This window comes from Camellia sinensis, chromosome 6 (assembly GCF_055761805.1).
Source record: "Camellia sinensis isolate YWXY chromosome 6, ASM5576180v1, whole genome shotgun sequence".
Taxonomy (NCBI): Eukaryota; Viridiplantae; Streptophyta; class Magnoliopsida; order Ericales; family Theaceae; genus Camellia; species Camellia sinensis.
Window position 1 is genome coordinate 87,215,810 of NC_138966.1, and position 144,179 is coordinate 87,359,988.

The 144,179-nt window shown below is 36.8% G+C and overlaps 1 protein-coding gene and 1 long non-coding RNA gene across 60 annotated transcripts; one reads left to right on the forward strand and one right to left on the reverse strand.

Annotated features, from left to right (window-relative positions):
* The first annotated feature begins 12,455 nt into the window (after positions 1-12,455).
* LOC145792755 (uncharacterized) lies at positions 12,456-108,336 on the forward strand. 48 transcript variants are annotated; one of them, XR_014332563.1, is made up of 9 exons: positions 12,456-12,886; positions 13,364-13,421; positions 39,190-39,279; positions 54,241-54,308; positions 54,397-56,844; positions 58,840-58,971; positions 70,575-70,771; positions 81,804-82,172; positions 108,063-108,336. It is a non-coding gene; the product is annotated as an uncharacterized LOC145792755 (long non-coding RNA). The 48 variants fall into 48 exon arrangements; XR_014332569.1 differs by lacking the exons at positions 39,190-39,279; positions 81,804-82,172; positions 108,063-108,336 and adding an exon at positions 35,689-35,748 and having other exon boundaries at positions 70,575-70,942; XR_014332562.1 differs by lacking the exons at positions 81,804-82,172; positions 108,063-108,336 and having other exon boundaries at positions 70,575-70,942.
* Positions 36,104-116,648, reverse strand: LOC114304089 (MADS-box transcription factor 23). Of its 12 annotated transcripts, none has more exons than XM_082874132.1 (9): positions 116,484-116,648; positions 115,942-116,143; positions 66,819-66,897; positions 54,380-54,441; positions 37,187-37,286; positions 37,063-37,104; positions 36,933-36,974; positions 36,619-36,761; positions 36,104-36,524 (listed from the first exon to the last, which is right to left on the reverse strand). In XM_082874132.1, exons 2-9 carry the CDS (start codon positions 116,121-116,123, stop codon positions 36,509-36,511), a joined length of 666 nt encoding a protein of 221 aa, XP_082730258.1. In that variant the 5' UTR covers positions 116,124-116,143; positions 116,484-116,648; the 3' UTR covers positions 36,104-36,508. The 12 variants fall into 12 exon arrangements, with proteins under 12 accessions (XP_082730258.1, XP_028105065.2, XP_028105064.2 ...); XM_028249264.2 differs by having other exon boundaries at positions 36,104-36,527; XM_028249263.2 differs by having other exon boundaries at positions 36,891-36,974.
* Positions 116,649-144,179: the final 27,531 nt, after the last annotated feature.

A 144,179-nucleotide genomic window follows, 5' to 3' on the forward strand; every position in this document is an offset into this window, starting at 1 on the left:
GGCAGTGGCTGAGGTGAAACGGAGCAAGCCTAGGGCAAATGCATACATGCAATCCTTGCACATCATCGCTTACATCATGATCGTCGTTGTAATTAATTTAATATTGTTTATTGTAATTAGTCTCATTAATTATTAATGTTGTAATTGTTTTTATTGTCCCTTTGTAATCATTGTAGTTAATTAGTTTAAATAGCGAGTTTATTTCTCGTGGTTATCCTTGTTGTAATAGCATAGTTAGCTAGTTAATTAGCCTCGCTTATTCATTTATTCGGTTTGTAATAGTTAGTTTAATTCGGACTTTGGACTTTGATTCGCACCCTTTTGTATGTGGGTAAATGTTATAATAAGTTGTATGTCTTCCAACCCCACGTCTTTCTCCCTTTTACTTACTTGCTTATGATGGTTAGTATAGGGCATCACGTTTCATTAGCATTTTTATGCTTTGCATCCATTGTCTTACATGTATCCATGGCTCGGCTTATCATGCTAACCCGATATCAAATGTTCAAACTTATTACTAAAATACGTGCTCTCTTGCATGTCTTGAATGCAATCATATGCCATGTTCATAGCCGAGCCTATAAAATACATAATGTGTGCGTTGCATTAATCATATTGCATAAAGTTAGGAAAATGCATATTTTTCTAACTCTTTTACCTATTTTGGCTCAGAGTACTAGGTGAGCTTTTATTGCTTTGGCATCTTGCATTGAATGTTTGTGTTGCTATGTCAAAGCATGAATACCATGAGGCTAATTGCTTAAATGATATAATTGTTCGAATGCCTACGGATGAAGGTTAGTTGCTTGAATTGGGATGGCTTGATTAATGTCCATTTTAACCCACTTTTTCATGTGGCAAATTCGCAAAACAATTTCAAACAAAACATGAAATCAAGTGCTTCAATTCTTGCAAACTAGTCTATACCTTGTGTGCACATCACATAGTAAAAATATCTAATAAACCGGAACAAGAGCATATAATGTAAATAAAAATCACATCATGATTAGTAGAGGCAGATCTTTGATCGGACAAATAAGGTGCTCAATTCATGACCTTCCTCTCTCATACCTAAGTTCTCGAGCCGAGACACTTTGGTGATGACGGACTAATAGCCTTTCGCATGAGTCTCAGTTTTTCTAAATTTTTCAAAAATATTTAGGTGGCGACTCTGTAATCTGGTAAAGCAGTCCATTTTTGGCATTTAATTCATAACATTGATTTTCCAAAAAGCATTGCCGGATTTAGACTCTTTCTGTGTTTTCACTATTTCACATTACACTTGTGAAATCAGATAAACTATACGGCTATTCGCCTTCCAAAAGGAGCACGGAAAGACGAGCTACAGTCCCCTTGCACTGTTTGAGACTAAGTCGTGTTAATAATATTAGAAGGGTTGCTAGTATCCTCAGGACGTTGAGTCTTATTCCGTGAAGCCCTTTTCGTTGATTTATGGTACTTGACTTCCCCTTTAAACCAAAATTTTATCCAGCTAGTAATCCTCACCACATTCTTCTTCGACTCATTGGAAAGTCGATGGTAAACAAGGAATAAATAACCAAAACTAATAGAAAGAAAGAAATTCGTGTCCCTCATATTACTGGCCAACTCTTGGGCATTTGGCACCACTTCATCATATATTGCACCCCTAATAGGAAGTCCACTAAGCTGATGCAAATCCCATAGCGAAATAGACATTTCGTCTATGAAAATATGAAGGGTATTAGTGGACGGACACCAAAACTCACAAAAGGCCCGTATAGCACTATGTAGCTAGTCATATAAGAACAATAAGACATAAATTGCATCATAAATACCTGTCTGCTATAGTAGTTGATGATGTTGCCCCAGTACATCCTCCAATCACTCCCAATATTCTTCACAAAAAGAAGGCTCTGCTATGGCCTTGAAAATAGTGCCCCATGCCCCCTTCTAGGTCCGAACAGCATGCCCAAGGATAGAAAATGAGCCAAGATCCACAATTTATTCATGGTTAGATGAGTTTAATAATAAAATCCTAGAGTGTGATAGGCCTTCAACAAATTGACACGAAGTCTCATGAGCCCATTGCGCCAAGTGAAAAGAACCATCAAGCTGCTCGAACTTCAAGCCCCAAGCACCAATGAAAGGAGAAGGAATTGGAAGAGTAGTCCCCTCCTCAATAGCATCACTAGAGTCTTCGAGAATGGTCAATTATCATTTCTTGAAAGTCTTAAAGTACACCATCATTAAGTGACAAAGCCAAACAATTAAAAAAAAAAATGCATGCGTTGTGGAGAGACATATATGATATATGATCATGACATGAGTCAAACTAATCACCTATGGTCGAATAGTTAGTGGTGGAAGTGTCTACTTCACTAGCCTAATATCCAGGCAGTTAGCTTGATTGGTGCATTCCCCTCACATGAATTAAACTAATCACTTGTGGTCAAATGGGTGGTGGTGAAAGTGTATACTTCACTAGCCCAATATCCAGGTGTCCAGCTTGATAAGTGCATCCCCCCACATAAGTCAAACTAATCACCTATGGTCGATTGAGTGGTGGTGGAAGTGTCTACTTCACTAGCCCAATATTCATGTGGCTAGCTCAATAGGCGCATTCTTCCACATGAGTCAAACTAATCACCTGTGGTCTAATAAGTGGTGGTAGAAGTGTCTACTTTATTAGTCCAGTATCCAAGTGGCTAGCTCAATAGGCGCATTTTTCCACATGAGTCAAACTAATTATCTATGGTCGAATGGGTGGTGGTGGAAATGTTTACTTCACTAGCCCAATATCCAAGCGGCTAGCTCGATAGACACATTCCTCCACATGAGTCAAACTAATCACCTATGGTCGAATGAGTGGTGGTGAAAGTGTCTACTTCACTAGTCCAATATCCAAGCGGCTAGCTTGATAGGTGCATTTCTCTACATGAGTGAAACTAATCACCTATAGTCAAATGGGTGGTGATGGAAGTGTCTACTTTGCTAGTCCAATATCCAAGCGGCTAGCTCGATAGACGCATCCCTCTACATAAGTCAAAATAACCAATTATGGTGAAAGGGTAGTGGGATATATTACTCAATTATTCCTACAAAATAATTATTCTTATAGGCAATAATAAAATACAATTTGCAAAGAAGGTTAAAAAAAACAAAAAATAAAAAAACCGATCTAGTATGTGATTGGCTGGAGTTCTAATGCACTGATGCACATAGTTGAACTACACATATATGTAGGCCATCAAGTTATGCATAAGTATGGTGATGCACATGTTTGTGCAAACAAGCAGACAACTAATGAAAAGGTCAAAGATTATTCAAAGCATGTGATACTTATGGTGACATCATATACACCTACCAAACAAAGAAAATGATGGTGCTGTGGAATCATGAGTGTTGTGTACATGAATACCTAATGATTTAAAAAAGGGCAAATTACATATACCCCCCTCGAGGTTTGGCTAAATTACAGATACCCCCCTGAGGTTTGAGAAATTACGAATTCCCCCCTGAATGCTATATTTGCATAAGAAATTAGGGGGTAATTTGTTATGAAATATAAACCTTAGGGGGCAAATTGTTATGAAAATACAAACCTCAGGGGGCGGGATGTAATTTTCAAAACCTCAGGGGGGTATCTGTAATTTAGTTAAACCTCGAGGGAGGTATATGTAATTTGCCCTTTAAAAAAATTCTTACTTTGTCAGTGTGATTGACTCTACAATCTCCTGTTATGCTTGTATGTGATGAGATGTTGAACTTTGATTTTATCAACATGAGTACAATGTCAAACGGCAACATAAAGAATACAATCCCTTATCATCCATATATACAAGTTATGCATATAGGTTGCACAAGACTGAGGCTGCGCAAACCGTAGCATACTTGTTATTATTATTTTCATATGAGGAGAAAAGAGCTGCTCATGCATAGAATAAAAATAATAATAAAAAAAAAAACAAATTATGACCAAATTAAAATCCTCACCTCGTGAATATGACCAATCTACTTCAAACCTCACCTTTGATATTAGCAAGCAAGCATCAAACCAGAGTTTTGAAGTAAGGACAATTTGTAGACACTCAAATTTTTACGTGTCTTGAACGCCGCTTGATTAATCAAGACAAACAAAATTTTCTTGATTGATCAAAATTAAGATGGTCAAAATTTTCTAATAGATGTGGGTCTTACTAAAATTATGGATCTTAATCCATTTTAAATCATAGGTCATACCAAAAAACAAGTGAACCTATTTTGATAATTTGGTCAGCCCAAAAGTGTGGGGCCCACAAAGATATTTTGTCTAAATTTGGTGGAATAGTTCAAATTTGAATTTGAATACAAATCATGTCCATAAAATAAGAAATAAGATGCTATTTTTTTGGAAATTAAAATCAATTTTAGAGTTTCCAAAATTAATTCTTCTTTCCTAAGCCTATAAATAAAGGCTCTCACTATGAGGATGGGGACATTGTTTTTGGCTAATGGTCCTGGAAGCTCTTAAGCAATCTTGAGAATCTATCTTAAAATTCTCTCTAAAGTTCCTTAAACTTAAAAGAGAGGATTATCAAGCACTCCAAACTTGTGCCAATTCTTTTAAGTTACAAATACAAATTTGGTCACTCGTTCGAGATCAAGCCATTCAAGCCCTCAATTAAGCTTCTTTTTTTCAAGTTTCTCCATAGAAGACTTGAGGAAATTCATTAACTTGTCTAGTTCAACAACAAGTTTCTACAGCCGTTGGATTGTAACCCTATTAGTTTTTATTCTGGGCATTGCCGTTTGAAAAAACTCCTTTGTGTTGTAATTTTATTCGCATTTTTATTTCAGTGAGGATATGAGTTGTTAGATGCGAATCCAACCTGAATTGTGCCTTGCAGAGAAGTTTGTGATGTTAATGCTTTCAAGATTGTCACTTCACTGATTATGACGGGGGTCGAGTTGCCCGGTCAGCTCGCGGCCGAAGCAAAATACAAAAATGCATTCAAAGTTGCTTGTCCGCTCAAGCGTCCATTCCCCCGCTCGAGCGGAGAATGCTGAGTTCCAAAAGTTTGGTGAGCCTGCAAAAATACTGTGATCCGTGTTTTCACGCTTGAGCGTCGAAATTCCCGCTCGAGCGTACACCATAGTGTGGAACATTTCATATAGTGTCCCCACTCGAGCGTCAATTCCCACACTCGAGCGGACCTCGCGATTTCAGATTCTATAAATTCGCAAGTTGTTTCAAATCTAGGATTACTTCTCCAGATCTTCTTCTGGGTTCTAGGGTTTATATCTAGGGATATTTTGCTAGTTTTCTTTGATGTTTTATTTGAGTATTCAACTCATGGTTTAAAAAGTATACATCAAAGGATTATTTGTTTGTTCTACACAAAAAAGAGAGTTGTTCTTCGGTGGATTCTGAAGAATTCGAGCCTGAAGCTTTGGTGGATTCCGGAGTGGCTCATTATCAAGACAATTCTGAGGTGAAGACGGGGTTGGAAGAGACACATAGAGGTTGGTTCAATTCGGGCGTGGATTCGCTAGGTAATTGAGAGTATACCTGTGTAATTCCTTTATATCTTCTTAGTGAATTATTTTGTGGCTGTTGCCCGTGATTTTTTTATCACAATTGGAGGTGTCCAGTTGTGGTTTTTCCACGTAAAATCGTTGTGTCGATTTATCTTGATTGCTTGATTGGGATTGTTGTTTACTGCTTAAAATTGATACATAATCACAAATCAACATCTAGGAGATTTCTAGATTTTTCAAACCCATTTCGGAGATCAAATCGGAGGATCTACTCTTTTGTAATAGGGCAACTTATAAAGGATTGTACCCATTTATTATTATCAAATAAAATTAATTATTTTGTGCATTTGTTTCTTAATTGCAGGATACGAAATTTGTGTTTACAAATGGTCTATAATTAATGAAAAGGGCAAATTACATATACCTCCCTTGAGGTTTGGCTAAATTACAGATACCCCCGAGGTTTCAGAAATTACATCCCGCCCCCTAAGGTTTGTATTTTTATAACAATTTGCCCCTTGAGGTTTAAATTTCATAACAAATTACCCCATAATTTGTTATGCAAATATAGCATTCAGGGGGGATTCGTAATTTCTCAAACCTCAGGGGAGTATTTGTAATATAGCCAAACCTCAAGAGGGGTATATGTAATTTTCCCTAATGAAAACTAAAATATGTAAGATGATAAATAAATGAGTAAAAATGAATATTAAGTGTTATTTTTTAAAATTTTAATTTTATCATATTGAAAAAATTAAATGATATATATATATATATATATATATATTATACATATATTCGTCTCCGCTTCATTTCTTTATTGGAGAGGGAAAAATCTGTGCATGGTAAGATGGAGGATGTGGCAGCAGGGTGGACGGAGAAAAATGGTCCTCCCTAGTTGTAGGCTTGTAATATTTGCAATATGATTCTGCTCTCCAAAATTTTTGAATCACTATCTTAAATTTTAGTGCAAATTACAATCACTCCTATGAGATTTGTCTAAAATACTTTATCTCATGTAGTTTTAAAAAATACCATAACCTCTTGTCAGATTTTGTTTTTTGATAAGGTTAATAGAAATGATAAAATGTCCATCTTGCCCTTCATTTTTTTTTAAAGAAAATTAATTAATTGCCATCATCATTTTTACCTACCCAAATTGTTTCCTTGCTCTGCTCTTCTTTCTTCTCTACTACCATCATCACCACATCCAGTCTCTCTCTTTAAGCTCACCCCTCATCTCCTCTACCACCGTCATCACCATGACAGTCCCTTTCTTCACATCTTCCCTCTTAGCACCCAACACTACATCACATTTCACACTTACAGCAACACCCAATCACTACCGACAGGTTTTGGACAATTAAATGCCCCATTCTAAAAACAACCCAAACTAACACGACGTCTCCCCATTGTTAGAATTGATACGCCAAAAAACTCCTCTTCATGACTATCAATCAACCCCAAAACACATCCAAATCAACATAGATGGCAACATTATTACCAACATCGTAATTCCAATTAATGGGTTTTCTTCTATTTTCCTTTTGATTCCTTGCCCCCTCTTTTTCTTGCTGGGCCTAGACCTCCCTTTGTGCTCAAACACCCAACAGCCTTCCTTCCAACCGTCATTATCAACTTGTTACCCCCTTCATCTTACATTTTCCCTCTAGTACCAAGACAACATTTTTGGAGCTTGCATACATCCCCAACCCTAACAAATCTCACTCAATCCCTAATTGACCTTCTTGGCAGTTCTAATCTGCAATCGTTCTAGCAATTCAACAATAAACTTAGGGTTTAAACAAACAAGTTGGACAATCTCTCTCTCAACAATTTGATTTGAAGCAATTTGCATATGAATAGGTGAATCCATCAAGTAATTCAAAGCAGAATAATGAGTTGGATTTCAATTTGATTTGGACCAATTCATATGCGTTGAAGAGGCTTGAGGAGACGGGGAACTTTGACATCAAAGTTGGTGGTGAACTTAACTCAGTGAGCCAGTCAAGCAATAACGTTGTAGAGCCATTTCATTGTTAAGAAGGTAGGGTTTTGGACCAGGAATGAGATTAAGGGTGTGTGTGGTACGGTGCAGTTCAGACGATTTAAAAGTAAAATTATAAATCAAATAATAGATTGACAGATTGGTAAATAACAAAATCATGATTTGGGACATATTGAAGAATATTTTTAACCAATTATCAAGAATTTGTATAATATATAATACTAATTTACATAATGTTTTTCATATATATAACACAAATTAATTTTATATAATATTTTTCATATATATAACTACTAATTTATAACAAATTTTACTCTTAAATCTCTCTCACACTTATTTTTATTTTGATATTTCATTAGAGGTTAAGAAATATATATGTATTAACTATAGAAGAGCAGAGCGGTTTCAAATGTACTAATTTATAACAAATGTACTTTTTAAATAAATCTAATATAATATGTAAGTTTCATATGTATATATTAGTTCATAAAAACATTTTTAAAATTTTAAAATTGTTTTTCTAATTTATATCCACTCAATCTATATAAATTTAAAATATTTCATATTAACTACATTTGTTTTTCATTTCTTCACATTTTGTTTATTGTTTACGTATATATTTTTTGGATCGTCTATATATATCTAAAACATAAAAAATTATTTAGTTGATACGTAAAAAAAAAAAAGATTTTTAAATTCCAAAATCCCTTTTCTTTCCATTACACATGAATTAATCATTTTTTTCTCTCTCTCCTTTCTTTTTCTCAATTATTATTTTTCTCTCTCATACACATCTATTCAACTACCAAAAAAAAAAAAAAAAATTATTCCAAAATCCAAAACTATTTTCAAAATATACAATCAAACAAATTTTCAAAATTTCTAAATTCTCTCCAGAAAATTGTTTTTGAAATAATATCTCAAAACACAAACCAAACAAGGCCAAATTTAAAATTTGTTTGGTTATGAGTTTTGAAAAAAGTTTGAAAATTTATAACTTATTTAGTTTTAATTTTGAAAGAGTTTTTAAATTGTTGAGTTGAATACATGTTTAAAAACCTAAACCAAATAGGTTTTTGGATTTTGGGCTATCAAATTGTGATTGGAAAAGTAAATTAAACAGAGTCTTTATCTTTTTATCTTTTTTGATCATATCACTTCTCTATTTTTCTGCACATCTTTTTAAAAAAAAAATAAAAAAATTCATTTATTTAAATCATGTGAAACAACCCCTAAGTGTCTTAATTTCAAACTTTATTGATAAAAGACAAAATTCAAAATATTTAAAAAATATGACAATAATACCCCAAACTTTTATCTTTTTCTTACATTACCACAACTACCACTAACCATTGTCTACCATCATCGACCATCGCCGGCCACTGTTGATGTAACGCCCCGAAAATATTACAATAAGATCATTCGGCAGCAGATATTACTTACTAACAAATGACAGAATATAGTCTTCTCCTATTCATAAAGTTTCATCTTTTTACAAAAGTGTAACACATGCAGTAATACATTCACAAGTCATAACCCTGAATCTATAGTATGTGTCGTAGCAAAAGATGTAAAATAAGAATTAAACAGATATAGTAATGCCTTATTGGCTATAACTTTCCAAGATGGTGCTTGATTACAACAAAAGTAAGTTTAAATTTAATAAAAATAAAGCCCTAGGCTTGTACAAAATAAATACAACATTAATCCAAAATAAAAACTCTTGTTCCAAATCCTCCAAAGCTATTGCCATGGCAAAGATATATTATCACCACCTGAAAATGATTTTTCACATAGGGTAAGCGAAAGCCCAGTAAAGATACTCTAACACAGTGTATGAATCTTAACAAAGTTATAAGGTGAATGCATATGCAATGTTTGTGTCAAAACATTTTATATCTCTTTCCAAAACCATGCTATGCCAAGTTTATATCATAGTTCATGCAATTAATTCCTTTTTAATAAAAAATAGGGTAGTGGATACGACACTGAGAGTCTCTAGGACGTATCTGCAAATAGGCTACAAACATTACCAATTTGTCATTTTTATCGATATTAACTAGAAGGCTCGACACCTAACCACATAGGTTTCTAGATTTTCACCAAAGACACACATGCCAACATAATACTACAACTACACTTCTATCCCGATTCACCAAGGTATTCACTCAATTTTTCTCAAAACAACAACATTATCAATTTGTTAAATATGCCACAATGCTCAATGTAGACGGGTGAGAAAATAGTTTCAATTCACCTAATTCTCATGTAATTTTTACAACAATCATAACTATCATCCGCCGATAGCCCAAAACAGATATCTCTAAACAAATAATTAAATTTTAACATAGATATACTTTCTAACATTTTCAATTAGGAGTGATAATTCATATCCAACTAAATTCCCATCATCATCATTGTTCAAATTCTATAAAACCAACATCAATTTCATTTCCTCTTTACAAAATCAAATTCTCACCATTTAGGGCAAAAACCCCATTTCTTTAAAACTCAATCTCTATGGACAAAAGCCACCATCAATCACAACCTAACCATTTTTATAAAACCACAATCATATACAAAGAACCCATTTTGAAAACCCCTCTTTTGATTTCAAAACCCAAATCCTAGATTTTATCAAAAAATTCCCAAATCACAATCTTGTTTAGAAAGACAAATAGCTAAGTTAAAAATCATAAAAAGAGTCAAAGTAATCCATACCTCAAAGAAAAGATGGGTAGATCTCAACGAAGCCGAAAACGCAAACTTCTTCAATTAGAACAAAGCCCTCGACGAGCTCTACTATTTTATCAAAGGGACTGGGGTGTAGAAATAGATGGATCAATGTGTATTTGGGCCAAATATTCAAGAACTAAAGAGAGAGAGAGAGAGAGAGAAGATCTGAGATTCAGAGAGAGAGAGGTGAGTGAAAAAGTGATCTAAAAAGTGATATTTACAACCTGATATACGCGCAGACCGCTCGAGTGCATGAATGGTTGCTCGGGCGACTAGACACAACAAGAAAAGACCGTTCGAGTGAACAAGTAATCGCTCGAGTGAAGAATTCCACCTCCCAGTACTTTTCCAAGCCTGTAAAAGTACTGAGAGTTCCAAAAGACCGCTTGGGCTCAAGAAGGATTGCTCAAGCACAAAAAACGCCGTTCGAGCGAAGAATGCGAATGCTATACTCCCAATAGTTTTGTAAACTTGCAAAAGTACTAGAAGTTCTTAAAGTTCGCTTAAGCACAAGAAAGTTCGCTCGAGCGAACTTTCTTGTGTTTAAGCGTACTTTAAAAGAACAAGCGAAAATTTGGGCATAATTTCTTTTGAAAAACAAGCTACCAACCTATTCCAAACACGACAATAATACTCCAATAGCGAAACTCAATGAAGTACAAGATGAATAATGACATGAACAGTGATATAAGATAAGATATCCCGAATCCAAAGCAATAAACGGGTCGGGTCTAAACCGGAATCGTTATGATTGATCACCTTGGTCGGCGATGATTTTTCAGCGACCACTGTTGGTCAGCGAAAATTTTTCGACAAGATTCTCTGGCAACAGTAAAATTTTACTGTTAGACAGTAAAATTTTACTGTTTACTTTAAACATATAAATAATGAATTTTTTCCATTGGCATCACTAACCACTACACTTACTATAATTATTACCATTATTCATATAGATATTAAATGAGAAATTAGTCCAAATATTGAATTAATAACGTTAACAATAAAATTTTACTATTTCGCTATTGAATGTACTAAAATCACATATTCATTTGAGATCTCAAAATCAATATTCAAACTGATAATGACAAAAAAAAAAAGCACTAAAATAAAAATATATACATATATAAAGAGAAAGAGAAAAAGATAGAGAAATATAGAGATAGAGAGCACATATATTGCCTCAGATCTGGTTCAAACCAATATAAAATTTTATCGTCTGAAAAATAGAACATGATGAGGAGATAGAGAAAGATAGGGAGAGAATATAGATCTATGATGATAGGTTTCAGATCTGAGGTCTTGGAAGTTAAGGATGACGATGGTGTTTGTTGACGGTACAGTGGCATCGAATGGCGCTGGTGGTTGAGATGGTTGTGGTCGAAACAATAGTAGTGGTGGCGGTTACGAATGACTTGGTGGTTGAAATAGTGGTGGTGAAGACGGTGAAAGTGATGGAAACGGTGGTGGTGGTGGTGGTGGTAGTGGTGGTGGTGGTGGAAATGGTGGTGGTGGTGGATAGAACTCTTAAAAAGAGAGAGAAAGAAAGAAAGAGCTGAGTGAGATAGAGAGAAAGAGAGATGACAAACTGATGGAGAGAAAGATGAGAAAGATAGAGAAAATGTGTGAAGGGGTAAATTTGTCACACAAAATATAAATCTAATTTTTTTTTCTTCGTTTTACAAGATTTCATCATTTTAAAAGAGTTTATAAGTTCAAAAAAAAAAAAAAATAAAATAAAATAAAATTTGTCATTTAAAAAAAAAAAAACTCTAGAAAAGAGTTATAGCCAAAAATCTCAATGAACTCTAGAAAAGAGTTTATAACCTTAGGTTTCATTTGAAAAGAAGGGTTGAGTTGAGTTGGGCTTTAGGTTATTTTAGTTACAAAAAAAATAAAATAGATTTTTTAGTTCAATAAGACAAAATATCACATTTAATTTATAATCATTACATTCTTTATCTCATAAAAAGTTAAAAAAGTCAAAAATTCTTTTCAAAAAAAGACTTTTTAATTCTAAATTAAAATAGTTAAAAAACTAAAAAGTCAATTTATTTTTCAAACAAAAAATGTTTGAGCTGCTCAAACTTTGTCAATTTGAATCGGGACCCATGAGCCGAGAAGCTGAGGAGCCGAGGCTCAAGTCTTCTATCGCCGACTCAAACACGCGGCTCAGACACGCTTCGGTACCCATTTTTTAACCTAATTAATCTCGTGCTCGGCATGGTGAAACAGCAGCTGTTCCCAAAAAATCACAGATTGTTTCCATGGGTATCTAGAACTCAAATCAATAATAATAAGCTTTTTATTTTCTCATAAAATAATTAAAAAAACTAATCCTATATTGATTACGTGCTAATTTCGTGGGGGCATCGAATCTTTCCTCCCCCACTATATAAAACCCCTGCGACATTCTAGATATTTCGACCTCTTTTTTTAATCTTCTCTCCATCTCTCTCATGAAGCTGTAATTTTCATGTCTCCGTCTGCGAAGCACATCTTCGATTTTCTCTCTCCCCTCTCGCTTTCTCCCATTTTCTCTTCAGATTCTATCTTCTGTTTCATCGCTTCCGTTTTAGATTGCGATTTTTCGTCGATCGCTCGTTCGCTCGCTTGCATTCATGTTTGAGCCTATTTATTGCGCTGGTAAATTGCTCAACTTTGTTCGGTGTTCAATGCTCTTGATTTCGGTATCTGTTAATAACTTCCGTTTGGTTCTCGAGAAAAAAAAATGAGAGAAAGTGAAAGAATTTGTTGACTTCATTTTTTAAAATCATTCTTCGGGTCCAAACAACCGTGCATTTAATGTACAACTGGTTTGTATCGGTACTGCCGCTAACAGCATTATGTTATGGAATGCCTTCCTTTAGGTTGTGAGTTGATTTATTTATTTATTTTAATTTGGATTAAAAAGACTTGTTTGAAATGAAATTTTTAATTTTTTTATTATGATTTGAATGTGATATTTTTTTTTTAAATTATTATAATTCAAAAATGTTATTGATTTTTTTGTTTATTTTATATTTTTGTGACTAAAATAAAAAACAACCCCTCATGCCAAATATAGCCTCAGTTATTACTGTCTATTTTAACATTTTTGTTTTGTTTTTGGAATGCTCGTAGATCAACGGTGGAGGGAAAGTGGATCTTCATCAGATGTGGATGTGCCTTCGGTTCTCAGGTACAAATTAATGAATTTATTTGTATATAGAAGTAGTATTTTATGTGCTATATAGCTTGTCTTTAACTTTATGTTTTTAATTAGTGAACTTTGTACCATGTGATGTACTTTTTAGTGTTTTCGTTGCCGTTTATGATGTGTCTGTTGTTGGAGATGTTATAATCCATGGCTTTTGATGATGAGATATTTTATTACTTAGTTATGTTTTTGTAGCTTTTCTGTCTTGGTGAATTAGCACAGTTGTATTTGTCTGCCATGGTTAATTCATAGTCACTTCTTGGTTAACGCAGTTGTATTTTTTGTTTCCTACTGCAAGTGCTCTTGTAAATATTTCATTTCCACTATGATATGTGAAGTGCAAGAGACACACATATACATATGGACCAACACTAAATGTTGGCCGATATGTATCATGTTTTTAGTCTGTTGATTTGGATTCTTACCAATATACCAGTGTTAATGAAAATCGCCTGTTAACTCATGTACCGCTGTGAACTGAACTATGAATTATGTTCACTACATTTTAGTCAATGGTAAAACTTTGGTCTAATAACCTTGAGGCTATGGGTTCAAGTCTTAGAGACAATCACTTTGTGTATTATGTCAAAGGTTAGGTATGGACTTAATCTTTTTCCTCCTAAACACATATTAATGTGTACTAATTAGGCGTTGTTTTTAGTAGTGTTTGACATGTGTTGCGCATAGATATGCCTCAGAAACGTGGCTAACATGCCACGTGACATTTCATTTTTTAAAATATTTTTTTGGACATGTTGGGGGACACGTCAGTGACAGGTGTGTCTTGTGTTTGGACACGCCACATGACACATTTGGGGTTTTATTATGATTAGAAAGGTGGCTTGGTGGCAAAGTTTTGAAAAACGGTTGCGGTCGCTGTAACGGTGACGGGGTAGCAGTTGCGGAGTGTAAAGGCTGTAGCGTAACAGTTGTGATAAACCAGAATCGTATTTTTTGTTATTTTTCGTACAATTTGAAGAAAACTTACAGATACGCATATATATATATATATATATATATATATATATATATTTTAGAATCACATTTATTAGGGTTTAAAATAAATTTTGATCAATTTTTGTTAATTTTTAAGTATGATCCAACATATTTCATATTTTCAAATCACTATAAAAAGATTTTTTTACGTTTTATTTTAATAGTTAATGATTTTAAGAATAATTAATTTTAAATGTCTACAAATTATTTTTTACCAATACCTGAATTAATTAAATAAAAAATATTCACAATTATTAAATGAAAGGATTATAAAATAAAAATTGTGCCATAAATTTAAAATAAAAATTGTGCCATAAATTTAAAAAAAAATTATAAAGAAAAAAAATTCGTATAAAATTTTTTCTTTGGGTTTGGATCACTTGAGTATTTGTTCTTTCTTTGTAGGCTTTTGTTTTTTTTTTTTTTTTTTTTTTTGATGAAGAAAGAAGCTATTCAGAATATTATAAAAGGGTCTAACAGTGTCTAACAAACTGTTACGTTTGTTATGGTACCGCTATGGCCGTTACGGCATTGCAATGGCCGTTACGTAATACCGAAACGGCTGTTACACACGTGAATTTCCATCACACCGCTATAGTGGGGTAACGACCACAATTGTTACGTAACGACATTACGTAATGGTTGTGGCCGCTTTTTAAAACCTTGTTTGGTGGTCAAAGTGTAGTATTTGAAAACAAGAGGGTAGAATTTGAAAATAAAGAAAGAAAAACTTCACCCTAATATGTTCGATTTTCAATATCTCTATTTATGCCTTAAAATAACATTGAAAATAACGGTTGCCTCTCTCATCTTGCTAGCATTCTTATTATTAGGTTTTGTTTATGTTGGTTATGTGAAATTTTTGGGGTAGACTATTGGTAAATGCTAACACTGTATTGAGGATTTATGTATTTTTGATGAATGATCTATTCATTATTGAACATAAAAAATACTTTTGACATTTGTCATACTATGGGTTGGATGCCTCATAGCTTAGGATTTCAAAACTTTTCTTTTTGATTCATGAAGCCTGTTTAACCTTGTTTTTCTTAAACAAAACATTGAAATGGAGGGTCAGTTGAATTATTCTGCAGTTTCAAACCAATGGTTTGGGTAGGTTGTTGAGTTGATTTCTACACTTATAGACGTCTAACTAATTAAAATCTTCTAGAACCTTAAATACTCTCAAATCATCTTAAACCATAATTACAAAAAACAAAGGTGACACCTAGCTTGTAAAAATCATCACAAGCAAGCTCTAATTAGAGACTGACACTTAAGGCTGACCATTAGTTGGGTCATGCTTACACTACATAGTAAGAACATATGTGCCATCCCAAGCTTGGCCTGACCCAACATCGGCCGTAATTTTTCTATCCCAAGCTCGACTCTAAAAAACTTCTAAATTTCAAGCCATAATTTTTCAATCCCAAGCTTGAATCTAAAAAAATTCTAAATTTCAAGCCCTCACCACCACTTACCCCTTTTGTAGTTTGATGGTTAGATTTTTCTTTTGAAAATGGCAGCATTGAAAGATGCATATCTATATTTCTTGTCTTTATTTTATTTTTTAGTTTATTGTGTAACTAAATAATATAAAATTTAAAATTAAAATTTTATAAATGAGCTAGGCTAGAATTCCTCATCCTTAAAGCCAACCTGGGAAAATGGGTTTAAAATCTCAGCCTATCTCAGCCTTATGGGACAAAATATGTATCCTAAGTCCTGAAAATATCGAGCTAGGTTGGGTAGGTCACGTGATTGATGGTCACCCCAACAATACCACTGTTGGACAAAGAAATTAAAAAAAAAAAAATCTTACCATTGAGCTCCAAATGTAGTTGTTGTCCTTTCACCTTTTCCATTTAAAGAGCTTCTATAACTCTCCTTTAACACTTTCAACATTAAGAGACCTACCAAAATGTGATGAACACTTGAATAAGCATTAAAAAATCCTTCATACTTTACCAAAACTAAACCAAACTAAACCTTATGTCCCTCTCAAGCGGGATTGGCCACACGAATCCCTAATACTTTCAATGCAAATAAAAAGTATTTATTAAAATGTAACTCAACAGGGCTTGAGTGCAAAAGAACAACTTTGTCTGGCTACTGTATGTTGTGGTCCAGGAGAGTGTATTGAAATGTGTTCCACATTGCCTGGAGTTGCCCTATATGTGCTGGTTATAAGGTTTTAGTTTTCCTCTTCTTAATACTTGGGTTTTAATGAGAAGTGTGGGCTAGGCTTTTTAATTTGGTATCAGAGCTTGGTTGGGCCTGTAACTGGTGTGCTGTTTACTGTATGTTGTGGTTCATAAAGGTGTGTTGGAATGTGTCTCACATCGCTTGGAGTTGCCCTATCTGTGTTGGCTATGAGGCTTTAGTTTTCCTTTCCTTAATACGGAGAAGTGTGGGCTGAGCTTTTCAATTTGGTATCAGAACTTGGTTGGGCCTGCGACTAGCCGAACAAATTGAACACCAGTCACAAGCTCAACCAAGTTTTGATACCAAATTGAAAAGCCCAGTCCACACTTCTTAAAATCCAAGTATTAAGGAAAGGGCCGGCATAGATGGGGCAACTCTAGGTGATGTGAGATGCATTCCAATACACACTCCTGGACCACAACATATAGTAGTCGGACAAATGGTACACTAACCAAGCTCTGATACCAAATTTAAAAGACCAATCCACATTTTTCCTTAAAACCCAGGTATTAAGGAGAGGGAAACTAAAGCTTTATAAGCAACACAGATGGAGCAATTCCTGGCGATGTGGGATATATTTTAATAGAGTGCAATGTGGATCAGCTATGAGAGGACCCCTTAGATCAAATGAAATAGCCCCGTTAGAGTAAAGGAAGTGATACACCATGCACATGGTGAAACAGAGTGCAATGTGGATCAGCTACGATACGACCCCTTGGATCAAATGAAATAGCCCCATAGCCCCATTAGAGTAAAGGGAGTAATACGCCCTGCACATGGCGAAATAGAGTGCAATGTGGATTGGCTACGATGGGACCCCTTGGATCAAATGAAATAGCCCCATAGCCCTATTAGAGTAAATGGAGTGATATGCCCTGCACATGGCGAATGAAGAAACACAGCACACTCACCTTTTGCAGACCTCTTTCGTCACCCAACAACTTTCATTCTTGTTGAAGCGTCTTTTGCATTGCCATCAAGCTTCCCCTTTGGAGCGTGACTACCCTGCATTATTGTGGGGTAGGGGAAAGCTAGCAATCTCCACTAGAGTGGGAATAGCAAGAAAAGTCACTTTCAATAGGTTTTCCAACTCATTCATACCGTCGTAACCTTGTTAGCTTGGATTCATTTCCGTCCCAACTCTCTTCCCTTCCCGTATGAGCTATACTCGTTCCATCACTAACTTTAGTACATACTAACAGCTTCTTTGAAGCCGTGTAATGGTATACCTTATAGTACCCTATAACTATTGATATCCCTTGTGTGCTTAACACACAAGCTATACTCGAAAGCGACAGCGGCTCCATACTCCCAATTTACCGGTCATGATAGAAAGGAAATTTTTAACACTTTCTTTTTTGTCTATTCCGGTAGGGAGGAGGTGAGCAGAGCAAAGAGGAAGCGCTTGTGACGGGGGACAGAGTGCCTTCTTTATTTTCAGGTATTGACTCAAGAGCAATTAAAGCATGGGTGGATTCAAGCAAGACTCCCCCATTTGGCTAATGAAGTAGACAAATTTCATTAATTTTGCATATAAAGAAATCATATTTCATAAATTCTGTAGCGTTTGGATTAATGCCACGAATTAAAAAGCCGATTCCACAGAATTTTCATTAGATAGACAAAATTGCCCATGAAACCACACAACCTAGGCTTATATTTTCTCTCCTTTTTGTTCTTCTTTCATTTCCTTTGTTTTACAGAGCAATACGTCCTCCATACCCAAATCATTCTCTATTAGACTCCCTCTATGTATTCTACCTCTAAACTAAACAATAGCCCAGCCTCGTTGTTGACCCGGGGATTCACATCTATGACCCCAAATGCATCCCATAGCTTCAATTTGTTACTCTAGATGTGAATCTTGCACAAGACATCACAAGGGCCCACTTTCCTTGCATTTTCAACTTCATATAAGGCCAATGGTGTTGTCTTTCCTTGATTAGAACCACCCAAACTAAGTCCCCTTTGAAAATGACCTTTCGTTTGTCCATATCAGCCTCAACTTTGTATTTGGCGTTAGAGTTCTCAATTTAGGCCTTCACTTGGGCATGCAATTGTTGCATAAATGCAGCCATCTCTTCCACCTTGATGTTCCCCTTGTTAGTTATAGGCAAAGGAATGAAACCCACCACACTGCAAGGCTTGGAACAATAAACCAATTCAAAAGGAGAAGTATTGATTGTCCTATTGAGAGAGGAATTATAAGCCAATTCAGCCAAAGGAAGCACACCATCCCAACCCTTAGAATGATCTCCTACAAGACATCTCAACAAGTTTCCAAGGCTCCAGTTCATCACATCCCTTTGGTCATCGGTTTGTAGATGGAAACTAGTGCTAAAATGCAAGTCAGTTTCGATCTTTTTCCACAAAGTCCTCCAACAAGTGTCCAAGGAACTTGGCATCCCTATCCAACCCAGTAGAGAGAGGAACTCCATAAACTTGTAGACCACCTTGAAAAGTAGATTAGCCACATTAATAGAGTCCACAATTTTTTGACAAGAAATAAATGTGTTGTTGTGTAGAAACGATCAACCACAATTGTAATAAAAATACTTTTTGCATTGTATAGGTGGTAGCCTCACTTAAAAAATCCATACTAATGCATTGCCAAGGAGCCTTAGGCGCTAGAATAGGCAAAATGTGGTTATTTTGCTTCTTTGACAAATTTGACACCTTTGCACATGTTTGACCACATACTAGCCATTTCTTGACAATCCTACTTTACTTGGAGCATCTCAAGAGTTTCACTCCTATCAAAATTTCCCAAATTATGAAGTTCCACCAATAATTGCTCTTGCAAAGAACACATTGGAATACACAAATTCATTCTCTTAAAAGAAGACTATCCTTTGTGATGTAACTAGGATGGGAAGTTTGATCTCCTCTTTGTAGAGCTTGAAGATTCTTACTTAAGTAAGGATCCTCTGCATGTAAAGAGTTGAAGTGTAATAGATATGAGATTAGGGTTAGATATGGAGAAGAGAACACAGAGAGAATAGCGAATTATATGAATTGGTATTAGGGGTTTGTCAATACCCTAAACCTCAGTTCATATTTATATTAGAATGATAAAGCAACATAGTGAAAATAATACCCTCACTAATAACTTTAAACAAGTATAAGAAAACATCTGTTTTAACACACACCCAAGATGGAGCGTAGAGGTTGAACATGCCTAGCTTGGTAGATAGCCGCTAAAAGGATGGCCGAAGTAAGGGTTTGGTGAGAATATCTCCCAACTGATCTTCAGACCGAACATACAGAGTCATAAGTTGTTTCCATAGTAACAAATCCTGAATAACGTGACAGTCAACCTCAATGTGCTTGGTGTGCTCATAGAAGGCAAGATTGTTCACAATAAAGATAGCTTCTTGATTATCACAACACGTGCATAGGAGAGGGAACATAGATACCAAAATTTTGGAGAAAAGAGCAACACCATAACATTTTAGAAGTGGTGTGGGTCATAGCACGATACTTGACCTTGACACTGGAACCACCCAAACTAAATTCCCTTTGAAAATGACCTTTCGTTTGTCCATATCGGCCTCAACTTTGTATTGGCATTAGAGTTCTCAATTTAGGCCTTCACTTGGGCATGCAATTGTTGCATAATGCACTTGAGTGCCTCACGATCGGTGTTAAGCACAAACTCCTTTTAAGCCAAATAGTAGATCTAATGCTTAATCAATTGCATAATAGCATAGAATTTCAAGTCATATGTAGAATACTTGAGTTTGGCCCATTCAACTTCTCACTAAAGAAGGCAATAGACTTTCCTTTTTGGCTTAGAACTCCACCAATGCCAACACCCGAAGCGTCACAACCAAGCTCAAAGGTTGTTGTCAAATTTCGGTAAAGCCAAAATAGGAGCCTTAGTAAACAACTTCTTTGACAAAGCGAAACTATGGTGGCTTTACTTAGTCCATACAAAAGTCTTTTGCATAAGGCAGCCAGTAAGAAGGGTGACAATGCTATTGAAATTGGGAATAAACTACCTATAGAAAGTATGCAAGCCATGGTAACTCCTCACCTCATGGATGCACCTAATCCTCACGAAAACATAGCCTAAGAAAACAACTTGATCAACGGCAAAGCTACGCTCTTGGTATTGCTGTAGAACTCCTCTTGCCTAAACACAAGCTGGAGATGGACCAAATGATCGTTAAGACAATGGCTATATGTTAAAATGTCATCAAAGTATACCACAACACATATTCCCAAAAGTAGTTGCAACATTTGAATCATCACCTGCACAAAAGTACCAGGAGTATTAGTGAGCTCAAATAATATCGTAAGCCACTCAGATAGGCCATGAGGAGTTTGAGATCCGTTTTCCAGTCGTCACTAGGTTGAATTTGAATTTGATGATAGCCATTTCTATGAAACTTCTTTGCAATTGAACTTGTTACTATATAAAGAGGTGGTATTCTATTGTGTTCATTGTCTCTTCCTTTGAAATAACCTAAATTCTTTGCATTGCACATCTTAAATATTGTTGACCTTGGTGGCCTATAATGGAACTCTGAAGGAAAAGCCATGCATATCGTGTGCTTTTATGGTCACTACTTTTGGGGTGTAACTAGTTATTACATATTGAATCTAGATTGATGTGGGCTAGTGTAGTAAATAGAGATAGGAATCTCCTTAATTTGACTAACCAAATGGCCTTTCATAGAGTCGAGTAGAGAAGAACGATTCATGTAGCCGATCCCATTTGATGGGACTTAAGGCTTGGCTTGGTTTGGTTAAAATTCTTAAATGCATTAGTTACTTGTTAACAATATTTTATTATTTATTACAAAACATACAACTTTTACTTATAAAATATACCACTTATACTATTGAATAGTTTGTAGCACTTGATAGTACACAGAAGTATAACATGATTTGTAACATTTGTATAATTAATTTTTACAAAATATAATACTTTTTAGTAATTAAAACTTCGAAGTAATAGAATGAATACAATTTGTAAAGATTACATTTTGAATAAATAGTTGAATTATTTAGATATATTATATATTTTTTATTTTTTAAACTTACTGATTATCTCGGTACATACTAGTACTACCTGAAAATGGCCAGTTCAGTTAGGCATGTCCAGTGCAGTCCTAAAATTTGGCTGATATGGAGCTCATCCTCTTTGTATTGTTTTCTTCTTAATGGTACGGTATGTGTTGGCTAGTTCGAAATGATGTTCACATCACTAGGAATTACTGTCTCTTTAGGGGTTGGTTCTGTCACTTTAATTAGTTTTGCCTTTCATCTTTTGCTCACTTGGATTGCTGTTGTGCTATGGCGATTGCGTACTTAAATTGGTTAAGGTATCGTCTCTTTACTTCTGCTAGGATGAGTGATGTAAACTTGGACTAAGGCTGTCTACATTTGGAATTGGAGCATGTTTTGGCATGAATTGTTCTAAAAGGTAGAATAAGACTTGTAAGGCTTCTAAATGGAAAAAGGTGTGATTTGGTTTGATTTTCAAAGGGGCAGGTTAAAGGTTTTTCAGTAAAATGGAGTTAGAAGCCTTGGACAACAATGATTTTGTAGATTTTTTTTCAATTAGGTAGGGTAAGTGGTTTGGTAAGATTTAAATTTGATTTTCTTGGGTTTTGTTGATAGTGCTTGTGAAAGCAAAAGAGAAGGAATTCCTCCCTAAGGTAAGGTTGCACAAAGCATAGACGAAAGCACAAAAGTTTCACAAAAAAAAAAAAATTTGAAAACACAACTTCATAAAATAGATATTTATAGGCTGTTGAATTTTCCTAATTTTAGCAGGACTATGACTTCAAGAGTAGGAAACAAAGAAGCCTTGACTAACTAGGATATTTAGATCTAATAATAACCATACTAGTTAAAATAAAAAAAGATCTGATTGTTATAGAATTCATGGTGTTGACAATTCTAGTATGACAAGACTTAGTTTTCATTGTATGTCTTTGGGATGTGATGTGATGAGTTAGTAGACTATAATGAGTGTTTGAGAGTGTTAAGGACTGAAAAATTACACTTAAGGTTGCGTGTATCACTCTGTTGCACTCAAGAATTTCTGCGTTGATGACTCCAATACCAACAACCAAGGGTTGGAGGGGCAAAGAGACACTAGTGCGTGTTTTTATGAAATAACACTCAATCTAAAACATATAATTTGAAGAAATATTGTTTCTAGATTAATCATAGCAACTAAAGATTCCTTGAATAAGGTTTGAAGCTCTCAAGAACACTTCCGGATTATTATGAAGCGTGGGTACTCCAAAAATTATATTGTACAAGGTACTTATTTGGTTCGAATAAGTGTCCTGGTTTGCGTGTACTGGGTACGCGAAATACATATCCGGTACTTTCTTTTAAAAAAATGAATGTTGTGTGGGTAAGACATGGGCACGACTTGGGTACATGACATGGGTATGTATTGAGTACTTTAGTGGGTATTTTGAGACATTACTGTAATTATTATTATTTTTAAAATATAGGAAACTGGAATAAATATATTACAAGAAAAAAATAAAGGGTATTGTCTGCAAATATCACAAATTTGGGAGAACACTAAGGGTTCTGTTTAGTCTTTACATATTAAGCAACTGTATCTCTCTCTTATCGGTTGAGCTTCTGTCTCTCTCTTTTAGTATCTCTCTATGGATTAAACTATAGTTTGTACATTAGTTTAACTATGTTTTGCATCTCATTCCTAATTATTATATCACTACTACAAATTATAAATATCTTTTTTATGAATGTACCACACCCGTACTAATCTCCTATTTTTAAAGTCATCATATCAGCATACCTATTATATAGTCATACTAGCATCTATAACCGTATGTGTTTCATAGATTGAATGCTCTATCTAGTGTACCTTTAACCTTAGAAGAATAAATGCATATACTATATATTGGTTTTTGGAGTTCCAGTTTGGTTAGGAAATGAACTGATGCAAAATCATGCATGCTTCCTTGAGCGGGCTGTAAAATGGGTAGTGAGCAAAGCCTACCGTATCTATGTTGTGGGGTGCCCACTGTCTTTAACTAGGCTACTTCAAGTAGGGAGCATGGTGATAAAGAAAGGTGGCTTGGATTTGACTTGTTCCAAGTCCAAAGTTGCTGTTTGTACTGATATTGTGTGGAGTTCAGCTTTGAGTTGGAAAATGTCGCAACACTATCAAGTTCGCTGGAACCTTGCATAAGCTATAATCACTATTTAGGTTGCATAAGGCATCTTTGTTGTAAAACCTTTTTACCAAGTCTAGGGCACTCAACCATATGATGGAGAGCAATTACTTTCTTAGCTTTGTTCTTCCTATGATGATGCACTTTCACCTTAGGTTAAGGTGTTGTTTTCATCTCATTATTTTGGAGTGTGTTAACCTGCTAAATGATCAAAGTAGTTTGACAACTACACTAGAAAGGTAATTATCCAAGACTGTGTGAGCATAGAATCAATTCTTCCAAGCTAGCATAGTAGTACATGTAGAGAGCCTTGATGTCTTGCTCATTGCTATTGTTAAGGCATTTATCATAATAATGCTTATTTGCATGATAATGTAGGATGGGCAAAAAATTAGAGTTGTTGCTTTTGCTCATTTTGCAAAGCCCTAGAAGTGCATTATTTATATAGAGTATAATGCATTCTATGTTGATTGTGTGGAAAAGACAGTTTTTCTATTTATTTGAGGATTCTTGTCATGATCAAACAATGCCTTCTAGTTATGTGTTAAAACCACTATACTACAAAGAAAAGTATGGATGAATCCAATTCTCTAAAATTTGATTGCAATGCCTATTTAATGAATGTTTTTGGTGATTGCTTTTCATCTTCCTTTTTTGATGATAATGAATGAGAGTGATAAGGAATACATGATTTTCTATTTGTTGCTTGTGACTGTTGGATAGCTTGATATACATTGTCGGACCCATTTCCTAACATCCTATGATTTTGGGATAAGTGGTGATTTAACATGGTATTAGAGCTTAGGTTAAGAGAGGTCTTGGATTCAAGTCTCTCTTTCCTTATTGATTTCTTCTTTGTTTGGTTATTTGCTTCTCCTTTTGTTTGGTTCTCTATTTGTCTTTGCATGTGCAAGATGGATTTGCACATGAGAGGGTGGGTTTTTTTTTTTTTGGGAACTACATGAGAAGAGTGTGTTGGATAGCTTGATATAAATTGTTGGGCCCATTTCCTAACAACTTAAGCTTTTGGTTTTTGGGTTGGGTTAATTGGTGATTTAACAATGACTTTCATGCGTTCTACTTTAGTTTTTTCATTTTAGTTACTTAGAGAAAATATCTCATGCTTAGCAAGCTAACGTAGTGCAAGTTTTAATCATGGCTAGGAAATGATGGCTTTGTTCTCATGACAAGGTTCCTAATGTTGAAGAGCCTATTTCATTTGGTAAAGTATAAAACAGATGGCAAAGAGTATAAGAAAATTATAAATTTACAAAAAATTGTGTGCCTTCACTGCACCTTGATGATGTGAGGCCTATATCTCCTCAGTGCGTTCACTTAGGAGGTCAAGAGAACAATTTCCTTGCACTATGCCTTTATGTTATGGTTATCACCACCTCCATACAGGTTTCAGTATGTTCAGTTTCTCCATAATTGGAGCAATGGTGTGGTCATAGTTGCAATTGTTAGTGGTCTTCTTTTGTTCTATTTCCTTGCTTATTTTGTCTTCAGAATTCATAATTTTTGTGAATACGTCGTAAGCATAGTTGTTAGAATCTTAAGGTTCACGATTCAATTCATACAATTGGATACATATTTTAAGCAAAACAATTTGATTTGTGCAATTGAATTTTAAATTGAGGGAATCTTACGATTCACTATGATTCAAGAGATTTGGTTTTGTTTGCATAGTGTATGAAACAATGTCATTTTCGCAAAAAAAAAAAAAAAAAAAAGAAAAGAAAAGAAAAGAAAAGAAAAGAAATCAACTAATTATATTGATATACATATATAAAATTTAGTTATATTGATATTTATTTCATTTTAAATACTATATGTGTATTTTATATGTATATAATATAAAATTATATATTAAACTAAATTAATTGAATGAATTCCTATTTTAACAAAACAATTCATGATTCAATTCATGATTTGACCACAATGGTTGAAAGTGCTATTATGATAGTTGTTAGAAGAAAAGTTTTGGTTTCCTCTCTTCTCTACGAGGAAGTCAAATGTGTTAAAGAGTTCATGCTTGATAATCTATGATCTCAAGTGCTAATAAAATACCTTTCTACAATCTTTAGCAATTTTTGCTATTATTATTATTATTATTATGATTTATTTTTATTTTTATTTTTGTTTTGTTTTTGTTTTTGTTGGTTTTTTTTTTTTTTTTTTTGGTGAAGGTCAAGTTAAGCTTCTCCATTAGCCTGTCTGAGTTCTTAATAGACATGAAGAGTTAGCCGTTTGCTCACTAAAGGTTGCTTGGGTTGGTACTTGACACCAAGTTGGGCTTTTACCATTGCTCCAAGGATTGCCCATATTGGCCTATTGCAGTGAAAGATTGCATTGCTTTTGGTGGACTGTTGGACATCGACTACTTGGTTATATGATTTAAGGAAGACCATATATAAAGCCCTAATAACCCATCTACTATTGTAACAAGACCAAAGATCTTTACCACAACCTAACTTAGTATATTGTTAAAGGTTCAAGCTACCCTCAGTTATGAAACATAGAAAACCTCAATAAAACTAAATTATCTGCATATCTACAGATGGGAACCACAGAATAAGATTTGACTAAAACTAAAACTTGATGAAGTTCGTTTCTGAGTGTTTGAAGCCTTGAAACTGTACCTTTTCCTTTCCTTTATGTACATTTGAATTATCGATATTTCATATTTCCTCTTTCTTGTCTATCTTAGGCATTGCATTTGCTTAAATTCAACCTTCAGTTTCTCTTTTCCCTAAGAAATATAATAAAGGATTAATAATGACGCCGGGGGGGGGGGGGGGGGGGTTGGGGGGAGGGAGAGGACCATACATTTTTTATTACACAGAGTGAAAGTGACATGAATTAATGACTATTTGGGGATTGCATTACTTATCATTATAAAATATTGAGATATGACCTTCAATCTCTCTCCACTACCTGAATGAGTCTTCTTTAACCTTTCTCGTGTTAATTTCGTCATCAATATTTCATGAATCAATTTCAATTTCTAATCATTTACCCATATGGAACTGTCCATTGTGTCTAGGGTCATGTAAAATGTCTACTTTTTCTTAGTCTGGCATCCACTACTCTTGGAGAATGCTGGTTCTCAAAAGTGTAATGCAATCTGAATAATATGATCCCAAACTCGGTCTCTTTTTGTTTTGCTTTGTTCTAATATACTAAAGTTAATGATCCAGTAAATTTCTCCATATTTTCTCTTTATTCTCCCATTTTCAATTAAATATCTAATTAATAAATTTATTTATCAAAAAATGTAATTAAGAAATTCAAATCTAACTAATGAGAATTTTGTGGCTACAATATGGGGAAGAACCACTGCAAGTCGTGCTCTTACAATATAAGGAGGCTCATAGCACTAATAAAAATCTAAAAACGTAAAGATAAATTTTGAAAAAAAAATCTGTTTAACATAAAATTAATGATCATACAACTAATCATGCATTTGAAATTACCTTGCTACATTCTATTTTCTAACCAAGGAAGTTGAAGAGGCCTGCCTCCAAGACACAACATTCTGGAGTATTTGTTGTACTAAATAGCCATTCCTGTTCCATCCTACCACAGTACTCCACATTCTAGGTCACCAATGCTGTCATCACTCGTCATGGATGCTTGGACTCTACAATTTGTGAAGATAATTCTTTGAGATCCTTCTCATTGAATTTGCATCTTGTGGCAGAGACAAAATGAGTTGGATACACTTCTTGATTGTGATTTCATTCTTTGATCTTGCAAATATTTTACGTATGGCACTTATAATCTAAAGGCCTCATATTGAGTTTATATTTTGTAAGTCTTTTTATTAATTTTCAACTCATGTTACTTGATCAGCATATTATTTTTAGGCAAATTACCAAGAAGTCTTCTTTGAAAAATGTGTATCCTATTTAGTCCTATAGCCTTTTGTTTATACTCAAAAGTGCTATAATATTTTTCTTCTTCTCTGCCTTTCTTCTTCTTTGCCTCTTTTGCTCTTTTTTATTTCTGGTGATCGTCGACGGATAACCACATTTTGCTTTTTCTCTTTCTCTTTATATATAGTCACCAGAAACTGACAACTACCATCGATTGGGGTTCACGGGTGACCACTGACTACCGACTTCTTACTTCACCCTCATCAACGATGAAGAAGATAAGTAGATCTACATAGATCTGATGTAGATCTACATCAGATCCGGCTAGATCTAAATAAAAAATAGTTGCCGAAGTATAATTCTCTCTCTATATCTGCCTCTCTCCTTCGATCTCTTAATTTTTTTACATTTTCTCTGCTATAAACTTCTCTTTTTTTGTTTCAATGGAGAAAATTTTCAAATTCTAAATAAGTTGTTTTCGAGTTTTAGTTACAGACGGTGAAAACTCTAAAATTTTGCAGTTTCAATTTTTTTGGTGTTGGAATGAATCATGGTTTAAAATTGCAAAATTTTGCAGTTTCATAACATTCTTTAGAATTGTAAAATTTTGCAGTTTCATAATATGTTTTTTAGTTTGATTAATAAGGACAAATGCTTAATAGATTTTTGCTTTGAAACTGTAACATATTACAGTTTCAAAGCTTGCTTTTCAATTTGATCAATATTGAAGATTATTTGTTTAAACCCTACAAAAATTGAAAAATAACATATGTTTTTTTCCCATTGTTGCTGTTTTTTGTCGTCATATATATATTTTTCTTTTAGTTTATCAATATTTAGTACATTTTGCTATGTTTTTTGCTGGAAATTGTGTTCATGTATATAATATGATAGTGGTGTTGGTGGTAGATAGTGGCATGTATAGAATATGATAGTGGTGTTGGTGGTAGATAGTGGCATGTATAGAATATGATAGTGGTGTTGGTGGTAGATAGTGGCATGTATATAATATGATAGTGGTAGATAGTGGTAATATATAATATGTAAGTGGTATATAATGGGTTATGATGATGTTTGTAATATCTCCTATATAAGGAGTGTCATTTGGTCTTGTAAGATAAGAAGTTTTGAATATAACAGAAATATATTCCTTCTTCCTCATATTTTTCGGAATTCTTCTTCTTCATATTTTCTAAGTTGGTATCAGAGCAACAAAAAACACAGCAGCCCTAAAACCGTCATAGCCATGTCGGAAGTCACGTCCGAAACCACTTCAACCCCTGCCGCTGCCATTCCGGTGAAAACGTCCAACTCTCACTCTGTCCAAATCACCACCATCCGCCTAAATGGTGATAATTTTCTCCGCTGGTCACAATCTGTCCGGATGTATATCCGTGGGCAAGGAAAGATCGGTTACATCACTGGTGACAAGAAGGCTCCTGCTGTTAATGATCCGCTGTTCGACAGTTGGGACGCTGAAAACTCCATGGTTATGACATGGTTGGTCAATTCCATGGAGGAGGATATAAGCTCTAATTACATGTGCTATACTACTGCACAAGAATTGTGGGATAATGTTAGTCAGATGTATTCTGACCTAGGAAATCAATCTCAAGTTTTCGAATTAACTTTGAAGTTGGGAGAGATTCGTCAAGGAGATGATTCCGTCACCAAATATTTCAATTCGTTGAAAAGGTTGTGGCAGGATCTTGACATCTTCAACACATACGAATGGAAATCGGTTGACGACTGCAACCACCACAAGAAAACTGTGGAAGACAGCCGTATTTACAAGTTTCTTGCCGGCCTCAACATTGAGTTCGATGAAGTGCGAGGAAGAATTATTGGCAGACCTCCTCTCCCATCCATTGGCGAAGTATTTGCCGAAGTCCGAAGGGAAGAGAGCCGAAGGAGCGTCATGCTTAAGAAAAAAGATAATGGTGAATCAATTGAAATTTCTGCTTTAATTAGCGATGCTGCGGCCAACAAGGCTGCAAATTACCAGCGCAGGTTTGATGATAAGCCACGGGTCTGGTGTGATTTTTGCAACAAGCCTCGCCATACACGCGAAACGTGTTGGAAGATCCATGGCAAACCTGTCAACTGGAAAAGCAGCAAACAAGGAGAGAAGAATCGTGGCTTTCCTACCGCTAATGAAGTCGATTCAGGTCCCTTCAACAAAGAGCAGATTGATCAACTCTTAAAGCTGATAAAATCCAACTCCTCAACCGGTACTCCTAGTGTTTTGTTGGCACAAACAGGTAGAAATCCTAAAGCCTTCTCTTGCCTAAACTTCTCTCCGTGGATCATAGATTCCGGTGCCTCCGATCACATGACTAGTTTTTCCCATTTATTTAGTACCTATTTCCCTTGTTCTGGTCATGACAAAATCAGAATAGCCGATGGTAGTTTTTCACCTATTGCAGGAAAAGGATTTATTAAACTAACTGAGAAAATTAATCTCAATGCTGTTCTTCACGTCCCCAACTTAGCCTGTAATCTTTTGTCTGTCAGTAAACTATCTAAGGATTCTAATTGTCGTGTTACATTTTTTGAATCCCATTGTGAATTTCAGGACCAGAACTCGGGGATGATGATTGGGCGTGCTAGGATGCTTGAAGGTCTTTACTACTTTGATGAAGTACCTGTTAGTAATAAAAAAGCTCAGAGCTTTAATAGTACTAGTTCAATCTCTGTTCGAGAAAAAATAATGCTATGGCACTATAGGCTAGGACATCCTAGTTTTCTTTATCTGAAACATTTATTTCCAGAATTATTTAAAGGGATTGATTGTTCTTCTTTTCATTGTGAAAGTTGCATTTTTGCAAAATTTCATCGCTCTACTTATTTGCCAAAACCTTACCAGGCTTCAAAACCTTTTTATTTGATTCATAGTGATGTTTGGGGCCCTTCTAAAATCACTACTCTTTCTGGTAAAAGATGGTTTGTTACATTTATTGATGACCATACCCGCTTATGTTGAATTTATTTGATGAATAAAAAATCTGACGTGAAAAATTTATTCACAAATTTTTACAATATGATTGAAAACCAATTTCAAACCAAAATTGGTATTTTACATTCTGATAATGGAACAGAATATTTCAATGAGCAGTTGGGTGAGTTTTTGGAAAAAAAAAGGGGATTTTTCATCAATCTACATGTCGGGATACCCCTCAACAAAATGGCATTGCAGAACGAAAAAATAAACATCTACTTGAAGTAGCACGTGCTATAATGTTTTACATGCATGTTCCTAAATATTTATGGGGTGAAGCAATTTTAACAGCCTCTTATTTGATAAACAGGATGCCTACAAAGGTGTTAACATACAAAACACCTTTTGATTGTCTCAAAACTTTTTTTCCTGACACGAGGTTGTTTTCTGATTTACCAGCCAAAGTTTTTGGATGTACTGCCTATGTTCATGTTCCCAGTCAATTTCGTTCAAAACTTGACCCCCGTGCTATAAAATGTGTTTTTTTGGGTTATTCCTCAAACAAAAAGGGGTATAAGTGCTTCGATCCTCAAAACAAGAAATTTCATGTGAGTATGGATGTGTCATTTGTGGAAACAAAATCCTATTTCCCCAACATTTCTCTTCAGGGGGAGACAAGTGGAGTAGAAGACCGTTTTTGGGATATTTCTATCCCGCTCCCCAATGTCATTTATCCTACACAAAAACCGCATCTGTCTGATAATGATCACTTAGGAGAACCAAGTTCTATGGTGCCTAGTCAAGAAGATTCTTGTTTAGGGGGAGAAGTACTACAAAATGATCTAAATCCTGAGCTTCAGGTTTATACTAGGAAGCGATTTCATCTGAGGAATAATGACCCGAATGTCCATCCTAATGACCCGAATGTCCACCCGAGTTCTGGCATCGAAATTTTAGGTAATCCTATTCCTTCTATTTCCGACCTTGATGTACCTATAGCAATTAGGAAAGGTGTCCGAAATTGCATTAAACATCCTATTGCAAATTACCTCTCCTATCAAAGACTGTCTAAAAACCATAGAGCTTTCACATCTAGGATTTCACACTTGTTTGTTCCAAGGAATATACAGGAAGCATTGGATGATCCGAATTGGAAATTAGCAGTCATGGAAGAGATGAATGCTTTAAGGAGAAGTGGTACTTGGGAGATAGTTGATCTACCCAAAGACAAGAAAACAGTTGGGTGTAAATGGGTGTTTACGATAAAATGTAACGCAGATGGAAGCGTTGAGAGATACAAGGCGAGACTGGTGGCTAAAGGCTTCATTCAAACTTATGGGATCGACTATCAGGAGACGTTTGCTCCTGCTGCTAAAATAAATTCCATCAGAGTACTGTTATCTCTTGCAGTAAATTCAGATTGGCCTCTACATCAACTTGACATTAAAAATGCATTTCTCAATGGTGATCTTGAAGATGAGGTGTTCATGAGCCTACCGCCGGGATTTGAGCAGAGACTTGGAAGTGACAGAGTATGCAGATTGAACAAGTCATTATACAGACTCAAACAATCACCAAGAGCGTGGTTTGAACGCTTTGGGAAGGCAGTTATCAGTTGTGGCTTCTCGCAGAGTCAAGCAGATCACACAATATTTTATAAACATTCAAAAAACAGTAAAATTGCAATTTTGATTGTTTATGTTGATGACATCATTTTAACTGGTAATGATGAAGCAGAGTTAGCAGCCCTCAAAGAGAAACTTGCAAAAGAATTTCACATTAAGGATCTGGGAGCCCTCAAGTATTTCCTCGGAATGGAATTTGCAAGATCCAAGGAAGGTATATTCGTTAATCAGAGAAAATATGTTCTTGATCTCCTTGGAGAAACAGGTATTCTTGGTTGTAAGATGGCGGAGACTCCGATCGAGCCTAACTTGAAGTTACAAGCTGCTAAGGCTGAAGAAGTCAAAGAGAGAGAACAATATCAGCGACTTGTAGGGAAATTGATTTACTTGTCTCATACGCGGCCTGATATTGCCTTTGCAGTCAGCATGGTAAGTCAGTTCATGCACTCACCAGGGGCAGAGCACTTTGAGGCCGTTTATAAGATCTTAAGATATTTGAAAAGAACTCCAGGGAGAGGCTTACTGTTCAAGAAACATGGACATCTTCAAGTTGAAGTATACACAGATGCAGACTGGGCAGGAAGTGTTACAGACAGGAGATCAACATCCGGATACTGCTCCTTTGTAGGTGGGAACCTAGTTACATGGCGGAGTAAAAAACAGAATGTGGTAGCTAGAAGTAGTGCAGAAGCAGAGTTCAGAGCTGTTGCCCATGGAATCTGTGAAGTAATGTGGATTAAAAGAATTCTTGAAGAATTAAAGCTTTCTCACCCGACACCTATGAAGGTCTATTGTGACAACAAAGCAGCTATATCTATAGCTCATAATCCAGTTCTACATGATCGCACAAAACATATAGAAGTGGATAAACATTTCATCAAGGAGAAAATCAATGCTGGCATAATCTGTATGACCTACCTTCCAACAGGTGAACAATTAGCTGATGTGCTAACGAAGGGACTACACAAGAAGCAATTTGATAAGCTGACTAGCAAGCTGGCTATGGAAGATATCTTCAAACCAGCTTGAGGGGGAGTGCTGGAAATTGTGTTCATGTATATAATATGATAGTGGTGTTGGTGGTAGATAGTGGCATGTATAGAATATGATAGTGGTGTTGGTGGTAGATAGTGACATGTATATAATATGATAGTGGTAGATAGTGGTAATATATAATATGTAAGTGGCATATAATGGGTTATGATGATGTTTGTAATATCTCCTATATAAGGAGTGTCATTTGGTCTTGTAAGATAAGAAGTTTTGAATATAACAGAAATATATTCCTTCTTCTTCATATTTTTCGGAATTCTTCTTCTTCATATTTTCTAAGTTTTTTTCGCTCTAATTTCTCTATTTATTCATTTTTTTTTTCTGGCAATATTATGGATATTCTGGTGAGTCTCCAATGATATTCTTAGCGTCTAGCGAACGTTCTATACATTCCGGTGACTTCCATTGACATTTGTAACACTCCGGTGAACTTCCGGCGATACTTCGACTTTCTGGCGATACTCCGACGACTTCCCGATGATGTTGAACATTTCGGTGAGTCTCCAGTGACCGTCTGACGGAAGTTCGACGGTAATGGGATGTAACAGCGTCTGTAAATTAAAAAAAAAAAAAAGATTTTTTGATAACAATTAAAAATATATAGGACTAATTGGTGCAAGTGTTTTGTTTTGGGATTAGATGAGTTTTGAACTTTGTATATGGGACTTATTGGTAAGTTCCCTATTATTTTTTACACTTACTTTTCTTTAAATCAAGTTTAATCTGTAGTACTGCAACTATGTGGATTTCTCTACAGATTTTATTTGAATTTTCATTTTAAGTTTTAGATGACATCTTAATGTCATGTTTTTCCCTCTGTCAGTGATAGTCTCTTTTTTTGGGGGGATTTTCTCCTTGAATTCCTGTTAAAATTTTCATTGTCATCAGCTTTTGAACTTTCGCCTAATTATAGAATACTTGCATTTGTTTTATATGCTTTATTTTTCTAAACATGCTATTTTCCCCTCTCAAATTGCCCTTTTGTTTTGGTGATTACTTCTGAACTTAGAATTTATTGATTTCAAGCCTATTGCTCTCCTCTGCAAAAAGGTTCTTCCTTAATCACTGTCAGTAAGACATCCATTCCCCTTTCAAATGAGAAGGGAAGTAGGAACTAGACTTTTTGCTTTCTACCTTTTTCCCTTAACGAGGGATGACTTGCTGCTCGACCTTCTCAAAACCTCTCAATCACAACGATACATGTTTTAGACTAATTGCACTTGGCGACCACAATATAAGTCATGAATTTGAAAATGTACTGATATGATGTTGACCATCTGAATTTAAAATTGATGTGTTTACTCAAAAGACATTGATGCTTTGAAGCATCGTGATAAAACATTAGATGGTTCAGAATATGGAATCACCCTTGACTGTTGGCTCACCCTTTAATTTGCAAGCCATGTGGATAAAATGTCAGTGATCATAGAGTTTCTTTGAATATTTCTTTTGATTTTGATTTCTTGCTCTCTGGAATGTTGTAAATTCGCATTTCCTTTCTGAGTAACGTCTGAATCCCATATCTGACTATAAAATGCCATCATGCCTAATGCTAAAAATGATATTTATTTATTCATTTTTTTTGCAAAATTTCTTCCCTACTTTTAATGTTGGTTGATTTCATGTCTAATTCTGGAAAGGTGGATGCTTTGATTACAGTTGTCAATTGTCTCTTGTAATATCTGTGGAGTTGTTACTGTAAGTTTCATAGTGGGACACAACATTATCAGCTTGTAGCTGTTGCTGTGGATTCTCTCAATTAAAGATTTGTTATCTAAAATTCACTAGAAAAACTATCTATCAGCTACTTGTTTTAGAATATGTGTGCGGCAAAGCCAGGGTTGTGTAGGCTTCTTTCCTTTACTTGACCGAAGGAGTTCTTCTGCAGTCATGGGGTTAGGTTTCTTTCTTGTACTTGACTGTAGTCTTCTAGTAATCAAGGGACATTATAGTTTTTTTTTTATTGCAATGGCAATAGGTTTCTGTGGTGTAAGTTTTTCATTCTATCACTCAAGTGCCTTGTTATGCATATTGTACTCGTACAATGCAACATTCATTTTTTTTCCCGATATAGAATATGTTAGAGTTTGAGAAGGTCCAATCTGATTGATCTATGTGGTAGATTGCTGCAAAGCTAGTAGATTTTCTGTTGATTTATTGTTTAAGTCAAACTTCACAACTTCAGTCTTATCATAAGGTACAGCATTGTTAGCTTGCATGTTGAAGTGTGGCTCTGTACATGTGTATAGACTTGTCTGCTTCTCGTGTCTCTCTCCATCTATTATCTATAACTCATATTACAGCTTCCTTCTGTGTATTTGGTTTAGTGAGGTTGTCCAAGATTGCTTATGCATGTGAAGGCCTCTCTTTTTTTTTACACAGAAGATGTAATGAGAAAGTAGAATTGGTTCAAAGAAGATAAAGTCAAAGCAATATAATAAGGTAGACACTATGTGATCCCTTTATACGACCTTATTAGCAGAGTTGAAATCATCTGGAATGCATATTGAGATATCTCTTTTTCTGAATGGAGTAAAAGACCCTTTTGGATGTTCGTTTCTTTTGGCTTAGGTGTTGAACAGATTTAGATTACTTCGTATACTTCTTCACTTATAATATTACTCTTCACTTATAATATTATTATTAATATGGAGCACGCTGTGCTTTTTCTGCTTTTAATGCCATAAAGTCTTTCAAATATTTTGTTTGAAATGCTTCTTTTATAAATTTCACCCTTTTGTTGCTTGCATTTATTCAATTTATTCTAACTTACCTGCATGCTGCGGGTGGCATTATGTTTAACCAAAATAAATAGGTTCATCTTTTTCAGACAATCTTTACCAAGGCAAGTATACAAACTACTTATTGTTAGTTGTCCACCTGAAGTGTAATTATTCACTTATCAAAAGAAGAAGAAGTAATTGAGGATATTCAGATCGCTGAAAGTCACCTGTCATGCGTTGCCTTTTAACAGCATTTTATTCTTTGTTGTCTCAACTTTACATACATAGCTGGTTTCTTTGACTACGTCACACTTTCTAATGCTGATTTCATTGATAATGTTGAATTGAAGTCTTTATGCTGAATGGTCTGTGGTTCATATACCACTTCCCACTAATAGAAGCATTAAACTATGGAACCATGGGGCCTTTGATTGATAAGAAATCAATTACATCCATCCATGGACGATCCATCTTCTTCTCTAATGCAGTTGTAGTCTGCTGCATTCCCAGAAACAAGTTGGGATCAAGATTCTGGCAAAATATTTAGAATTTTTAACTGATATATTGAAGTGTATAAACCGGAAATTACCCTCTTGATGGTGGTTCATAGTTTTGTTGCTGTGGCTGGCAAAGCTGGAGATGGACAGGTGCATGCGAGTCATCTCCAATGCTTAAACTGTTTGAGAGCAGAGCATTTCTATTTGCTCCATTTACATCCCTTGTTCCATAAACCTGGGGGATGCGCAAATGTTTCTACTGAGACAACGAAACAGCTTGCATTTTGATTTAAGTTTGATGATGGAAATGAGGTTATCTATTTCATGGCATATTTGAAGTTGTATTAGTCTTCTATATGAATACCTTCTTATATAATTCCATATTTTCTTCACGAATTAGGTTTACCTTCTTATAGAGTTCCACATTTTCTTGATGAATAAGGTTTCCCTGCAACAAAGGCAATGAAATTTTATTTAGTTGAAGTGAAACTTGAAGAGAAAAGAGGACAATTAGTTGCAAAGTAATCAACATTGACCTTTCGGTTTAGTTCTTGAATTTCATCAACCAAAATTTGGTCCTATAAAATTAACAAGTACGTTAATTCCAACTTTGGGAGTATATAGAAGATCATAGGAATGTAGGGCATGGAAGTTTCAGACCTTCTTCATACGAACACCTTTAAGACTCATTTCCAGTTGGTTCTCCAAATTTTGTAATTCTTTGACATTCAAACCGGAGAGCTCTTCTCCCATCATTTGCCTGCAATGGTCAATTGCATATATAGGATAATTTACCTTGGTGTTTATTTTTATGTCACTAGTTATTTAAATGAGGCAAATCTGTGGGATGCTAAGGGTTATTTCTTCCAACAGTTAATCTTTTGTTAATGTTATTCATTCTTATCTTTGAGGTCTATAAGATATCTGCTTCCACCTTCAGATCAAAGTCTTGTCTGCTTACTGTTAACTTCTACTTTTTAAGGTAAGTTTGACTGCTTCTACTTGGTTAACTTCCCATCTTCTGCCCCTCACATTCAATACTAGTTGATGGTAGGGGAAGTAGTATGTCAAGTGAATTAGAGTAATGACTATTTATTTTTTAATTTTTTTATGCTATAAGCATACTCATATATCAATCTCCTTCACCCCTTTTTGGCTTACATCCTTGGCTTTGCTATATGTAGAGATAAAAAATTAAAAAAAATCTACATGGCTCACTGTAATACATCAATTATTAAAAAATAGCTCTTCATATTTTTTTATTTTATTTTATTTGTGTATGTGAGACTTTATATATTTGTCCATTTAAAAAACAAATTTATCTGATGTGGCTTTGGACATTGCGATAGGAGCACCAAGGGGTAGATGAGGCATCCTTGGAGGCAGCAATAATAACCTTAGAATGATGTGTGAGGATTTCACTTTGTGTTTGGCCTATGGCATGACTTGTTGAAATCACTTCAAGCAGAATTTTAAGACGTTAGAATACTTTGAGAAATCAAATTATTGAAATTGAAATATCGAAAGTAGTTGATATTCAAAGAAATGAAACATTCATGGAGGACGGTTGCCTACCTACTACCTCTCCTAGACTTCAATGTAGGTGAGAGTCTTTTGCATTGGCTGCAACATAATTTTTAGTTTAGTAGTGCCTTGAAATTTCAACCTGGCATTGGCCACAAGATTTTCTACTATGAGCGGTGCCTTAGGATTCTTAGGATTCGGTATTATTTATTTATTTTACTTCTTATGAATGGGTCCAGTCAGTCCTATCTAGTATTTTAATTTTTAATTTTTATTGTTCAGAGTTCCTGTGGCTATGGCTAAGAAGATTAAGAAAATGATTTTTTTATTTTTTTAATTTTTTTTTTTAATTTTTAATAACTAGGCATTTGGGCCAGCTTGCGTGCACCTTAACTAATGCCAGGGCTCTGAAGTTAACGACCAAGCAAATCTCCAATGGCCCCTTGGGGTGACTCGAACTCGAGATAGGACATCGTAACTATTTAGATTAATATCTTTATCAATAATGGGAAAATTATTCAGTATTCTTGGAATATTGCTGTTGTATGTGCACGTTACGTGGTCTCCTGATCAGTGAAGCTGCGAAAAAGGAATGGATGGGGCCAAACTTCACTTCCTCCTCAACCGACCAAGGTAGTTAGTTAAGAATTGATACACCTAATTGGGATATAGTACTAATTAGGAATGAGGTGGTGAGGGGAAAAAAGACCGTTTAATTAATTGCGATATAGTACCTTTGCCTAAGAATAATAGGGGCTTAGTTTGGGTAATATTGTTGAAACAAATATTACATTGGTTGGTAAGTGATTATGGACGTTTCCAGGAGAATGTAATTCTTTATGGCATGTGGTTATCAAAAGCAAACATGGATTACAGTTAATAGGGAATTCCTGTGTGGTTGATAGAGGGGAACTCTTGCTCTCCATGGAAGTCTATTTCCCAGGGTTTATCACATTTTTGTCAGTTTACTCATCTTGTTGTGGGTAATGGGGGTGAACAATGATGTTTGGAGGGGAGCATCTTTGATTTGCTACTTTATTTTCACAATTGTATCAGTCATATCAATCGTATAATGATTCCATTCCTTCCTTTGTTTTCTCCAACTCTAATTAGTTATCCTGGAACTTTCATTTTTTTAGAAATCTGAATGACTGTGAAGCCAGTGGATTTGTTTCATTATCAGCAATCATTGATGGTGTTTCTTTGTCAAGTGCTTCTAAGGACAAAAGGTTAGAGGCACTTCATCTTTTGGAATTCTCTTGCAAATCCTTTTTTGATATGATCATTGATGATTCTAATGTTCCAATTTTTGTCGCTCATAGAGATTATTTGGAAGGCATATGAAAGACAAAACTGTTCTTTACTTCCTCAATGTTGTGTCATATGCTATTGGGCCGAGATAAGCATTGATAATTTTTTTTTTGCATTGCCCTATTGCTGTGCCTGTGAGATTATATTGTGAAATATATTGTGAGTCTTACAAATGAAACTTAGAGTCCTATTAGAAGCATGATTGTATTAGAGTCATGATAGTATTGTATTTGTATTTCCTTTTTGGTTTAGGAGTTGGGGCGACGCTGTTCTCACCGCTGCCCATCTTATTAATCGTCTCCCTACCCAGGTCTTGCAAAAACAAGCTCCTCTTCACGTCCTCCTAGGTTCTCAGTCCTTGTTTTCTATTCCTCCCAAAATTTTAGTTGTGTCTGTTTTGTTCATAATCACTCTCCTTCTCGTGGTAAGTTGGACCCTCGCTCCCTCAAGTGCGTTTTCCTTGGTTACTCTCCTACTCAAAAGGGGTATAAATGTTACCACCCTTCTTCTCGTAAGTGGTTTGTGTCCATAGATGTTACTTTCTTTGAGTCCCAATCCTATTTCTTGTCCTCTCCGGTGTCACCGTCCTTATTTTCGGGGGAGCCTTGGTGTGAAGTGAGTCCTGTGCTTCCTATGGTGGACCTAGTTGTTCTTGCACCACCCTCTTCTACTGTGCTTCCTATGGTGGAACCAGTTGTTCTTGCACCACCCTCTTCTACTGGGACTATAGAACCCAATGTTACCAAGGATAAGGACGGGCATGTTTATGTCCGGGACATAGACAGACAACAAGTTAACTGGATACAAGGGACCACTTCTGCTCCTCCACTGCCATCTCCTGCTTCTGATGAGAGTCTAGGTAACTTTGAATCTCTTGAGTCCATTGATCTTGATGTTCCTATTGCTAAGAGGAAGGGTGTGAGATCTTGTATTCAACATCCTATCTCACATTTTGTGTCCTACTCTCATTTGTCATCCTCATATAGAGCGTTTGTGTCCAAAATTTCCTCTGTTAGCATTCCTAACCATTTTCAGGATGCCCTGCTATCTCTGAGTGGAAACTAGCCATGATTGAGGAAATGAAAGCACTTAGGAAGAATGACACTTGGGAATTGACTGAGTTACCTACGGGCAAACAACCTGTGGGATGTAAATGGGTATATACTGTGAAACACAAAGCAGATGGGTCCATTGAGCGTTACAAGGCAAGACTTGTGGCAAAAGGGTTTACTCAGACATATGGCATTGATTATCAGGAGACCTTCGCACTCGTGGCTAAGATGAATTCAGTCAGAGTACTTCTCTCTCTAGCAGCTAATCTAGATTGGCCGCTTTATCAGTTTGATGTCAAGAATGCCTTTCTCCATGGTGACCTCGAAGAAGAGGTATATATGGACATTCCTCCTGGTTTTGAGGATCATCAGACTGAAGGCAAAGTATGCAAGCTTCAGAAGTCATTATATGGTCTTAAACAGTTTCCAAGGGCTTGGTTTGAGAGACTCACTCAGGTTATGTTTAAATATAACTTCAAATAGAGTCAGGCAGATCACACATTGTTTGTGAAACATTCCTCACGTGATAAGATTACAGCACTTATTGTTTATGTAGATGATATAGTTCTTACGGGCAATGATAGTGGGGAAATACCTCTGTTGAAGAAATATTTAGCTAGTGAGTTTGAAATCAAAGACTTAGGAAGCGTGAAGTATTTTCTGGGAATTGAAGTTGCTCGTTCTAAGGATGTGATATTTATCTCATGGAGAAAATATGTGCTTGACCTGTTGAAGGAAACTGGGATGCTTGGCTGCAAGGCACGTGCCACTCCATTGGAACCCAATTAGAAATTAGGGGATGATGGAGGAGAAGCTGTTGATAGGGGGAGCTATCAACGATTAGTGGGTAAGCTCATTTACATATCTCACTCCCGTCCTGATATTGCTGTTGCTGTCAGTGTGGTTAGTCAGTTTATGCATGCTCCTCATCAGATTCACTTTGAGGCTGTCATGAAAATCTTGAGGTATTTGAAGTCTGCTCCTGGTAAGGGTCTTTATTTTTCAAAGTATGATCATCTTCGTGTGGACGCCTATACAGATGCTGACTGGGCTGGATCAGTAACGGATAGGAGATCGACTTCAGGGTATTGCACTTTTGTTGGAGGCAACCTAGTTACTTGGAGGAGTAAGAAACAGAATGTGGTTGCCAGGTCAAGTGCAGAAGCTGAGTTTAGAGCTATGGCACAAGGTGTGTGTGAACTTTTATGGATCAAGTTATTGTTGAGTGATCTAGGTATTGATCAGACGGACTCCATGCGGTTATACTGTGATAATAAGGCTGCCATCAACATCGCTCACAATCCAGTTCAACATGACAGGACAAAACATGTTGAGATTGATCGCCACTTCATTAAGGAGAAATTCACTAGTGGTACCATTTGTACTCCTTTTGTCCAGTCTGGTGAACAACTTGCTGACATTCTCACCAAGGGGGTTGGGAATAAACCATTTCATGACATATTAGGCAAGCTGGGTATGAGAGATATCTTCGCACCAGCTTGAGGGGGAGTGTTAGCATATTATATTATTATCTGAGCTTTTTTGGTTTGTAATTATTCTATGCCCTCAGGGCTCGACTTGTAATTGTCTCATCTTGTAAACCCTAATCTTCATTTATAAATAGGGGATGATATTCTATCAAACCCTAAGCTGGTTAATCCCTACAAGCTTCACTTCCTGTACAGATACAGCTGCCCAAAATGGTCGCGTTGAGCGTAAACACCGTCATTTCTTTGAGACAGCTAGGTCTTTTCTTATCTCTGCCTTAGTTCTGGCTCCATTTTGGGGGGAGGCAGTTCTTATTGTTGCTTTTCTTCTCAATCGCATGCCTACTCCCATTCTTTCTGGTCGGTCTCCTTATGAGGCTTTGTTCTCCCAACTTCCTAACTACTCCCTCCTTCGTGTGTTTGGGTCTGCCTGTTTTGTCCTTCTTCCCTGCAAAGATAGGACCAAACTTAGTGCCCGGTCTGTCCTCTGTGTCTTTTTAGGTTATAGTCCTACTCAGAAAGGCTATCGGTGTTACGACCCTGTTTCCCGTCGTTTTTGTGTTTCCCGTCATGTTTCTTTTCTCGAACGTCTACCTTACTTTCAGCTTCCTCCTGTCACTGCTCCAGTTTCCAAAGAGGATTTGGTTCACATTGACCCATTCCCTTCTGAGGTACCGTCTGATGAGTACATCTCCACAGTTCCTTATGAGCTTGTTTCATTTTCTCCTCCTACTTCACCTCTGGCTACTTCTCATCCTTCAGTTTGTTCTCCTCCTCCGTTGTTAGTTTATTCTCGTCGCAAGGTTCCTCTCCCACTAGTTGTCTCTACCCCTACTGCTGATCCTCCTGCTGCTGCCGACTCTGATCCTGCTGCACACCGATATCCTACTCGAGCGCGTCATCCTCCAAACAAGTTAGGTTAGTCTAATACATGTTTTTCTGCTTCCTATCGTACTTTTTTGTCTGCTATTCACTCTTTTTCAGAACCTCAGTCTTACAAAGAGGCATGTCAAGACCCTCATTGGGTTCACGCTATGGACGATGAGTTGTCTGCTCTACAGAAAACTAGTACTTGGGAGCTGGTTCCTTTGCCTGCTGGTAAGAACTTGATTGGTTGCAAATGGGTCTACAAAGTCAAGACTCATTCTAATGGGTCTCTTGAGCGCTACAAAGCTCGTCTGGTTGCCAAAGGTTTCTCTCAGGAGTATGGTATTGATTATGAGGAAACATTTGCTCCTGTTGCCAAGATGACTACTGTCCGTACTTTGATCTCTGTCGTTGCTATTCGTTCTTGGCCTCTTTATTAGATGGATGTTAAGAATGCTTTTCTTAATGGCCATCTCACTGAGGAGGTTTACATGCGTCCTCCTCTTGGTCTTCCCCATTCCTCTGGCTAAGTTTGTCGTCTTCGGCGTGCTCTGTATGGCCTGAAGCAGTCTCCTCGTGCTTGGTATGATCGCTTTCAAACTGCTGTTATCGAGCTTGGGTTTCATTGTTCTACTTCCGACTCTGCTTTATTTCTGAGACATACATCGGCTGGTTTTGTTGCTTTCTTACTCTATGTGGATGATATGATCATCATTGGCTTTGACTCTTCTGCTATCTCTGAGGTCAAGCAGCATCTCTTCCGCACCTTCGAAATGAAAGATTTGGGTCCATTACGGTATTTTCTTGGTATTGAGGTTGCTTCTTCTCCAAAGGGTTATTTTCTGTCTCAGGCTAAGTATGCTAATGAAGTCATTCACCGTGCTGGTCTTACTGATACTAAGATTTCTGATACACCTATTGAGCTTAATGTGAAGCTTAATTCTACTGATGGTGTCCCTCTAGATGATCCTACTTTATATCGCGAGCTTGTGGGTTGTTTAGCTTGTTTGATAGTCACTCGCCTTGATCTTGCTTATGTTGTTCATGTGGTTAGTCAGTTCGTTTCTGCTCCTCGCTCTACCCATTGGGCTGCTTTGGTTCGCATTCTTCGCTATCTCAGGGGTACCATATTTCAAGGCTTACTATTGTCCTCTACTTCCTCTTTGGACCTGGTGGCCTATGCTGACTCTGATTGGGCTGGTGATGTTACTGATCGCAAGTCTACGTCTGGTTTCTGTATGTTTCTTGGTGATTCCTTGATCTCTTGAAAAAGTAAGAAACAATCAGTTGTTGCCCGCTCTACTGCCGAAGCTGAGTATTGTGCTATGGCTCATGCCACTGCTGAGATTGTTTGGCTTTGTTGTCTTTTGTCTGATTTGGGTGTTTCTCAGTCTTCTCCGACCTCTCTCTATTGTGACAACTGCAGTGCTGTTCAGATTGTCCACAATATTGTCTTCTATGAGCGGACAAAACACATTGAGATTGACTGTCACTTTGTTCGCCAACATCTGCAGTCTGCCTTTATCTCGCTTCCTTTCATCCCTTCAGCTTTGCAACTTGCGAACTTCTTCACCAAGACTCACACTACTGCTCGGTTTCAGTTTCTTAGCAAACTCTCCGTGTTTTCTGCTAAAACACCTTGAGTTTGAGCGGGGGTGTGAGAATATATTGTGATTCTTACTGTAGAAAATACTGTATTATTGATTGTTATTGATTACAAGATTATTTTATTACAATTCCTATACAATCTATATATAGAAGAAAATGTGGTAGTAGGTGTAGTGGAGGTGATAGTGGGTTAGGTGAAGTGGAGTGTGTGGTGAAGTGGAGGTAGGTGAAGTGGAGTGTGTAGTGGAGTAGGTGAAGGTAAAGATGGGAAATTCTAACAGCCCCCCGCAAACTCAAGGAGGATAGAAACTAACCAACTTGAGTGTGGAGAGAGGAACAAAACAAGAAAATACATAAAAATAAAAAAAGATAGGAGACACTGTATGGTTGTGTCAGACCGTTGGTGAAGACACTGAAAGGTGGTGCCATAACGTGGTAGAGGACACTGGATGTGGTGTCATAACGGTGTAGAGGACACTGTATGGTGGTGTCATAACGGTGTAGAAGACAGTTTATGGGGTCATGTCGGACCGTTGTAGAAGACAGTTTATGGGGTCATGTCGGACCGTTGTAGCAGACACTGTTGTGACAGTTGTTGTGACAGTTTACGGAGTCTTGCTGGACCCTTGTAGAAACTAACCGGAATCAATGTCGGGACAGTTTACAGAGTCTTGTCGGACCCGTGTAGAAACTAACCGGAATCTATGTCGGGACAGGTTACAGAGTCTTGTCGGACCCTTGTAGAAACTAACCGGAATCTATGTCGGGACAGTTTACAGAGTCTTGTCGGACCCATAAAGGAGCTAACCGGAATCAATGTCGGGACAGTTTACAGAGTCTTGTCGGACCCTTTAAAAAATCGCATCCTCAAAAGGTGCGCTCAATTTTTTAAAAAGGCGTGCCATCAAAAGGCGTGCCCAATTTATCAAAAAGTGCGCCGGACATGATGGCGAGGCACGTGAGTGTCTTGGTTGGCGTGCCCGTTTGTCGTTTGGCGTCAAGAGGCGCGCAATGCGCGTGGCTGGCCCTGGCTATTTAAAACAAGGTTGAGGCGAAGGCTGTGCATACTAGTCTGAAACCTCGGAACGCTCGGAGAGCTTGTCTCTGCAAATCTTGAAACACCCGGAAACCAACCCTTCTCTGAAACACTTGGCAACCCAAAAACATGGCCTCGTCTTCCCGTCCAGCTACCCAGAACCTGCTCACGCTCTTTCCAGAACTGAACGAGCCCACAGGAGAAATAACTGGTGCGGTGGCCAGTGAACCGCAACCAAACACCTCTGGTTTTGCTCCATTGAACTTTCCGATGCGGTCGGTGGAGCAAAAAATGGCGGTGCAAACTGATATTGAGGCTAATCAGTATACTCTGAAGTCATGCGTGGAAACCATGACGGCGGTCACAAATTTGTCGAACCGGCTGCAGAGTAGGACAAATGAGGTGCAGCATTTAAATTCCCAGCTGGCTCTGCTCCAACGCATGTATAAGGATGCGCGAGCAGAGATAAGCGTGCTAAGGGCAGAAAACAAGGAGCTGAAGCGGAAGGCCACCGTGATGTTCCGATTTGGAGGTCCGCCGTATGCTGCAGTGGAGGAGCAGGGAGTAGTGATCATGCCCAGTGGAGTGGGAAACACGGAGGCAACACCGGCAAGGGCCGCCCAGGACGGAGGCAAGAAGAAAAGACCGGCGGCAGAGTAGAGAAAAATCCCACTGTGCCGATTTGTGTTGGGTTGGTTTTTTTTTTTTTTGTTTTTTGTTTTGTTTTTTTTTTTTTTTGTGTAAAATGGTGATCGGGGTGAGCCCCGACATGAATAAAAGGAAATGAGTTTGGTGTGCAGTTTGTCTTCTTCTTCTGCCTTTTTTTTTTTTTTTTAATAAAATAAATAAAGAAATAAATAAAATAAAAGAAAAGAAAGAAAGTGGAGCAACGGGTGAGGTGCAATAGGTGATGATAATTGTGTGTGAGTGGAGAATAAAGAAAAGAAAAGAAAGGGGTTGTGCGGCTTTTTTTTTTTTTTTTTTTTTTTTTTTTTTTTTTCTGAAAAAGCATGCTGTGTCCCCCACCATCCAAACACTGAGCTAAACTAATGGTTTTATGAGGCATTAGTTTAATATATAGATATATTAAAATAAAAAAAAAAATGTGGGCAATAACGTGGGTGGTGTGTGGGTGATTATTAGAGAGAGAAGATGGCCCCCCTGTTTGGTTTTTTTTTTTTTTTTTTTTTTTTTTTTTTTTGTACTTTTCTTCTTTATTCTTCCGCAAGAGAGAAAGAGCTGTGGAGAGCAGAGTGAAGAACAGATCTACGAAAACAATGGGGTGGTATGGCCTTCTTGATCTCGCCAACTGTGAATGGAGGTTTCGAGTAAGGAACTCGCCGGATATCCATGGGCAGTGTTATGACATGAAGGAACTTTTCAAAGTAGGAGAAATCAGAAGCCGAGTAACCGACACATCTTCCTCCGCCGATCTCAGTAACATCTTCTCCACTGTCATTGTCCCACATGGGTTTGACAGAGGAAGGATCTGTGACTGCATTTTTTGATGAGAGAGAGAGAGAGCAATTGAAGTCAAACCCATTTTTCCTAGTGCTTCCAGCTATATAAGCACTGCCACTGGTGGTTCCAAATGCTTCCAGAAACGACGGCGTCGGACCACCGGCGAGTCTTCTCTTGCCGGCGGCGGTGGCAAGTCGTTTGGTGAGGGCATTGGGGATGCTCCAGCGAAGGAGAGAAGCGGAGGACGCCGAGTCGGCGGACATTGAACCGGACCGAGTGGACCGAGTTGCTGTGTAGAAAATAAGTCAATCAGAGAGGGACTTTGTAATAGCTAGTGATGGCAGGTATGTGTAGAAAATAAGCGGAATAGGTTGAAGTCCGGCGGGCAGCTAAGGTGAGGTTGTCGCCCGCCGGGGAAGCGAAAATATCAGGTTCTAAACCTGCTCTGATACCATGTAGAAAATACTGTATTATTGATTGTTATTGATTACAAGATTATTTTATTACAATTCCTATACAATCTATATATAGAAGAAAATGTGGTAGTAGGTGTAGTGGAGGTGATAGTGGGTTAGGTGAAGTGGAGTGTGTGGTGAAGTGGAGGTAGGTGAAGTGGAGTGTGTAGTGGAGTAGGTGAAGGTAAAGATGGGAAATTCTAACACTTACAAATGAAACTTAGAGTCCTATTAGAGGCATGATTGTTTAGAGTCATGATAGTATTGTATTGTATTTCCTTTTTGGTTTAGGAGTTAGGGCTATATATATTTTAAGGTCTGATTGTAATTGATACAATTGAATATACAGAAAAGCTTTCAGGAATCTTACAGTGCCATTATGGTGGAGGGTGTTATGGTTAGCAGAGCTCCTTCCAGTGATCACATGCTTTGCATTGAGTTTAGAGGTTTTGGATTGAATGATAAAGAAATGACTCTTTGGAGTTATGCTGTATGTGTGGTTATTTGAGTTGTTTGGTTGGAAAGAAATGCTAGAATTTTGCAAGTAAGTGTGAAGACTTGAGGGGTATTTGAGATAAAATTTGTTATTTGGGATTCTTTTTGCACTTCAGTATCTCATTCTTTAAAGGGGATCCCTTTATTTTTTATTCTAGGAATTAGGGAGTATTGTTAGAATATTTCTTGGTTTCCTTGTTTCCTTATTTAGATTAGATTGTCATTGATTGATTGATTGTGATTCCATAATCAGTCAATCAGTCAATCAATCAATCTATATAAAAGGTGATTCCTTAATCAGTGCCTTAAGGCTTCATTTTGTAACAGTTGATTGATTAATATAAAAGGTGATGATATCATAATCATCACTTAAGCTTTGTATTCTCTTAAATTATATGGTATCAGAGCCAAAACCCTAAACACCGTCACCCACACAATTGCTGCCACCAATCAGCCATCACATATAACCACCCATCCTCTACCACTAGTCTCTGAGTCTCTGTCGGAACCAGCCAAGGTCTCACAGAGCTGTTTCGGCTTTAGCCGAAGGCCCCTCTAGCCTGGTAGACCCTTTTGAGGGCAATCCTAGCCTCTCTTTGTGTATTTCGGCTCCTGTGGATGAGTATTTGAGGGTTGCCCATCTTCTGTTGCCCCAAGTTTCTTTTCCTCTACTTTCTTGTACATAGTTCAACATTTGTTTTGATTGGAGGTTCATTCTCTCGTATTTGATTTATTTTTTGGGTCCACAAATGACCTATTAATCTGATTGTTATGCTCCCATAGTGGTTTGTATGTGATTTTGCTTGTTCCAGCCCATTCCATACCTCCTTCCATCTTGTGATTTGTGCAAGGTTTTTTGGGTTGAGATTGTAGAGTTTTTATGGCTGACCTAGCTAGTGAATCCCCCACTAGTTCTCACCTATTTAAAGGGGAGAGCTCCAGTCCAGTTATGGCTACTACATTTGAGAACCTGAACCCTAGCCTCAAAATCACTATCGCTCTGTTTAATGGTCAGAATTACCTTTCATGGTCTCAGTGGCTGATACATTTTTCTAAAGAGTAGGGGGAAGATGGATAATGGGAGAGTTCAAGTACTAGGTATTATGGATCCTAGTTATGACCAATGGAAGATTACCGATTCTTTAATCATGGGTTGGCTCATTCATTCCATGATCCTTAAGATTGGTGAAGGTTACTTATCCATGGATATTGCCCAGGATATTTGGAAAGCAGTCGTTACAACATATTCTGGAAAATTGAATTTTTCTCAGTCTTTTGAGCTGCGTCAGTCTATTGAGCGCTCAGTGCAAGGGGAGCAGACAGTTCTCTAATATTACACTTTTCTGACTAATGGTTGAAAATGCCTAAATAATCTCCTGGATTACAAGCCTGTCTGTACAGTTGACTCAGTTGGTTACCAGAAGTTTCTTGCACATAAGAGGGTCTTCAAGTTTTTTGAAGGCCTCAATGTGTAATTTGATCTAGTTCGGAGTCGTGTCATTGGCATGGATGTTCTTCCATTGTTTCAAGAGGCCTTTGCATATGTACAGAATGAGGAGAGGAGTTGTTCTGCTATGTTACCACCAGCTACTGAAGACAGTTCAGCATTACTTTCTTCTTCTCCTCGAGATGGGGCTGGTTTGTCACTACCTCTTTCCCATTCTTCAGGGAAGGATACTGTGTTCTGTGATTACTGTCGCAAGTCGCGGCATACTCATGAGTTGTGTTGGAAGTTTTATGGGGCTCTATTAGGGAGTCTGCTGATTGGTCTGGTACTAGAGGCTGTCGATTAGGCCAGTCTAGAGGACGTGGCTCTAATGTACGGGCCCATTAGTCTAGTGTCGTTGACCCCCTTGATTCTACTTCCGTTTTAGTTGGTTTGACTTCTGATAGTTTATCTAGCATGACTTCTCCTGAGCTTGAGGATGTTCTGCGTCATTTGCTGGGCCGTCAGTCTTCTACTGCTCCCAGTGTATCTTCCTTGTCGTTTGCCCGCTTAGGTAACTCAGCCTCTTCTCCTGATGCTTTTCTTTCCCATAAGTCTTTGTCATGGATTATCGATTCTGGTGCCTCAGATCATATGTCTGGGTCTTCTAACCTTTTCTCAGCATATAAGCCCTCTTTAGGTTAAGATAAAGTTAGGATTGCAAATGGTACTGTTTCTTCTATCTATGGGAAAGGTTTAATTCATGTCACCCCTACCTTACCTCTGTCTTCAGTGCTCCACGTTGTTTATTTTTCTGTTAATCTTCTATCCTTGAGTCGTATTACTAAGGATTTAAACTGTAGTGTGACATTTTTTTCTTGATCATTGTCTTTTTTAGGACATCGTCATGAGGAGAACGATTGGCAGTGGTAGTGCAGAAAATGGTCTCTATTTCTTGGATCAGCCGAACAAGCTTGCTCATCATTCCATCCAGTTCCCAACCACCAAGGAGGATTTATAGCTATGGCATCATCGTCTTGGACATCCTTCTTTTCATTTACTTAGGCATTTATTTCCGTCAATTTTTACAAACAGTAATGTGTCTGAGTTTCTTTGTGAGTCTTGTCAACTTGGGAAACAACATCGAGCTTCTTTTGCTCAAAGTCTTAATAAAAGTTTAGCTCTTTTTTCTTTATGGGATCCATCTCGTGTTATGTTTTTAAAAGGCTATAGATGATTTGTTACCTTTATTGATGAATTTTCTCATATTACTTCGGTGTATCTCATGAAAGAAAAAAAGTGAGGATTTCTCTGTGTTTTAAAATTTTCATAAAATGATTTGTACTAAGTTTGGGGCAATTGTCAAAATTTTGCGTTCTGATAATGAGGGTGAATATATCGATTCGAGGTTAGAGAGTTATTTTTCCACTCATGGCATTATACATCAGACATCTTGGACCCAATACCCCTCAACAAAATAGGGTTACAGAACACAAAAAATCGTCATCTTCTTGATATGGCTCGCTGCATGTGTTTTTCTATGAGTGTGCCTCAGTCCTATTGGGGCAAGGCCGTTCTCACCGCAACCTATCTCATTAATTGTCTTGCTACCTAGGTTTTGCAAAAATAAGCTCTACTTCAAGTCCTTCTCGGTTCAGAGTCTTTGTTTCCGTTTCCCCTAAAATATTTGGCTGTGTCTGTTTTGTCTACAATCATTCTCCTACTCATGGTAAGTTGGACCCTCGCTCTCTCAAGTGTGTTTTCTTCGGATACTCGCCTACTCAAAAAGGGTATAAGTGTTGTCACCCTCCTTCTTGTTAGTAGTTTGTGTCCATGAATGTCACCTTCTTTGAGTCCTAGTCCTACTTCTTGTTCTCTCCGGTGTTACAGTCATCCTTTCAGGGGAAGCCTTGGTGTGAAGAGATTCCTATTGTCCCTGTTGCTCCTATGGTGAAACCATTTGTTCCTGCACCACCTATTACTGGGACTATAGAATCCAATGCTACCAAGGATAGGGAAGAGCAAGTTTATGTCAGGGACAAAGACAGACAGAAAGTTATTTGGATACAAAAGATCACTTCTGCTCACCCACTGCTATCTCCTGCTTCTGATAAGAGTTCAGGTAACTTTGTACCTTTTGTTTCTCTGGAGTCTATTGATATTGCTATTCTTGACACTACTGATCTAGATATTCCTATTGCCAAGAGAAAAGGTGTGAGATCGTGTACTCAACATCCTGTTTCAAATTTTGTGTCCGACTTTTATTTGTCTTCCTCTTATAGAGCCTTTGTGTCAAACATTCCTAACCATTTTCAGGATGCTCTGGCTACCTTTGAATGGAAACTTGCCATGATTGAGGAAATGAAAGCACTTCGTAAGAATGACACTTGGGAATTAATTGAGTTACTAAAGGGCAAACGACCGGTGAGATGCAAATGGGTGTATACTGTGAAGCTCAAAGCAAATGGTTCCATTGAGCGTTATAAGGCTCGATTTATGGCAAAAGGCTTCACTCGGACTTACGGAGTAGATTATCAGGAGACTTTTGCACCAGTGGCTAAGATGAATTTAGTTAGAATACTTTTCTCTTTAGCAGCTAATTTAGATTGGCCACTTCATCAGTTTGATATAAAGAATGCTTTCTTACATGGTGAGGTAGAAGAAGAGGTACATATGGACATTCCTCCTTGTTTTGAGGATCTTTGATAGAGAGTAAAGTATACAGGCTTTAGAAGTCGTTTTATGGTATCAAACAGTCTCCAAGGGCTTGGTTTGAAAGATTCACTCAGGCTATACTTAAACATGGTTTCAAATAGTCAGATATATCACACTTTCTTTGTGAGATATTCCTCACGTGGTAAGACTACAACTCTCATTGTTTAGGTGGATGACATAGTGCTTATAGGCGATGATAGTGAGGAAATATCCCTGTTGAAGAAATATTTAGCTAGTGAGTTTGAAATCGAAGACATGGGGAACTTGAAATGTTTTCTGGGAATCAAAGTTGCTTGTTCCAACGATGGGATTTTTTTCTCACAAAGAAAATATGTTCTTAACCTTTTGAAGGAAATAGGGATGCTTGGATGTAAGGCTTATGATACCCCACTGGAATTTAATCAGAAACTTGGTGATGGTGAAGGAGAAGCAGCTGTTGATAGGGGGAGTTATCAGCGACTAGTGGGTAAGCTCATTTACTTATCTTACTCTCGTCCTAATATTGCTATTGTTGTCAGTATGGTTGGTGAGTTTATGCATACTCCTCATCAAATTCACTTAGAGGCTGTTATGAGAATTCTGAGGTACTTAAAATCTTCTTCTGTAAAGGGCCTTTACTTTTCCAAACATGATCACCTCAGAGTGGGAGCCCACACAGATGCTGATTGGGCAGGGTCAATAACTGATAAGAGATCTACATCAGGATATTATTGTACCTTTGTGGGCGGCAATCTTGTTACTTGGAGGAGTAAGAAATAATATTGTTAGATATATATAAATACTCCATACAGTATAATCACAAACACACATTTGAAGTTGCGTTGTGGTATCGAAGTTACAAGTTTTCATGTCTGACATTATACCTATTTGAGGCTACAACACCCAAATCCTTGTTGATAGATAAAAATTCACAAACAAAAATGTGTTGCTGACATAAGCTGCCTAGCTTGAGAAATCCAAATCAAAGTACATTTTTCTCTCAATTCCGAAACAAGAACCCGTAGGAAACAAAAGCTAATAAAAGGGCAAACAAAGTTGAAATCATATTCAATGCATAACCTTCTGCCTAACAGTGAAATAGTTGACAGTCAACTTCAATGCCAGACCAAAATGTAAAAAGCACTAATTTTTTTAATCAACCAAACATGCAAATAAATATGTTGATGGAATGATCATTTCATTTCACTCCATTTTAGTGAACCGAACACCATCGTAAATCCTTAGATTTTTGCGAAAGTATAGAATCCAATGAATTACTGTTCAATTTAAAGGTCAGTTGTTCCCTTCTTACCTACATGTTTTTTTTCCCCCCCATAAATGACTACTGGGGAAGGAAAAAAATATTTTAAGCATTGCACTGTATAAATAGCAACTGAAAAGCCAATCTTTAGAGAAATTAATGAAGTCATTGCATATCAGTTACTACCATGATTGAAAATTCAAATTAACTTGACTTCAATACATGCCAAAAAAAGGAATCGTAGGAAGTTTATCAGTTGAGAGTAAAAAAAGAAGAAAAAAAAATTGCATATCAATATGTCTCTTACTATCATGTTGTGTATTTGATGAACTATGTACAATCTATGTCCCAACAACTTAGAATATCACTTTACAAACTAGTTTTATGTTCTTGAATACATTACAATCTAGGAGGCACAGGTGCAGGTACAAATAAGTTATGGGTGTGTTGATATAGCGAAACCTAAAAAAAGTAGTAGTAAATGATATATAACAATTAAAAAATTAAATATAAAAGCATATAAACTATTTTGGTAATGGTCAAAAAGAACCCCAAGTATTTTTTATAATTGCAAAATTATCCTATATTTTTAAAATTTTAAAAAATAGGCACAAAATAATTGTTATAGTACCCTTATATTTTTAAAAAATGACATTCATGCCTCAACATACTCACAAAGTACTTGAAACGTACCCATCATGCACCCGAGCCGTACCCATGTCGTACACAGTATTTTGCAGAGTTTACTAGGTAAGTACCTAATACTCATAGGACAATATTTTTGGATTACTCATGCTTCATAGATTACAATACATACATATTTTATGTCAAGCTTTAGAAAATTCCAATTCCAATTCACTTCACAATCAAAAGAACTGTGTAATAACCAAAAAATAAGAATCATGTGACTATTTTGCGTATATCATTCTTACATAACAGTACTCCCAAATAGGGAAAATTAAACAATAAACCAATTTATCCTTTACTTATGGCATGAAAAACCATGAAAACTATATAAATTAGGATTTTTGTTTCAGAAAGCCAGTCCCAAGTCCAAATAAAGGAAGGGGGGCATGTGAGCAAACAAAATGAAGCAAATAACAAGGTTTGAATCATTTTTAAATTATGACACTAATGTTTAAAATAATACATAAATGTTGCAAAGAGAGATTTTACCGATGATTCTCTTGCAGGTTCTGCAGTTGTTGCCTTAGCATTGCTGCCTCCCTTTGCCAGAACTATCAAGTACAATAGGATAATTTACTGATATGGTTAGATACTTCTTGTCACCATGACTAAATTGAAACGATGACCTATAAGTTCTCAGTGTTCAGATAAGTGTACACAGCCTTTTCAATTGTCATAAGTAGACTTAATCCTTACCATTGTGAGTTATCAAACCAATATATTAACTTCAAAACTTATGCAATGCTATTCATACTATATTTTGTCGAAACATCATGTGCGTGTGGCTATGTGAGCATGCATGTGCATGGATGTAGAATTGAGGCGTGAGCTTTTATCTGAAATATTAATCATTTAAAATTATGAAATCATTGAGTAATGCTCTGAGATAATTATGATGATAGTTGTTTGACTGTTATATTATTATTATTTGCTTAATGATTGAGTATTGTATTTGAAATTTTCTTATAAGCAGCTATGGGAGCTGCATTTGCTAACCTATACGAGGTAGTAGGTAGTTGAGGAAAGCTGCTTATATGAGGTTAAGACTAGCAGCATTAGATTCAATACATAATTTTGATGTTCATTATTAAAAAAAAAAAAAAAAAAAAAAGAGATATAATAAGTAGTTATGATGGTTTAATTCAATAAGATAAAAGAAAACCACTGATCTTTATTGGAATCCTTCATACTGGAGTGAAGTCTTTGAAGAGGTTGTAGTAGTTATAATCTCCAGGACAAACAACTATCAATGAGATTGATTATTTGAAATTTTCTTGTTGAAGGCTCCTACGATGGGTGATTTTCCCACTAAGGAACAATGATTCTGGGCTTACTACTTAGGAGTTGAAGTACTGCTGTTTTGTTGTAATATAATTTTGTCTTCCAGTAACAGAATCTCAGATTACCTCAAGTTAACCAGTTAGGAGCTCTTAAGGATTCCAAAGTTCATTGTGTGAAGAATTGTTAATTATGTCAAACATGAGGCTCTTTGATTGGCATAATACCATCAGGGCTAGCCTTTAGATGATTTTACTTGTATTTTAGGTTTAAAAAGCCTGTTTGTCTTAATGTGAAAATTGGGAACTTCATGACTTGATTGTTGGTAGATTGGGGAATTGGGCATTGGATTCTAGGGCTTCCAATCGAATCTAGGTTTTTTTGAATCTAATATTATTTTATTTGTTTTTTTGGTTTCTGATTTTAATGTTCACTAAAGTGGCTGTTAATAGAGTTTGCTAATTTTTACATGCAAATAACCTAAGAACTGTTGCATCGATGCTTGGATGTTGTTGTGATGAGCAAGTGTTTTTAGTCTAGTGAACTATTGATCAATTATAAAACTTTTTATTTATTTATTTTTTCTCATATACAAGGCAACAAGTAGACTCAAGCCCTTGACATCAAGGATTTTTTTTGGCTTGACATCATGGTTCACCTAACCACACGATTAGTGGTAATAATAAGACATTTTTAAATGAGCGACCATAACATTTGACATCCTAGGAGCAACCACGAATGCATGATTGTATGGAATTTGTATTATAGAAAACCTTCGTTTTGCAACTTCAACATCTTATATCCCTTCACTTTGAAGCCTTGTTACAGCACCATGATCATCCTCCAGTACATAATCTAGGGCATGTTTGTGGAAATTAGAATTTCCTTTTTAGGAGCAACCACGAATGCATGATTGTATGGAATTTGTATTATAGAAAACCTTCTTTTTGCAACTTCAACATCTTATATCCCTTCACTTTGAAGCCTTATTACATCACCATGATCATCCTTCAGTACATAATCTAGGGCATTTTTGTGGAAATAAGAATTTCCTTTGGATTATATAGTCGGTCTTCCTTTACTCTTTCCTTTGCTAATTTATAATGGTAATAACCATGGATTTAAAAGTCGACTGGCTTGTACCGTGTTGGTTGGTTTGAATTGGATTGGGCCCAGTTGGTTCGGATACACCCCGGTTTACTAATTAGAACAAAAATCGCATTTGAACCGGCTGGTTCACGATACTTATTGGACTAAACCAGTTATTTTACTGGTTTTACATAGTATCAGACTAGTTTGACATATGTAGGTCATGTAGGTCGGTTGTTGTTGTATACAACAGAGCCATTGCTGTGCTCGATTCTATGATTTCCTAGCAACTTCTTGTTTTGAAATCTTGCATTTTTTGCGCAATTTCATCTATTCTCTCTATGTTTTGACTCAAATTGCATCCTCTTTAGATAATTCTACAGCAGGTTTGCTTGGTTTTCTTCATTTAAATCATGTTCGTATGAAGGGTTACTCAATGGATTGAGTCCCATTGGAGCACTGGAGCTTCATTATTGAAGGTAAAAAGATTGAGCAGTGGAACTTAATTGTCAGAGATGGCTGATCGGATTCCAGAATCCAGAGGAGTTGCAGACAAGAGTAAAAACAAATGAAGAAGAAAAACTCAGGTTGTGTTTGGTTACATTTTCAAATCAATTTTTGATATGAAAAATCCAAAAAACTTGTTTGGTTTACAATTTTTGAAAATTTGTTTTCAAAATTGTTCTCTCTCTCATCTCCCCTTCTCTCAAATCATACACATCAATCAATCAGTTTTTCGCTCTCCTCTCTTCTTCTCTCACATTCTACACATCAATCAATTAAATTTTCTCTCACACCCATCTATTCAACTAAAAAAAAAAGAAAAGAAATTATCCTAAAATTATTTTCAAAATATACAACCAAACAAGTTTTAAAATTGTGCAAACTCTTTTCAAAAAACTATCTTCCAAAATTGATTCTCAAAATTAAACCAAACGGAGTCTTAGTGTTTTGGCATTGGAACCAAAAGAAAAAAAGAGTAATGTTGTGTTTGGTTGAGGCATTTGGGGAGGGATTTGGAAAGAGAAAGGGAAAAAGTATGTGAAACTACGTGAAATGTAGGTATATTTTATTCACATTTCACCTAACTTTTCCCTTTCTCTTTCCAAATTCCTCCTTAAATCCCTCAACCAAACACAGCGTAAAGGTTATTATATATTGCAACCCTTCTACGAGTCAATGAGTCAACAAAAACATATGGGATGTTTTCAAAATATGAGATGTTGCCATTTGTTCAGTTGGCCAATTTTTATAATTCATTTATGCAAATGGAGTGTGATGTTATGGCAACATATTCATTCACTAAGTTTTAATTTTATTTTTGTTTGCATCTATTATTTATTTAAATTTTACTTAGTAAATTTATATAATTTTCTAATTTTATTAGTGTTAATAACTTAATTTTGTTATTAATTAATAATTGGGATTGCATTATAATCTTATAGTGGCAAATAATTAAATTAGAATTTTATTGGGTGGGAGTTTTGAGTTGAAATTGTTATTATTTATGAAAAAAATGTATTTTTTTGTTAATTTTTGAAAATTAGAATTGTTATTGCAGATAATTAAAAATTGATTCATTAGGTGCATTTCGTAACGCTGATAGTTTTTTGGTTTTTGTTATAGAAAACATTAAACATGTTTATGTTCAGTTTTGGTTAAAATAAAAACAAAAATATATGTTTGGTACGCACATGTATTTTAAAAACTTGTTTCGAAAACAAGTGAGAGGAGTGGTCTAACATGAGATCGTGGTCGATGGTCAGAGATGTCGGCTACATGTGGTTGTTGGCTGTTGGAGGTGGTTTCTGACAAGTGTTGGCTACCAGTCATGGGAGGTGGTGGTCAACGGTAATTGTTGACAGTTGGAGATGGTGGCCAAAGGAGGTCGGCAGCCGAAAGTGGTGGCTGACGGTACTTGCTGCCAGTAAGAGGTGGTTTGTGACAATCGAAGGTGGTTGTTAGAGGAGGTTATTGGCAATGGTAGCCAAAGGGGGTGGGAGAAAATGAAAGGAACGCAAAACTTGTTTTTTTTTTTTTTTTTTTTTAAACAAGTGAAACCAACTTTTTCATTACAAAAAAATTTGGAAATGTTTACAAATTTTTGGAAATGAAACAGACATCAAATGAGTTTTTGATTATAATTTTCAAAATTTTTATAAATATAAATAGGTTACTGTAAACATATACATTACCAAACATGCCCTTAGCATTGTAAGTTATTTCATACTTGCAATGAGTTAAAAAGTTTCTACATATCAAAATATTGATAAAATGTAACAAATGGAACTTAAGAGAGTCCAAAAATGTATATTGTTGGAGTTTTTTTAGGGGTTGCCAATGATTTAAAAAAAATTCACGATAAGTATCACTTGATTATCCTAATACCGATACACTGCAACCAATACTGTAGCAACCCAAGCAGTAGAAGAGAAAAAATACATACACAAAATTAAAACCCAGAAAAACCCAAAATACTCACATGGGTGTAAGCCCCACACTGGTGTGGTTTTCTTGTCTGACCCTTATCAATGTGCATATGCTAGTTATTTTTCTATGGTTTAATTTTGTGTTCCTAGAAGTGCTCATAGAAACAATAGCTGCCAACTTCGTGACGGACCTGGATGAAGTAGCAAGATCAAGCATGATATATGATGCAACTTTTGACCTGGAACTATCATCAGTTTGCAAGGCAACACTAAATATAACAGCAGGTAGGAGTAATATTGCTCACTCATCTTGGTAAGGAACATTGCAGGATTCATAATTATTAAGCCATAGTACATTCACAATGTTTAGAATGTTTAGAACTTGAAGATTAGGTGCTTAAAATTCTGAAATGAATCCACTACAGTTGATGATTTTGATGGTGAAGATGCTATGTTACTGAGAAATATTTATCAACTAAAAGTGAAACAGGAGAAAGTTGGAGTTTAGTACGAATAGTGATCATTGGAACAATTTAAAGTGGTTGAAGTATTTTAAATTCTCTGTTAAAATGGAAATCATGAGCATGAGGTCAATTGTACAATGATTGGTGTGTGTGTGTTGGTGGGTCAATTGTTAGATGACAAACTTGACAAGATTTGTGGGTGATGTTCATCTCAGCTTTGGAACCTCCAATTCTAGGAGATTAAAATTTTATTTTTCAATCTTTTTACTGACCTATTTTTCCATTATTTCAAAGAGTTCTTCCCCTTCTGGATTCTGCAGCTTGAAATAGATTTAATTAGTTAGTTTGAATAATTCCTTCATCATCATTGATGACATTATTACCCACACTGTCAAACCCCTTGCTGCAGCCCTCTGTGGAAGCCTTCCTTGACCTCCTTTTCTGTTGGAAACCCTCAGTTAAACCTCTCAACATCAAAGCCACACTCGAACTTTCCCTTTGTCGCATATTGAAGCCTCTACCCAACTTGACATCAAAATCTCTAAAATTTTTGGCATTTTCTACCTCTTGGCATGACATGATCCAATAAAGAAAGGCTAAGCTTCATCAAACTAACTCATACATGTGACCAAGCTTAGTTTTTCTGGTCAAGAATCAAGATGACTTGGCTTGTTTAGAGTTTTAAATCTCTAAACTTTTTGGCATTTTCTACCTCTTAGCATGACATGACCCAATAAAGAAAGGCTAAGCTTCATCAAACTAACGCATACATGTGATCTAGCTTAGTTTTTCTGGTCAAGAATCAAGATGACTTGGCTTGTTTAGAGTTTTAAATTGTTTAGAGTTTTAAATTGTTATTTTTGAAAGCAATTCGTATTTTACAACTCCTGTTCTAGATTTTCAATCTGGAAATTGCAAAACCAAGGTTAACACTCAAACATTACAAATAAAATAACCACAAGTACAACAACTGTGTTGCTGATATAATATCATTCAAGTTCAGGATGTTTTAAAAGTAGGTCACAATAAATATCATAGACCTCAAAACTTATTAGATTCCTGAATACAATATGTTTAAGCCCCAGCCAGAAATCTTGTAAATTTGTATCTGCTTGGTCTCCAATCATGGTAAAAGCAGCATAAGCAAAGGCTTCGATTTCATGTCAAATATACTAGATAAAGATGTTCATCGTTGTTGTTTTGAAAGTAAATATATGTATATTTTGGGAGATTGATGCGGATGTGGCCCATAGGATTATGGCGGGATGGTGTAAGTGGAGAAGTGTGTCTGGGGTACTGTGCGATAAACGAATATCCACTAGACTTATAGAACGGCTATTAGACCAGCGATGTTGTATGGGACGGAGTGTTGGACAACCAAGAAACAAAATGTAGATAAGATGAGTGTGATTGAGATGGGGATGCTTAGATGGATGTGTGGCAAGACTAGACAAAACAGAATTAGGAATGAGTGTTTTCGGGGAATGGGTAGGAGTAGCACCGATAGAAGTTGAATTGAGAGAGAATCAATTGAGATGGTTTGGTCATATTCAACGGAGACTAACAGAGGCAGTAGTGAAGAGATGCGATACTGTAACGGTAGATGGAAGTATTAGGGGACGGAGAAGAAGAATTTATGTAACCAACCTCATTTGATGGGACTTAAGGTTTGGTTTGGTTATACTAACCATTATATCTATTGCACCTTATAGGCTTATAGGTTAGTCAAATATGGTATTTGAACCAACTGATGGAAATTGTGTACCTTTTATAAATTCTAATGTAAGCATGGGATGTATTGAAGCTTGGGTAACCAGCTTAGGGTATGATGAGATATCACCCCTTATTTATAAATGAAGATTTAGGGTTTACAAAGAAGACAATTACAAGATGATCCCTGAGTGCGTAAAAAATGATTACAAATCTTAGAGACTTTCGGCTAATATAATATGCTCAGTGCCTTTCGGTGATTATAATATGTCAACACTCCCCCTCAAGCTGGTGCGAAGATATCTTTCATGCCCAGCTTGCCTAATATGTCATGAAACGGTTTATTCCCAATTCCCTTGGTGAGAATGTCAGCAAGTTGTTCACCAGACTGAACAAAAGGAGTACAAATGGTACCACTAGTGAGTTTCTCCTTAATGAAGTGGCGATCAATCTCAACATGTTTTGTCCTGTCATGTTGAACGGGATTGTGAGCAATGTTGATGGCGGCCTTATTATCACAGTATAACCGCATGGAGTCCGTCTGAGCAATACCTAGATCACTCAACAATAATTTGATCCATAAAAGTTCACACACACCTTGTGCCATAGCTCTAAACTCAGCTTCTGCACTTGACCTGGCAACCACATTCTGTTTCTTACTCCTCCAAGTAACTAGGTTGCCGCCGACAAATGTGCAATACCCTGAAGTTGATCTCCTATCAGTTACTGACCCAGCCCAGTCAGCATCTGTATAGGCTTCTACACGAAGATGATCATACTTTGAAAAAAACAGACCCTTACCAGGGGCAGACTTCAAATACCTCAAGATTCTCATGACAGCCTCAAAGTGTATCTGATGAGGAGCATGCATAAACTGACTAACTACACTGACAGCAACAGCAATATCAGGACGGGAGTGAGATAGGTAAATGAGCTTACCAACTAAACGTTGATAGCTCCCCCTATCCACAACTTCTCCTCCTTCATCATCCCCCAATTTCTGATTGGGTTCCAGTGGGGTGGCACATGCCTTGCAGCCAAGCATCCCAGTTTCCTTCAACAGGTCAAGCACATATTTTCTCTGTGAGATAAATATCCCATCCTTAGAGCGAGCAACTTCAATTCCCAAAAAATACTTCAAGCTTCCCAAGTCTTTGATTTCAAACTCTTTGGCTAAATATTTCTTCAACAGAGGTATTTCCCCACTATCATTGCCTGTAAGAACTATGTCATCTACATAAACAATAAGTGCTGTAGTCTTACCGCATGAGGAATGTTTCACAAATAATGTGTGATCTGCCTGACTTTGTTTGAAGCCATATTTAAACATAGCCTGAGTGAATCTCTCAAACCAAGCCCTTGGAGACTGTTTGAGACCATATAGTGACTTCCGAAGTTTGCATACTTTCCCTTCTGTTTGATGATTCTCAAAACCCGGAGGAATGTCCATATATACTTCTTCTTCGAGGTCACCATGGAGAAAAGCATTCTTGACATCAAACTGATAAAGCGGCCAATCTAGATTAGCTGCTAGAGAAAGAAGTACTCTGACTGAATTCATTTTAGCCACGGGTGCGAAGGTCTCCTGATAATCAATGCCATATGTCTGAGTGAACCCTTTTGCCACAAGTCTTGCCTTGTAACGCTCAATAGACCCATCTGCTTTGTGTTTCACAGTATATACCCATTTACAGCCCACAGGTCGTTTGCCTGTAGGTAACTCAGTCAATTCCCAGGTGCCATTCTTCCTAAGTGCTTTCATTTCCTCAATCATGGCTAGTTTCCACTCAGAGATAGCAAGAGCATCCTGAAAATGGTTAGGAATGCTAACAGAGGAAATATTGGACACAAATGCTCTATATGAGGATGACAAATGAGAGTATGATACAAACTGTGAGATAGGATGTTGAGTACAAGATCTCACACCCTTTCTTTTGGCAATAGGAACATCAAGATCAATGGACTCACGAGATTCAAAATTACCTAGACTCTCATCAGAAGCAGGAGATGGCAGTGGAGTAGCAGAAACGGTCCCGTGTATCCAGTTAACTTGTTTTCTGTCGATGTCCCGGATATAAACATGTCCATCCTTATTCTTGGTGACAGTGGGTTCTATAGTTCCAGTAGAAGAGGGTGGTGCAAGAACAACTGGTTCTATCATAGGAGGCACAGGACTCACTTCTACCATAGGAGGCTCAGGACTCACTTCTACCATAGGCGGCACAGGACTCACTTCTACCATAGGCGGCACAGGACTCACTTCATACCAAGGCTCCCCCGGAAGGGAGGACGGGGACACCGGAGAGGACAAGAAATAGGACTGGGACTCAAAGAAAGTGACATCCATGGACACAAACCACTTACGAGAAGAAGGGTGGTAACATTTATACCCCTTTTGAGTAGGAGAATAACCAAGGAAAACACACTTGAGGGAGCGAGGGTCCAACTTACCACGAGACGGAGAGTGATTATGGACAAAACAGACACAACCAAATATTTTGGGAGGAATAGAAAACAAGGACTGAGAACCGAGGAGGACGTGAAGCGGAGCCTGTTTGTCCAAAACCTGGGTAGGGAGACGATTAATAAGATAGGCAGCGGTGAGAACGGCGTCGCCCCAATAGGGTCGAGGCACGTTCATAAAAAAACACATGCACCGAGCCATGTCAAGAAGATGCCGATTCTTACGTTCGGCCACCCCATTTTGTTGAGGGGTATTGGTACAAGAAGTCTGATGGATAATGCCATGAGTAGAGAAATATTGTCCTAACCCAGAATCTATGTATTCCCCGCCATTATCAGAACGAAATATTTTGATAGTGGCCCCAAACTGAGTACAAATCATCTTATGAAAAGTGCGAAACACAGAGAAAACTTCACTCTTATCTTTCATGAGATACACCCAAGTAGCACGAGAAAAATCATCAATAAATGTAACAAACCAGCGATGACCTTTCACAGACAGAACACGAGAGGGACCCCAAACATCAGAGTGTATTAATGAAAAAGGAACTAAGCTTTTATTCAAACTGGGAGCAAAAGAAGCTCTATGTTGTTTTCCAAGTTGACAAGACTCACAAAGAAAGTCAGATACATGATGATTTGCGAAACTAGAAGGAAATAAATGCTTAAGTAAATGAAAGGAGGGATGCCCAAGACGCCGATGCCACAGCCAGACATCAGCGGGTGTAGGAGAAGACGGGGTGGAAGAATAAGCAAGTTTGTCCGGTTGATCTAGGAAGTAGAGACCATTTTCTGCACTACCACTGCCAATCGTCCTCCCCGTGACAAGGTCCTGAAAAAGACAATGATCAGGAAAAAAAACGTCACACAACAATTCAAATCCTGGGTAAGACGACTTAAGGATAACAGATTAACAGAAAATTTGGGAACATGGAGAACAGAAGATAGATGCATGGTAGGAGTGACTTGGACTAAACCTTTTCCAGAAATAGAAGAAACAGTTCCATCGGCAATCCTAACTTTGTCCTGACCTGAAGAAGGCTTATAGGCAGAGAAAAGATCAGAGGAGCCAGACATATGATCTGAGGCACCAGAATCAATAATCCAAGGCAAAGATGTATGACACAGGAAAGCACAAGGAGAAGGTACTAAGTTACCTGAGCGGGTAAAGGACGAGGAAGCGGGACTGAGAGTAGTAGAAGATCTGCGGTCCAACAATTGGCGCAAAGCATCCTCCAGCTCAGTATCAGAAGAGTGGGTAGCAGAAGTGGAATTAGAATCAAGGGTATCAACGGCACTAGACTGATGAGCCCGGGAATAGGAACCACGTCCGCGAGAGTGGCCTGACCGACCGCCTCGAGAACCCGACCGATCACTTCGACCCCCAGATGGAGTCCCATGAAGCTTCCAACATGTCTCACGAGTATGCCGCGGCTTTTTGCAATAATCACAGAATACAGACTCCTTAGCAGTAGACGGAGGAGGCAGGCTGAGGCTATCTCGAGGAGTGGACAGTAATGCGGAACGGTCAGTAGAGACAGGGGACATCATAGCAGACCGACGACTCTCCTCATTTTGGACATAGGCAAATGCCTCTTGCAGTGAAGGAAGAGTGTCCATACTCAGAACTCGACCCCTAACTGGATCATACTCCATATTTAGGCCAGCCAAAAATTTAAAGACCCGTTCCCGTGCGATGAACTTCTTGTACCCGATAGAATCAGTAGGGCAAACGGGCTTATAGTCTTCCAGATGGTCAAGGCGTTTCCAGCCGTTGGTGAGGAAAGTGAAGTACTGAAGAACAGTCTGCTCCCCCTGAAGTGTGCTCTCAATAGAGCGACGCAACTCAAATGCCTGTGAAAAATTTCCTTTGTGGGAATAGGTAACAGCCACAGCCTCCCAAATGTCCTGGGCAGTCTCCATAGACAAGTAGCCCTCACCAAGTTCTGGAACCATCGAATGGATAAGCCAACTCATAATCAAAGAGTTGTTAATCTCCCATTGGTCATAACCTGAGTCAGTGGTACTAGGTGCCTGTATCCTGCCATCAACATACCCCATCTTCCCTCTGCTCTTTAAAAACAAAGTCAAACTTTGAGACCATGCTAGGTAGTTTTGACCATTAAATAGAGAGGTGGTGATTTTCAGACTAGGGTTGGGGTTCTCAGTCATGGTAGTAGGTAGAATGAGACTCTCACTTTTCGGTGTTTGAGATGAAGGGGACACACTAGTGGAATCTGTCATGGATACAATACTTGGTTTGAGATCAGAGGACGACGAGGACGAGGGCTGAGACGAGCGACAAACTGCGGGAGAAGCTCGACGAGCGACGAACTGCGATGAAGATCGACGAACTGCGATTGATGAAGACGAGCGACGAACTGCGGGAGAAGATCGACGGGCTGAGACGAAGACGAAGCAGATGATGATGAGGGCTGAAGAAGCGGAATGATGATGATGGCAGAGACGAAGAAGAAGCGGAATGATGATGATGGCAGAAGATCGATTCAGCAGATGATCCAACTAGGTATGCGTTGAACCCTAGCCCTGGAGGTGATGCTCTGATACCATGAAGCTTGGGTAACCAGCTTAGGGTATGATGAGATATCACCCCTTATTTATAAATGAAGATTTAGGGTTTACAAAGAAGACAATTACAAGATGATCCCTGAGTGCGTAAAAAATGATTACAAATCTTAGAGACTTTCGGCTAATATAATATGCTCAGTGCCTTTCGGTGATTATAATATGTCAACATGTATGACATCTATCTTCTAATTAGTGCATTATTGAATTATTTTCTAGAGTTTAATGTACTTTCAAGAATTAATATTTATAAACAATCACTATATCATTTTTTATAAACAAATTGAAAAATAAATTTGTGTTCTTAGAAAAGAAAGAGAAAAAAACATTTAGTCATTTCTACTTAATATTACCTATGGACTATGTTTTACGGACTCTTCAAAATAAATCAAATATCTGTATCATACACCCGACACTCAGAAAAGGGTATGAGATATGTATCGGATACTTTTCAACGGACACTTCTTTTATAATTGTATAGAACATTATTATTGTATGTACATATTGTTGCATAATTGCTAGAAATGCCTTTTTGACACTGTAAGTTACATATAGCACTATTTTATCTCACATACTTGATTAAAAATATAAAAATATGATATTTGTTTGCTGAGTTCGCATATCCTTAAATTTATGGTTTGATGAGTCTGACCTCTAGATGCATACCCGCACCCGACTCTATGTAACATAGCCGATGGAATGGTCAAATTCATCATTGACACAAAAATGAATGATTTTGTGCCCAAAATTTTGTGGATACCCTTCTATGCTGACAATTATCTTATATGGACTAGAAACTTGTGGGTTGTACTCAAGGTAAATGCAATGAAATGAAAAACAATTTTCAAGTGTTCTCTATGATCATGAAGGTAAATTGCAGAAGATGGAGAGCTGTTTTCTAAAGATTACCTTGACCTCGGAACATGGGTTTGCCAATTGGTTGTGTTCCACTTTTGATTTGTTGTACCGCTCAATTATTGTCTTCATGCTGGTAAAAGTAGCATTAAATTGTGTCAGATGTGTTATGTAGCATGTAAACATTTAGTTTTCAAGATTTATTACATATTGTCATGCATTTGTTGCAAGAACATATTATGGTAAAAAATAGACATTTTGAAGTAGCTACATAATTTTGTAATAGTTACTGATATTTCTAGGTTTACATTATGCTGCACTTGCTTATGAGAACCAATGTTTTAACATTGTTTCAAGTTGCAACTACCCAACTTTGTCCGACAGGGAAACTGAGAGTGCAAATGAACATGTATCTCAAGGATACATGTTTTCTTCTCCTCTCATTCTTTTTTCTTCCTCTTAGACACTTGTGAAGTTATGAGAAATTAACTAGTCCAATGACTGGAAATCAAATATGATACTAATGAGAGAAATTTATAATGTGAAAGCTGTGGGGCCATTCTTGGTGCAATGGTAAAACGTCGTACTGTCAATCACAAGAAGCAAGTTTGAGTCTGACAGGATCAACTTTCTGCAAAAGTGTTAAATCTAGCCAATTTATCCATTCAAACACCCCATTTTGCTAGACTAGCATGGAGTAATGGAAATATATGAGCTGCACTTGTTGAAGAGTAACATATGTTGTTACATTCTTTCTTATGTTCCCCTTAGCACATAATTATTAACTTCTTTGTGTCACTTGTAGTAGGGACCATTTCTTAAGACAGTCAAATCTTAGTAGTACCTACTTAACAGAATTATTGGAAGTTGAATTGATTTTCACAATGATTCATTGTTGCTTTGCACATTGAACAAATTTTAGTAGGCTCTGCTATATCGAAGACGGTTCATCATCTGTTACAATTCTTCTAAAAACAATTGGCTATATTTTGCAATTCTAGCTAATTTTATAATAACTTAATCCCTTAAAGGTATTTCTTTGTAAGCCACATGGTCATTGGGTCATTACTATTTTTTTTATTTATAAATTTAATAAAAAATCAATATCAAGATCTACATGATTTTACATATGCAATATGGCGGTAAAAAGATGTGGATCATTATGTCTTTTTGCCTATATCAATCAGGTTAGTGCAAGGAAAATGTGTGTACACAGGTCCTTGATTTAGGAGTAAAGAAGGAAGCCACGTGGTCATGATTTTCCTTTCCTTAAAACTGGTTTCCTTGCCGATTGAGAGTACTTAAATTAAACTGCCCTATAAAGGGTTAGATGTTAGAGCTAAGTGCATCTAATAGCCCTACGGAGAATAAATGGAAGGCATGTCTTTGAACAAATAAGGTAAGGAAAGTCAAGACTACCTTTCATAAAGAAGAGGAGCTGTCCTGTGTCTGGATAACTTACTGGTGAGAAACGTCTTAGGACAAAGAATGCTATTACAATTAAGTCGTAAAATGCTTGGGGTTGGTAAATTTCGTATTGATGGACGAAGAATGTTTCCCTAGTGAGTATTGAGTACTAAAGAATACTAGTTCCTTTTTACGTGAAACAAAGAACATAAATATATATTACTGTATTGATTAGGGACTAAGGAGAGATTGCAGTTGGTGATCCTTTGTAGGACGACCTGGAAATGTTCAAGAGAAAAAACACTGGCAAGTGTTGGGAAGTTAAATTATTAAAGCCATTTCCATGCTAAGATGCCTATGACAAGTATGAGATGCACAAAGAACTTGCACCATATTTTGATTATAGACTGCCATAAGCATGTGTGATGGAGGTAGTGAATGAGATTTGCTTAGGACTATATTTTGAGTATATGGGGCTTAGTTTAATGAATTTTATTAGACTTTTGGATAGTTGAATTGTCTAAAAGGATTTCCATGCCTCTGTCCTTGGAAGATTCTGTGTTTTTTCTTCATCCAATAATGCTTTGGTAACCAAACTTGGGTACTGAATTTTGTATATCATCTGATGTGTCACCAACGTGTTGGTATGGGCTCCACTGTTCATATCTTATACACGTATTTGTGACACATCATATGCATCCAACAGTTGGTGTACAAATTTGGTCACTATAGCACTACTGCTTTTCACATTCTTTCATTACTCCTCTCTGTACTTCCCATTCTCTGCTTCTTCTCTGTCTCCATTTCTACTTTTTCTTCCTTAATACTTCTTTACTTCAATGTGTGCATCAAGTTTGGTACAGATACCAATGCCACTCTGAAAATTAAGAACAAATTTCACTCCTTTGATCCTGATTTGTTTTAAGGGGTATCACTGCCTTTGCTCTCTGGAGTAGAATTCTCCTCAGCTAGGGAGAATTGATGGAGATCCTAATGGTGGCAACAAACAAGAGTTTTGAGTTATTTAGGAGTTTAAATTTGTTTAGGACTTTAATCTGAGTATATTTATTTATTTTTATTTTTAGCGTATATATAGGGCTTAGGTTAACGAATTTTATTAGATTTTTGGATAATTGAATTGATTAAGCATCTTCATACCTCTCTCTACTCGGCAGATTCTCTGTTTTTTCTTTCTTTTCTTACTCTCTCCCTCCTTATCCCAACAGGTTCCACATCGATATGTAGTGCTTGAAATGATGATCTCATGAGGTAGTTGTTATAAACAAAAATGGGGAGAAATAAATTCTAATATAAGTATTTGAAAATTACTGGGTGGGATACTGACTGTTGAATTTCTGGTTAAAATTGGTTTAAACCAAGATTGGACCTTGAACTCCTCTTTCATGTTTATTGTGGATAAAATAACCCTATGCTAAATTAGGTTTTGTTTCAATGTTATAGGTACTTTGGGAATAATAGATTACAAATTCAGAAAAGAATGTCGACAGGAATAAGGGGAAGAATTTCTGGAAGCTGATACCAAAAATCTCTGAAAATTCTAGGAATAATCTCAAAGAAGTCTTGTGAAGTATCCAGGAAAATGGTTGGATTCTAAATATTGTGGGGCTGAAATGTTCCCATATTTTTTTTTCAGTTTTCAATGCCAATATTCTCAGTTGGTCAGGTGTTTGAACTAGATGTACCATAGGTGGGTTAGTAAGGGTAAAGATCTGTGGCCTGTGAAGGAGATAATTCAAAGTAGAAGAAACCTTCATCATGCTCATGTGGCTATGTAAATCTATTTTTAACCGTTCTTTTTGTACCTTGTAAAACCAATGAAGTAGCACCTTCCATTGTGTTTGCCTATATGTTGAGAAAGCTATAAGTCCTGAGAAAGGGATGACTTGGTAAAGAGTGGTAGCCTGGAAAGAAGATACTTTGAAATATCACTCTTCATGATGTAGCCCTGTTTGGTGCAGCTTATGGAGCTGCTTATATTCTTTTATTATTATTAGTTTGGGAATCTGTATCAGATTGTTCGATACATCTTATGCTTACAAATTAAGAGGCAAAAAATAGTTTAAATAAGCTGAAAAACTGATTATTGAGAAGGAGAGGGAGAGATGTTTTTAGCTTATACTTTCTGATTATCAGCTTTCAGCTTGTAATCAATATAGTTTGTTGTCTACATATCCATTTTTTGTAACCCCCCCCCCCCCCCCCCCACCCACCCACCCACCCACCCACCCACCCAACAAAAAAAAAAAGAAAAAAATTAAAATACAGTTTATTGTCTTTTTGGACTCTTACTCGTAATAGTTGAATTGAACCATAAATCTTTGGTGTTATATTTATCTTACTTTCTGATGCAACTTTGAAGCATATAATGTATTCTACCAACAGGTATGTGATATTCACTGCATTCTAATTATGTGGTCATAAGTTGCTCGGTGATTTTCCCAAGCTCTTCTTCCGGCATCTTTCCTCATGTTCGATCATATCGTAAGTCTAGTGATGAGGTCTTCAAGGCATAAAATGGAATCTATCAACAGATACAGGGGCTTTCTGCAACCTAAATATTGGTGATATGAAGTTGCAAGGTACTGCCTGCAAGGTTTGACCTATATAATTTATGTTTTCTCACTTGTCTCCTTTGGTAATGAAGTAATATTTTATTTTGATGATTGGAGCGAATTGGGAGTATTGAAAAATGCAGTGTTCACACTTAAAAGGTGTAGAAAACTAATGGAATGGCTTAAACATTAACAAAACCTATTAAATGTTTAATTAGGATTTATTCTTGATGGTTCCCAAGTGATGGTACAATTAAAAGTTGGTCTTCCTCATCACTTACTACATGTTCCTTCTAATAGATTCATCCATTTATGGTTTTAACATTAACAAAACCTATTAAATGTTTAATTAGGATTTATTCTTGATGGTTCCAAAGTGATGGTACAATTGAAAGTTGGTCTTCCTCATCACTTACTGGATGTTCCTTCTAATAGATTCATCCATTTAAGGTCTGTCTTAGTCGCTCTCATGTGCTGATTGGATTTTGCCTAGTGATCATTTCCTGTTCACCCTACTTGCACTTTCAAAATGGACCCAATCTTTCTCAAAATTGTCCGAGCCTATCTCTCCCAAGTCACTTTTTATTGCAGTGTTGTGCAGATCTGAGAAAGTAAGACTTAAAATTTGTAGTTTGCCTGTTTACTCACCTTTAGGCACTTAGGGGGCGTTTGTTTCATGGGATTGAGGCATGGGATCTCTATGTCCAACAGATTCATCAGTCCTTCATTTGGTTAGAAAATAGGTCGGATTAATAATCAAATAAACATCATTTCTAGCCAAATAGTTCAAGGACTAATAATCCTAGGACTAACAGTTAGTGTCATCTTTATAGAAAATTAAATTTCAGTTTGTAACATACAACTTGGATGAAATTGCAGTTAAACTTGTGATACATTTTTTATTTTATTTTATAAATTTTAAATTTGAATCTTCTATTTACATCTAAGATCAGTAAGGTATCTGTGCCTCTCTGAATCCAAAATAAAAAATGTTTTGGAAGCATAATTTTTATTGCATAAGAAGTTATGCATGTCTAAAACATAATGTAGTTATCTCTGTGGATAAGCCTTGTTAAATGATCAAATATTTCAGTTTTACATCCCTCGTGTAGAAAAAGATCGTAAGTTTTGGCTTATACTTAACATGTGTATTAGAAGACACTTGGATGGGACTGAGAACGTATTGTGATGAAGTAACTTGTCTAGAAAGAGACTGATGATATGCTTTACAAATAAAATAATATTTGCAGATGACAAATCAAAATATTAATGGAATTCAGCTCATGCACAATACTATGGTACTGCATACAGTCATCACATATACATACATATAAAATGCATTCACATTCATACATCCTCCGATCCATTATATTGATCCCTCTAAAACAACTAATACTGAACTAAAATAATAGGCACTAATGGTAAAATAAGATGTTGTGTAATACAATTCTAGGATTATCAGTACTGTCATCCCTATAAATGTGACTGTATATCAACATCCATACATCCTCAGACCGATTATACTGATCCCAAGTAAAAGATCATGCTTCAAAAACTAGTCTGTGGAATTGTACACATAAAACTTCGTAGTTAGGTTCTTAGAAGTTTTATGGACTTTTACACAAAGCATCATAATTGGGTTATTAGAAGTCGTGTAATTGCTTGACTAGAATGGGTAATATTAACATTTTTTCCCAAAATACTAAATAGAGGGATACGAAACACCAAATACTGCTTATTGATTGTGATTTCAATTGTGAGAGAGTGCATGCTTTTCATTAAATTTTCTTTAAATACTTGGGATTTAGGATACATATTGGCTAAGATCTGAATCACAATTTTAATGACAGAAATCTATAGCTGTCCAATTACTTGAGTTATCTTTCAATTACAATTTGTTGGAATGCATCTAGACTTGAGGGCAGGCACTTACTGTAAATTTTGCCAAAGGTTAGGTCTGCACCTTGTCTACCCTTCCCAAACCCTCATCTAATGGGGACTAAACTGGTTGTACATCTAGACATTTATGTCAAAATGTCTTTCAATGTAAAGCCACGCATAAGATTATCAGGAAATGGCCATAACACATAAGGAGCGTAATTAGTTTTTCAAAATAAAAGGATACTCGGGCATTGTAATGGAACTCAGCCTCATCTTGTTTAGGAACTAAAAAAAACGACTCTAAGATGATAATCACCTTATTACATTATAACAATTCTACTACGTAGTACTTCTGTCCAACCACACTTAAAAGTTTGTGGCGTACCACATTGCTCTTACCATTTTGCATATGGAATCAATCAACATTCTTGGTATCATTCATTCACAAAACTCCTGATGTGCATTACTTTAATAATATTTACATACATGTTTAGTTTTAATTGACACATTTATAGGCATGATTGCCTATCTCTATTTTGAATAGGGTTGTGAAAGTAAAGGTGGAAAATGTTTTTCAAACGAAATGAGACATACCAATCTTAACACCATTAGCGCCATTGTCATTATTACTACCACCACCACCTTACCAACACCACCACTACCATCGCTGCCACCATCACTTCACCATAACCACTGCCACCATCACCATTGACACCACCAACCTTACCACAATCACTGCCTCCGTTACCCTACCATCATCATCAAAACAAACAGTGACACATTGTCTAAATAGCTTTTTTAATGGTAGGGTATGAGTTGAAGATAGTGTATATAATCAATGGTCACTAGACCTATCAATAGTTGCACAATCATTCCCTTGTGGCTGTAAGACGTAATGATCATGCAGCAAATGGCTTTCGTGTCAACCCCGCCCCCCCCCCCCCCCCTTTTTTTTTTTTGCAAAGAGACTAAAGTTTGTGTTGCAGTGCTAGGAGGCTTGTTAAAATGATATGAGATTTTTGGGCATTTTATTGCAGAATATGTTTTAAAATATACTATAAACTCAATCGACTTATATTTATCAGAGCAAAATGTTGTGTAAAGTTGAATGCTACATTACAATGTAAAACATGGTGGGAACCACCTCTAAAATATACACAAGCCACCTCTTGAATCGCTTGTATGATGTCATAGAGACCTGTCCTTTCATTAGCCACCATGAGACCGTTCGATTGAAGTCCATGTTTCAACATTCCTTTTCTCTATTACTTGTGGATGAGCACATTATGGCTATTTTGGTATATATGAGATGTGATATGCATGTTTTGATGCTATTGTTATTTGATTACTGGTTTCATGGGAGAAGCATTGTGACCACAATTTGAGATATGCTTTTGTTACCAAACTAGGACTCTTTGCAAAATATAGTGGTTCTGAGACAATATGGGGTTTTGTGATACTTGTTACTTATGGATAGATGTTTCTTTTATATTCATAGAATAAATAAATAGGGCTGCTATTAGCACCTATCTTTATTCATTGGACCCTCCCAATTCTTTGACTTCCATCCTAAACCCTAAATTTTAATAATATTTCTTTTAACATCCTACTTAATACCAAATTTACTCCTATTCATAATATCATCACCCAAGTTATACACACCCACCTCATTTGCATACCCTCTCCATCAATGACGAACGAAGATCCCTCTCCTCCAACAAACTAAAGAATAACGAACCCTCTTTCTCTTTGATTTATTCGAAACCCTAAGCTCATTAATAGTGAAAACACTATTGCATCTCATCTGAAACTGAACAACGGTGAACGACGGTTCTTCAATTTTATATCATTGCATTTTTTTTCAAACTCGTATGAAACTGAGAAGCAGAGTTGTCAGAAATCTATCCTCCAACATATTAGGGAAAGAACCCTCAATTGAATGACAACTAGGGAAAAAAACCCTACAAATGGAAACCGTTCAGAATACCAGTGTTGAACAAAACATTACTATTCGGATCCCACTTTTAGAACTAAATGTTTTTGTTCAATATAGTGTTATCGAACAAAATCTTAATAGTTAGCAAACAAATACCGAACAACCTCAAACAACAAAACTACAATCGAAAATGACGAAGAATCATTAATTCAAGGATCAAGAAAATAAATAAACTTACCAAAGCAATGTCAATCTCATTTGAGTTGTCATCATTCTCCAATGTTGGACTTATCTAAATTGTTGATTTCTTATATCAACGAATGGTGAAATCAACGATTGGTGACAATGATTTGAACCAACGTCTTTAGCCCACAGTAATAATGATTTGGAATGTCTCAGAATCACTAAAAAAATGATTTCAATTATATCACACATGGTCCTAGTTACTTTTGGGGATGAGGTAGAAAAGAAAATATGCTACAATCAGAATATCGATTTAATGACTTCGAAAGAATTGAATAAGGAGTTTTATGAGTTGAAATTTTCATTTACAATTCTACATTGTTGCAATAAGGGTGCTCTCTCTCTCTCTCTCTCTCTCTCTCTCTCTCGCACGCGCGCGTGCGGGGACACACATCCATTCTTTCAAATGGATCAAGTTTATCCTTGTGTCATTACTTCACATTTTAGTCTTATTTGTAACTTGTGATGACATCAACCCAAAAAAAAACGAATAATAATAATCAAATCAAATAAATTCCCTTTGTATGTCTTTCAAATGGATCAAGTTTATCCTTATGTCGTAGAAGACAATCGCTTGATTTGTCCCAAATCCCCTTTGTATGTGTTTTTTCTTAACACAAAATCCTTTGTGTGGGTGTCTTTTGCCCTAATCCCATGAAGAAGTTATGGAAGATGATGATGATGATGATATTGAACTCTTCGGTACCATTTGGGTTAGTAACTATAGTTCATAAAATCCTTGTTAAGACAAACTTGCCATGTATTAGAGGTTTTATATACAATTTGAAATCTTTATATGACACTTTTCAAATAATCATCACAGTTTGCAGCACCCTCACACAATCCAGAGCATACATAGGCCCATTGTTTGTCATATTGATCCTAACTCGAGTAGTTATCAAGTCAAACAAGCTTAGGTATATGGTTTAAATCCAGCTTTGTACTTTGTTAGCCCCTTGCATGTTTTATATGGTTTGTGAGTGTTTGAATAGATATATATATATATATATATATTTTTTTTTTGGGGGGGGGGAATCTCATTAGCCCTATTTAAGGGAAACATCGACTTTTTTTTTTTTTGGAAAAAAATGTACATTAATTAAATAAAAGAAACAAAGTCTAGAGAGGGCTAAGCCCTCTCATACATAGTTCTAACCATGTCGGCCATAAGAAGAGGCCTGAGTGATTCTGGGGGTTCATCAAACACTATCAGCTCAATTGCTTGTTTTGCACCTAGGTGGTCAAGTGCATCAGTGCATTTGTTCGTTGGACGGAGAGTGTGTGTGACAGAGCATTCTGTGCGCTGGAGCAAAAGCTTGGTGTTCTCCACTAACACTCTATATGGGCAATTTTGCAGTTGGTCTTCTTGGGTTGAAGTCTGTATCTCCTTAAAAATTGTGAATTTTTGACAATGGTGAAAGTCCCATTATGCTTGTGGAACTAGGATATCACAAAATAATCTAATGTTTTCATCACCATTGGATGTGCTTTCTTGTTTGGAGCCTATTGATGTGGTTTTAATCATGGATAATATGATTCTGATTCTGATTTTGATTTTGATTGGAAACTACTACGTGCTCTAAAAATATGAAGCCGAGTGCTATGGAAGTTCGGCTGAGTCTAGGTGGCAATGATATGGAATTGGAATTAGAGGATGTCCTAATGATTGATATGTAAAGTTAGAGGTGCTCACTGGGCCTATACTGGTGGAGAATTCTCATGATTAATAAGTCTCAAACAATAACGACGATCTAGTAGCTCTCAACTAGCGTAAGGAGCTCCATCATCCTTTCTTAGACATTAATGATTTCTATTATGTGAACCGAGTATAAAATTGCACATTCGGCAAAAAAAGAACCTCCAAGCCCATTACAAATGGGCCCAAGTCCAACCATGCTCATTGCTAACTAGGCCCACTGGATTACATAGGATTGGTGCCGAGTAAATCCTTACGCCGACTAGGTGACACGCCGAGCACTTAATCAGACAATCAAACATTCATGCTGAGAAATAGATGCAATTCGGCAGGCGATAAGGTGGGCTTAATCCATCCCTTTCCAGAGTTGTAATGAGAACATAGGCCTTGACATTATGATGATTGTGAAGGAAAGATCAAGCTACATAGGAATTATTTGCACTAAACCTCTATATAAAGAAGGTAAATGGAAGAAGAAAGGTATGCACACCAAACTGCTTTATTCTCTCAATATCTAACCTATCTTCTCTCATCTAAAATCTGCCTTAATCGTTGGAGTGCTAATTCTGGCACCCCCGACTGAAGTGTTTCTTTGTTTCAGGCACTAAAGCGAGGATTCAGTTAAGGACTGTTTGGATAAAGGAATATTATAAAATCACCCCTCACAATTGGCGCCGTCTGTGGGAACTCCCTTCTAAGAAAGCCAGTCAGCTAGGGGGCTTATGTGGGTGCATTCTACATCGCTCTGTGAGAGTACCACATTTCGCCTTATAAGTTGACTAATTCCTTCTAACTGGCAAAAGGCCTTTTCTTAAGGGAAGAACAAAGCTATGAGGGTACGCCCAAAGCGGACAATACTATACTGGTAGGGGGTTGGCTCCATCTGTGAAGAGAGGGTTGAATCTGTAAAGGAAGGCTTACCTTTGACAAATTAAGATGATCACATTCATAATTTAGTGTTGCAACTATCTATTGATAGGAAACTAATACAAGAGTAGGCCTGGCCTCAAAGGTGCTCCAAGAAGAGTTCAAACCTCAAAGAACCTATAAATTGCATGAAATAGGTTATTATGAGACAATTTCTTCTCAATAAATGTAATATTCTTGGAGCTCAAGCCACCAACAAAAAATTTCACTTATTTAATTGGCTTAGTCTGTCAACTATTGAAGTTCAAAAGAAGGAAACTTATTCAGAAACCATGAATATTGATCCACTAGAAACTTAAATGAATACAAGCCCGACAAATACTTGTGATGTTAGCATTTTCCTTATCCCGACTAAAACAACACATGATCCATTGCCTCGGCCTAATTGTGTGATACCTTTTTGGTTCTCTCATGCTTGGTTTGCTAATAGGTGCACGGGAGTTTTGTGGTCCTCAATGTGATTTTGGCGTCCTTTGAGGGGCTTAGGCAGCTTTTCAAAGATGTCAATGTCAACCATACATCCATTTTGTGCCCCAATTTTTTTCTTAGAAATAATTTGACAACCTAAAATCCTCATTAGAGTATGTGCATTTGTAAGATGTTCTCATTCTAGCTATCACTTTATAAGGCCGTTGAGTTTTTACAGTTTTCACCTCGTGGACATTCATAATAGAGAATTTGACACAACTAATTGGATGAAGTGTTGACATTGACATAGCTTGAAATATTACAAGATTTTAATTGTCAAAATTAGAAAAGAAGTGTTATTTCACTTAATCAAATTATATATTAGTTCATGACGGTATATGTGATTTTGGTATTTATATTGATGTATATTTGGATATTGTCTGTAACTTTCAAGTAAATTTCTCTAAAATATGACTCATTTCTCAGTTTGACCCCCCTAAAGAAAGGATTTTTCCACATTGGTCCCTAAACTATCTATCATTTCCCACTTTAATCCAATTCTGAACGATCGTCATAGGAGAAACCTAACCGACAAAAATTTCAACCTAGATCCAAAGGCAATTGGAAATATGAAAAAAAAAAGAAGTTGTTAACACTAACAAATATATATATATATATATATATGTAGCCATCTATCGTCCAATAATATCATGCCACGTTACCTAAAATGTAGCCTACAACACCTTAAAATGTACCCTACAACCCTAACTTTTCTCTCATTTTTCCGTCTCTTCCTTTCTTCACTCTACCATAGATCTCCACACCACTCACGACCAAACCTCTACCATCTCATCAAGGTCAAGTCTTTTCCGTCTTTCCTCTGCTCCATCTCACCATAAATACCATAGTGAAAATTAGACTAAAGGAACCTAACACTGTGGCTCCACATCACTACCACCACAACTCCACCCTACTAACATCACCATAGACAACATCAATGTCACCCAATTGTTTTCTACAACCCACCACCTCCAAGATCTACAAACCTTAGATCAAACTTACTAGGTTGTCTTTTCCCTCTTCAAGCCTAGATTTATCTTCATCTTTGTTAAGATTGCTCTCTATCATCCAATCATCATCGTCATCTCTTTATGATAAGAGGAGGGGTTAGGGGATAAGGGGAGGTAGAGGTAGCGGTAGAGGTCAGGAATGGATTTAGTGGCACAATAAAAAATGAAGGAAAATGTGGGAGAAGTAATGGGGTTGAAGATAAGATTTTAGTGGTGGTGTTAGGGGTAGAGTGAGAGGTTGGCGGTCGCAGATGGTGGAATTAGAAAGGAGTGAGGGAGGGAAAAAAATATGAGAAACAATGATGCTAGAGAGAGAGAGAGAGAGAGAGAGAGAGAGAGAGAGAGTACACTAAAAGAGAGATTAGGATGGTGTTCGTTGGGTTTGGGCCAGGTCAGGCTAGATTTGGGTTTTAGTTTAGGGCCAAAACTTATCTTTTGCAATAACAAAACTGCCCTTCATTGTTATTGTCGTTGGTAATTTGATCAAAGTGCAAAACTTAAGATAATTCAAGTACTAAAGTGAGCATTTTTTCTTTATGAACCAAAGTGAGAACTGACTCATAGTTTAATGGTGAAAGTGTAATTTACTCTTTTCTTTTTCTTTTTTGGTGGTGGAGAGAATTTTATTTTAGTTTTTTATGTATTCAAACTTGTTTGTAACACCAAAAGCTATTTTTGAATTCCATATGAATTGACATAACTAATTCCCTTGTGTTCATCTTTCTCTATCCCATTAAATTTGATTGGTTCATCGAATCACTTTTGCTAACATGAACAATCTCATAAACCAATAAGATGTAATGGAACATGGAAGGTAGCACACAAAGTCGGTGATCTTGATTCATTTGTTTATTTATATCTCATAAACCAACTTTACATTTCTAATTTTTTTAAGGATATTTAATAAAGCAAATTTTATTAAAAGTGGCTGCATCCTGCAGAGTTAAAATTTTAAGATTGCTAAATCCATTATCATTATACAGTAGATTTTAACTTGTTATTCCCTTGGACAAATTTTCTTAGAATGTAGATAGAAGAGGAACTTCTAGAAGTGTACAACAAAGAAAGATGAATAAACCAATATTACACTTTTCATTCACAAAATATCAAATTTCTCGTAAGAATTGTATATTTTATATATATATATATATATATATATATATATATTTATTTAATTTGATTCGTACAAAATTGAAATGATTTGAGAATCATCAACAGCCCAATGATCTCTTCTTGAACATGAGAAGGATATGGTGTTTCCTTGGGTTGACTTTTCTTTTTCAAATGCTTCCTTTGGTAAATGACAGAATAAGCTCATTTCTGTGTCACAGTATCAACATCAAGAAGTGTAACCCACCCAAAAAAAGAAACTACAAGAAAAGGAAATCACACACAATAGCCTATTCATGTCTACTATGAGACAATTTCTACTTACCACAGTATACATATTCTCACTTTACACAATTTTTGTTTTGTCATTCATCTATGAATAATTAATTTTATTCTATATATATTGAGTAAGGAAAGGGCTTCCATGACAATGAGGTCATTCTTGCATGGGCTTGGGATTGCCTCAAGAGAGGAATTCATGTGCTAGGCTTGCAGGCGGGGCTTAAAAGCTCCTTTATCAAACCTTCCCCTTTCTCTAAGAATAAGGTAAGGAATAGCTCAGTGTCAGTCTTCATTCCTTTGGGAGTTGTATGTTTAAAACTTCCTTCAGTTCTCTAAGGCCAGTGAGAGCTGTCTGAAATAGGTTTTTTTTCCTGTAAGAAGTTGTCCTTTAAGGCCTCTCTTAAGCCTTAATATACAAATAGACAAATTTATATAAATTGAGAAAAATTATGTATGCATGAAGCTCTCCAATAATTGTACCAAGGTAGTCTTGGATGACTCATTAACACAACATTTAAAGTGAATTTGTGTGAAGCTCCCTACCTATTTTACCAAGGAAGTCTTGGATGACTAATTGACACTACATTTATGCTTTGAGTGTTGCTAAATGCCCCTACTTTCTTACTTTAGATCTCCCATTTCTTTGGCCCTCCACCTTCCAAAAGTGCTCTCCACTTATATTTCTTTGCACCCCACCATATTCCCAACTTTATCCCTTTTCTTTGCACTCTCATCCCTTCCACTACTTCCTTTGGCAACCTTCCTTTGCCACTATTTTCTTGCTTCGGCCACTCCCTTTTCCATCTTAGCCACTACTTACCACCACCTTTGTTCGTGTCGCCACCAACCCCAACCTAGACACTGCAAGTGCCAGCTACCCCACCAATTGTCTCAGTTCTTCGCCACTAGCGCCCCACCTCTCAAAACCTTAACTTTGACTAAACCCCAATTTCTTCTTTCTCTTCTCTCTATCTCTATTGATCTCTTTCTTATCTCTCCCTCTCTTTGTTCGGCTATGTAGAGCTGATCTTTTTAAATATGTTCGGTTGTGGAACTGAACATATGCTCTTTGTTCGGCTTTGATCAACCATGTTCAAAAATCCCCTTTGTTTGGCTACATAATATTGTTTACCAACCTTTTGTTCGGATTGGTTATTTGAACGGTGATGAGAGTAACTGTAAAGGCAAGCAAGTGGTTGGGTTGCTTGCTAAAGTGTGAGAACGGTCATGTGGAGTAAGTGTAATGAGGATGGAGATCATGATGGTCGGGGTCACAAAGGTAGGCATCGTGAATGTAAGAAGTAGCTAGGTTGGCGAAAACCATCGTCGGTGGGGGGGGGGAGTTGTAGTGAGGAGGGGGTCACTAGAAAGGGAAGGGGTGTTGTTGTAGAGAGAGGGATTTATAAAATATTTTCAGCGGCTAAAAATATTTTAGTCGCCAATAACTATATATATATATTCTTCTTTACCCATTTTTTGCCCTAAATTGAATTTGTTTCCCTGAAGGAGCTCTCTCTTCCCCATCTGTTGGTCATCGATCTCAATCTTGCAAGCCGCTCTGTATGTCCTTACCACCAGCGGTCTTTGCCGGCATATCTGACTGTAAGCCTTGTGGTGGTGAAGCCAGAGAGGAACTCATCGGTAGTAGCTGGGCTAGGGCTCTACACCGATGAAGATGCTACCGGTTTGACTAATTTGATGGTGGGTCCACCATCGTTCTATGGGGACAAGCCGAAAGAGGTGGCCTGGACAGAAACAATGATGGTTTGAGAGAGGTGGACTTGGAAGTTGCCATGGCCCAAAAAGTAAGAACAGAGGGAGGAGAGAAAGAAACATCTAGACCACCGAACAACGACCAGACCATTTTCATCACAGGTAATAAGAGTTCTATTTCTTTCTTTATTTTCTGAAATAGTTTCTATGCGTGAAGTGGTTTTGAAATGATTTGATTTCGGTTCTAAAATGTTTTGATTTTTGTAACATCTGTTCTTTGATTGAAATATGGTACAGTCCAACCCACTGGGCCCTCCACGTATCTCGTTTCGATGATTTATTCATTTTTTAGGTTCTTATGTCTAGATCATTCGTATAAAATATCAAATTGATGCAATCACTGTAACCACATAATTTTATCATATTTATTTTCAAAACAATGAACAACAAATATAAATTTAGAAATAAACTGTCCATTTTTATGAATACTAAAATAATAAAATCATATGGATATAATTATTGGATCAATCTGAGTTTTTATATAAATAATTTAAATAGGGACCTAAACTACAAAAAAGAAAGGATTGTCGTAGCGAGATATGTGGAAAGCCTAATGGCCTGGCCTGGACTGTCTAGTCCACATTAGTGGATTGGAGAGTAGTCATTCTCATTACATTTAATGTAGTTTGAATTAATCACATTGTAAGTAATGATATATGGAAAATGCTAGAGGTCCTAAATTTTTTACCAAACAAATGACCAAATGTCTCACATGGGTCATTTGTTTGGTAGAAAATTTAGTGTCCCTAACATTACCCATGATATATTTGCTATAAAAAAATAATAATTATTGTTACAATAAATACAAGTGGTTGGCAAATCTCGTGTTTAATGAATTATCAGAAATTAAGATATTTATTTACTAACTTCTTCTTATAAAGTAGATAATTGTTCTAGGGGCAATGGTTAGCGTTTATCATAGAACGGTCAAATAACATTTTTTGAAAGCTAGTTACTTATCACTCTCAAATCAATATTTGAAACTCATATGATCACCAATGTTTGTTGATTTCTAGAATAACATACTCACTTTTTTGGTCATTTGAGTTTCAAATTACAAGGGAAGACACAAATCTGTGTAATTTACCCATAGTAATATGGTTTCCTATAATTTATAAGCATGCATGTTATCCTCAGTACAACACATAAGAGTTTTAAAAAATAAATTTTTATTCTTTTTTTTTTAATCTCTAAAAATATAAATTTTGTTACAAAAAATATTTAGGAACTAATTTTAATTATCGTGAGAACAGTTGTTAAAAAGTTGTCTCGAAAAGTGAAAAAAAAGAGCTTTTAGGGATAAAATTTTGAAAATATCACTAATAAATATACTTTTAGTGACAATATAATTAGATCCCAAAAATGTTTATTTTTCGAGACAACTTTTGGTCTCAAAACATTAGTAATTCATCACTAAATGTTCAATTTTGTCACTAAAAATAACATAAAAACACTTTTGACAGCAAAAATATTGTGACTTCAAAAAATAATTTTATCTCTAAAATCTTAATTTTTTGTAGTGTCTTGAAAATAGCTTCAACAAATCCGCTAACAATAGGATTATAAATAGTTACTCAAGTTAATTTTGAATTTACTTTATTTATTTTTGTGATTATAGTTGAATTTGAAAACTTAGTAAATTTTATACATGTGTACATATTTAATTTACTTATCTTCCAATTTGATTTCAAACAGATTTCAATCGAGCCAAGCTTTAATAACTTAATGTTTTATTATGTTCTACATGTATATAAGCTTATCAAGTCTAGTTTAGAAAATTAAAATTTAAGTTTATTTTGTTTGCATACCAAGTTTTTGACAAGTTGAATATGAGTCAAACTTAAATAATTTGATTCATTTTGCCTCCTTAATTATCACTAATGTTATTAAAAATGAGATAAGTGAAATCGTTCAAAGAGGCTCATAGCTCAAATCATAGAATTTTTAGTCAAATTATCAATAATAATAATAATAATAATAAAATTATTGAATCAAGATCGTAATGCGATTTTAAATAATTTTATAACTAGGTTTATAGCTAGGAAATTCTGAATTTAAATCTTAGTAACTTTTTAGCTTTTTACGAAAAAATGTGCTGAAAAGTGGAGAGAATGATGTAACAACTTATAATGACTTTTTGACTTTTTGGCTAAAACATGTAATTACCAAACAAGGTTGTTGGCTTTTTTAGCTTTCGAAAATTAAAAATGTAATTTGAGTGTGTCAGTAAGGATCAATAAGTCCTTACAGAAATAATAAATGCCAACCAATTAATCAGACAATTGTTTTGAAATTCTCTTAGTCTCAATGAAAATAACTTTTATTGGTGGCTTGTTTTAGGAGAAAATTTAGAAAAACTAATCACAATAGTAAAAGGAGGGAGAAAACAATTTCAGAAAATAGATTTCATTAAGTAAACATGTGTTTACAATTGTACCTTCGCACTTCCACAGCTTCAAATGGGATTATAGCAATGAACATACTAACTTAGAACTATTCCTAAGAAACTAAAATGCAGTGCGAGAAAGTAAATGGCTGAAAGGTAAAAACTCTGGAAAAAATGTAATGTAAAATAGATTGGTTTCTGGATCTAGTTTTGGGTTTTTCACTATCACCTTTCTCATTTATTTATATGCTCTGGTGACAATCATCGAATTGGCTGATAATTGTCGAAGTGGTTGATAATTGATGTAGTAACCTCCACGAAACATCAAACATGGCTCCAAGCAGTTTGCCTTCACTAAGTCACCTTCTTGTAGTCGGGCTTCCCTCTTGAATTTGAATTTAAACCTCCAAGAACTGTTTAGCCACGTCATCTTGCTCCTTTCAATTGTTCTAGTACTTCGCAGATCCATTGCCATTGATATAATTTGCCACATGTCCTCTGATGATTGGAGACCTTCACTAATTCCTCAAATTACCCCTGATGGACCATATGTTAGGCTATGATTGGCTGATACAAAATATATGTCCAACATTACCCCCCGCACTAATATAACCAAGACTTGGTGATATTAGTGGATCAATGCACTATGCTTTCCTTGTGGCATACTGCCTATGTTCTGGGACGTATATGGTAATTAATTGCTCTGGAAGTATAACCATCTCCAAACGTTTAAAACATTGAACTTCCCCCTACGCTTGAACCTCACTTACACTAGCTGTGCAAACGAAAAGATTGATACATCATCATTGGCTAATCAACCCTTCTCCTTCATTGATCAAGCATATGAAGAGGCTCTGGACAATAATGGCCGCCCTTGAAAGAATTCACATGCATTTATTAGCCATACTTACCCTCCTCCGTTTATACAAGTCATGGAGGCTTTTGCAGAGTACACACCTTTAGAACAAAAACTTGCTCATATGGATCTTGAAAGCTCTTTATCCGCTCCAAAGGTCTCTACTTGGGATGAGACTATCTCGTCCTCTGTAAAAGCTACTGGTTGGGATACCTAGCCAAAACCATCCGCTACTAATTAAAGAGCCTTTTGAGTTGGTTTTTTTGAGTCGGCTGATTGTGCCGTCGCAAAAGTTAGTCTTTTTGTGACGGCATGGAGTTAGTTAAGCAAACACCAAACTTTAGTGTCAGCACCGTTGGCCGACACAAAAGTTAATATTTTATAGCATTACTTGAGTCGGTTGGATCTACCTAAATAAAAGATAGACCTTTTGAGTCGGCAAACCCGTCCTGACGCAAAAAACTAGATCTTTTTGTGTCGACAACTGATGCCGTGGCAACAAAATTATTTTTATACTCAAGATATATATATTTACTTGATTATATTTAATAAATGTATTTATTTGTACATAGACTTTTATATTAATATTGAGTGTATATACTATAAATAATATATATCTCATTTAGAATCAGAAAGAGGTATTGTGGTACAGTTGGCTAAATGTGGTACATTGGGTTCAAGTTACCTGGATGAAGTGGGTTCAAATCTTGGGAGCCTCAATGAGGAAATCATGGGTTAGATTTTTTTAAAACATTAACCACTTTTTTGGGTCGACAACTTACCGTCTCAAAAATTGAAACTTTTTGTGTTGGCAACTTGCCGACTCAAAACCTTTTACGAACCGACCATTTTTGTCCCTCGAGTTGCCGTCGCAAAAACTTTTTCCATCGGCAAATATGCTATTTGCGATGGCATGTTGCCAACTCAAAAACCCTCTTTTTTAGTAGTGATCCTAACCTTAGACAAGTGAGTGAATTTACCATAGATTTGTTGAATTCGATGACCCTACTTTGGTTCTTCCTTCTTTTCACAACTCAATGGTATGTCCTTACGTACCATTTGATCGCCTTTGCTGCCTAGAAGGCTACTTACTTTTAGCATGGTATACCGCATCAAAAATAGTGCGGAAGACTCCCAATCTAATCGAAGCTCTAGGACTGAGTCCTTCACATTTGGCCAAGAAGGCAAAACTCTACTCTTCTAATTGGCTAGAGTGTGTGAATGAGCCCCAATTTTCATTTTCTTTTGGAATGGACCCAGCTGCACCTCTCTTTCCTCATAATCCTAACTGGATTGAGGAATTAAAACTCACCCTCTTTAAAGACCGACAATTTGCCCTATACCAAGCCCCAGCTCCACCCACTGCCTACTAGTAGTATAAAGCCCAGACTTTGCTTGTTGCCTTCTCCCACTTGACCTTTGAAGTGCTTCGAGATGACATTTCTTACAAGAACCTTCTCTAGGCTTGTGATCCTTAATCTAGTAGCTTAGGCAAAACTCCACATCTTCTTGGACTAACTTCCTTTCCCGCTCAACTGGCATAAAAATGCCCTGGCCACCAGTGAATCATTGGAAGAGATCTCTGCCACACGTATTCAAACCCACCAAGTAGAGAATCTCCTTGAAGACTACGAAGAGTTCAAGAACAATGACTCAGCATATGGAGAAGATACTGACATGGATAGGATGGATGAAGTGGAGAAGGCACTAAAGTAGACATAGTTTGAGAGGAAGGCCCAACAACTTTTTCATCAAGTGAGAGCACATCAGCTGAAACGATCCTAATTAGATAGGATTGAAGAAAGGTTGGAGAGAGAACATACATTCATTGAATTTTGCTGGAATAAGTTCCGTGACCTTGTAACCTTTTCCATTCCTTTTATGAAATTGAGAATGTACTCAAGTAGGTCCTCCAATGTAACTATTTATTTACTTAATAAAATATTTGTTTCTTGCTTCCAATTACATGATTTGTATTTGTTAATATGTATGTCTTTGATCTCAAACTCATAACATACTAGCAAATACTGGCTTTGAAGCAACCCATTTATTTCGAAGCCAAGTCAAGCATTTCAAAGCATACCTTCTTTCCTCTATAGGTAGTAGAATGCCACTTCGAAGGCAATTTATTTGGTAGAAAGTCCAAAAAATGTATTATCAAGACCTTTGAAATGTTAAATGGGTCCTAACTCCATATAGATCAAATAAAACCCAAATAGTTTGGAACTACTTGACCCGTTAGGCTAAATGGGCAACTTAGACAAGAAGGTATAAAGCCTTAATTTCTGCGCTCTTACTTATTCACTTGTCCATTTCTAACTCTTACTTCCACTCTTACTCACCCATGTTCTTACTTTAGTTCTTGTTCATCCCTACCCTTGCTTTTACTTTTTCAATCCCTTATTTAACTCTCATCAATGGCTACTTCTTCCTCTGCAAACCTACCAGTCGTCGAATGTCTTCGTTCCTCAGTGGCTTTGAAGAGATGTATAGATGAGGGTTGTAGTGCAATTGATGGAAGGTATTTCGTCCCCCACAACAGTGCGAATGGGGAGTATGTTCTTGGCTTTATTGTCATTGAGTCTTCTGTTGCATTTCCTCCCTTGTACCAACACTTGGAGGATCACTACCTCCTTTATGAGGGGAAGTTCAATTAAGGAGGTTAGAGGACCTCTTGACCTCGTCGCTGTTGGTCCACATTAAAGATAAAATTGGAGGAATGGTATGATAGGGTTATTGAAGCCAGGAGGCAAGACCTAAAGGACCTCTAAATTCTTGATGCCCTTCGAATTTTTAGGTTCATAATTCTTGAAGACCCCTTCCTTATCCTAACTGCTCTTTGTTTTTGGAACTCTGCTTTTAACTTTTTTCAATTTCGGTGTAGTATGATGGCCCCCACCGTTCTTGATATGTGCCATCTTCTAGGGCTCTCACCTATTAGTGACCCTTTTGGTCCTAATTACCTAGACCTTACCATTTTTTTCTCTGTTCCTACTTCGAATCCTTCTTATAGTGAGTTTATAGAAGCTGAGAACAATAAGGAAGGTCCTGTGATAGATCGAGAATTCTTTTATACTATTCTTTATTGGCTTTGCAAGTTTCTTTTTTGTACCTCTTCCGAAAAAATAATGCCTGAATTTATCTCTCTTGCTAAGGCTCCGGCTTTGAAGAAGAGGATAGCCTTGGCCCCTTATGTTTTAGGTCATGTATATAGGGTTTGCTCCTAATTTTATGAAAGGCCTCTAGAACCCAATCAAGGAGGCCCTATTTGGGTTCTCCAACAACGGATTTTTGCTTACTTTACTGATTTCCATTTTTGCTACTTGAAATTCTTGGTGCAAGGGCCCACCACTTATGAAGAGAAGTATGCCAGAGTTTCCTTAAACCCTTCCAGTTTTGCCTAATACTTTTCTTATTTCCATAGCCTCCCAACCTCCATTTGTCCTTCCTTCTTCTGCCCTTTCAATATCCATATGGGGCTAGCAAGGCTAAGGGCCTTCTTGGCTGACACCACATGCTCTAGACCTAATCATAAAGAGATGTGGGTGTCAATTTTAGTTCCAAGGGAGCTTTTCATTGGTATCCTAAACCCTAAGGCCTACAAATGCATTGTTGAGGCTTACTGCCCTGCCCAATTTGCAAGGCAATTTGGGCTTACTCAGGGGATCTCAGTCCCTCTCTGTAGCCTCTCAAACTCTGGCTGTGACACCAGAAACTTGAAGGTTTCAAGGTTCAGGCTAGATGAAGCAACAATCAAGGTTTAAAAGGATTTGAGTTTGTGTCTTTCATTGGTCATAGTGGGGTCATGAAAATGTTTCAAGATTGGTGGTCAGCCAACATGGAGGTGTGTCTTGCCACTCCCACCTTGGACTTATTGAAAGAGTCGGATGTGCCAACCCAAGGTGGGAAAGCCAAAACCATATAGGCTGGCATCACCATTGCTTCTACTCCTGCTGTTTCAAGCCCTGCACTCAGAATCACTAGGGTTGCCACCAAGAAAGGTACATGCTCTGCCTATTCTTTTACCTTCATTCCCTTTCCTTTATATCTTTATCACTCTCAACATTTCTTTTTATTGTCACAGGGGCTTTGCAAGAGGTCTTACTTTAGCGAGCACAAGCCCTGGTCACATTGAAGGGTAAATAGTAGGAGTTGAAGAAGAGAAAGGCCCAAATAAAACTTGAGCCACTGGAAGAGGCCCCTGGGGTCTCCTTATATGAAGAAGAGGAATAAGAGAAAGAAGAGTCTCCTTTGAACATGAGGAAAAGGCCAGCCTCTCCCACTGCCAAACTTATCATGGACTTTGCTCACGAAGCAGTTACCCAAGCAGTGGAGAAGAAACAGGCCAAGGAGGTCCTTGTATTCCAAAGGTCAGAGAAGAAGAGGCAACAAAAAGTATTAAAGGAGGAGGTTGCTACTGCTGAGGCAACACAAAAGAAGGCTGCAAGAAGAAGTCAAGTTAAAAAACAACATGCTCTTCGCAACTCTCCAGTTACCACTACTACAACTGTTGATAACTTTTTTTACTCCTTAATGATGTTTCCCATTATATCTCTCACATCAGTATTGCCTTTATTCTTCTTTCTTTTGAAATGCAGAAGCAACTAGCCTACCTCTTATATCTTTAATGCCAACTTCTTCCTTTCTGGGGCCGGGGGGGGGGGGGAGGGGGGGAATTGAGAAGCCTTACCTGGACTCCACAAGATTAAAGGCTGCAAAAGGAAGAGGAAAAGAAGATACCAGTTCTCCAATTAGTGTAAGGCCTTTATAAACAACATTTTCAATCCCTATCTCTACACTCCTTGCATCCACCTCTTCAATTCCTGCGAGGCCTGATATGCCAATCATTCTCTCATCCTCATCTCCTATCCATGGCACTGCTGAGCTTCTTAATTCCCCTGGTGACAATTGCCTCACCTCTACGTGCCTCAATATCTCCCAAAGTCCTGATAGCCCCCTTGCTTTCTGAGAGTACTCTAGTTTCCACCTCTGCTTTGGTGGCAGTTGGTACTTCTAGGGGTGGCACTGGTAGTACACCAATGCTTCCTTTATTACCCAACTCCAGTCCCTCTTTCGTCGACTTACTGTTGGCTAGGACTATGGATACTGCTGAGACATTGTAGACACCCCATTTTTGACCGCTCTCAAGACTTGAGCGCCTCAGGTTGAACACTCGATGATGAAATATTACTGCGTTGTGCAAATGTTTGATTTCTTCAGTGAGGAGCCTCGATTTTGAGTTTTAAAGCCTAAACACCTTACACCCCCTTTGAGCCAAAACCTAATTTTTCCAAACCTAACCACCCAGAGGCCTACTGGCCATCAGGTGGCCGGTAGGTCAAAAAATTGTGGCCGGCTGTCCCTTACCTGGCTGACCGGTCAGGTTTCCTGACAGAGCAGATATTTGTTGCTAGCTATCCCCCCATGTGCATGCCTTGCTCCAGCTGTCTCTATATATCTATTTCCGACTGGAGAAGTTGTTTTTTTATAAATACAAGCCCACCCCTCTTGATTTTAGGTTAGAAAATTTTGTTAAGACTTCAAAACTTACGAAGAACTTTCTTTCTTTATCTTGCAATATACATACACTCTCTATACACTTCCTAAACCAAAAATTTGAGTCTCTTTGCTGAGGTTCTTGAGCTAAAATTTTAGCTCTTGAGGATGATCACTTGTTGGTTTGTGAATCAAAGAGTAACTCTTCTTCAAGAGGTATAATTTTGGCCATCCTTACACTACTTCTTCCTTCTCTTTTCTTATTGTTTTGATACTGTTTTTGGACTATTTTTATGGGCTGAAACTTGTGACTTAAAGCTACCAAAGGTGGAGGGGTTAACCACCATTCTTTGAACCTCATTCCATAAGCTTTTGTCCTTATGTTTCTCACTTCTTTCTCACCTTTTAACCATTATTTTTTAGAGTTTTAAGGGGCTAAAATATGTGGTTTTGAGGTCCAAAAAGTGGAGGGGTTAGCCACCTCTCCTTAAGCTTGCTTACTAGCTTCAATTCTCTCCCATTTTGTTTACTTTTTCTTGGGTTTTTCAAAGTATTTCTAGCACTGTTTTGCTATTTTTAGGATTGTTTTAATGTGTTTATTTCATTTATGCTTTGCATAGTATGCTTGTAGTGTTGTAGTCCTTATAGGTTTGGTGGTTTAGACTTTAGACACCAATCTATTTGAGTTAATAGCTTTTATTTTCATAGCTTTCATACATTTTCTCACACTCGTACTAATAGTTTCTGCGACCTCCCTCATTTCTTGGTTTTCTTTTTTTTATTTGTAAGAGTTGTTTTAAACAATAGTTGTTCAAGCATGCGAAAGAGACCTTCCATGCTTAATGGTTTATTTTCTTCGGAGGTTCATTACCAATGCATTACATCTCTCTCATGTCAAAACCAATTTCTTGTTTAACACTTCTCTTCATTAGTGGACATAACTCTCATTTTTTGGACCAAAATGATTAAAGAATGGAAAGGTAATTAAAAAGGGTTAATAAAATTGGACTAAAATGGCAACAAGAGTAATAAAATTGGTTTGGGTTCAATTGGACGTTAATTGAACATATTGAGCCTTGAATCATTACATACTCCAAGTGATGTTAATGGTTTAAGGAGCAATGTCCACCCCTTTCCTTGAGGTGACTCCATGATAGGAAAGAGGTGTTGTTGGTCTTTCATTTCATGTCATTAAGACTTTGTCCCATCGATTTATAGATCATCATGCAACAAGTTTGCGTTAGTGGATGGTTTGCGAATCGAGTCTACCCCTTCCTTGATCTATTTCATTATATGGAGAGGCAGAGAGGACAAACATTACCTGGAAACACTTTCTTTGTGCTTTATTTCCTTTCTATTGCAACAAGGCAGACCCCCAAAATAATGGCCAGCCAGCCACCTATCCATCCAACTGACCACTTTCCAAGGCCGGCTAGCCACTTTATTTTATGTAGACAATACCTTTTTCATGGAAGAACAGAGCAGAGGCTGGGGTGAAAACGAGTTATTTTTCTGATTGCAAAACAAAACAGTTTTGGCACCGAAACAGAAGAGTTTTCAGGTGGAAATTCATGTTCATGCATAAGCGATTCTTTATTACCCGTGGTTCGGCAAATTAATGTTAATGGTAGTATGTTGTACCACTTGTAATAGTTAGTTAATTAATTAATTAATTAGCTTTGAATTTGTAATAGCTAGTTGCTTAGTTAATTAAATTCCGTGTTGTAATTAATTAATTAGATTCATTTAATCTGTAATAATTATTTAGTGGAGCTAATTTATTTGGTGTTGTAATGGTTAGTTTAATTAGGAGATTTATTCGGACCCTCTTGCATGAGGGAAAAATTGTAATATTGTGTATGTCTTCCAATCCCCATTTCTTTCTCCCTTTTATTTACTTGCTTATAATGGTAGCATCATATTTTGATTTCATGTCGTTGCCATGACTTTTATCCATTTTTGCATGTATAAGGGTTTTGCTCATCATGCTAATCAATGTCAAAATTAAATTCTTTAATCGAATATGTGTTTTGTTGCATGCCTTGAATTGACTCACATGCTATGCTAGTAATCAAGCTTGTTGTTGCATATCGTATGCGTTGCATTAGTCATATTGCATTGTTGAGGAGCATGCATTTCTTCTAATTATTTTATCTTCTTTGGCTAGACTCGGAGTACTAGGTAAGCATTTTGTGCTTTAGCATATTGCATGCTTGCGATTGTTGCTATATCATGCATAATACCATGAGGCTAAGTACTTAGGTGATATATATATTTGAATGTCGGTGGATGAAGGCTTTTCCACTTAAAGTTGGGATGATTTGGTTAATGTACATGTGAGTTCACTTTTTCAAATGGCACATATTCAAACACTTTTCGAAACAAATATGAAATCAAAGCATTCTAACTTTTGTGAATTAGTCTATACTTGCGTGCATCACCTAGTAAGTTAGCATTAATAATTGGACTAAGAACATATAATGTAAATAAAAGTCACATCATGATTAGTAGAGGCCGATCTTTGATTGGGTGAGTGGAGTGCTCAATTCACGATCTTTCCCTCTCCTACCTAAGTTCCCGAGCCAAGACACGTTGGTGATGACGGACAAGTGTCCTTTGGCATGAGTCACGAGTTTCTTAAATTTCTTAAAAATATTTGGGTGGCGACTCTGAAATCTGGCAATGTAATTCATTTTTGGCATCTTTGATTCAAAATCAATTTTCTAAAGTGATTTGCCAAACTTTGACTCTTTTATGTTTATCTGTTTCACGTTGTACTTGTGAAACCAAATTCAGAATCACGGGAGTTTGAACTGTAGGGCTATCGTATCCAAGGAGACTAAACCCCTCCGAGGAGCACGAAAAGCAAGCTACAGACATCTTCCTCCCATTCTCTTGCTCCAATTCTTCCAGCATTTCCTACCACAAGTGGTCCTTTTGCAATACTCTTTTCAGAAGAGGAGATGGATATTTTCGAAGCCTAGTTGGCGAGCTTATTTGATACATCTACACCAGCTCTTCCAACCGGCAGTGATACTAAGCCACTAGACTTGGCTAACTCTTTACTGGAGATAATTAAAAGCTCTGCTACTACTGAGTCTATCTCCCTTCCTCATGTAGATTTGGGCACTTGCTTAGAGTTGATGATGACCTTCTCGAGGATTCCATTCAAGGCTTTAAAGAAACCAACTATCAAGGATGGATTCTTTAAGTGTTGCCAACTCTTCAAACAATCTAATATTGCCTTTAAAGGCCATTTAACCCAGGCAGCAGCAACCATTGACTTTTATGTCAATATCTGCCAAATGGCTAAGACTGTAGAGAAGGAGTTTTTAAAGGACAAGGAGTTTGTTTCCCACATTTATTTTGAAGTTTCAGTGCTAAAGGAGCAACACTCCTCTACCTCACAACTTTAAGCTCAACTCTTACATAGGAAGGCAGAATTGGAGAAGGAGCTAGTAATAGTTAATCTAGCTTTAGAGCAGAATGCAAAGAGGATGCATACTTCACACCAGGGTATATCAAGCCGCAAGAAGGAGATGAATACTGCCATACAACTGTTCACAACACTTCAAAATAGAGAGCTTATTGTAAGGGAATAGTTGAAACATTGTAATAAACTTTGGGCCAATTTGTGGCACAATGTACTTAAATTTTTATGAAATGAAATATTATTATTTTACACAAGTGTTTTTTTATCTTTACTTAATGTTTCTATATAGTATCTCAAACTCCATGTACCTCCCATATAGTTGGGTAATAAGGTTTCAAATACTTGTTATTAATTTTCTTGGGATGCACATATCCATTTAAAATTTTCAAATGATAGGCTCCTCTAGGCAAGACTGTATGGATTTGGTATAGTCCCTCCCAATTAGGTAATCATTTGCCAAACTTGTGGCTCTTGATTCCTATTGGAAGTAGGGCTACAAACGAGCTAAGCCGAGTCGAACTTTTGAATGTTCAAGTTCATTTATTAAGAATTAGTCGAGCTTGGCTCGTCAAATATTTGTTGAACTTGAGCGAGCTTGATTACATAAACGAGCCGAGTTCGAGTTAGAGCTCGAGCTCGAGCTTGAAAAAAAAACTAAATTAATTTACTTATTAAGATAAAAAAAAATACAAAAAAAATATAATAATACTCATATTAATAATAAATTTCATCAATCAAATATGTAAATTTACACAAACAAAATATAAATAAAAAATAAAATAGATTATTGAAAATTTATTTAATAAATTATTAAAAATAAATATTAATTTATTTATTTTTATGTTCACTAGCCTTATCGAGCCGAGCATAGGGTTATTCAAGCTCAGCTTGATTAATAAACTAGCCTAAAAATTGAGCTCGAGCTCATTCATTTAGTAAATGAGTCGAGCTCAAACGAGCTTTAAATGATCTGAGCTCAAGTTGTTCATGAACAGCTCGGTTCTTTTGCAGGCCTAATTCGAAGTATTGTTTTCCAAACCAAGTCTCCCTTATCAAAGCTGATGTGTTGAACCCTTTTATTATGACTTTTGGTTGCCTTTTTCTTTTGTAAAAGGATATTATTTAATGTCAAAACTTTGGCTTCATTCACACCTTCTAACTCTAGATGCATGCTTTGATGATATTGATCAGTATTTAGCTGGTCTTGGCATTTCACCCTCAAGGACTTAATATTGATCTCCATAGGAAGCACTGCATCATGCCCATATACTAAGGCATAGGGAGTAAGTCATGTACTTGACCTTTGGGAGGTTCTATAAGCCCATAAAACATCTAATAACAAGTTGTGCCAATTCCTAGGATTGTCTTTCACAACTTTTTGTATACATTTTTTCAAATATTTGTTAGATGCCTCTGCCTAACCATTTAAGGAGTGGAATTGGCAAGGCTAATTCCATATTTTGCTGCGAGAGCATTTACTAGCTTTCCATAAAACACAGTCTCATGGTCCACAATTATGGTCTGTGAAATACCAAATCTATAGATTAACTCCTTGATGAAGTCAATCACCTTTGCTTGATCCACAATCTTATAAGGCTTAGCTTCAACCCACTTAGTAAAGTAGTCTGTGGCTGCTAAAATAAAACAATGTTGCTTTGAAGAAGGTGGGTAAATTTTTCCTATCATGTCTATTGCCCACCCTCTAAATGGCCAAGGCTTTACTACTGCATGTAAATTAGCTATTGGAACATGCCTTAACATGCCATGCCTCTGACATGCTTAACAACTCTTTGCATACTCTATGCAATTCTTAAGGATGGTTGGTCAATAACAAGAATGCCTTCGAAGCAACTATCTCATCTAAACACCAGACTGATAATCACCACAAATACCTTCGTGTACTTTAACCATGGCAGTCAATGTCTCTTTTGGTCCTAGGTATTGCAACATAAGACCATATGCTTCTCTTTTGTAAAGAGCATTCCCATATACTATGAATTGCATTGGCTGTAGTTTCAGTTTTCTACTGGCCTTTGAAGAAGGGTTAGTTAAATACTTAATGATTGGATGTCTCCAATTTTGTTCTTCCAAGTCATTTTGATTAGCTTCTACCAATATATCTTTTCCTGCTAAAGATGGTATTAGCTTCTGATATGTTGCTTGACTCATATCTATTTGAGTATTATCCCTTCTTTCGAAATTCGAAACCTTCTGAGCCACATCATCGGCCTTGCTCATGAATCTTGGGATGTAAGTTACATTTGCCACTTGGAATTGGGAGAGCAAATGTATAATAACAACATAGTATGGTAATAGACTTACAATTTGACATTTAAAGACTCATTTTACTTGATTAATTATCAATTGAGAATCTCCAAATATGTCAACTACATGAGCCTGTAACCGGTAAGTATTTCAAGTCTCATAACCAAAGCTTCGTACTTAGCTTGATTATTGGAACAAGTGGTTTTATCAATTCTGAAACCATGCCTAGTTTCTGCCCCTTGTGGTGATTTGATTACAATACCAATCCCAACTAGACCATTAACTTTTGACCCATTGAACCACATCTGCTTTGGTTCTAAATTAGCTGTTCAAAATCCGTTATTTCTTGACTTTCTGTTTAACATGGATGATCAGCTAAGAAGTCGGCCAACACTTGACCTTTTACTGCCTTTTGTGAGACATATTCTAAGTGGAATCCTAACAAAGCTAAAATCCAATTGCCAATTCTTCATTTTAATATAGGTCTAGAAAACGTATATTTAACCAAATCTGTTGTTGCAATTACCAAGACAACAATAGGCAAAAGATAATATCTTAATTTTATTGCTGCAAAGTACAGGGCTAAACACAGCTTTTCTATAACAGAGTATTTACATTCACAAGAGTTTAAAAACTTATTGAGATAATAGACTGCTTACTCCTCGTATTCTTCATTGTTTTGAGCCAAGAAAACTCCCAATGATTCGTCAGTTGCAGCAAGGTATAACTTCAAGGGTTTGTCATTCTTTAGTGGCATCAGTACTGGAGGTTTGGCCAAATAGGCTTTTATTCTTTCGAAAACAACTTGATGCTCTGCTGTCCATGTGAACTCTTCTTCATCTTTTAACTTTAACAAAGAAGAAAAAAGTTTAGTTTTCCCAACAGTATTAGAAGTAAACCTTTGAAGAAATTAATTTGGCTAAGAAATTTTTGCAATTCTTTCTTACTTGCTAGAGGCTTAACCTCAATGATGGCTTTGGGTTTGTTCTGATCAATCTGTATTCCCTTCTTATGTACCACATACTCCAAGAGGTTTCCAGCTGATACACCAAAAGCACACTTGAGTGCATTGAGCTTTATCTTGAATTTCCTCATCCTTTCGAAGGCTGCTGTCAGATGGACTAAATACTCTTCAATGGACTGAGATTTTACAACCACATCATCAATATAACATTCCAAATATCCTCCAATCAGATCATGGAAGATAATGTTCATTGCCCTTTGATATGTTGCTCCATTAGTCTTCAGTCCGAATGGCATCTTAACATGTTTGAAGGTTCCAATATTTCCAAGACACCTGAAAGCTATCTTGTGGATATCCTCCTCAACTATGCATGTCTTATTATAGCCAGAATGTCCATCCATCATGGACAAAACTTTATGTCCCGCAGAACTATCCACCAACAAATCAATTATTGGCATAGGGTACTCATCCTTTGGGGTTGCCAAATTTAGATTTTGAAAGTCAATGAATGCCCTTAGTTTGTCATTCTTCTTGATCACTGGCACAATATAAGATAGCCACTCAACATATATGGCTGTTCTAATAAAACTTGCTTTAAGGAGCCTAGCAATCTCCTCCTTTACCTTCTGAATCACTTCAGGATTCATTAGCCTAGGTCTTTGCTTATATGGCTTCAAGTTTGGCTTGACTGGAAGTCTATGCTCCACCAACGACCTATCCAATCTAGGTAGATCATTGCATGACCAAGCAAAATAGTCGTTATACTATTTTAGGATAGTCAGTAACTAGTCCTTAGCAATGGGGTCCAATCAAGCATTGATGTAGGTAGATTGTTGTGTTGAAGCTTCTCCTAGATTAACTTCTTCCAAGGGATATTGCATTTGAGTACTTATTGATGCTTCCCCTTCAGCTTTATCTAGCTTTGAAACAATCTTCTCCTCTTGATTTACCACAACCCATCCTGGTTCAATATCTTTATTTTCCTCTTCATAGACAAAGTCTGTCCATAAAGCTTCTTTTTCTTGGATTTCCTAGACTTTGGTCTCAATGTCTAATGCATAATACTTATCCAAAGCCAATGACCTAGCTTCTTCTTGCTCATGCCTGAAACCAAGCATCATGGCTTTCCTTTCTTCTTTCTAGACTATTGTATCAATGTCTAATGTGAAGAACTTGACTAAAGACAATGGTTTAGCTTCTTGATCCTCCTGGCTACAACCAGGCATTATTGGTGTCCTTGATGATATACTCATCATCAGCACTTTCTTGAACTAAGTGTTTCAGGGGTGCCACTTCCTCATCAGTTGTTGCTTCGACTATTACATCAGGTTTTCTCAGCACATTAAGTGGAACCACCCCCTAAGTACACAGCTTTGCTTCTGCGAAATCTGCACACGTAACGAGGGTTATGGGTCTGCATTTATCTCTTCTGTCTCTTCATTACTTAGGGTTATCATCACCTTCTGATGCAAAGAGAAAGGCACACATTTGTTAATGTGGATCTAATCTCTACCAAGTAAGGCATTGTAATTGGCATTGCTGACTATTACAAAGAAGGCAGTCACGCAATCTCCTGTCCCCACACTCAGGTTAATGGGCTATATGCCTTGAGCCATCTGTTTATCCCTAGCAAAACAAGCAATGGTTGTGCTGGTTGGGATTAGCTTGGGTTCCTCTTACCCAACTTCCTCAAGGATGCTTGAGGAAACAAATTCACTGCTGCTCTATTATCTACCAGCACCCTGTTCATTTCTATCCCATCGAAATACACCTTGATATACAAAGGCTTAACATGATGAGTCATAGATACTGTGGGATATTCGAAGGGACATGATAGGGTAACAACACTTACCTCTTCATTTTCTTTGTAACTCTTCATGGGTTTGGCCACTTCAGACTTATCCCAGATCATGCTAATCTAAGAGTCTTCACTAAAATTTTCTATAGGATCATTTTCTTGACCCTCCTGATTCCTTTCTACAGCTTTAAACTCCTGTGGCAGCACATAGACCATGTTGACTGGCATTGGAGGAAATGAGTCAAACTGTACCACAGGTTGCATTTGTTCTCTTTCTATGTTGGTTTACATCGATGTTTGAAATGCATATTCCATGCTGCATTCTAGAACCTTTAAGTTAGCAGACTCCTTTGTAGTAATCTGTTATTGGTCTGCCATGAACACAGGACTCCGTTTGCTCAGCCATGAAAGCTTTGAACATCTCCTCCTTATCCAATATCCTCTCTTGGCCAGGTTTAGTTTTTTCATCTATCTCGCTTTCATCATTGCTTTCTAATAAGGCCTTTTCGAGGCCTGCCAGACTTACTTTTTCTTTGGCTTTTAGTTCAACATGAACCTCAGCTAATCTTTCTCTGCTGGTTTGACTTTTGTTGACCTTAGGATTAGGCTTCGAACTTTTCCCTTCTCCTAATTGACTTCCTGGTTGCACTAAAGAGGTGTCCTCACCAGCTTCCTTTAGATCCTTCTGATATCGAGTGAACCTCTATTAGATCTTTCAGCTTTAGGATCTAGAAATCACAAGAACAATATCTAGTTCTTTTGTCTTTGGATTTTTTAGCAGGACCCAGTTGTTTGGAGCCACCAATGGAGGCTTGACCATTCTGTCCCTGCTTGCAAAGGCACTCCCCTGGATTGGTATCATTTTAGGTTTGCTTTGCATGACAAACCAGTCTGGTACTCCTGGTACCCATGAACCCATCATTCTAGTAGTTGTGCCTGTTGTTCTCACATTTGAAGGCCAATCATTGGCCGCAGGTTCCTATCTTGAGCTCAAGTCAGGATTACTCACAGGCTTATTAATCAGTTTGTAATAATTTGGTGGTCTTGTCTCATACAAGGGCCTCTTGCCCCTTGCATATGATTGGCTTCTAACTTCTGATATTGCAGCCAAAGATGTCTGCTACCTAAGACCCTTCGGATAGACTTTCTTGTAGGTATTGGCTGCCCTACACTCTTTCTGCATATCTTCATAGTACTGCATCCCATCAACTGGAATCCCTTTCAGCCACTTATAACTTAGCCTGTACCTTGGACACATTCGCTGCATAACTGTTGCTTCGAGTGAATCATCATCCAAGGTATTGATTTTTTCACTGAAGCCATCTTCCTGGCCTACGAAGCTCTTCCCACTCGCTGGTGACTTCTGAGTAGTCTTCCTAAAGGCTGCTTGGCTGGCAACATGCATCTGCACATTGACTTCATCTAGCTCCTTCAAGGAAAGGCTCTTTTTCACAGTTTGGGCAACGAAATTTGGCACACCAACATTGGCTGATGCTTCACTGATCTCAAGAAATAGATCTGTGTCAATCCACATTGATTTTTCTGCTTTGGCTGGAAACTTCAGCCTTCTTTTTTGAATATACTCTTGAATCTTGTCTTGAAAAATAATTCAGTTTTTAGTTAAATGAGACCAAGAGTTATGTCATTTACAGTACATTTTTCATTTCATTTCTTCTAAAGTTGGGATTTTAACTCCCTTAGGCAATTTTAGAAACTGTTTTGCTAGCAAATAATCGAATATTTCATATGCTTTTGATACATCAAAAGAATATTTCCAGTGAAGGTCTTTCCTTTTAAATTACCGATCAATGGTTGTATCCTTTTGAATTAATGCTTCGCAAGTCATAGGCTCCTTTCCTATGATCTCCGATGCATAATTTCAAAATTAGGGTCCTGTAGTAGGTCTTATAAGATGCATTATCACGATCTTGTTCTTCTTCAATGAGAGTCTCATATCTAGTAACTTTATAAGTTAGTTCTACTAGGTTTTGAAACTCTATAGAATCAAACTTCTTTTGAAGCCTAAACTCTAGCCCATTTTGGGTTAACCTCACAAATTCAGGTTCAGATAATATGACCTTACATTTGTTTCGTGCTCTCTTGAATCTGACAATGAATTGAGCAGCCTTTTCATCAGGCCTTTGGCTCAACCTTACCAAGTCTCCCATAGATACTTCGGGCTCTATTTGGAAAAATTGGGCATGAAAAATCTCTTCCATTTGTTGTCAAGTCTTAATAAAAGCAGGTTTAGGGTTTGTATACCACACAAAGGCTACCACAATCAAGGAGTTTGGAAAGAGTCTCAACTTAATGTAGTCATTGTTAGTAAATTCACCACATTGCCCTGTAAATCTTGCAATATGCTTAACAGTTGATTGGTTCCCATTCCCGTAAAAGAGGGTAAAGTCTAGTATCTTATATCCTATTGGGTATTCATGTAGTGTATCCACCCATTCTAGGTAAGGCTTTCTGTAAATAGGGGTTTGGACCCCTCAAGCCACAGGTCCATAAATTTCTCTAACAATGTTAGCAATTTGGTCACTAGGTACAATATTTTTGCACTGGATGGGCCACTACTGGAGGGGCAAAAATAGGGTTTGAAGGAACCCCTTGTGCTTGAAGCTCTCTTGGTCTATGTAAAGGCACATTTGGGACTGGTTGCCCCTAGGGAATGGGTTTTCCTTGTTGTGTTGGTTGATTTTGAGGGTATGGTTGACCCCTTGGGGGAGGCATTTGTCCCACAAAAGGTGTTGCGAAGGAAACCACAGGAGGAGAAACATGTGTTGTTTCTCTTCCAACTGCAGGAATTCTTTCTAACCTCCCGGGTGTAAGTTCAAACATAGGATTAGTGAATACTTGAGTGCCAGACATGGGTTCGAACATAGGATTTGAAAACACTCGAATGCCATTTTCTTGTATTAACCTTGGTCTACCAATGTGTATGGTTTCGCTGGTAGGTAAAGGTATGCTCCGACTCATTAGTGGTCTAGAAAGAGCTTCGTACCATGATTGAGGTACATGTGATGGTCTCATGATTTTGATTATTAGCTTGACCACTAATTTGCCCATTATTTTCTCCATTACTTTGCATAGGCTGTTTATTTCGAGCCAATCTTTGCTGAAGTAATTTTATGTTTTCTTCAGCCTGTCTAATGACAAGTGGTTGATAGGTGTTCATTGGATCCAAAAAAGATGTTGTCAATCTTTCCATTGTACGCATTAATTGTTGTCTCGTATCATCATCCAATCCTCCCCATAGATTCGTTGGTTAGGTAGATGGAACAATTGAAGGTCTAATTTCTTGGCACTGTCTAACATTTTGGACTTGTGTTGCATGTCCTGAAGTGCTGGTCTCTTCGACCAATTATGTAGAACCACTTGAAGCAAGCACATCCATGTGATGTGACTCAACATTATCCTCTGTGTTATTTAATTCTAGATCTCCTTCTACACCTTCTTCCAAACGTTCATTTTCTCCTTATCGCCTACGTCTAGCCATTATAACGATGTCCCATTAGACGTGCCAAAAAATATATGTTAGCTTTTTTGGCTTTCGAAGGTTAAAAATGTAATTTGAGCATGCCAACAAGGATCAATAAGTCCTTACAGAAATAATAAATGCCAACCAATTAATCAGACAATTGTTTCGAAGTTCTCTTAGCTTCATTGAAAAGGACTTTTACTGGTGGTTTGTTTTAAGAGAAAATTTAGAAGAACTAATCACAATAGTAAAAGAATGAGGGAGAAAACAATATCAGAAAATAGATTTCAGTAAGCAAACAAGTGTTTACAATTGTACCTTCGCACTTCCACAGCTTCGAAGGAGATTACAACAATGAACAGACTAACTTAGAACTATTCCTAAGAAACTGAAATGCAATGTGAGAAAGTAAAGGACTAGAAGGTAAAGAAACTATAAAGTAAAGGACTAGAAAAAGTGTACAGTAAAATAGATTGGTTTCTAGATCTGGTTCTGGGTCTTTCACTATTAGCTTTCTCTTCTATTTATATGTTCTGGCGACAACCGTCGAAGTGGCTGATAATTGATGTAGTAACCTCCACGAACATCAAACATGCCTCCGAGCAGTTTGCGTCCACCAAGTCACCTTGCAGTTGAGTTTCCCTCCTGAATTTGAATTCAAACCTCCAAGAACTGTTTAACCATGTCACCTTGCTCCTTTTAATTGTTTCAGTATTTCGCAAATCCATTGCCATTGATATAATTTGCTACATGTCCTCTGATGATTGGAGACCTTCACTAATTCCTCAAATTACCTATGACGGACCACGTATCAGGTTGTGATTGGTTGATACAAAATATATGGCCAACAGAGGCCAATCCAAATTGTTACTAAACTAAGGGTTGTGGAATCATGAAATCCTAATATCCAAATTAGAATTTTGATGACCATGACCATCACACAATAATTTCTCTCAAGTAACGCATGTATTAGATGAGATAGGTAGTGTTTGAAAACTAATTTAGCACCTAAAATTGAATATATTAAGTAAGAATTAATTAAGTTTATTTGATAATCATAATTCGTATCACTTAAAAATTTAAATAGCAATGTAAGTGGAAAAAAAATAAGGGGAATTTACTGATAAGTCCTATACACAAAGTTCAAAATCCATCTAGTCCCAAAACAAAACACTTGCACTAATTAGTCTTATATATTTTTAATTGTTACTAAGAAATCCTATTTATAATTGTTTTTTAAAAACACTGCTACATCCCACTACCGTCGGACTTCCATCAAATATCATATCAGAGACTCGTCAGAATGTTCAATATCATCGGGAAGTCGTCAGAATATCACTGAAAATTCATCAGAGTATCGCCGGAATGTTCTGAACGTCACCGGAAGTCATCAGAATGTCTAGAATGTTCACCGGACGTCAAGAATATCGCCGGAGATTCACCAGAATGTCTAGAATATTACTAGAAAAGAAGAAGAAAAATAAAAATAAAAAAAAAGAAACAAGAAGAATAAACTAAGAAATCAAAGTGAAAAAACATAGCAAAATATTGATAAACTCAAAAAAAAAAAAAATCTAAGAACAACAAACAGTAACAATGAAGAAAAAAAAAAACACATATGCTATTTTCAATTTTTGTAGGGTTTAAGCAAATAATTTTCAATATTGATCAAACTAAAAAGCAAGTTTTGAAACTGTAAAATGTTACAGTTTCAAAGTATGATTCTATTAAGTATTTATCCTTATTAATCAAACTGAAAAACATGTTATGAAACTGCAAACTTTTAAAGTTCTAAAGAAAGTTATGAAACTACAAAATTTTACAATTCTAAAAAATGATTCATTTCAGTGCCGAAAAAAAAAATTAAAACTGTAAAATTTTATAGTTTTCACCTTTTGTAATTAAAACTCGAAAATAACTTATTCAAAATTTAAAAATTTTCTCCATTATAACAGGAAAATAGAAGTGCGTAGTACAGAAAAAAAAATTAAAACTGAGACATTGAAGGAAAGAAACAAATATAGAGAGATGCTTATACTCCGACAACTAGTTTTTGGTTTCAATTTAGCTGAATCTAATGTAGATGTAGATCTGAGTAGATCTACATCAGATTTGATTAGATCTACTCATCTTCTTCATTGGAAACTCATTTATTTCGTCGTCGGTGAGCACGAAGCAAGGAGTTGTTTCTCGGTGGTTGTCCGTGAACCACAACTAATGGTGGTCTTCGGTAACTGTAGACTATAAAGAGAAAGAAATGAAGGAAGGCATGGTCGTGGTCGTGGTCGTGGTCGTGGTCGTGGTCGTCGCCACCAATATCAGAGAAAAAGAGAGAAAGAGAAGAAGGTGTAAGGAAAAGAGGAGAAGATAAATGGGTATAGAACTTTTGAGTATATCTAAAAGGTTTTGGGATTAAATAGAATATACATTTTTCAAAAAGGACTTATGGGTAGTTTGCCCAAAAAAAAAAAAAAAAGCTAAGAATTTTTTAATTAACAAGATTCTTAATTTTGACTAAATTATAATTGTGTATGTATAAGCATAACATGCATTGTCATGACTTCACCATCGCTGCCATCTTTTCCATTACTATACTACTAGCTCCAACTCACCACCATCATCACATCACCACCATGATTATTGGTGTCACTGTTGTTGCCACTCTACCACCATAGTCATCACCATCATCACGTTGCCACCTTAGCTATTGTTATTGTCACCACCACTATCACTGTCATTTCACTGCCATCACGATGGTCCTCGTTGCAACTCCACCACCTCCCCACCACTACCATAATCCTCTACCTCCATCTCCACCACTACGATTGTTACAATAGCCGCCACCATTACTAGCACCACAATTATATGACCATAACCATCTATCTATCTCCACTATACCACCCCTCCACCATCACTACAATTACTATCACTCCACATCTACTATCATCATCATTGGCACCATAGCAACCCACACTGCCACCACTACATCCACCATTACAAAATAAAATTTGAAAGAAAAATTTTAAAAATAGTAAATTTCAAATTTTATTTTATATTTTTTGTACAATCAAACGTTTACCATCTCACCAAAATCTATAAGTAGTGGTGAAGGCACAACTTTATTTACTTAAAGGGTACAACACCAAACACCACAAATTAATTGTGACTCGGTCTCAACCTAGACCTCTCCCATGGCAGAATGCTGGCCCAGACTCAGGCCAACCATACCTCCCATCATCTATTCGCAAGTAGCATGTCATTCAAGGGAATCAAACTTGAGACCTCACTTTGATACCAATTGTAGGATCAAACGCTTACCATTTCACTAAAACCCAAATGTAGTGGTGAAGGCGCAACTTTATTTCCTTAAAAGGTACAATGTCAAGTGCCACGAGTTGACTATGACTAGACCTCAATCTGAACCTCTGCCATGACAAGATGCTACCCCAAAACCAGGCCAACACTTATCAAATAAAAAATTTTAGTTGTGTGTAATGATTTATTAATTTATTGTGTATAAGTACTTAAAATATATAATTTCATTCAGTGTGCAATGTATACCACATGCAACCTTACTTAAGTTTCCATGAATTTATATAAGTGATCTCATAAAAATACGTAAGTTGAATACAAATTCGCTTAAGTTCACTTTCATAAATAAACTTACGCGAATTTGTATTCAACTTATACAATTTTATAAGATCACTTATATAAATTCGTAAAAACTTATATACTTTTGTCATATGATTATATATGGTGTACACTGCATACCAAAAAATATAAATTCTTGTTGGTAAGAGTCAATTTATTCTTGTTCTATTATATTATATTTATTCTTGTTCTATTATATTATATCTATTCTTGTTCAAGTGTGTGGGTGTTCTATTTGTTGCTAGGATGGAAAAGGGAGTAACGACTGATTGCCTTCCATCCATTGCTTGTGTATAGTAAGAGAATCGCCAATTTCTTTAAGGTGATACAGAAAGCAACCTATTTGAATATAATTAATTGTAACTAATTCTTTTGATAAGGAAATTGAGTGAAACCAATGGGGTTTGAACCTTAGGATATAGTACATGATATTTGAAGGGTTTTAGAATTTTTCGAATAGTGCAGTGCGGGTTTTTAATTCAAAGCTAGCAAATAAATTAAGGAAACTTGTTTAAAATTCTATTTTATCTCAAACCAACATTTAATTAAGCTTTGACTGGAACCTATGTCTTGGTTAATTTTGGACCTTGAAGAACATGAATTTAAGTATTATTTAAGAGTAACGGTGAGTTGGGTTGATCCGTATTAATGTGCTTTAGATTAGGGTTACTTAATTTATTATTCCTTTTAGTTTTTTTTGAGTTAGTAGTGACGTGTAGCTTTTATACTTAGTTCAGGGCACTAGTTGGACTTTTGATATTCTATTCGAGGATTATATTGTGCCACTATCAGGTGAGTAGATGCATGCTATATATTTTTTATAAATATTCCCTTATTCTGAACTGTTCAAAAATTTAATTGTTTCTTCCCCAAAACTAAATTATTTTGATATAATTATTATAGTATTCGAACTAAGTTATTTCTGAAATATATGTAAACTTAGCATACAATAAACTATTTGTTATGGTCTCATATTTGTGATAATGAATTACTATGTTTTACGAAACTGAGTTATATTGATTATTGGGACCATATATATAAGTTTAAGGAATTTATTCCACTGTGTGTCGTGACTCTGGCCACTAGGGAACAGATCTAGGTTGGGCTGTAATGATTTTAGTGCTCAACGATGGGAACAAATCTGGACTAGGCTAGGTAACCTTCAATCAGATTGTCTTAGAGAAAAGGTTCGAGTTGCCATCCCAAAGATGACTCTTAGTTAGATATTAGATCCAACAAGCTTATTGCCTTCAATTAGATTGTCTTAGAGAAAAGGTGCGAGTTGCCACCCCAAAGGTGATTCTTAGTTAGATATTAGATCCAACGAGCTTATTGCCTTGAAAACTTTGTGGCATATTACTTGTTATTCTTAGTACCCAGATTATAGTGATGATTATGTTGTTATCTGATTTAAGTAAAGAATGTCATTTGTTATGTTCTTGAGAGACATGAATATTTTTAGCCATTAAACTGTGGAATCTCGTTTTTGAGTCAAATTGTCTTTATCAAAACTGTATGTCAATCTAATTTCTGTTACAAATATATATATATATATATATATATATATTATTTTGGAACGGAACACTATTTTTAGAACTGTATTTACTATCTATACTTCTACTCACTGGACTATCAACTAACTTAGTTATTTAACAATTTCAGGTGAGAGAATGACTTAGAATGGACTCATGGTGCAGTGGAGACTCTGTTACATGGACCACTGGATATTAATGTTATTTATTTGTTTTTAGCTAGTTATGTCAATTTGTGCATATATCTTGGTGGAAACTCGTTTAGAATTATTTTGTCATGTAGGATGTTTCTATCCCATTTGGTATATATTTTCTAAGTTGGTTATGGCTGGTTTTGCCATTTATACTTATGACAAGTCACTGGATTGAGTTTTGGTTTATTTATTACTGGGCTATTATTACAATTATTTTATGTGATTATGGATTTGTGTTTAGGCTTACGTGTGCCTTAGGTTAAGGCCTTGTGAGCCACAACCGGTCATGCCGGAGTTTAAGGTGTGATGGTGAAAATTTCTTAGTTTATACCATAACTTTCTGTTTTTAACCCTAAGCTAATAAACTGATGCCCTCCATTGCCAAAATGTTCATTTTTTTAAGTATAAATATTTAATATTTGATCAATCTTAATAGTTTGAATAAAATAATTTTATTCAAATATAAATAGTTGAATATTTTATAAATATTTAATTCTGGTTGTCTGAATATGTGACGAACGAATAAGCCATCTTCTGTACAAATGCGATAAAACAAAAAAGTAAATTGATTTTTTCATTGTTGTATTGTTTCAAATTAACAATCTGAACGTCATTCATGTTGTACAAATTTTCAAAACTAATTGATTTCAATATTCTTAAAATCATAAATCTTGAAAGGCAATAATGTTTTCAATTTAAAAAATAATGGTGAAGATTATAATGGCAAAGATGATGAGTGTAGTATGTTAGATTATAATGGTGAAGATAAACAATGTTGGATGAGTGTTGGAAGAGAGATTTATTCTAAAAGATATACTGTATAGGTGATGATGTGTAAAGAGAAATTTATGTTTTCATATGTGAATCATTTGAATGAGTACATACACCTATATCATCTTTAATAATCATTTATTTAAAGATATTATTACCATATAAATTTAGTAATTAAATAATGTATACTAAAAAGAAATTTATAGTGTATAAATAGAATCTCTCATCTCTTTTTAATCTTCTCTAAAATGACTAAAGCAAGCTCATCTATTTTTAATGTCAACTTTAGTGTTAACCTATTATTATATCATTTATATGATTCAACCGCAATGAGTTGGTTTACGAGCCCAACACTCCACTTCCTACTCATCTTTAACGACACATTGGTCTTGCACGTGGATGTACAGGATTAGGTTATGGAATACCTAAAAAATTATAGCATGTAAGCAGGGAAAAAATGTGAACTATATCTAACTTTATTACACATTTTTGAAATATATATTGTATATTTTTGTGATAAGTGTTTCGTGTGTTTTTAATAGAATTATGATAATTTATAATTTAGAAATAAAATTATATATTTTTGTAATAAAATTACATATTTTGTGGTTCAAATTTTTTGATAAAAAAATGTATAATATTATCACAATAACTTCATTTTTTAACTACAAATGATCGTAACTCTATCAAAAGATCATTATATAACATTTATCATAAAAATATACAATTTATATCACAAAAATATATAATAAATTACATATTTACATATATGGATACGAAAATTATCAAATTATTTCACTTACAAGATTGACACTACAACCAAGGTTTAAACTAGAAATAAAATATTATGTGGGTTTAACAAACTTCTATAAGTGGAGAGATTCGTTTCCAAATCTTCAGATTCTTCTCATTTTAAATGAATAAATGGACTTAATTAACAATACTGCCTTGATCAGCTTGTTGTTCTAATGGGGTACACATTCTATCATCATCATTTTTTATTTCCATTTTTAAAGATAATTGCAGTTCTAAATATGGATAGGGTCCTCGGTTCATACTATTTTGGGTGGATAAAAGCTATCAACTTGGGGAAAAAGAGGTAACCAAATACATTAGTAGATATATACGTGTGGCTGCTTGGTTGGTTGGTTGTGGTGTTTCTGTGAGTCCTGATTGGGCATTCACTTAGGTGGTGGTTTTGTTTTGCTTTGTTGGTTGGTTTCTAATCAATATCTCGTTTGGTGTTGTCATATATTGGGTATATTTTTTGGTACCAACTTAATTAAAATCGGTTAGTTCCACTATAATGACATATTCATTTGTCTTTGCTGTATTGATATAATACTCTGTATGTTATTTGATATATTCATTAATAAGAATTTCTTTTTTATTTTTTTAACAAAAAAAAAGTGTAGTTTATATTTTAGTTTTAGTAAAATGAATCAAATTGCTAAATTTTGATTCTATTCAACTCGTTAAAAAATTATTTAAAATTAATGTAAATACATTAAATTTAAATGCATTTTTAAATTCGTTAAATATTTTAAGTTAAATTTGAATAACATATTATTTAGGTCGATAAGGTGTGTATTATAAAAAACTAAGTTGTTTGTACTTTTGTTATCTGTATGATTGAAACTTGTTTGAAATGAGCAATCTCAAGGGTTGGCTTAGCGGGCACAACTTAGAGCTTGGAAGTATACTCAGGTTTAATATTCACTAAAGCTTCTTGGGGCCAGTTCATATAAGACTTTGCTTGACTATAAAATCATCCTAATAATTAGATCAAAAGTAGGTTCGAAGAAGCAACCTACCTTCCTCCCAGCCCTCAACAAGGAATGAAACATTGAGGAATTTTAAGGGAATAAAAATTTGATTTCAGGTTCTTACAATTCTATTATTATTTTTTTTGATCGGCAAAGAAAACTTTATTGATGAGGCACGTACATAGTACAATGGAAAACATCAATAAAGAGGAGTTAGGAGCTAAACCGAGCTCAAACCTCCTAGTTGGTGAGAAACAAACAAAAAGAGAGAAAAAGAAAACAAAAAACAGCAGCAAAGAACAAGCAAAGAAATACATAACAGAACCAAAAATAGCATACAAAACACTGCAATGCACTGCACAAGACTTCAACAGAAGCAGATCAAACACCCAGAAACAAAACCAGGGCAGTTATGAACAGCAAACAGAAGAGGCAGACTTCAACAGAGGCAGAGCAGATTACAGGGCAGATTACAACAGAACAAACAGACTTCAACCCAGATAGCTGCATAGCAGTTTCTAACAGATAGCTAAAGACTTCCAAAAAAAAAAAAAACACTAAGCTCCACCCTTGATTTGTCTCCAGTTGAAGACAAGATCATCAACTGTGTGTTGGAAATGGTGGAAAAATTCTGGGTAAAAACCAGAATTTTTTCTCAAGTTTGGTCTATTTTTTAGGTGGGCCCCGAGCATCGATTTACTCGAGTCAAAGTGGTAACGCGTTCTATGTCGCGTTGTGATTCACGTGGTATATTTGGTTGCTCAAAATCATTACCGAATGAATGGGAAATTGAAGCCAAAGTGTGCTCCATGGAAATGGAGTTATGGTGGAAATTCCTTAAAGTTGTAAATTGGCTTGTCCCACATTGATTTGGTGGGAAGTTTTGAAAGGGTTTATAAGGCTTAGGGTGAGATACTTGGGGTGTGCCCCAAGGGGTACCCAAGTGTTTTAGAGGGAGAGGTTATGGGCAAAATGGGCTAGATCCATTGGACCCAAAAATCACCACACACGCGCCGCCGTCCGGTCGGGCTTCTAATCTTTTTGGGCCAAAAACATTTAAATTTAATTTTATTTTTTATTAAAATAAAATCCAGAATTCAAATTAAACTGGTTTGGATTTATTGTTCATCCAAACAGGGCCCTTCTCATTTTCAAACAGAATTAAACTGTTTTGGATTTATTGCTCATCCAAACAGAGCCCTTCCCGTTTTCAAACAGAATTAAACTGTTTTGGATTTATTGCTCATCCAAACAGAGCCCTTCCCGTTTCTATCTGTTTGAATAAACAAATTCAAATCTGTTTAAATTTGAATCTAACAGGTTTCATACCTGTTCAATTCAAAACCAAAAGCCACCTTTACATCTATAAATAGACTAGCCTCCCATTTGGATTTTACTGAAATTTTTCGTACTCCATCCTCTGCAAATTATATTCTTCATCTTGCTGCATTTTATTTCCGAAAGAAAGAGTGTAAACACTTAGTGTGTTCGTAAGGCAAACAATTTGTAGTGCTGCTATTGTTTGTGGTAAGATCATTTCATCCTAGGAGATAGACGTCCAAATTCTGAAAGCACCGTGGAGAGGACGAATCTGTCTTAAGGACACAGTGTTAAACACTGGACTTGATCAGAAAAGTTATTCAAATAAATTAACCAAGTAAGTTGTTTAATTTTATTCTGTTTTTTTATTTGTTTATTTAATCAGATTTTATTTTTGTTTTTGTAACAAAATAAAATCTGTGGTTTTATTTATTTATTTTTATTTCGAGTTTGATTTTTGTAATCAAACAAATTCTCTCATTTTCTCTATTTCTTTTATTCTTGTTGTTGTTTTGTACACAACAAAATTTAATCTTTTTAAATATAGTGAAGATTGTCCAACACTGTGTAGGGGAAATCCTTAATGGAAGCTTTGAGCCAAACTGCAGATCTGAACTTGATGAGTTCTAGAAGACCAGAAGAGATGGGTTGTGCATTAGAAAACGCACATTCATTTTTAAGTTTCCAAAATAGACCAAAGGACAATTAAGAGGATTACTCTCCAAATTAATCTGTCAAACTTATGAAATTTTCCACTCATCCACCAAGAAAGCAGACCATCAACTGATTTAGGAATACACCAATATAATCCCCATTCCTCAATAATTGCAGACCAGATTGACCAAGAAAAGGGGCAATGCAGCAGGGCATGAGAAGAAGACTCCAACTCAGAGCTGCAAAAGTGACAAGGGGGTGAAGCATTGCTGTCTAGGATACCAATCTTGAGCAAAAAATCTGAACATTTGATCTTATTTTTCCCGGCCAGCCAAAAAAAGAAAAAGAAACTCTAGGGGGCAATAAAGAGTTCCAAACACATTTGCATACCTTAAGCTGAGGGCCAAGAAGAGATGAATTGTGAGAATAGAGGGTAGAAACAGAAAACCCAGACACAGAATCAGGGTTTCAATTCTATCATTTGAAACTTATTGGAAAGAAAAAGTGATTTCTGATCTATGAAGCACACGTACTTCAAATAGAGTGACGTATCCGTATCAGATACCGATACTCCTTTGATACTTGTGGATACGTATCGAATACTTATTAAAAGTATCGGATACTTCTTAATTATTTTTTCATTAATTTTGGAGTATCGGATGCTTAATTTTGGAGTATTAGATATTTCAAGTCATGTTTACTTGTTTTAAGAAATTAGAATTGTAACATTTCTAGCATAGTAATATAATATAATATAATTGAAAGTATAAATATAAGAATATTTTTCTAATACTTTGTTAAGTTTTTTGATAAGAAGAACATACTGAGTTAAATAATAGAATTTATCAAATTGATGTATCCTAATTATTTCATGCATGTCCCCTATTACTACATAGAAAGTAAGAATTAACAAGAGAATATAACAATGGTAAATTAAATATTAATGAATAAACAAGCAAGTAAACTTAAATACAATATTTTTCACTAGTGTCAAAGGAAAAAGCATAGGGACAAGTTGTGAATTGTTCTATTATTGTAATATAAATATATTAAACTTGATATTGAAATGAAATATTTACAAGACTTATTAAAAATTTAAAAAATAAACAAGCTACTAACTTAAATTAATACAAAATTCTTAAATATTAGTATTTTGCATTATAAAATTACATTGTGATTTCTCAACGTTCTTTAGCTCATGTATAACTCACTATTAATAATTTTAAAAAATATATTTTTCACAAACGTATTCTAGCCGTATCGGTATCCTACTTTTTAAAATTTTGTCGTATCGCTGTATCCGTATCGTGTCTTATCCGTATCTCGTATCCGTATGTATGCTTTCTAGTTTCTGATTATATATTCAAACTAGAATTACTTTTACAAACTAAGCAGGAATCTAATTCCACAATCTCCATAGTAATCTTACATTCTTGAAGCAATGTCAACCATTTAAAGGTATAAGTGCTAGTGTTATTGTTGCTCTTCTTCAGCGTCCAAACCGTACATTACTTATATTGTACAAGAATTCTCATTAGCAAACACAAGTTCAATAAAAGCACAGAGAAACCATGAAAAGAGGTGATATGACAGTATGGCTACGCCAAAGCTAATTTACTCTAGGTAGTTGGCCTTGGGATATGGCTATGATAAATAAGTTGAGCTGAAAATAAAAAATAAATTGTCTCCAACCCATCTACATTTAAGAGTACATCCATTTGTTAAGCCGATTAACTGAATTTGAACAAAGCAATGGTTTTAAATAACCCTATAGGAATACTGGTATTGGTGATACGATGATATCGGACAGTGTTAGTTGATATATCAGGGAATGATAGTATCGGATACGATACGTGATGGCCATTTTTAAAACGTTGAGCTGGATAAAATATCTTACAATACTGCAGCATTATGCAGAAAGTTTCCCAGCTCCCACAGATGAGACTATGCATTCTCTCGTTTAAGGAGAAGGATTGATGTTCTCTAAAATAAATACCAATAGAGGCTGTGATCTTGGACCAAAACATTTAGTCCAGTGTCAATATCCTAATTGGTCACATCGATGGTTTTAAATAGCATTATCTAAAGAAATATTAGTATTGGTTGTGGCGTAAAAGTATTGAGCATATCAAACGATACATATCGAAAATCAGATGAGATCACGGCTGTAAATTTTTAAAAATCATTAGCCATAAAAAAAAAAAACCTTTATAGTGGTTAAACAGACTATATTTGAATCGTGAATCAACTATGAATGGATACATATTGGGAACCGAGCAATACATATTTTCATTGTAATCAATATACCTGAACGTATATCGAAAGGACAAAATCTTGACACATATTGCTCGAATATATGTGCAAAGTGTAGTGAGTTTTGTAACCAATGCTAGCTATCCAAATAAGAGTGATCTAGTAATCAAATGTTTGACAAGTTTGGGTTTGGACTATTTTTTTGACTAAAATTCACAAAAAGATAAAATAGGTTGAAATACTTAATAAGACAAAATGTCATATCAAATTCATAATCATTTCATTTTTTCTCTTACAAATATCACATCTAACTACAAAAAAATCTAACTATCTTCCAAACACAAAATTTTAACTTACTAAAATAATCAAAAACTAAAATAGCTTAATAAAATGGTAACTTCCCAAACATCCACGTAGTCTTTAGAGCCCTAGCATTTAAGTTTAATCCATCATAGCATATGTTCACCTTCACAATGTGTTTTTGTATGGACAGTAAAATCGTAACATCGCTGCACTATGTCAGTCGTGCCATTCTCCAAGACACCAAGCCTAATTACAGCCATTATGGCCACTAATTCTCAATTTTCAAAACTAACAGCTAAAATCAAAATACCTTAACCACGCCCCTAATTTAGCTAATTCACCTATGAGCAATCAAAATAGTGCCATAATCCATATGGTTTACTTATCAATATCATAAGCAATATTACAAAATAATGCAATAACATTCACGAAAAACGAGCAATTTGGTTCATAAGATAAGAAAATGTACCCTTCAGTTTCTTCAATTCTATGAATTTAAACTTCTCTAATCCACATTAAAACAATTAAGCATATACAAATCATTGATATTTAAAAAATAAAAATGCCAAGCAATATAGACTTTAGCGCTAAATTGAATCAGCAATTCAACAAACTGATCTTAATCAACATGTAAAAACGCATTGACAACGAATCATAGAGCTTCGAATATGCAAATTAACATTCAATAGAGCAAAAAAAAAAAAAAAAGAAGCATAGAAGGAGAGAGAGAGAGAGCGAGAGAGAGGACCTGGAGCTGGAGAAATCGTAGAGCTTGCCGGTGCTGGAGAACACCATAACTCCTACCTCCGCGTCGCACAGGATCGCCAGCTCCTTCGCCTTCTTCAGCAATCCGTTCCTCCTCTTGGAAAACGTCACTTGCCTGCTCGTAGAATTGTCGATCCTCCTTATGACGATCTTCCCCCTCCCCATCCTTTCTTCGATTTCTACACCTTTTTTTATCGGCAAAAAAAGAAAATTTTATTAACTCGAAAAACAACTTACACCGATTTCTACACTTATAATAAATATTTATAGAGAGTAGAGAGAGAAACGAGAGAAAATACCATAACATCAAGTACGGATGAGGAGAAACCGAAAATTGTAGTGAGAAAAGTGAAGAAAATCAAGTGCGGATGAGGAAATATTGGACTAGAAGCAAGAATCATAGTCCGAGAAAGTGAAGGAAAGTGAAAGAAAATAAAGGAAAATGCGATTGTGTTTGTTTGTGTTTGTGAGAGAGAAAGAGAAAGTGAGAGAGAATCGAAGTAAAAATTTAGAGAGAAAACTTACTAAGTTTGGTGATGGAGACAAAAGGGGAGGCTAGAAATCGCCGTTTCGGTCAGTTTGTGAATTAAACATCAACAAGAGCTACATCAACAAGAGCTATATAAGGAAAGTGTGTTCGTATATATAGAAAGATGAGAAAGAAAACCACCTGTATTCAAGGAAGTCCATAATACTGCTAGTGGTTTTTGTAATTTTGTACTGTGAAAGGGCACGTGGACCAATGGGGTAATTTTCTTTTGATAGTGCCGTCCACCGTATGGATCATCGACGCGTGGGACCTGGACATTGGAGTCATGGAATTTCCCCTTTTGGGGAATTTCGTTTTTTCTTTAAAATTAAATTAAATATCTTATTTACCATGGAGTTACAATTTTGCCCTTTTGTTTATGAAATGCCAGATGCATTTCCTAGACTATGTGGTGTTTTGAGAAGAGAGTTAAAATTTAATTTTTTGATTTTTTTTTTATAAAAAAAAACGTATAAAAAATGTGAGAGATGATGTGATCCAAAATAGGTTAAAAGTTAAAAAATGACTTTTAACACACTTTCCAAAAAATGTCTGTGACCGATTTGGAGACAAATATGTTTTTTAGGTAATAAAAATAGATGTGCAAGCAGGTTACTCCACACATCTATTCGGGAGTATTGTTTTCTAATATTCATAAGCATCTGCTAAAATTAACATCGCACATAAGCTATGTTGGGACCAAAGTTAAGGTTCCAGCGTACTTTAGATATTAAGAAATAGGTGTAACCCCAATAATCTACTATGGGGGAGACTTGAACCTATTGAGCGATGTGGACAACCTCCTTACCACTGAACCAACAGATCATTGCTATTTGGTGACAGTAATATATCATGATGTTTAGTGTAGTTTATTTGAGTGATTTATAGCTTATTTTATTTTGAATATTTGTGTCATTGTTTGGTATAATTTATATTTATAGTTTATTAAGTAAAATTAATTTTAAAAAATTGAAAAAAAATTTGATCATTTAAAAGCTGGGAAAAATGTGTTTTGATTTATACTTTTTTTATTATCAACCTTTTAACTTACAATAAATTGCACCAAATAGGCTCTTAGTATTTATCTTTTAAGTTAGTTTATTGACTTAAACGAAGACTACAAATAGATTGTTGCCTCACTAAGTTTGCTTGTTTAGCATAATACAAATAGATTGTTGCTTGAATAAGTTTGCTTGTTTAGCATACTAGTATTAGTATTTAATAGGAAATGAGTTATGTTGTAAAATAGAGACAAGTTTTTTCTTTCTTCTCTATTTTTCCAATGATGAATGAAATGTTACAAAAATTAAATATTTCACAAAATTGTAAGATCAAAACATATGGTAAATAATTAAAATTACAATTGCAATGAACACAATGTTCTTAACTAGCCCTTGCAACTTCGATTGCACCATCAAAATTATTTGACGTATATGTTAGGGAAAATTACACCGTTGGTCTCCATACTTTGGTCTTTATGTCATTTTGATTTTTATAATTTCAATTGGTTTGATTTTTACGTATACTTTAGCCATTGCATCATTTTTATCTCTATAATTTTAATTAGTTGGATTTTGACCCTGAATTTTTTTATTTTGTCTCAAATTAGTTCAATTGATTCTAATTGTTAGCATTTTTTTTTATGACAAATGCACACATGAGTGGCATATGTCATGCTTGTAGTCCTTATACTTTGTCTCTTATAAACTTGATCAATTCAGTGACTTAATTTCAACCAATTCAATGAATATTTCTCTTTAGAAACCCTAACAACATTATTAATTGGAACAAATTGACACTTTAATGGTCAAAATTTGTTCCAATAAATAAATAAATAAATGGTTAAAATTAAATCAATTGAAACTATAGAGACTAAGGGATTACAAGTGTAATTTGTCGTATCTGCCATTTCCCATTTGCAATATTACCTTCAAAACAAAAATTCAAAAATAAATAAATAAATAAATAAATAAATAAATCTCTCTCTCTCTCTCTCTCTCTCTCTCTCTACATATTAGTATAGATAGCACAATTAACTAAAAGTCTTCTTAGGTATAGATGAAGGAAGGGTTTCACTTTCATGGTAGTTCTAGAAATGTTCAAAATTTTTGAAAAAAAAAAAACTTTAATAAAAATAGAAAAATTCTACTTTACACACCTCCTTCCACATGTACCCCTAAGCTATGTCATTTTCTTCTTCAGTTACGATCAATTTTCTTCTTTAATTATGACCTTATTTTAATTATGACTCATGAGATCTTTGATTATGTCTCATACGTTGTTTGATTAGGATTTTTTTATTTATTTTTAGTTATGACTCAAAAAGTATGAAATTATGTTATTTTCATTTTTAGTTATAAGGTGTATACGGTATACACTCTTATAGTATTTCCCTAAAAATATATGAAAGTTGTTCTTGCTAGAAATAAGAATTGCATAAGAACATTGTGTTTGCTAGAGAAAATAAAATGAATAATTATTTTGGAAGTTTTTGAAGAAAAAATAAGGTTCTCTCCCTTGTCTTTGTTTCCCAATTAATAAAAGATTTTCGTGATTCTTTTACCCCTTCATTTGTTATTTTTTTTTGATCGGTGAAAAAACCTTTATTGATGAATACTAAAACATTACAGCAGAAAAAGAAACAGATGGGTGCAAAAGTATCATAGTGATTAAGGCCGAAATGTACATCATTGAGGCTGTTAATTAGAATCTCTTAATTTCACTTGTTGGTCAAACTGTATATTTTATGTGTGTTGAGTGTCAATCACATGGTTGGAGCATAAAATGAGCAAAAAGACAGAATTTGGGCAGAGTTGACTTTTCCGCACGTGCGTTGACTTTTTTCGCACGTGCGTTGACTTTTTCGCACGTGCGTTGACTTTTTCTAGGAAAGTCAAACTGACGTTTTAAACCTGTTTGGACGAGATTGGAAGTATAAAAAGGCAAGTAAAAGGCTAGATTCGGAAGTTGTTTTGACCTAAAGAGAGAGGCTAGGGTTTGGAAAGGACGAGAAACAAAAGCTCCAAGATGTCTCCTATGGTGGTTCCTTCTCCTTCTACCTCCTTCCACTCCTCCATGAGTGGCTAGTCTTCTTTTCTAGGGTTTTGATAAAACCCTAGCCATGTAATTATGTAGTTTTCTTTTTGATTTTTAATTATGTAAAGGTTTGAACATTTGTTTGGTGATTTAGAAGTTTGTTTTATATAATTTTCATTATTCTTTCGAATATTTGACTTTCTGTGATTGTTAAATGTTATCCATACAATTGGTTTCTTTTCCTTCACATTCAAGGTATGGGACGAACTATACTACGAGGAACGAGTCGTATCACTACCTTAGTTTAGAGTGAACAGTTCGTATTACTTGAGATGGTTCGTGCTCGTACATTGAATGTGATGATCTTCTTGTTAAATGCTTTAAGCTTGTAGTTGCGAAACATTAATCCGTTCAAACCATAGCATAATTGATTTCAATTGGAAACCCTAATTATGTGGTTAGTGGTGAATTCTCTACCCTAGGATTTTTCCCCAATTCAGTAAACCCAATTTAATTTATTATTGATAATTTAATTCCTTAGTTTAATTTACTCATTATTAAATTAGGTTATAAACAACCAATCTTTTTATCAAAACTAATTTACGAATTTGACAATTAAATTAGTTTAATTTCACAATAGTCCCTGTGGATCGATACCTGGACTTGCCATTATTCTGATAGAATTTGGTATAATTTAGTATTTAATTTTGGTGTGTTCAACGACCCATCAAATTTTGGCGCCGTTGCCGGGGACTTCTGGCGAAATTAGTTAATTTAAAGTTACATTCTTATTTTAATTTTTAGTTTAGGATTTTATGCTTTTGGTGTTGCTAAGTGTGCAGAGCGTTTGAAATTGGAGCTATCACTGAAGTGCAAGCGGAGCGCAGCCGAGCTTCAAAAATAAAAAAAAAATCGCAGCGCTAAAGTGAGTAAACAGAAGCAAACACTCACAAGCAAAGCACCAAAGTGCTAAAACGGAAGTCAAAGCTCAAACAGAGGTTGGAGACAACGTCTACACGTCAAGCATCCGCAAGACGAGTAAAGCGTTTTCGTTTAACCGTTGTGAGTATTTCTTCCTTTGGTATTTTGCTTTCATACTTAGTGCACAGAGTCGGAACTTGTTGTGTGTGTTTGGGTAGTGTATGCATGGGCGTCGTTCTTGTCGCCCTAAATTGTGGAGTTTGGACCTTGAACTAGAAAGGACCCTTAGGAGACTTAGGACCTCTGCCCGTATTCCTAGGCTTGAATATTTATACGTTGAGCCATTAGAGATGGCAGATCCTAATGTCTCGAATGTGCCCAACCGGACACTTAAGGATTATTTTACACCCACTGCATATACATCACCATAATGCATCCAATTACCCAATACCACTGCTGCTCATTATGAGATTAAGTCCAGCACTAAACAAATACTCCCATCATTCCATGGACTAACTCATGATGACCCTTATAAGCATTTGAATGAATTTCTGGAAATTTGCTCGACAGTGAGGGTCCAGAATTTCACAAATGAGGCCTTAATGTTGCGATTGTTTCCATTCTTGTTAAAGGATAAAGCCAAACATTGGCTAAATTCTTTACCTGCTAATTCAATCACAACTTGGAACCAATTACAGCAACGGTTCTTGGAGAAGTACTTTCCCATAGGTAAAACCAGCCAACTTAGGCGAGCCATCACAAACTTTGCTCAAATGTATGGCGAGCAATTCCATGAGACGTGGGAAAGACTTAGAGACATTCTCCAACAGTGTCCTCACCACCAAGTGCCTAATTGGCAACTTGTTCAAACATTTTATTATGGCTTAACTGAGCCGCACCGCCAAATGGTGGATTCGTCCTGTGGTGGGACATTTTTGTCTTAAAATGATGCCAAGGCATGGCAATTGTTTGAGAACCTAAGTGATAATTCCTTTCACCATGCATCCGCAGCCCGGCAAGTCATGCAACCCGTAGTTGGAGCCCCGAAAAGAGGGGGCATTTATGAGGTCGGGCAAAACCTAAAGTTAGCCCAACAAGTAGAGGCACTATCCCGCAAGATAGACCATTTATTAGCTACGGGACATGCCCCTACCCAGCAAGATCAGCCTCAATTCCGTGAGGCATGTGTTATATGTGCGAGCCCTGCTCATGACTTGAGTGAGTGCCCTTCGGCATCACAATTTCCGGAGTTAGTCCAAGAGCATGTGAATGTGGCTCAAGGATTCTCCAACCCGGGTAATGACCCATACTCTAACACATATAATCCGGGATGGAGAAATCACCCTAACCTCTTATGGAGACCCCCTTCACAAGGCACTTATTATAATCCTCCACCACCAAGGCAGAATTTCAATAATTTTGCCAACTAATCATCCTACCAACCACCGCAACCTTATCGACCCCCACAACTGTACCGGCAACCACAACCCCCGCCTGTTCCTCAAGGCAACTCTGTCTTTGAGACTTAGGTGTTGGAAGTTCTCTCAGAACTTAAGGGATTAGCACCAATAGTTCACTCCCACACTCACTCTATTGCCAAGATAGAGACCCAATTGGGTCAAATAGCTAACTACATGAATCAGAGAGAGGAAGGAAAATTACCATGTCAAACTGTGGCCAACCCTAAGGGACAATACGGGGCAGAGAGTTCGGGTGGGAATGGTAAGCAACATGAGCAAGTGCAGGCGGTGGTTGCTTTGAGAAGTGGTAGGGAGTTAAAGCCTCAGTCGGTTGGGCCAGATGCAACTAGAGTTAAGAAGGGTGACATTGGGGGTACACCTAATGAGAACAAGGGTGAGGGGGAAACACTTAAGAGGGATGACTTAGTCCCTAGCACTTCATTTGAGCCCAAGGCACCATATGTGCCTAAGGCACCTTTTCCCCAGTGCCTTGATACACTGTCCCCTTTTAATAAGAAGGCGACATCTATGGAGGCAATGATGGAGGTCTTTAAATAGGTAAAAATTAACCTCCCCCTGTTGGAGGCGATTAAGCAAGTACCATCATATGCCAAATTTCTAAAGGACCTTTGTACGCAAAAGCGTAAATCTAGGACACATGTGTCACAAAAGGTCCTACTCACGGAGCAAGTAAGCTCCATCTTGTTGAATGACACACCTCCTAAGCTTAAGGACCCAGGTGCCCCAACCATTGCATACATTATAGGGGACCACTTCATTGATAGGGCCTTATTGGATTTAGGGGCTAGTGTTAATTTGTTGTCGTACTCTGTGTACGAGGAATTTGGGCTTAGCGAGTTGAAGCCCACTACTGTTACTCTTCAGTTGGCTGACCAGTCCCTCAAAGTGTCACGAGGCATGATTGAGGATGTGCTAGTTAAGGTTGATAGGTTCTACTTCCCTGTTGACTTTTTGGTTTTAGATATGGAATCGGTAACCAGTTCTAAGAAACAAATCCCGGTGATCTTAGGTCGACCTTTGTTGGCTACGGCCAATGCATGCATAAATTGTCGGACCGGGGTTATGGAAGTTTCATTTGGCAACATGCAAGTGAAACTTAATGTTTTCCAAGCATCCCAACAACCTCATGAGAGAGAGGAGTACTTATTAGTGGATGTTGTGGATGAGATTGTAGAGGAGGCTTTGCTCTCCATTCTTGTAGAGGACCCTTTAGAGGCTTGTCTAGGTCATTTTGGGTTTAAAAATTTTGATATTGATGGGTCAGTTAAGGAGGTTTTGAAATTGTTGGATCCAGGTATCATATACCCCATCTCAGATAGCAAGTGGGTGAGTCCCACACAAGTGGTGCCCAAGAAATCGGGCATCACTGTTGTTGAGAATGAGGGAGGTGAGTTAGTCCCCACACGAACCACTACTGGGTGGCGAGGCTGCATTGATTATAGGAAACTAAATTCCTCGACTAGGAAGGATCATTTTCCTTTACCTAGGGGTTTGATGGACCCATTTTATTATGATTGATAGATTGATTCCTTATTCTCTTTTCTTTCCCTTCTATGTTATTTTGTTTTTCTTTGTTCTCGTCATGCTTTATTTGCATCTAGGAGACTTTAAATCCTCTAAAGGTGTAATTCCTTTGGTGTTAGCCGTGCCCAAACGGCATCTGACGGTCTGGTATAGCCACCTAACCGTGTTTGTAGTGAGTTCCTAGGAGACCAACTGAGACGGTGGAAACTAGAGTTCGAATGGCAAAGCCTAGAACACAAAGGTTTGGGATTTCCAGGACTAGAGTCTGGTTTAAATATCCAAGGGTGTGGAGATTGCTTCAAAACTACCTCGGCTTGAACTCTGTATGGCAGCCCCATAGGTTGAGGTAGCTTTATGTGCCTCGATTCTGGATACCGAATCAACCTAGTCTGTCACCCTGTTGGAGAATAGGGAAAGTTACAAACACAGTTAGGGAGAAAAGTAGTACCCGTGATTTTCGCGTGAAGATTATACCTTTAGTGGGCATTCCGTTATGTTCTTATGTGCTATATTTCTTTCGGATGTCAATTGAAGTTAGAAATGGTTAAGTATATTTGGGTTGTACTAGCCCGAAGGCTATAAACTACGCTGGGTTTTATTACCTGGGGGATTCTGAAGTGGCAACTTTATGCCATAACTCTGGTGCCTTTTGTTAGGTGCTGAGAGTTAATTAAAAAAAAAAAACATGCTTTCATACTTATTTTCTGTGTTTTTAAAAAAAAAATAATTAAAAAAAAAACTTTGTTGTTATACATGTTCAATTGTAAACCAATACAAATTCTTAAAAAAAAAAAAAAAAAAAGAGAAAATTCCGCATGTGCGGCACTGTGCGCACATGGGGCAAACAAAAATCTCACAAAACAAGTTTGCCCCCTGCTTTAAAAGCAGGTGCGGGCTGGGCAACTTTGACCAAGCCGCATGTGCGGCTTGGGCCCCGCACGTGCGGGACGACGTTTGCCCAAAAAAAAAAAAAAAAAAAAAGTCAGCGAGGAGATGAAATCGCTGCACGTGCGGCCTGGGCCCCGCACGTGCGGGAAGTTTGGCAATTTGAAGGAGCTGCACTCTGCTTTAAAAGCAGGTACGGGGCAAGTGCGGGAATTTAAAATTTTATTTTATTTATTTTTTTTATTTCAAAAAAAAAGAAAAAAAGAAAAACGAAAAAAATTGCAGATTTTGTTTTCCTTTTATTTTTATTATTATTATTATTTTTATTTTTATATACTAATTTAAAAATAATAATAATAATAATAATAATAATAATAATAATAATAATAATAATAATAATAATAATAATAATAAATATTAAAAAAAAAAAAACCAGTGTGAAGTGTATATGTGTTACTCTCTGCCTACCTTGATGTTCACCTACAATTCTGGTAATTTTCTCTCATTTCTCTTTACTTTTCCATTGAGGACAATGTCATATTCAAGTTGGGGGATGAGGGTTATATTTTATTTTGTGCATTCCTATTTGGCTCATAATTCATGCTTATACATGTTTCACTTGATTGCATTACTTCACCTGATGTGACTTTTTGCTAGTAGGGTGATAATATTTGCATATGTTATTTGGAGATCATAGTAGACTTGTATGAAAAGGGTTTATTGGATAGATACTTGCATGTGATGTTTGCACGAGGAGAGTTGTCTGTGTTTGTGATTTTAGTACACTTGTCATGAGTATGTCTTAATTCACATGAACACACTATCATAGCGGTGATCTTTTTATTATAATCTCTAGTGTACATCATTGATAATAGCTATAGTTGCAGAAAAGAATAAATCAGGAGCCAAGATTCTTAAAAAAAAAAAAAAAAAAAACACACTTGACTGGTTTGGGTTCGTAGCCTTTTTAACTCGAGTTATTAAGCCCGTAGGGGTGTCTTTACACCTAATGCCCTAAAACCGTCTGGTTTGGGAGTCATTGGCCCAAAACTTGCTACATGGGTTAATTAGAAAGCTTAAGGGACTTGGACATTGCACAGTTAAGGAAAAATAAGAAGAATAACTAGTTTGGATTCGTAGCCTTTTCAACTCGAGTTATTAAGCCTGTAGGGGTGTCTCTACACCTAATGCCCTAAAACCGTCTAGTTTGGGAGTCATTGGCCCAAAACTTGCTACATGGGTTGATTAGAAAGCTTAATGGATCAGGACATTGCATAGTCAAAACAAAAAAAAAAAAAACCTTTGAGAATCTTGGCTTCAACAGGTTAGTTTTTCTATATATGTTGGGTGTTATTATGAGTTACACTGGGCTATTATAGTGGACAGTTAACTAATATGGAGATTGCACTTTACACCGAGGTTATTCATGACTTGTCTACTAGCATGCACAGGTACAGAGAACTTTACTTTTGTATTAACTGAATTGTGGTTTTGACTCAATAGGTTCCTTTATGCTTGTCCACTGTGCCTTTAATAACTCATGATGTCGCAATATCACACTGTAGTGGCACATAAGTTGATTGTTAGGTGGAGTAGTATGGTCATTTGTTATTGAAGTATATATGAATATGTTAATGTTTGTGGGTATCATTTCTGGAAACCCTCACGAGACTTTACTCGTCCACCTGGGGTAACCTTGTGGTTTAAAGGCTTGTTGTATATGCTAAATGCAACCGTTTTCCCACGAAAGAGGAAATATATAGATTTTGTTTAATTTTATTTTATTTTACTTGCTTGAGGACTAGCAAGTGGTAAGTTGGGGGATGTGATTAAGGCCGAAATGTACATCATTGAGGTCGTTAATTAGAATCTCTTAATTTCACTTGTTGGTCAAACTGTATATTTTATGTGTGTTGAGTGTCAATCAGGTTGTACATCGTTGGAGCATAAAATGAGCAAAAAGACAGAATTTGGGCAGAGTTGACTTTTCCGCACGTGCGTTGACTTTTTCCGCACGTGTGTTGACTTTCCCGCACGTACGTTGACTTTCCCGCACGTGCATTGACTTTTTCTGGGAAAGTCAAACCAACGTTTTAAACTTGTTTGGACGAGATTGGAAGTATAAAAAGGCAAGTAAAAGGCTGGATTAGGGTTCGAAAGTTGTTTTGACCTAAAGGGAGAGGCTAGGGTTTGGAAAGGAAGAGAAACAAAAGCTCTAAGATGTCTCCCATGGTGGTTCCTTCTCCTTCTACCTCCTTCTACTCCTCTATGAGTGGCTAGTCTTCTTTTCTAGGGTTTTGATGAAACCCTAGCCATGTAATTATATAGTTTTTTTTTTTTTTTTTTTTAATTATGTAAAGATTTGAACATTTGTATAGTGATTTAGAAGTTTGTTTTATATAATTTTCATTATTCTTTCGAATATTTGACTTTCTGTGATTGTTAAATGTTATCCATACAATTGTTTTCTTTCCCTTCACATTCAAGGTATGGGACGAACTATACTACGAGGAACGAGTCGTATCACTACCTTAGTTTAGAGTGAACGGTTCGTATTACTTGAGATGGTTCGTGCTCGTATATTGAATGTGGTGATCTTCTTGTTAAATGCTTTGAGCTTGTAGTTGCGAAGCATTAATCCATTCAAACCATAGCATAATTGATTTCAATTGGAAACCCTAATTATGTGGTTAGTGGTGAATTCTCTACCCTAGGATTTTTTCCCAATTCAGTAAACCTAATTTCATTTATTATTGATAATTTAATTCTTTAGTTTAATTTACTCGTTATTAAATTAGGTTATAAACAACCAATCTTTTTATCAAAATTAATTTAGGAATTTGACAATTAAATTAGTTTAATTTCACAATAGTCCCTGTGGATCGATACCTGGACTTGCTATTATTCTGATAGAATTTGGTATAGTTTAGTATTTAATTTTGGTGTGTTCAACGACCTATCACATAGCGAACATACCAATCCCAACTAAATTGGCACCAATATGACCGCCCAATTCCTTGCAAGCACACCATCACAGTTGGTGAGCAACCAACCAGAAGAAAAACAAACAAAAAGCAATTGACAACACAAAAACCAGCACAACAAAAGGTCATCAACAGCTAACATTCATCAAAAGCACACCTCCACTACTTGAGCATCACCTGCTGGAGAACTCTGTGGCATAAAACCAGTTCAGTAGTAGTACATAATTGTGCAGCCAAAAACAGCCAATATACCAGTAACTACCCCATTACCCTAAGTATTAGAAAACCAGCACTCCATTCACCAACTCAATCAACTTCCAACATTAGACCAGCTAATAAAGCAAAACCAAAATTGTAGCTACTACAGAGAGCAACCATTAGCAACCAACTTCCACCATAATCATCAAGAGTTATCTAAGTTTCATAAACCCCACTCCTTGAGCCCAAGCTTCCCACAAATACTATAGCAGCCAGAAGCAAACCACTGCAGCATCTCAAACCAAGACATCTCCACTTCTTCACCCATACAACAAACCAACGTAAAAAGCAGCTCCAAATCATTGAGGGTCCAACAACAGCAACTCCAATCAAGTAAACATTTTGTTTTGCATTTTTTGTGTCGGCACAGTACTAATAAAGCATTTAGACCATAATTCTACAACCTGAAAACTTCTACCACCTTCAGCCAGCCAGCATCAGTGAAGCTGATAACAGAATCAGCAGAGCAAAACCAAAACAGATCAGCAAGATCAAAGTAGAGCATATCAACATTCAGCATTCGGCTCCAATCAAAACCAGAAGCAGATAACATATCAGATCAGAGCATATCAGCATTCAGAGCAAACGTAATAGAGCTACCATCTCAACATAACAGAGTTACCATCGCAGCCACCATATCAAACCGAACAAAATGGACCAACATAACAGACCACTACCTAAGTAGACCAAAATGAACAAAACAAACCAAAATGGACAGTCATAGAACAGAATAGACCAAAAATAGACTAACACAGAGCACACCATCATAACCAACACAGCAACCACCATGCTTAATCCACCCTCGGCCATCTACCCAGCTTCCAGTGAACACTACTCCCATATGAAGAATTCAGCTAATTAAACAAACTAATATATGCATAGCTCAGCTCCCATTCCTAATGCAATGTTAAACCTGCTGCAAATTAAATACTATATCAGTAACAGAGAACTCTAAATTAGCTGGAGATGATTTGGCCCACAAAGCTATTCTTGCTTTGATAACCTCACATAGTTCCTCAAAGTTTGGCTGAGAACCATTAAAAACACAATCATTTCTATGTTTCCATGTGGACCACAAGACAGCCAAAGGCACAACCTTCCACAACAACTTCTCAATCTTTTTCATTCTGCAAAATGACCACCATTGTAACAGTCCTTCCACTGTGTTTGGCATAGCCCATTGAAAACCCCACCATTTTAGAATATGAGACCACAGCAGTCAGACAAATGGACAAAAGAGCAATATATGATTGACAGATTCCATCTAATTTTGATAGAAGACACAACTCACAGTGGTAGATGCATCTAAACTCCTAATTCTCTGTAGGAAACTAGAGGTTTTCACCTTGCCTTACCAAGCCAACCACCCAAAAAAATTGACTTTAGGTGGAGCATAGTTATTCCAAACTACCACTGCCATTTTCCTAACAGGGCCTAAGAAGAATTCATATCTTTTATACACTGATGCAACCGAAAACAACCTAGATGGATCAGCTTTTCACTTCCAAACATCGGGTTTGGTGGCTCTCATAGCTGGAGCATTCATAAGGGAGAAATAAAGCCTACTAACCTCCTCCTCTTCCCAGGCCAACAGGGGTCTCCTGAATTCTAGATTCCAGACCTGAATCTCTCATCTCCTGTTATAAAAATCAGACACTACTCCTACTTTATCAATGGACAGAGAAAAATTCTGGGAAATTCCTCCTTGAGACACAACTCCCCAGCCCTTTTATCCAGCCAAAAATGGGCTCTCCTACCATTCCCTAACTCAATTACAGAGTTTGTAATGTACAGATTGTGTAACACAGGCGAAGCTAGAATTGCAGTAATGATATCGGACCAAATTTTTGATCCTCTGCTGTTTCCTTCCAGACATGGTAGCCATCTTCCACCCCCCATATTATACTTAGAGCATATAACATCCTTCCATAGAGTATGATGCTCTGCCCCAAACCTCCACCACCACCATTTCATCAGTAAACACTTATTCATAACTGTGGTTCTTTTGATCCCCAAACCTTCCAAATGCTTACTCTTGGTAATGATATCTCATCGCACCATGTGAACTTTTCTTCTAAGGTCAGATCCCCCTCAAAGAAAGTTTGCTTGAATCTTGTCAATTGGTTTTGCCACCCCCACTGGTATTTTGAACAATGACAGGTAATAAATAGGCAAGTTGCTCATAACAGACTTAATTAGAGTTTGCCTCCCAGCAAACGAAAGCAGCATTCTCTTCCATGTGGATAACTTCTGTTTAAACTTGTCCAAGACTGGCTTCCAAGTACTTGACCTACCAGGATTAGCTCCTAGAGGTAGACCTAGATACTTAAAAGGTAACCTCTGATGGGCACAATTTAGTCTAGAGGCAAAACTTTGCAGCATTACTTCATCCACTCTAATACCAGCAATCACACTCTCATGATAATTTATTTTCAGCCCCAAGAGGATTTCAAAACACCTAAGAATTTGTTTGATGGTCACCACTTCCACCCACTCAACTTCACAAAACAGTATTATATCATCTGCAAATTGCAGATGCATTATTATGACCCCACTGTTCCCAATGACAACCCCTTTGATCAAGCCCATTTCCTTGGCCCTGTCAAACAAGATATTGAAGAGAAAAAGGGACAGTGGGTCACCTTGCCGTAGACCTCTCTCTGGGCAAAACTCGTCACTAGGAGAACCATTCACTAAAACTGACACTTTTGTGGAGGTTACATAGCTTTTCATCCATCTCACCCATCTATCCCCAAATCCAAAATTAGATAACATATCGAATAAGAATTTTTAATTGACTGAATCATATGCCTTCTCAAAATCTAATTTCAATACCAAACCTTCTTTGATTTTCTCCACCCATCAACTATCTCGTTTGCAATGAAAATCCCATCTAGGATATTTTTTCCCCCAAGAAATATGGATTTTGTCTCACTAATAATCCTTGGCATCACTTGTTTCATCCTATTTGCTAAGACTTTAGCCAGAATTTTGTATAAGGAACCAATGAGGCTTATAGGCCTATAATCCCTCAAGCTTGATAGGCTATCTATTTTTGGGATTAGGGCCATAAAAGAGCTATTTAAACCACTAACCAATGAGGCATTTTGATGGAACTCTCTTAAGAATTGCATTACCTCAGGTTTGACAATTCTCCAGCATTTCTTAAAAAATGCCAAATTAAACCCATTAGGCCTAGGTGCTTTATTGTCATCACTGCTCTTGATAACATTTCTAACTTCATCCTCTGTAAAATCTGCTTCCAACAGATCTACTGCTTGATGACCTCCAATATTTTTGAACTGCCCAAACAGTTTAGGCCTAGTCGCCCAAGATTTAGAAAACTGATTCATGAAATGTGACTTCACCTCATGCTTGACCTCTAAAGGTTTTTCCACCATTGAGCCATTCACCATAGCTGAACACAAGGAATTCATGCTATTTCTCTTAGACGCCATATTGTGAAAGTACCTCGTATTTCTATCTCCTTTTGAGGGTCAATTAATTCTAGATTTTCGGAGCCAAGTCCATTCCAACATTTTGTTTAACCTCCAAATGTTATTCATTACTTCCTTTCTTCTAGCTTGTTCAACCCCCCGAAGTGACCTTTCTTCAGCAATTAGCTCTATGGCATGGGCTTCCTCTTTAGCAGTCTTAAGCTTAGACTCAAGCTTCCCAAACTCTTCAATGTTCCATAACTTTAATTTGTGTTCCAAGGCTTTGAACTTCATAAGACATCTGTAGCTAGCCCAACCTTCCACCTAGAAATCTAACCAAAATTTCTCTACTAAATCTACAAATTTAGGATGAAGAACCCAAGCATTTAGAAATCGAAAAGGTCTAGGGCCCCAATCTCTTTCATCCTCCATCAGAATTATAGGACAATGGTCAGAAATCAATCTAGGAAGTGTCCATAACTTGAGGTTGAAATTTTGAATCCACTCATAATTGAGTAAAAATCTGTTTATTATTGTAACAACCCTCGTACTGTTTACTGATTTATGACCGATTGATTACCGTTAATCACCGATTACTGTTAAACGAAGCTGATAATGACTGATAACTAACTGATAATCGAACTGAATGAAATACTGAACCGACTGACTGAAGTTGAAACTGAATTGACTGAGTATATGTTAGTTAATTGCATTCTATCTGTTTGATTGTCTGATTATCTGTTCATGTTTATATGTTTAAACTGCTATTTGAAGGCCTTATCGGCGGCCGAACTAGAAACCGATTGATGTTACGTGACCCTCATATTTAATGTGATTTTATGGTATAAGTATCTGAAAATTGATTAGGTATGATTAAATTAGATTAAAATAAGCCAATTGAAGAGTTGGACTTAATTACCGTTTTGCCATTGAGTGGGCCACTATCTCACACACATACTTGAGCCAAGAACAACATTTCCTCAGCCATTTTCCTTCTCATTGCCGACCAAGAGGGAAGAGAGGAGAGAGAGTGAGAGGAATTGAATTCTACCTTGGGTTTTGCTTGGAGAATTGAAGGAATTGAAGTATAGATTGCATATTTGAGCTCCTAGTCTTCTAATTCAAGCTCTAGGTAAGGATCTTATCTTCTTATTGATGCTATTGAACTAGTTCTTGCATGGTTCATGCTTCATTGTAGAACTAAGTCATGATTTGGGTCATTAATGGTGAATTGAAGCTCATTTCTTGCATGCATGGTTGAATTAATGAGTTTTGAGTTGAATTCATGGTAAATGGTTACATGCATGTCCATGTTGTAAGAGTAGACCATGTTTTCATCTTGTTTTGAAAAGAATGAGCTCATTTGAACAAGCTTTGAAGCTTTGATTTGGTTTAAATCCTTGCATGTTTGCATGTTCTTCATATTCTTGAAAATGGGTTTGAATATGGTTCTAATTGACTCACCTTTGGGGCTTGAATTCATAAATTGAGCTTTGAAACTTGTTATACATTGAATTTAATGATGTTTTCCAGAATTTGGGCCCAAGAGGTCGAGTTTGGAGTGGTTGAATGCTTGGTTTGAGCTTGGGAGGCAAATCTGGAAATTCCAGATTTGGCTTCCTCGCTCGAGCGAAGGATTCCCCGCTCGAGCGAGCACCTTTGTCCAGGGCTCCGCTCGAGCGACCATCGAGCGACCATCGCGCGTAAAATTTCAGCATCCAGTACTTTTACTGTTTTGCAGACCGCTCGAGCGAAGGATTCCTCGCTCGAGCGAAGCCTTTGATTTTGGACTTACGCTCGAGCGTAGAAAGTCTCGCTCGAGCGAGGCTCCTATTTTCAGCAAACTTTGCGAAATGTTTTCTAAGTGTATTTTTGCATCCTCATCCCATCCTAGGCATTCTTAGGCCTAGTTTAAGGCACCTTGATGAGGATATCATTGTAGAACACACCAAGGCAAATTAGGGATTAAGTTATGAGATTTCCCAACTGTGTAGCTTAGTGTGTTCAACCTGTGAACTGTGTAGGGTTGGCAACTGGGGAGACACGCTCTAGCATACTGTAGCCCAGAACTCTGTGAGTAACAATTGTGTAAAGATATGTTCAACTGATTATCTTCTGAATACTGAACTGAACTGTTTACTGAACTGGTATTATTTACTGAATGAATGTATGTCCTTTATTTCTGAACTGTACTGTGGCATCCTTAGTATCTACGGTTTACTGTTACTGTTACTGTCACAGAGATCTCTGTCGGTTTCCTTGTGGAACCACTACTGTTTACTGACTGATGGCCATCATTACTGTTCGGTCTTTTAAGACCTACTGTTACTGTTATGCTAATGGATGTACCACATATGACTGTTTACTGTACTGAGCAACTGAATTACTGATTGAAATGAACTGTTTTCATTACTGTAAGGACATTCATTCTAAACCCCTTTACGCTTTATGTTATTAACTGGGCTTTAGCTCACTGCTCATATATATATGTAGGTGTACAGGCACCAGAACGGAGCTAGGAGCGTCAGGGTTACTCCAGTTTTGTCAAGCCAGCCTTTGTGCCTCACTGCGAGGTTCCGAGCCTACTGTTAAGGCTTAGGGGTGTTTTAGAATTTCCCCCTTTTTGTACTGTTTCACTGTTTTGTATAGACTGACTGTTTACTGTACTGTTATACAGGGATTAGGTCCCTGTACTGTGTGACTGTTAATTTTGTATACTATGTTGTACAGACGGAATGTTTTCTGTACTGTTATGTGGGGTTGAGTCCCTAGTTAAGTGGATGTGAATATTGTGTATACTGTTCTGTACTGTTTTTGTATAATGTATGAAAAGCCTTTTTGCATACAGACTGTCACAGCTCAATGGACACTATTTATTTACTGTATTGGCTTCCGCCAGGCCCTGTACTCTGTTTCACTGTATTACTGTTCAGCAGGCCTTCGGTAATCTCGGATTACTGGCCGGTTACGGTGCTAAACCCATAGGGCCGGGTTTGGGTCGTGACAGAGTGGTATCAGAGCGATACTTACCACGAGTTATACCGCACACACGTGTCCAAATGAGCTATAGGGGGTCCTAGAAAAAGTAATTAGGACATCTCATGAACTTGAAAAGTGTGTGGCTATGTTATGACTGAATATCTGTTAATGTGTTAAACTATGAAACAAATGATCGCTTATGTTTAAAACTGTTATAACTGCTTATAGTGAAATGGACAATGCAAATGAACCTGAGTCCTCATCTACTGAGGCAAGAATGGAAAGAATGGAAAGAATGATAGAACTGATAACTGCTAGACTGGAACAACAACAGAACCAACAGCCCCCTCCTCCTCCTCCTCCTCCGGTACAGCCGGAACCTAATGCGAATGCGGATGATGGGGATATTATTGCTCTCACCCATAAATTCAGTAAGATGAAACCGCCATCCTTCCAGGGAGGCCTTGAACCGTTAAAAGCTGAAGCGTGGGTGCTTGAGACAGAGAAATTATTTGAAGTGTTTCCGTGCTCTGAAGCGAATAAAGTACTGTTAGCTACCTTCACCTTACAAGAAGAAGCTAGAAGGTGGTGGATGTTAATCCGTGAAACAAACACTGTTATGACTTGGGCTCAGTTCAAGGAGTCCTTCTTTGAAAAGTACTTCCCTCAGTGTGTCAGGGATAGAAAAGTGACTGAATTTGAACAGCTGAAGCAGGGCACAATGTCCGTTGCAGAATATGAAACCAAATTTACTAAACTTGCCCGTTATGCACCGCACATGGTGGATACTGAATATAAGAAGGCCAGAAAATTTGAAGGTGGCCTTAATGTGGCAATACTTGACCGGATAAATGTTTTGAAATTACCAACTTTTGTGGGTGTTCTCGACCGGGCATTGATGGCCGAGTCGAACATTGCAGCAGTGAAACAATCTGAAACACCAACAACTGAATGGCATGGAAAAAGGCAGAGTTTCAAATTTAAGAAAGGCAAGCACAACCCAGCCAACAAGAAACAGAATACGGGGTTGACAACTAGCCCCAGCCAAGGGAGTGGTTTCATACCACCCTGTTCTGAATGTGGCAAGAAGCACAAAGGGGTTTGCTACAGAATATCTGGAGCCTGTTACAGGTGTGGCAAGGTGGGCCACATGGTTAAAGACTGCCCCTCTGCTCCACAAGCCAGTGGTAAAGCTGCACCAAGCGCAGCAGTATCAAATGCTCCACCAAAGCCTAACCCTAAAGCTACCGGGAAAGAGCCTATGAGGCAAGGCCGAGTGTTCGCACTAGTACCGGGAGATGTGCAGAATACCGAGACCGTTGTGTCAGGTATTCTCTCTATCTGTACTCAAAATGCATATGTACTGATTGATTCGGGGTCTACGCATTCTTATGTATCATATGCTTTTTCACGGAAATTGGATAGACCCTTAGAACCCATGAACTATCTGCTAGCCGTATCATCACCCGTAGGGGGATCCATGACATGTGCTTATATGTACCCCGCATGTGAAATTATTGTTGGGGATATGCATCTGTTTATTGATTTACTGCCATTGAACATTGATCATTTTGACGTAATATTGGGGATGGATTGGTTACAAAAATATCATGCCACTATTGACTGTGTGACCAAGCAAGTTGTTTTCCGTCCACCTGGTTTGCCTGAATTTGTGTTTAATGGGAGTGGAGTAGTACCTCCTCCGTATTTGATTTCGTCAGTGAAAGCTGTTAAATTAATTAGAAAGGGGTGTAAAGGATATCTGTGTTCTGTACTGACTGTGTCTACTGATGATAGTGTTAAAACTGATGTGAATTGTATTCCTATAGTCAGGGAATTTCCAGATGTTTTTCCAGATAATCTTCCAGGAGATTTGACTGATAGGGAGATTGAATTTACCGTTGATGTGATTCCCGGAACACAACCAGTTTCTAAAGCTCCTTACAGAATGGCTCCAACTGAACTGAAGGAACTGAAAGTGCAATTGCAAGAACTGTTAGATAAAAAGTTCATCAGACCTAGCACTTCGCCATGGGGTGCTCCTGTTTTGTTTGTCAAGAAGAAAGATGGCTCACTGAGACTGTGCATTGACTACCGTGAACTGAATAAGGTAACTGTAAAGAACAAATACCCTTTGCCACGCATTGATGATTTATTTGATCAGTTACAGGGTGCACAAGTGTTTTCTAAGATTGATCTCAGATCGGGGTATCATCAACTGAAGGTTAAACCGGAAGACATTGATAAAACTGCTTTTAGAACAAGGTATGGACATTATGAATTTCTAGTTATGCCTTTTGGAGTCACGAACGCACCAGCTGCTTTTATGGACCTCATGAACAGAGTTTTTAAACCGTACCTTGATGACTTTATTGTTGTATTTATCGATGACATATTGATTTACTCCAAAAGTATAGAACAGCATGAACATCATCTGAGACTTGCCCTACAAACCTTAAGGGAACAGAAACTGTATGCTAAACTGTCTAAATGTGAATTTTGGCTTGACCATGTTATGTTTTTGGGGCATGTTGTTAGCAAAGATGGAATTTCTGTTGATCCGCAGAAAATTGAAGCTGTGGTGAACTGGCCTAGACCAACAAATGTGACTGAAGTCCGAAGCTTTTTGGGATTGACTGGATATTACAGAAGATTTGTCAAAGATTTCTCCAAAATTGACCTACCATTGACTCAGTTAACTCAAAAGGGGACATCATTTGACTGGACCGACCAAAGAGAATCTGCTTTCCAGGAGTTGAAAACTCGACTTGTGACTGCACCAGTTTTGACTTTACCCTCAGGTACGGATGGTTATACTGTATTTAGTGATGCTTCTCATAAGGGTTTGGGATGTGTTTTAATGCAGAATGGGAAGGTTATAGCTTATGCTTCCCGACAACTGAGACCACATGAAAAGAATTACCCGACCCATGATCTGGAACTTGCTGCAGTAGTATTTGCACTGAAAATTTGGCGTCACTACCTGTACGGGGTAACATGTGAAGTATATACCGACCACAAGAGCTTGAAGTATTTCTTCACACAGAAAGAACTGAATATGAGACAGCGGAGATGGCTAGAACTGATAAAGGATTACGACCTACAGATCTTGTACCACCCAGGAAAAGCCAATACCGTTGCCGATGCATTGAGCCGGAAATCGATTGGAAACTTAGCATGTTTGCTTACAGGACAGAAAGAGTTGCTTTGTGACCTTGAAAAATCTGAAATTGAAATTGTTTTACGGGAACAAGGTGGAACCTTAGCTGCTATTTCTGCTCAACCGGCACTGATTGAGGAAATTAAAGAGAAACAGCAACTGGACGATTTCTTGAAGAAGATCATCGAGGAAAGAGAATCTAAACCGAGACCGGGATTCAAATTTGAGAATAATGTACTGAAATTTCAAGAAAGACTGTGTGTACCGAATGATACTGAACTGAAAAGAAGAGTTCTGCAAGAAGGCCACAATTCGAAATTGTCTATCCATCCGGGGAATACGAAAATGTACCAAGATCTGAAACAGAATTTCTGGTGGCCGGGAATGAAGAAAGAAATTGCTGATTTTGTATCCAAATGTCTTCATTGCCAACAGGTCAAAGCTGAACATCAACGACCTGTCGGATTACTGCAACCCTTACCCATACCGGAATGGAAATGGGAGCACATCACGATGGATTTTATCGTTGGGTTACCTCGCTCCAGAGAAGGTATGGATTCAATTTGGGTTATTGTTGATAGACTAACCAAATCTGCTCACTTCTTACCTGTCAAGACGATTTATAATGCGGACAAATTGGCTGTTATCTATATTGATGAAATCGTTAGACTGCATGGAGTGCCTGTGTCTATTGTTTCTGACAGGGATTCGAAGTTTACATCGAGGTTTTGGCAAAGCCTACAGACTGCATTGGGTACTGAATTGAGGCTGAGTAGTGCCTATCATCCTCAGACAGATGGCCAATCTGAAAGGACCATCCAAACTCTGGAGGATCTACTGAGAATGTGTGTCCTTGATTTTCAGGGAGACTGGGAAAGCCATTTGCCCTTAGCTGAATTCGCCTACAACAACAGTTACCATTCGAGTATTGGTATGGCGCCTTTTGAGGCATTGTATGGCAGAAAATGTAGATCTCCAATTTGCTGGGCAGAAGTTGGAGATGGGCCTTTGCTTGGGCCCGAGATTGTATATGAAACAACTGAAAAAGTGAAACTGATACAGCAAAGATTGAAAACTGCACAGAGTAGACAGAAAAGTTATGCAGATGTCAGAAGACGGGACAGAGAGTATGAAGTGGGTGATCACGTTTTTGTGAAAGTGACACCAATGAAAGGCCAGACTCGTTTTGGAGTCAAAGGCAAGTTAGCACCGAGATACGTCGGACCTTATGAGATTATTGAGAAAATTAATCCGGTGGCGTATCAAGTTGCACTCCCTCCTGAAATGGAACACATGCATAACGTCTTCCACATTTCTATGTTGAGAGACTACCTTCGGGATCCCTTCCATGTAATAGAGCCTACCCACGTAGTGTTGAGTGATGACTACACTTACGAGGAACGGCCTATACAGATTGTAAACCGACGGATCAAGAAACTGAGGAACAAAGAGATCCCGTTAGTGAAAGTTGACTGGCAGAACCATGGTGGCGTGTATGCCACTTGGGAAAGGGAAGATGACATGGCTAAACGATATCCTGAACTGTTTCCACTGAATCCTGTTTTCTTCCAGAATTAAGGTAACTCGAGTTTAGAGGACTAAACTCTTTATAAGGAGGGGAGACTGTAACAACCCTCGTACTGTTTACTGATTTATGACCGATTGATTACCGTTAATCACCGATTACTGTTAAACGAAGCTGATAATGACTGATAACTAACTGATAATCGAACTGAATGAAATACTGAACCGACTGACTGAAGTTGAAACTGAATTGACTGAGTATATGTTAGTTAATTGCATTCTATCTGTTTGATTGTCTGATTATCTGTTCATGTTTATATGTTTAAACTGCTATTTGAAGGCCTTATCGGCGGCCGAACTAGAAACCGATTGATGTTACGTGACCCTCATATTTAATGTGATTTTATGGTATAAGTATCTGAAAATTGATTAGGTATGATTAAATTAGATTAAAATAAGCCAATTGAAGAGTTGGACTTAATTACCGTTTTGCCATTGAGTGGGCCACTATCTCACACACATACTTGAGCCAAGAACAACATTTCCTCAGCCATTTTCCTTCTCATTGCCGACCAAGAGGGAAGAGAGGAGAGAGAGTGAGAGGAATTGAATTCTACCTTGGGTTTTGCTTGGAGAATTGAAGGAATTGAAGTATAGATTGCATATTTGAGCTCCTAGTCTTCTAATTCAAGCTCTAGGTAAGGATCTTATCTTCTTATTGATGCTATTGAACTAGTTCTTGCATGGTTCATGCTTCATTGTAGAACTAAGTCATGATTTGGGTCATTAATGGTGAATTGAAGCTCATTTCTTGCATGCATGGTTGAATTAATGAGTTTTGAGTTGAATTCATGGTAAATGGTTACATGCATGTCCATGTTGTAAGAGTAGACCATGTTTTCATCTTGTTTTGAAAAGAATGAGCTCATTTGAACAAGCTTTGAAGCTTTGATTTGGTTTAAATCCTTGCATGTTTGCATGTTCTTCATATTCTTGAAAATGGGTTTGAATATGGTTCTAATTGACTCACCTTTGGGGCTTGAATTCATAAATTGAGCTTTGAAACTTGTTATACATTGAATTTAATGATGTTTTCCAGAATTTGGGCCCAAGAGGTCGAGTTTGGAGTGGTTGAATGCTTGGTTTGAGCTTGGGAGGCAAATCTGGAAATTCCAGATTTGGCTTCCTCGCTCGAGCGAAGGATTCCCCGCTCGAGCGAGCACCTTTGTCCAGGGCTCCGCTCGAGCGACCATCGAGCGACCATCGCGCGTAAAATTTCAGCATCCAGTACTTTTACTGTTTTGCAGACCGCTCGAGCGAAGGATTCCTCGCTCGAGCGAAGCCTTTGATTTTGGACTTACGCTCGAGCGTAGAAAGTCTCGCTCGAGCGAGGCTCCTATTTTCAGCAAACTTTGCGAAATGTTTTCTAAGTGTATTTTTGCATCCTCATCCCATCCTAGGCATTCTTAGGCCTAGTTTAAGGCACCTTGATGAGGATATCATTGTAGAACACACCAAGGCAAATTAGGGATTAAGTTATGAGATTTCCCAACTGTGTAGCTTAGTGTGTTCAACCTGTGAACTGTGTAGGGTTGGCAACTGGGGAGACACGCTCTAGCATACTGTAGCCCAGAACTCTGTGAGTAACAATTGTGTAAAGATATGTTCAACTGATTATCTTCTGAATACTGAACTGAACTGTTTACTGAACTGGTATTATTTACTGAATGAATGTATGTCCTTTATTTCTGAACTGTACTGTGGCATCCTTAGTATCTACGGTTTACTGTTACTGTTACTGTCACAGAGATCTCTGTCGGTTTCCTTGTGGAACCACTACTGTTTACTGACTGATGGCCATCATTACTGTTCGGTCTTTTAAGACCTACTGTTACTGTTATGCTAATGGATGTACCACATATGACTGTTTACTGTACTGAGCAACTGAATTACTGATTGAAATGAACTGTTTTCATTACTGTAAGGACATTCATTCTAAACCCCTTTACGCTTTATGTTATTAACTGGGCTTTAGCTCACTGCTCATATATATATGTAGGTGTACAGGCACCAGAACGGAGCTAGGAGCGTCAGGGTTACTCCAGTTTTGTCAAGCCAGCCTTTGTGCCTCACTGCGAGGTTCCGAGCCTATTGTTAAGGCTTAGGGGTGTTTTAGAATTTCCCCCTTTTTGTACTGTTTCACTGTTTTGTATAGACTGACTGTTTACTGTACTGTTATACAGGGATTAGGTCCCTGTACTGTGTGACTGTTAATTTTGTATACTGTGTTGTACAGACGGAATGTTTTCTGTACTGTTATGTGGGGTTGAGTCCCTAGTTAAGTGGATGTGAATATTGTGTATACTGTTCTGTACTGTTTTTGTATAATGTATGAAAAGCCTTTTTGCATACAGACTGTCACAGCTCAATGGACACTATTTATTTACTGTATTGGCTTCCGCCAGGCCCTGTACTCTGTTTCACTGTATTACTGTTCAGCAGGCCTTCAGTAATCTCGGATTACTGGCCGGTTACGGTGCTAAACCCATAGGGCCGGGTTTGGGTCGTGACAATTATGCTCCATTTCTCTCTTGTTTGTGAGTTACACCAAGTAAATTTCCTCTCAAGCATAAACACATCAATCAACTCCAGTTGTTCTACCAATTCATTAGGATCCCTCATTCCTCTGTCTTTTCTAGAGCACCCAATATGTTCAGCAATATTCCTAATTTCGTTGAAATCACCCCCATACACCATGGCCCTAGGAACAAACTTTTCAACCGAGCTAAAGTGACCCATAATTCTTTCCTTTTAACCACATCTGATGGACCATATACATTGACAATCACACAATTAAAAGAGGAAAATAATTTACTTGACAGTAAGAAAAAGTGACGGTTTCCGTAGCAAGTATCCAATTGAAACACCTCTGTATTCCAGATACATAGCAACCCACCACCTCTTCTCTTTGCGTCCACTACCAGATACTCAAAATTATCTTCATACCAGAGAGACTTTACTATTTCGAGCGTAATTGATGATCTCTTTGTTTCTTGAAGCATCACAGAATTGATTTTTCTTGTTACTAAACTTTGTTTAATTTTTCTCATTTTCTTTGGTCTGCCAAGACCTCTAACATTCCAAGATTGTATCTTCATTACAAAAGTTGTTTCACTCAAAAATTCCCTGAGCTTAGTGCTCAATGCATATCACCTCCCATTCTCACCTCTTTTCCTTTGTCTGTGGCCTCCAATTCCTCTAACTTGCTAATCGCCTCCTCCTCCTTGCCATCACAAGCTACCCCGAACACTTTGCCAATTTGGATGGATGTTTTTGCCTCTGATAAATGTAAGCCTCCTCTACTAGATTTACTTGTCATGGATAGTGAAATAGCAACTACGACAGACCTGAAACAGCCCATTTCCTCAGATTGAGTGCTTTCTTCATAGATTTCTTCCCCACTTCAGACTTCCCCTTCTTCCGCAGTTTGTGGCGTCGGTTTTCCTCCATTTCTCCTGCAAACACTACTTATTAATAAGGGTTGTGCCCAGCTGACTGGGCATAGAATTGGGCTTCCCTACCCTAATAGAAGAGACTCTAATATGGCGATTGCTAGACTCAGCTCGAAGATCTGATTTTGTAGCCCTTTGGGCCGACTCATCCATATTTGTACCCACTTGGGCCCTATTTAAGTCCACCTCCAAGTTAATGCCTTGTTTCTACCCTACAGACCCACTCATACTTCTTATAAACCCAGGGGTGACCACCTCATCATCAGCTCTATGGCTATCTCCCTTGCGTACGTCACCCTCCTCTGACACCCTTGTGCAGAGCCTCCTTACAGAGCCTTCCCTACATGTTGCGCCTTTCTCTGACACTCCCATCATCAGGTCTGTCTCCTCTACCACCGAAACCTCCCTCAAGCTTGCTTCCCCCTCTATGTCATTTGTATTGACATGAGCCACCTCTCTCTTCCCCTGCAGCCACCTCACCCCCATTATTCACCTCTTTACCAACATCTGTAATAATCTTAACTTCTTCATCGGAGCTAAAGATGGCTTCATTATTCCTCAGAAACGATTGGTAGATACATTGGTCTTTCACAATTGTTGAGATTATGATTTGTTCCTCTGAGATCCTTGCTAGGTATAATACACCTTGGCAGTCCAAGTTGATTAGATGATTAATGGTAGTCATGCATCTTGTCTCAATCTTGATTTTTCCATAGTGGAGAGACTCCATATTTAGTGTGCCTTCATCCATTTCAATCACCTCTCCTCACTCTCTACCTATTGTACAGAAAGTATTGTTGTTCCACAATACCAGTGGTACACCATAGCAGCTTAACCACACGTGCCTCACTTGATCAAGAACCATGCTTTCATCCCCTTCCTCAATCGAGTCACACCAGTCTATGAACCAGTCCTTCATTAACAAAAACTTCTCTCTCATAGCACTCACTGATTGAAATGAGAGAACTAACTGTCTTCCACCTCCAACTCTAACTTTAAGATCTCCATAGCCATGTCTCTGAAGTCAATCCTGAAACTCTATAATCGAGAGTTGTGGTTTTAATCTTACCACTGCACTTTCATACAACCATCCATTACCTTTTTTTTTTTTTTTTTTTTTAGTTCGAACTAAGTTGGGTTGAAGGACCTCACCTCTAGCCACATCAGCATATGATTTTTTCCCCTGATAAGGAACACTTACAGTGTGATTTCCTTCCATTTCCCTCCACTACTGTACTGGTTAGAGGCTTCTTTGGTGTTGATCATTGCCCTTTCTGAACTCAGCCATTTTGACCTTGAGTGCTTTGTCGTCGCACCAAAGTCCATTTGCTTTCTGCAAAGCCATACCCGCTGCTATCGAGCAATCATACCTGATAAACCCAAATCTGAATCCTGTAGATTTTCTCCTCTGGTTCGGGATACACGCATCCCTCACCACACCAAAGTTTAAGAAGAGTTGAAATAACCCTTTTGCCCCCATAAACCTTCTTTCTTGACTGATATATAAATAATAATAAAAAAACCAATTGTCTCGAGCATAAGAAAAAGACTAAAAATAAAAAAAATTGAAAATACAATTAATTGAGACGTGTTGATTTATGATATTCAAAGTTGCCTCAACATCAAATTCAATCATGTGGTATACCTGTTGGATAACGTACGGTGTCATAATTGCTGTTGGTTATATTTTATTTTGGATCATGATTGAGAACCCCTCCAATCACCACCCTCATTACCCCTACCACCCCACACATACGTGGCGGGTAGTGATTGGAGAGGAGAAAAAAAGAAAAAAGAAAAGAAAAATGAAAAGAAAAAAACTGGCCAATCATATTGAGAGGGGGTCAGAGGGGGTGGGAAGGAAAGGGGGTCCGAAACATTATTGATTTTATTTATGAAAAATGCTAACAAGTGTTCTTAACCATTACTTAATATTGAGATTTGTTGAAAATGGTGAAAAAACTTAAAGAAGATTTAAATTTAATAAAAAG

What these genes read in the sequence shown, in the direction of transcription:
- LOC114304089 (XM_028249260.2), bottom strand. Translation starts at nt 116,123, where the DNA reads ATGGGGAGGGGGAAGATCGTCATAAGGAGGATCGACAATTCTACGAGC. An exon ending in ACCCATGTTCCGAGGTCAAG is followed by an intron (nt 54,442 to 66,818) that starts GTAATCTTTAGA and finishes TGTACTTGATAG; the next exon opens with TTCTGGCAAAGGGAGGCAGC. An exon ending in TTCAAGAACTAAACCGAAAG is followed by an intron (nt 36,975 to 37,062) that starts GTCAATGTTGAT and finishes CCTTTGTTGCAG; the next exon opens with GGAAACCTTATTCATCAAGA.